Raw genomic sequence first — 137,167 nt, 5'->3', positions numbered from 1 at the left:
ATCAATCAATCAGTGGACAGATTGTATCTGTTAAACATTCACTATGTGCCGGGCACTGTACTAAGCACTGGGATGAGCACAAGCAAATTGGGGTGGACACAGGCTCTATTCCATATGAGTCTCACAGTTGCTCTGCACATAGTAGGCGCTTAACAAATACCAACATTATTATTATTATTGTTACCCAGGAGGGAAAACACCCTGGCTCAGTGGAAAGAGCACGGGCTTTGGAGTCAGAGGTCATGAGTTCGAATCCCCGCTCTGCCACTCGTCAGCTGGGTGACTGTGGGCGAGTCACTTCCCTTCTCTGGGCCTCAGTTACCTCATCTGGAAAATGGGGATGAAGACGGTGAGCCCCACGTGGGACAACCTGATTCCGCTCGGTGGAAAGAGCACGGGCTTTGGAGTCAGGGCTCATGAGTTCGAATCCCAGCTCTGCCACTTGTCAGCTGTGTGACTGTGGGCGAGTCACTTCCCTTCTCTGGGCCTCAGTTACCTCATCTGGAAAATGGGGATTAAGACGGTGAGCCCCACGTGGGACAACCTGATTCCCCTATGTCTACCCCAGCGCTTAGAACAGTGCTCGGCACATAGTAAGCGCTTAACAAATACCAACATTATTATTATTATTATTACCCCAGCGCTTAGAACAGTGCTCGGCACATAGTAAGCGCTTAACAAATACCAACATTATTATTATTAGTAGTAGTAGTAATAAAATTAAGTTCTTAGTGCAGAGCACTGTACTAAGCGCTCGAAGAGAATGGCAGCTTGGCCTAGGGGAAAGAGCACGAACCTGGGAATCAGAAAGACCTGGGTTCTTAATCCTGGCCCTGCCACTCCCCACTGTGTGATCTTGGGCAAGTCAGTTCACCTCTCTGGGCTTCTGTTACCTTAACTGGGGATGAAGACCGTGAGGCCTACACGGGATAGGGACTGTGTCCACCTCAATTTGCTTGTGCTCGTCCCAGTGCTTAGTACAGTGCCTGGCACATAGCGAAGGTTTTAACGGATACATTTCCCAATTACACAGGTGGGAATTAGCCACGGTCCCTGGTCCTCGGTGTTTAGCGTCGCTTTCCGAGGGGCCTCAGACCCTCCTCTGGGGCTTGTCCACCACATAGCCCTTCTTCTTGTAGCTGAGCACCCTCCAGTCCAAGACGGGGAGTCCAGAACACTCCCCGTCTTGAGACAGCATGTAGTCCCACGTGGAAACCTCCCAGTTGGCTTCAGAGCCAACAGACAACTCCTCTCCCCACTTTCAAACCCCTGTTGAAGGCATTTAGGGACATATCTGTAATTTTATTTCTTTATATTAACGTCTGTCTCCCCTTCGGGGATGTGAGTAGGGATCACAGAGAAGCAATGGAGAAGCAGCGTGGCTCAGTGGGAAGAGCACGGGCTCGGGAGTCAGAAGTCTTGGATTCTAATCTCGGCTCCGCCGCTTGCCAACTGTGGGGGACTTCGGGCAGGTCACCTCAATTCTCTGTGCCTCAGTTACTCATCTGTAAAATGGGGATTAAGACTGTGAGGCCCGGGTGGGACAACCTGATTACCTTGCATTTCCTCCCCCCTACCCCCAGCACTTATAATAGTGCTTGGCACATAGTAAGCGCTTAACAAATACCAATATTATTATTATAGTAAGCCCTTGATAAATACCACTGTTATTATTATCAGTCCCTACTAGCTTGGCCAGTGACAGCGGGGGACTCAGCAGGGGCACAGAGTAGAATGTCATCATCTCCACTTCCACCCCTTGTTCGGTCTCTACCGGCATGGCAGCCAGAGGGGAGTGGGAAGATACACATTCAATCCATCACTAAATCCTGTCGGTTCAACCTTCACAGCGTCGCTAAAATCCGCCCTTTCCTCTCCCTCCAAACGGCTACCTTGTAAATCCAAGCATTTATCCTATTCCACCTTGACTATTCTAATAGTAACGTTGGTATTTGTTAAGCGCTTACTATGTGCCGAGCACTGTTCTAAGCGCTGGGGTAGATACAGGGTCATCAGGTTGTTCCACGGCGGGCTCACAGTTCATCCCCATTTTACAGATGAGGGAACTGAGGCGCAGAGAAGTGAAGTGACTTGCCCACAGTCACACAGCTGCCAGGGGGCAGAGCCGGGATTCGAACTCATGACTCATTCTACCAGCCTCCTTGCTGACCTTCCAGCCTCCCGTCTCTCCCCACCCTAGTCCATACTTCACTCTGCCGGCCGGATCATTTTTCTACCAAAACGACACGGATAGGTCTTCAAGAACCTCCCGTGGTTGCCCATCCGCCTCCGCATCAAACAGCAACTCCTCACCAAGTACTCCATCATTTTTGCCCCCTCCTACCTCACCTCGCTACCCTCGGACTACAATCCAGCCTGCACGTCGTGTCATATTGCATTCTCCCAAACATTTAGTCCAGTGCTCTGCATACAGTAAGCTCTCAATAAATATGACCGACTGACTGACATCTGCGTCCGCTGCTGCATCTTTGATCGGGGTCTAATCCCCCGGCTCACTCCCCAGCACCGGTGCCCGTTATCTCACCGTGTCAATGATTCTCCGATCTGGCCTAGGGGGTCAGAGGTCAAGGCCGCTCTGGGAAAGAGATGAGAAGCTTGGCATCAGGGGTTGGGAGGGACTAGGGATTTTGGTTGGGTTGGGGTGGGGGTTAGAGCTGGGGTAGGCTTAGGTCAAAGCTGGGGTTCATTCATTTATTCATACAATGGTATTTATTGAGTGCTTACTGGGTGCAGAGCGCTGTACTAAGCACTTGGGAGAGGACAATGTGACAACAAATGGCCACATTCCCTGCCCATAACGAGCTCACAGTCTAGAGGGAGAGACAGACATTAATATACATAAATAAATAAGTTACAGACATATACAGATATATAGATATACGGAGAGATCCAGGGACACACAGATGACACAGAGGCAGAGACGCACTGCTGTGCAGGTACACAAGCCTGGGCAGAATTTCCCCTGCACTGACTTCCCGGAGTCCTGGGGTGGGGTGGGGAGAGAGAGGGGGGCTCACATCCAATAGTATTTATTTATTGAGCGCTTACTATGTGCAGAGCACTGGACTAAGCACTTGGAATGTACAAATCGGCAACAGATAGAGACAATCCCTGCCCTTTGACGGGCGCACGGTCTGATCGGGGGAGACGGACAGACGAGAACAATGGCAATAAATCGAATCAAGGGGAAGAACATCTCATTAAAACAATAGCAAATAAACAGATCGTCAGGGGAACCCTGGACCCCTTTGTCCGAGAGGACAGTGATCCTAGGAATGGGCAGGATCTCTGCCCAAGGACAGAAACGGTAAACACAGTTCACAGTCCCTAGCATTCATTCATCCATTGGATTCACTCAATCGTATTTCTTGAACACTTACTTTGTGCGGCGACTGTACTAAGCGCTTGGGAGACTGGAGTAAAACAATAAAGAGATACATTTCCTGCCCACGAGGCCGGAAGCAGTAGTGTCTGGGAGAGGGGTAGGTCTCCTTGGCTGTGTAGGAGATGAAGAGTCTAGAGGGGGAGACAGACATTAATATAGGGGCCACCGTCCTAATCAATCATGTTGGACACAGTTCCTGTCCCACATGGGGCTCATAGTCTTAATCCCCATTTCCCAGGTGAGGTATCCAAAGTCCAGAGAAGTGATGTGACTTTCCCGAGGTCACCCAGCAGACAAGTGGCCGAGCTGAGATTAGAACCCAGGTCTTTCTGACTCCAGGGTCCCGGATCTAGCCACTGGGCCACGCCGCACGTGCCAATATCCAGTTGAATCTCAAAATCCAGTCTCCGGTCAGGAAGTCTCCCTCCCCCAGAGCCCAGAAGGTCATGATTCTCTAATGAGTAACCCCCATCGATTTTTCCTCACGCGGGATCGTCCTCCCAACTGCCCAGCGGGAAGGCCAGGATTGGACGGTCCCTCCGGAGAGAGGGAGGGGTCGGGGTGTGGTCCGCGAGGGGGTCGTTGGGATCTCTCCATCCCTGAGTCATCGCCGCGGAAGAAGGGACGGGATCATGGAGATCCTTCTGCCTCTCCTGCTTCTCTCTGTGGCTTCAAGCACAGCGGTCCAGGAAGGTAGGATACATGCCCCGGTGGTCTTCATCAGAGAAAGAATCGATGCATCAGTGGTATCGATTGGGTGCTTACTATGTGTTGAGCACTGTACTAAGCAGCTGGGAGTGGTTAAGTGCTAAACACTATACTAAGCCCTTGGTAGTTGCTAAGTGCTTACCATGTGCCAAACACTATACTAAGCCCTTGGTAGCAGTTAAGGGCTTACTATGGCTGAACATTGTAATAACGTTGGTAACGTTGGTATTTGTTAAGCGCTTACTATGTGCAGAGCACTGTTCTAAGCGCTGGGGGAGGCGCGGGGGAATCAGGTTGTCCCACGTGGGGCTCACAGTCTTAATCCCCATTTTCCAGATGAGGTAACTGAGGCCCAGAGGAGTGAAGTGACTTGCCCACAGTCCCACAGCTGACAAGTGGCAGAGCGGGGATTGGAACTCATGACCTCTGACTCCAAAGTCCGTGCTCTTTCCACTGAGCCACGCTGCTTCTCTGTACTAATGTACTAAGCATTTGGGGATTGTTAAGCGCTTACTATAGCAGAGCACTGTACTAAGCACTTGGTAGTTGTTAGGCGCTATGTGCAGAGCACTGTACTAAGTGCTTGGTAGTTGTTAAGTGCCTTCTTTGCATTAAAGCCGTGAGCCCCATTAATAATAATTATGGGACTCGTTAAGCACTTACTATGTGCCAGGCACTGTACTAAGCACTGGGGAGGATATAAGCAAATCAGATTGGGCACAGTCCCTGTCCCACATGAAGCTCGCAGTCTCAATCCCCATTTTACAGATGAGGTGACTGAAGCACAGAGAAATGAAGTGACTCGCCCAAGGTCACCCAGCAGACAAGTGGCGGAGCCAGGATTGGAACCCATGATCTCCTGACTCCCAGGCCTGTGCTCTATCCACTAGGCCATGCTCCTCCTTATCTCTACCCCGGTGCTTAGCACAGCACCTGACAAATAGTAAGGGCTTAACAAATACCATAAAAAACTCACAATAACCCCCCCCCCCCAAAACCTCCGTGAAGCAGCGTGGCTCAGTGGAAAGAGCCTGGGCTTCGGAGTCGGGGGTCATGGGTTCGACTTCCGGCTCTGCCCCTTGTCAGCTGTGTGACCTTGGGCAGGTCTCTTAACTTCTCTGTGCCTCAGTTCCCTCATCTGTAAAATGGGGATTAACTGTGAGCCTCCCGTGGGACAACCTGATTACCCTGTATCACCCCCAGCGCTTAGAACAGCGCTCTGCACCTAGTAAGCGCTTAACAAATACCAACATGATTTTTCTCCCCCGGCTCCTCCTCAGCCATAAACCTGGGAGGGAAAGTGTTCATATTCCCGAGAACGTCGTCCGATTCCTACGTGACCCTGTCGCCTCAGCTGGACAAGGCCTTGAGGAACCTCACCGTGTGTCTTCGAGCTTACTCGGACCTGAACCGTCCCTACAGCCTCTTCTCCTTGGCCACCCAAGGCAACAGCAATGACGTCCTCCTCTTCAAGGAGGCAGGATCTGCAGTGTTCAGCGTGAGCATCGGCGGGGAGACCGTCTACTACACGGTCAAGGAGACCTATCCGGCTCCCAGGCAGTACTGCTTCACCTGGGAGTCCGCCTCCGGCCTCGTCCAGCTCTTCCTAGACGGGAATCCCCTGGTGAGGAAAGGTTTGCAGAAGGGATACTCGGTGAGCAGGGGCGCCCGGATCATCTTGGGACAGGATCAGGACTCATGGGGAGGGGGGTTCAAAGAGAAGAAGTCCTTCGTCGGAGAGATAGGGGATGTTTTCATGTGGGATTCGGTGTTGACCCTGGACCAGATCAGGGCTGTGGACAGCGGGGGAATCACTAGCCCGAATTTCCTGAACTGGTACGAGATGACCTATGAGGAGAAAGGCTCCGTGGTCACTGCGCCTCATATGTGGTACTGAGGGAGGGGGTCAGCGGGCCCTCGCGGCTGCGGCCTGCAGAGGATTTCCTTGGTGGTGGGCACCCTGTCGGTCGGTCCGTCGATCGTCTTTACCGAGCGCTTACGGGGCGCAGAGCACTGTACTAAGCGGTTGGGGGAGTACGACGCGACGATAAAAGGACACGTTCCCTACCCAAAACGAGGTCTAGAGGAATCGTGTCCGATCCGTCTGCCGTCGCGCCTCCACCCCGTGCACAGTACATAGTGAGCGCTCAGCAAATACCGCAAATGCTGCGGCGATCGGTCGGTTGAACTTTCCCAAGTGCTCAGTACAGTGTGCTGCACCCAAGAAGCGCTCGATAAATAGCACCGCCCTACAAACCCAGGGACCGGATCTACTAACTCTACTGTTCTCTCCCAAGTGTTTAGTATAGTGCTCTGCACACAGTTGGTGATCAGTAAATACCATTGATTCCCGCAGCCCGTTATGAGCAGGGAACGCGTCTGCTAATTCTGTTGTACTGTACTCTCCTAGACCCTTAGCACACTGCTCTGCACACAGTAAATGCTCAATGATAAGCGCTTAATACAGCACCCTGCATGCAGTAAGAGCTCAATAAATACGATCAATTGATTGACTTATATCATTGATTGATTGATGATTGATCTCTTCTACTAGAATGTAAACTCCTTGATGGCAGGGATTGTTTCTACTAATTCTATTTTGTACTCTCTCACACGCTCAGTACATGGCTCCGCATACAGTAAGTGCTCAATAAATATGATTGATTGAATTTTTGTCTGGATCATTATTTCTTCTGAGCCCGCTCTGTCTCCTTCATTAGGATGTAAGCTCCTTGAGGACAGGAAATGGGCGTCTAGTTTCTGCTGTAATTTCCCAAGCGCCTAGTACAATGTCCTCTCAATAAATGCCACTCCTCCTGCTCCTCCTCCTCCCCCTCCACATATAGAGGACTAGGCCCTACACTGGACACTGGGGATAACACAGTAGAGGGATGACAGGTAAAGAGAAGCGGTGTGGCCTAATGGATAGAGCACGGGCCTGGGAGTCAGAAGGACCTGGGTTCTAATCCCGGCTCTGCCACTCGTCTGCTGTTGACCTTGGGCAAGTCATTTCACTTCCCTGGGCCTCAGTTCCCTCAATTGGAAAACGGGGATCAAGACTGTGAGCCCCATGTGGCACACGGATCGTTTCCGGCCTGATTAGCTTGTATCTTCCTCAGCGCTTAGTACAGTGCCTGGCACATACTAAGCACTGAACAAATACCACAAAAAAAAAAGAAGAGAGTCAACCGTTTTAACAGAGACAAGATAAATAATTGAATGTTTCACTGAACAAAAATATACTCCAAATTGCCGAGGAGTGCTATAAATGCAGTCCTAAGTGCTGGAGACGGCTGATGGGTTTATTTGACTTGGAGTGCTGGGAACTCATTAGCTAATTAATTAACTACTTCCAGTTAATCATCTTTCAATTAATAGCTAATAGCACTATGGCTGATAGCTCAAAGCACATTGGTTCCCAAAGGAAAATTAAAGTAACACTGGAGGGAGAGGAGCTGTTGAGCCACAAGAAGCAGCATGGTCTAGTGGATAGACCATAGGCCTGGGAATTCGATGGCCTGGCTCCACCACTTTTCTGCTGTGTGACCTTAGGCAAGTCATTTCACTTCTCTGTGACTCGGTTACCTCATCTGTAAAATGGAGATTAAGACTGTAAGCCCCATGTGGGAAAGGGACTGTGTCCAATCTTATTAGCTTTCATCTACCCCAGCGCTTAGAACAGCGCTTGACACATAGTAAGCGTTTAACAAATGCCATCATTATTTATTGATCTGATGCACTGTGCTATATTAAATGCTTGGGAAAGTACTACAGACACCTAAATCCAGGCCTGTGCTCTATCCACCTGGCCACGCTGCTTCTCTGCTGTTTCAAATCATTGGATCAAAAAAAATCAAAATCAGTGTTAGGCACCAGCGGGGATGTGATTTTTAAAAAAGCCAGAGTTCTGCCTTAAAAGATAAACAGTGATCTCCATCCTGGAATATCACCTGGAATTCTAGTTATTCCATCTTTGGAAAGATGCACCTAATCTGTACTCATGCATTACCTTTATACTCTCCCAAGAGCCTACTACAGTGCTGTCTTCTTTCAGCTGGTGCTCAATAATTGATGGACTGACTGATCTACTGCCTTAAAGTCAATCCATCAATCAGTGGTATTTACTGAGCACTTCCTGAGAAGAAGCTTGGCTTAGGGGAAAGAGTCTGGGCCTGAGAGTCAGGAGAACCTGGGTTCTAGCCCTGGATTTATCACTTGTCTATTGGGTGACGTTGGGCAAGTCACGTCACTTCTTTGGGCCTCAGTTACCTCATCTGTAAAATGGCGGTTAATCCTGCGAGTCCCAGGTGTCCATCTCACCACCGACCACTTGTCCACGTCCTGCCTCTGTCCAGGAACTCCCTCCCTCTTCATATCCAACAGACAATTACTCTACCCACCTTCAAAGCCTTATTGAAGGCACAACTCCTCCAAGAGGCCTTCCCAGCTAAGCCCTCCTGTCATTATTATTATTAATAATAATTATAGTATTTGTTAAGCACTTACTATGTGCCAAGCATTCCCTTCTGTGTTTCTCTGACTTGATCCCTTTATTCATCGCCCCTCAGCACTCATGTCCTATCTGAAGTTTTATTTATTTCTATTAATGTCTGTCTCCCCGTCTAGACTGTAAGCTCGTTGTGGGCAGGTATCGTGTCTGTTATCTTGTTCTATTGTACTCTCCCAAGCGCTCAGTACAGTGCTCTGCATACACTAAGTGCTCAATAAATACGACTGACTGACGGTTTAGGGGACAATGGAGCTCCCCAGGTTGGTTTGATATCGGGATGGACTTCCCTCAGAATCGCACAGTCCAGTTGGCATCAGGACAGGTTAATCAGAGACCATATCCCCACCCATCTCCCTACTACCATTCCTCTCCCAACTCCTTGAACGAGTTGTCTACACCCGTTGTCTCAAATTCCTCTCCTCCAATTCTCTCCTCGGCCCCCTCCAATCTGGTTTCCATCCCCTTCAATTTACAGAAACCACCCTCTCAAAGGTGACCAATGATCACCTTCTTGCCAAATCCAGTGGCCTCCACTCCATCCTAATCCTTCTCGACCTCTCAGCTGCCTTCGACACTGGACCGCTCTCTTCTGGAAATGTTATCCAACCTTGGTTTCACTGTCTCTGTCCTCTCCTGGTTCCCCTCATCTTTCTGGCAGTTCATTCTCAGTCTCCTTTGCGGGTTCCTCCTCTGCCTCCCACCCCCTAATTGTGAGGGTCTGTCAAGGTTCAGTTCTTGGTCCCCTTCTAATCTCCATCTATGCTCACTCCCTGGGAGAACTCATTCGCTCCCATGGCTTCAACTATCACCTCTATGCAGATGATACCCAAATCTACATCTGCAGCCCTGACCTCTCTCCCTCTCTCTAGTCTCGCATCTCCTGCTGCTTTCAAGACATCTCAACTTGGATGTCCTCCCGTCACCTCAAACTTAACACATCCAAAACAGAAATCCTCTCTTCCCACCCAAACCCTGTCCTCCCCCTGACTTTTCCACCACTGTAGATGTCACCACTATCCTCTCTGTCTCACAATCCCTTAACCTTGGCTCTATCCTTGATTCCTCTCTGTTATTTGACTCACATATTCAATCCATCACTAAATTCTGCCGATCTCACCTTCACAACATAGTTAAAATCCGCCCTTTCCTCTTCATCCAAACTGCTACTGCATTCATACAATCACTCATCCTATCCCATCTGGATTACTGCATCAGCCTCCTTGCTGACCTCCCAGACTTCTCTCTCTCCCCACTCCAGTCCATACTTTACTCTGCTGCCAGGATCATTTTTCTACAAAAACGTTCAGGACATGTCACCCCCCCCCCAAAAAAAAACTCCAGGGGTTGCCCATCGACCTCCGCGTCAAACAAAAACTCCTCACCATTGACTTTAAAACCCTCCACCACCTTGCCCCCTCCTACCTCACCATGCTTCTCTCCTACAAACCAACCCACCCACTCCTCTCCTCTAATGCTAACCTTCTCACTGTGCCTCCATCTCACCTATCTCACCGCCGACCCCTAGCCCGCATCCTGCCTCTGGCCTGGAATGCTCTCTCTCCTCAAATCCCCACAGACGATTATTTTCCCCTGCTACAAAGCTTTACTGAAGGCACATCTCCTCCAAGAGGCCTTTCCAGACTAAACTCCACCTTTGTTCATCTCCCACTCCCTAGCGCATCACTCTGACTTGTTCCCTTTGCTTTTCTCCCCTCCCAGCCTCACAGCCCGTATGTACACATCTGTATTTTTATTTATTTGTATTGATGTCTGTTCTCCCCAGCTCCAGACTGTAAGCTGGTGGTGGGCAGGGAATGTCACTGTTCATTGTTGTGCTGTACTTTCCCAAGCGCTTAGTACGGTGCTCTGCACACAGTAAGTGTTCAATAAATATGATCGAATGAATGGAATGAATGAACAATGGTAGTGATGAGTGTATTCAGTTTACAAGTGGGGAGTCTATGAGAAAAACCCGTGTTGGTTTCAAATCTTCGATCTGCAGCTTTCATGTCTGTCCCAAGTAGAATTCATATCAAGAACTAGCATGGCCTACTGGACAGAGACCTGGCTTGGGAGTCGGAAGAACCTGGGTTCTATCCCTGGCTCCACCACTGGTCTGCTGTGGGACCTTGGGCAAGTCACCTCACCACTCTAGACCTCAGTTACCCCATCTGTAAAATGGGTATTAAGACTGTGAGCCCCACGTGGGACCTGGACTGTGCCTATTCTGATTAGCTCGTGTCTACCCCAGTGCCTCAGTGGCACAGAATAAGCAGCATAGAGAAGCAGCATGGCATAGAGGATCGAGCACGGGCCTGGGAGTCAGAAGGTCATAGGCTCTAATCACGGCTCTGCCACTTGCCTGCTATGCGACCTTGGACAAGGTACTTCACTACTCGGTGCCTCATCCTCCTCATCTGTAAAATGGGGATCGAGACTTTGAGCCCCACATGAGACAGGGACTGTGTCCAACTCGATTTTCTTCTGTCCACCCTGGTACTTAGTACAGTACCTGGCACAGAGTAAGAGCTTAAGAAATAACACAATTCTCATTGGTATTATCATGAGTCAGAGCTTAAGAGATAACATTAAAAAGTTTCCTGATGAATATACTATGTGTCTCTCAGGTGGCAGAGAGGGACAGCAGCAGATGGCAAATGGCAGAGGGATGCCGGGCGGGGGAGAGGGTAAAAGAACCAAGGGGAGGGGAACGGCTGCCTTTATCCACCTGCTGATTCTGTTAATGTTTTCCCACAGTGGGGAGGGGGCACCCCTGCCCGGCTGGTATAAATGCCATACCCGGCGGGCAGGGAGGGGATCGAGGCGGCGGGGAATCCCAGGTCTGAGCTCCATGCCTGTTATCTCCGGCCCAGGAAAGGACGTGAAGATGCAGCTAGCTTGGTTCCTGATCCTTGGGGCCCTCTCCGGGACAACTGCCCAGAGATGTAGGAGGACGGGATGGGATGGAGGGAGGGATGGAGAGAAAGAGAGAGGGGTGGGAGACCTGTTTTAATGAGATGTTCATCCCCTTGATTCTATTTATTGCTATTGTTTTCGTCTCTCTGACTCCCCCGATTAGACTGTAAGCCCGTCAATGGGCAGGGACCGTCTCTATCTGTTGCTGATTTGTACATTCCAAGCGCTTAGTTCAGTGCTCTGCACATAGTAAGCACTCAATAAATACTATTGAATGAATGGAGAAAAGTCAGAGGTCTCTGGGGAGATCAGTGGAAGGGGACTGGGCCCGGCCGGGTGGCTTGGAGTGGACGAGGGGAAGATTGGGGTTCGGGGATTCTGAATCTGGCACCCATTTCTCCTTTTGGGAGGCTTCTGCTGCCTCCTAACTCCGCTCCCCAGCTCTGACCGCCACCCACTTTTTTGCTTTTATGGTATTTGTTATGCGCTTACTATGTGCCAGGCACTCCAGTAAAGCGCTGGGGTAGCTACAAGCTAATGGGTTTGGACCCAATCTATGTCCCACATGGGGCTCACAGTCCCAATCCTCATTTTCCAGATGAGGGACTGAGTCACAGAGAAGTTAAGTGACTTGCCCAAGGTCACACAGCAGACAAGTGACAGAGCGGGGTTAGAACTCAGGTCCTTCTGACTTCCAGGCCTGTGCTCTATCCACTAGGCAACACCTGTGAGAAGTGAGAGGCAGGATGGTCTAGTGGATAGAGAGCACAGGCCTGGGAATCAGAAGGACCTGGGTTCTTGTCCTGATTCCACCACTTCTCTGCTATGTGATCTTGGCTAAGTCACTTCACTTCTCTGTGACTGGATCCGACCTGACCCGCAGTTACAGCCTCTTCTCCTATGCCATCTGGACCCAGGCCAACGAGATCCTCCTCTTCAAGGAAGTCAAAGAGTACCTGGTGGCCGAGGGGGACTCGGAGGTGGTCTATGACCTCCCCGTCGCCACCGAGGCCCTCCCCGTCCCTCGACACATCTGTTTCAACTGGGTTGGTGGTGTTCTGGGTGGATGGGAAGCCTCTGGGGAGGAAGGGGCTGCGGAAGGGCTACACGATGGGGGATCAGGCTAAGATCATCCTGGGGCAGGAGCAGGACTCATTCGGAGTGTGACCTTGGGCAAGTCATTTCACTTCTCTGGGCCTCACTTACTGTATCTGTAAAATGGGGATTAAGACTATGAGCCCCATGGAGGACAGGGACTGGTCCAAACGGACTACCTTGAGAGAAGCAGTATGGCCCAGTGGAAAGAGCCCGGGCTTGGGAGTCAGAGGTCATGGGTTCGAATCCCGGCTCTGCCACTTGTCAGCTGTGTGACTGCGGGCAAGTCACTTCACTTCTCTGTGCTTCAGTTCCCTCATCTGGAAAATGGGGATTAACTGTGAGCCTCACGTGGGACAACCTGATTACTCTGTATCTACCCCAGCACTTAGAACAGTGCTCTGCACATAGTACGTGCTTAACAAATACTAACATTATTATTAGCTTGTGTCTACCCCAGGGCTTAGTACAGTGCCTGGTACATAGTAAAAACTTCACAATACCATTAAAAAATAACAGTGGGGGAGGAGGAAAGGAGGGAGGGAGGGATGAAAGTGAGGGAGGCAGAGGAAAGAAGAGGTGGGAAGAGCCTGGGGATCCCCTTCCAGATTCGCAGATTCTGTTGCCGAATTGTACTTTCCAAGCGCCTAGCGCAGTGCTCTGCACACAGTAAGCGCTCAATAGAGACGATTGAATGGATGAATGAATGATCAGCGGACTGAAGGCCCCGAGGGTCCCGCCTTCATAGGGCCGCCTCTGCGATAGAGCGTATCTGATTGGAGGAGAGGCCTGAGTGACGGCGCGCTCCTCCAATCAAGAGGGAGAGCGCGTCCGCTCTGGAAAGAGAGGGGTTTGGGAGGAGAGGAGCGCGCAGACAGAGCTCGTCCGCAAGAGGGCGCAGTGCTCCCTCCCGCTCGTTCTGTCCCCCGCCGCGGGGGTCATCCCGGTCGCTCTATGCGAGAGGGAGTGACGACCCTCTCTCATTCATTCATTCATTCATTCATTCATTCATTCATTCATTCATTCATTCATTCATTCATTCATTCATTCATATTTATTGAGCGCTTACTATGTGCAGAACACTGTACTAAGCTCTTGGAATGTACAAATCGGCAACAGATAAGACAGTCCCTGCCCACTGACGGGCTTACAGTCTAAGCCTCTACGAACAGAGGCCCCCGGCCTCTCTTCCAACCCTTCCTCTCCTTTCTCCCCTCCCTGCCCTGATCCCCGAGACAGGATGAAGACCAGGTGAACTGTTTCTTCTTCCTATTCTGCCCCTTCCTCCTCCTCTTCCTAATAATGATGCTATTTGTTAAACGCTTACGATTCGTCAAGTACTGTCCTAAGCACTGGAATAGAAACAAGCTAATCAGTTTAAACACGGTCTCTGTCCCACAGTGAGCTCACAGTCTTAATCCCCAATTTACAGATGAGGAACTGAGGCACAGAAAAGTGAAATGACTTGTCCAAGGTCACACAGCAGACAAGGGGCTGATCCGGGATTAGAACCCAGGTCCTTCGGACTCCCAGGCCTGTGCTCTACCCATTTGGCAGTCCTGCTCTCCTCTTCCTTCACCTTCTCCTCCTCCCCTTTTCCTCCCCCTTCTCCTCCTGGTCCTCTTCCTCGTCTTCCTCCTTCTCTCCTCTTTCTCCTCCTTTTCTTCTTCCTCCTCCTCCTGCTCCTCTTCCTTCCTTCCTCCTCTTCTATCTCTTCCTATTCTTCCTCCTCAACACTATCCTTCCTTCTGTTTCTCTTCCCCCTTTTCCTTCTCCACCTCCTTCCCCTTCTATTCCTCTTTCTTCTCCATCTCCTACTTCAGTTTCTCCTCATCCCCATTATGATCGTCGTCATCATCATCATCAGTCATCATCTTCCCCATCAGCAGCCCCTCCCTGACAGACGGGAGAGGGTGTGTGGTCTAGCAGAGCCGGGCTGGTGACTAACTGCGGCTCCTGCTTTAGATCCGAGCTGCCTATCTGCCGAAGCCTGGCCTCCTCCTGGAAACTAACCCAGCCCCGTGCTGCAGCTCCCTCCCCGTTCTCATCTTTCCTCCCCTCCTCTCCTCCCTTTCCTCCCCTCCTTCTCTCTCCTCTCCTTCCCTCCTCTCTCCTCCCTTCCCTCTCCCTCTTCATTCCTCCTCTCTCCTTCCTTTCTTATCCCTCTTATCCCCTTCCCTCCCTCTCCTCTCCTTCTTCTCCCTCCTCTCCCTCCCTCCTCTCCTCCCTCTTTTCTCCTCCCTTCCCTCTCCCTCTTCATTCCTCCTTCTTCTCCTTTCCTCCTCTCTCCTTCCCTCCCTCTCCCTCCTCTCTCCTTCCTTCCCTCACCCTCGTCTCCTCCCTCTCCCGCCTCTCTCCTTTCCTCTTCTCTCCTCTCCTTCCCTCCTCTCTCCTCCCCCCCTCTCTCTTCTCTCCTTTCCCCTTCCCCCCCCTTCTCCGCCCTACAGCATCTGTTCTCCTGCGCACGACCTTACCCTCTCGGGAAAGACACGAAGCCGGGGAAAGGTAGGAATAGGAAGCGGGGAATTCTCAGCTTGGGGCCCCGGTGTACCCCTTCCCCCAGCCCCCGACCCCCGACCCCGACCCTCTGTGACTTTGGGCAAGTCGCTTCACTTCTCCGTGCCTCAGGTACCTCATCTGTAAAATGGACTGTTGAGACTCTTGGCCCCATGTGGGACCTAGTCTGTGTCAAACCTGATTAGCTTCGATCTACTCCAGCACTTAGTACAGCGCCATGGTAAACGCTTAAGAAATATCATTTTAAAAAAAGGGTTAGAAAGGGAGGGGTTTGGATAGAGGGGAGGGCATTCTCGGATAGGGGGATCCCAGAGCGGGCCGGGGGACCCTTGGTCAGGGAGGGGCCTGGCAGCGTGGCTCAGTGGAAAGAGCACGGGCTTGGGAGTCGGAGGTCATGGGTTCGAATCCCTGCTCTGCCACTTGTCAGCTGTGTGACTGTGGGCAAGTCACTTCACTTCTCTGGGCCTCAGTTCCCTCATCTGTAAGATGGGGATTAATAATGTTAACAATAATAATGTTGGTATTTGTTAAGCGCTTACTATGTGCCGAGCACTGTTCTAAGCGCTGGGGTAGACATAGGGGAATCAGGTTGTCCCACGTGGGGCTCACAGTCTTAATCCCCATTTTACAGATGAGGGAACTGAGGCACAGAGAAGTTAAGTGACTCGCCCACAATCACACAGCCGACAAGTGGCAGAGCTGGGATTCGAACTCATGAGCCCTGACTCCAAAGCCCATGCTCTTTCCACTGAGCCACGCTGCTTCGGTATCTACCTTAGCGCTTAGAGCAGTGCTCTGCACATAGTAAGCGCTTAATAAATACCAATAATATTATTATTATGATCCCCAGCCGCCCTCCGCGCGAAGCCCTGGCGGCGCTGCCTTCGAGGGCCTGGAGAGCCACTGGCCACCTGCAGGGCCGCCAAATGGCCGCAAGGGGGCGGCAGAAATTAGGCTGGTAGGGGAGAGTGTGGTGGCGATGGGAGAGGGAGCTGGGTAGGGATGGAGAGGAGAAGTAATAATAATAATAATAATTATTATTATTATGGTATTTGTTAAACACTTACTATATGCCAAGCACTGTTCTAAGCGCTGGGGTAGATACAAGGTAATCAGGTTGTCCCTCGTGGGGCTCTCCATTTTGCAGATGAGGTAACTGAGCCACAGAGAAGTTGTGACTTACCCAAGGTCACACAGCGGACGAGTGGCGGAGCCGGGATTAGAACCCATGTCTTTGACTCCCAAACCCGGGCTCTTTCCACTAAGCCGTGCTGCTTCCCCGAGAGAGAGAGAAGGGGGCGAGAGATCGACCGAGAGGCAGAGACACGCAGAGAGAAGTAGGGAGAAGCAGCACGGCCTAACAATAATAATAATAATGGTATTTGTTAAGCGCTTACTATATGCGAAACACTGTTCTAAGAGCCAGGGTAGAGACAAAGTCATCAGGATGGACAAAGTCCCTATCCCACATGGGGCTCTCAGTCTCAATCCCCATTTTACAGATGAGGTAACTGAGGCCCAGAGAAGTGAAATGATTTGCCCAAGGTCACACAGCAGACAAGTGGTGGAGCCGGGATAGAATCCACGACATCTGACTCCCAAGCCTGTGTTCTTGTTTCTTTTCATGGTGGAAAGAGCATGGGGCTGGGAGTCAGAGGACCTGGGTTCTAATCCCAGTTCTGCCACTGGTTGCTGTATGAGCTTGGGCAAGTCACTTCACTTCTCTAGCCCTGTAAAATCCCTCCTATTGAGACAATGAGTCTTCAGTGGGACGGGGATTGTGTCCAATCCGATTAATTCATATCTACCCCAGAGTTTAGAACTGTGCCTAACCAATTTAATAATGATAGTAATAATGATAACCGGTGACCAAATAATCCCACCTTCAGCCTCCACTCTGTCGAGAGAGAGAGAGACCACCCTATAGCTCCCTATCCTAACTGGAGTTAAGTACCTGTCTCCTCACATCCCAGGATATTAGGGGAATCCATCGAGGAGAGGTGAGAGTCAGGGTTCCCCACAGTTCTGGAAGAGTGGAAGCTGAAGCCCCCATCTCCTCCACTATAACCTCAATCCCTTCCACTCACCCCAACTGCCACTGGGGTGGAAGTCGAAGGACTAGAACTGCCCCCCACTCGCACTTCAACCGGGGGTGGGGGGCAGTTCCTTTCCTTTCCCTCACGTCTACCCACTCTGTCGTCCTGTATTCTCCCAAGTGCTTAGTACAGTGCTCTTCACATAGCATTCAGTGGGCAGGGACTATCTTTATTGCCGTATTGTACTTTCCAAGCTCTTAATATAGCGCTTTGCACACTGTAAGGACTCAATAAATACGATAGAATGAAATGGAATGATGGATTGCTGGATCGAGTCTCTGCTTTCTTCCTCTCAGCCCACTTTCCAGTCCCTTCTCGGCCCCAGACCCAAGGGTTGGGAGGGGTCCGACTGGTTGATCCTCCCCCATCTCCTCGCCCCCGTCCCCCTGGTTTCTCCTCCCCCGCCTCCCACTTCGTGGAGGAACCGGAAAATAGCTCAATTAAAACCTTATTTCCCTCGGATGGTGCTGGCGAAGGGAGGACTCGGGGCTTGCTAATTAAACCGAGCGGCGGCGTCCGGGGGCGGGAAGGGGGAAGCGGTCATTAATTAAAATCACAATTCCCGTCGGGCACTAAGGGTGGAATGACTGCGCTAGGCCACATTTGGCGAAATCATCGAGTGCCAGGGGGCAGAAAGGGAAAGTCCGGTCCTTAATGCGACGGTTCTGGACGATAAATCGCAATGATAATAATAATGACAATGGGAAGCAGCGTGGCCTAGTGGAACCATTTCGGTCAGACGGTCATGGGTTCTAATCCCAGCTCGGCCACTTGTCAGCTGTGTGATCTTAGGCAAGTCACTTAACTTCTCTGGGCCTCAGTTACCTCATCTGTAAAATGGTAATTGAGACTGTGAGCTCCACGTGGGACAGGGACTGTGATCAACCTGATTTGCTTGTATCCATCTCAGCGCTTAGTAGTGCCTGGCACATAGTAAGTGCTTAACAAATGCCTTAATTATTGTATCTATCCCAGTGCTTAGGACAGTGCTGGACACATAGTAAATGCTTCACAAATATTATTATTATTCCCTATCTCGCCCCCCACCCTCCGCAGTGATGCCACAGAGGGAATGGCCAAACCCCACAAGCCCTTCATCCCCACAGCACTTAAATCTATAACTGTCAATTATATATGTATAAGTATACATGTTAGTGTCTGTCTTCCGCTCTAGACTGTAAGCTCCCTGTGGGTAGGGAACGTGTCTGCCGACTCCGTTACGTTGTATTGTCCCAAGCACTTAGTACAGTGCTCTGCTCAACTTAGTAACTGCTCAATAAATATGACTGTTTGATTAATTGGTTGGTCCGGGAAGTTCTGCCCAGGGATGTGGCCTAGAAGGCAGGAAGGGTGGTATATCTTGCTTGAAGATACTGTTTTGCTCTCTGCGTCCTTCCAAGCTTTTCTGGCTTGGTCCATGCTCTTCAGAGGGTGACGAGGGGGAGATTTCCATTCGGTGTCTCCCGTCCCATTTTGACAGACTCCCCCAGTCCTCTTGCCTCCCCACTTACCAGCCCCAGGCACTCAATTTCTCAATAATAATAATAATAATACTATTTGTTAAGCATTTACTATGTACCAAGCACTGTTCTAAACTCTGGGGTAGATAAAAGACAATCAGGTCAGAGCCCCTGTCCCACATGAGGTTCACAGTTTAAGTAGGCTGAAGAACAGGTATCGAATCCCCGTTTTATAGATGGGGAAACCGAGGCACAGGGAAGTTAAGTGACTTGCTCAAGGTCACCCAGGATCAGAAGTCCCTCCAGTCTCTGTCCCTGACGTGCTGTGTGACTTTATACGGGTCGCTTAACCTCATTGGGCCTCACCATTTTCCGTCACTCCCCGTCCTGTCCCAACTACCCCTCTCCCTGGGTCTGCTGGGGACGGAGTGGGTGGGGACAGGGGATTTGGGGAGCAGAGTATGTGGATGTGCCGGGGGGGGGGGGGGAGGGAGTGGGGGGTGTTTAAAAAAGGACCCTGGAGGAGGGAGGGAGTAGGCCCGGGTGGGTCAGTTAGGGGTGAGACTGGTTTGGGCCCTGCTGCTCCCTGACGCTCCCCTGTCACCCCATGAGGCTCCTTGGACACCCGCCACCCTAAATGTGCCAGAGGCACCATCTTCCCGGCACTGCCCACCTCACAGGACAGCCAATCGACAATGAGACTGGCTGTTGCTTAGCAACACAAAGGGTGGGGAGTTGGAGAAAAGGAGCCCCCGAGAATGGACCTGGGGAACGGCTTCCTCTCTCTGCTCGCCCTCTCCCCCACCCCCAATCACTCTTCCTCCCCGTCCCCTCCCCTCCTGACCCTCCCCCTTCTTCTGCCCGGGCAAGGGGAAGACCAGGGGCATCCAGGGGAAGGAAGTGAGGGAGGGGGAGAGTGCGCGACCCGGTGGGAAGAAAGCAGTACACAGTTGAAACAGCAGCCGGCTGCAGGATAGAGAAGACTCCAGGCCCCCTCTCCACGACCCCCTCAGCACAATCTAGGGTCAGGTGGCGGGGTCTGAGAGGGGTGTCAAGGGGTGGGTTATGGAGAATCGAACCACAGTTCACCCCAGGGGTTCTGGGGGCTGGGCAATATAGCCACGGGGAGCAGCTGGCCAGGTGTTTGGGTGCGTGTGTTTGTGTATGTGTGTGTGTGTGTGTGTGTGTGTGTAAATTGGGGAGGGGGCTTGGGATTGGGACCTGAAGGTAAGCAGAAGAAAGCAAGATTGGAGCGGGATTGGTTCGGAGGAAGTAGAGCAAGAGGGAAGGAGGAGAGCATAGCAGGGCTGGGGAGGGGACTGAAAAGAGGAGGGGGCAGGACTGGACAGTTGATCTGGGGTGAGGGGCCGCAGTGGAAATTCCAGGCGATGGATCAGAACAAAGTGGCCTTCTCCTCCCCTCCCCTCCTTTGGACAGGGCCTCCTTCCCCGTCCTCCTCCCCGGTATTCCCAAACAGGGCGTCGACCGGGGCCCAGTAAGGAAGCGAGGAGGAGGGTAAACTGCCAACGGGTCTAAGTGAGTCATTGACCTCTGATCCCATGGCATCCTGAGAGCGGGAAGGGACTTATAATGGGGGCCCCAGGTCGTGGGGATGGGGGGGATGAGGAAAGAGGCAATGAGACCCAGCTGTAAATACACATCAGAGACACACTCAGACACCCAGAGAGGCTCCCTCAGACACACACCCCTGACCAACACATACAGAGGCATAAAATACACACAATTACACACATATCCATCACACTCATATGCACATATAAGTGACCACATCAACAACCACAACCATACACACCCACAACGAATACCCCTGCTTCACGGGCATAGAGTTTAGCATCTGGCCCCTCCCACAGTGAAGAGGGAGCAGCGTGGCCTAGTGGATGGAGCCCGGTCCTGGGAGTCTGAAGGACCTGGATTCTAACACCACCTCCGCCATTTGTCTCCCGTGTGACCTCGGGCAAGTCACTTCACTTCTCTGTGCCTCCGTGACCTCATCTGTAAAATGGGAACTAAGACCGCGAGCCCCCTGCGGGACAGAGACGGTGTCCAACCGATGTGCTTGCGCCCACCCCGGCCAACACTTAGTACGGTGCCTGGCACACGATAAGCGCTTAACCACTATCACAGTTATTATTATCACTGGGGGACCTGAGCGTCTCTTCTCTTGGGAAACTGAAGGAGGGCCAGACGGACAGGCGGACCCTGGAGATCGAACGCCCCCCAGTCCCCTCCGACCTTTCCCCTCCTCTAGACCCCTCGCCCAGCCCTCTCCCCCGGAGAAGCGGCGTGGCTTAGTGGAAAGAGCCCGGGCTGGGGAGTCAGCGGTCGTGGGTTCTAATCCCGGCTCGGTCACCCGTCAGCTGTGTGACCTCGGGCAAGTCACTTAACTGCTCTGGGCCTCGGTCCCCTCATCTGTAAAATGGGGATGAAGACTGTGAGCCCCACGCGGGACAACCTGATCACCTTGTATTCCCCCCCCCCAGCGCTTAGAACAGTGCTTGGCACACAGTAAGCGCTTAACGAGTGCCATCATTTATTTATTTTATTGTCATTTTAATCCCGGCCCCGCCACTTGTCAGCGGGGTGACTTCGGGCAAGTCTCTTCACTTCTCCGGGCCTCCGTGACCTCATCCGTCAAAGGGGGAGGAAGACCGTCAGCCCCACCGGGTATCTCCCCCAGCGCTTAGGACAGCGCTTGGCCCACAGTGGGGGAAGCAGCGTGGCTCAGTGGAAAGAGCCCGGGCTTCGGAGTCAGAGGTCACGAGTTCGCCTCCCGGCTCCGCCCCTTGTCAGCTGCGTGACTGTGGGCGAGTCACTTCACTTCTCTGGGCCCCAGTTCCCTCATCTGTAAAACGGGGATTAACTGAGAGCCCCCCAAACCCGATGACCCCGTATCTCCCCCAGCGCTTAGAACAGTGCTCCGCACATAGTAAGCGCTCACCAGATCCCATCGTTATTATTATTCCCGACGTTCTTATTATTGGACGACTCTCTTCCCCGTCCGGGGAAAGCTACTGGAAGCGTGTGTGCGTCTGATCGAGCTGGGGGGGGGGGGGGGGGGAGGGCGCTCCCGGGCGGGAGGGGGCTGGGGGCAAGAAGGGACCGACCCCCCGGTGGGCGCAGCATGGGGGCTTTATTTGGGATGGAGGGTCCAGGCCCCTTCCTCGGGGTGGACGGCGGCGGGGGCGCGGGCGGGGTTGCGGGCCGATCTCCTCTGCCGCCGCCGCAGCAGCAGCAGCGCCCCCAGCGGAGCGGCCGGGCAGTGCAGCGCGGCGAGGGCCTGGGCCAGGTCGCCCGCCACGTCCAGGGCCTGCTGGGCGCGGCAGGAGGGCAGCACGACCCCCAGGCGCACCAGGACATCGGCGCCCACGGCGGCCCCGTGGGGCGCCCAGAGCGCGAACCAGGCCCACAGCGGGTCGGCCCGGGCCCTCCGCACGGCCCAGCCAACGCCCAGCCCCAGGGGCAGCAGCAGGAAGGCGGCGGCGCAGGTGACCGCCAGGGCCCAGGCCCAGCCCGGCTGCTGGCCCGACGGCCGCACGGCGCACAGGCCCGGGCTCGCCCGGGCGGAGCCGGCGGCCGGCAGGGCCAGGAGGGCCGAGCCCGCCCAGGCGGCGGCGGACAGGACCGCCGGGCGGCACCGACCGGGGTCCGGCCGCGGCCAGGCCCCGCCGGCCACCAGCAGGGCCTGGGCGAAGGCCCCGGCGTACCAGGCCCCGACGGCCGGCTGGCAGAGGGCCGGCGGCCAGGTGGGGCCGGGCGCCAGGAAGGGCAGCACGGCGGCGCAGAGGGCGCAGGCCCCCGCCTGCTGGACTAGCAGCGCCCGGGCCCGGGGCGGGGGCCGGCGGCGGGCCGGGCCGCCCAGCAGGGCGTAGAGCAGGGCGGCCGACGCCAGCAGGCCCAGGGCGCTGACCAGCGCGAAGAAGGGCAGCGAGGAGGGGCCCAGCAGGTGGCAGGACCGGCAGGGGGCCACCAGGTTCAGGTCCAGGTCGCGGTAGAAGTCCTCGTCCTCTTCCGAGTAGCTGTAGTTGAGCATAGGCAGATCGTCCACATCCACCCGGAGGGAGCCTGTCTGCGTGGAGTTGTAGGGGAGGCTTGCTTCCTGCGGGGGCGGGGCGGAAGGGCCGGGTTTAGGGGGGACACCCCGGGTGGGGAGGAGGGTGCGGATAAGGTGGGGCACCCCCGAGCTAGGGGATTCAGGGTGGGGGAGGCTTTGAGGGGGGAGGAGGGGGCAGACGGGGACTCCCCCGGGTAACGAAGCAAGGCGCGAGTAAGGGGGGGGGCACTCTGGGCTGGGAGATTCAGGGTGGGGACGGGAGGGACCCCTAGGTTTGGGGATTCAGGGTGGGGGAGGCTTTGAGGTGGGAGGAAGGTGGAGACGGGGACACCGCCCGGGTAAGGGGTTTCAGGGTGGGGTCGGAGGAAGGTGGGGATGGGGGGCCTCAGGAGGTGAGGAGATTCAGGCTGGGGGACACTTTGGGGAGGGAGGAGGGTGGGGAGGGGGGAGGGCGTCCCCGTTTGGGAGGGATTCAGGGTGGGGAATAGCCCGGAGTGGAAGGAGGGTAGGGTTAGTGGGGCATCCCCGGCTTGGGGAATTTAGGCTGGTCGTTACCCTGGGGTGGGAGGAGGGTGAGGATGGGGGACACCCCCGGATGAGGGGATTCAGGGTGGGGGACACCTTGGGTTGGGAGGAGGGTGGGGACGGGTGCACCCCGGGCGAGGGAATTCCCCGGGGTGGGAGGAGGAAAGTGGTAGGGGAGACTCCCCCGTTTGGGGGGATTCGGGTTGAGGGATAGCCCGGGGTGGGAGGAGGGTGGGAACCCCCCGATGGTGGGGAGACGAGCTCACCCACTTCTCCCGCTGGCACGGTCGGAAGGGAGGTCTGGAAGCGGAGGGTCAAACCTTGTTGGGGTGGGCAAGGGGCCGGGATGCGGCGGGCGGGATTTGGGGAGGCAGGGACCTTAGAGATGGGAGAGGACAGGGCGGCGGGGTGAGCGCCCCCAAACTCACCGAGTACAGGCAGTTTCCCATGGCGCCTGGCAGGGCGGCGGGCGGCGGGCGGTGGGCGGGTGGCGGCCCCGTGGGGGCAGCTGCGCTGGGCAGATAAGACGCTGGGTTTCTGTGGCGAAGCCCGCAAGGCCGGGGCAAGTCACCGGGCCGGGCCCCGGGGGAGGAGCCGGGGGGACGCGGGGAACCACCTACTGTCAGGAAACCTCCGCCCTCTCCCCCCCAAAGAGGGCCGAGCCCCCACCCCGCCGAGGGAACGACCTGGGTCTTCCTGAGAGCCCTAGGCCCCGGGCCAACCATCAAGGAAAGGGGGAGGGAGGTGGAGAAGGAGGTGGGCAGGGGGGCCGAGTTGGGGAGAAGGGGGACTTTCCAGTCTTGAGAAAGCTGTGTGTGTGTGTGTGTGTGTGTTTGTGTTTCTCCACACGGGGTTGTGTGGATCTCTCTGTAAGTGGCTGTTTGTGTATATCTGTGGTTCCCTTGTGGAGCTGGGTATCAGCTGGAGTACTTGGGTGCCTGTATTTGAGTGTTTCCCGTGTGGAGCTGGGTATCGGCATGGGGATACTTGTGGGCTTCTGTGGTTGTGTGTTTTAGTGGGTATTTCCTTCTGTGGTCCGTGTGACTATCTCTCTGTAGATGACAGTCTATGGGTGTGTTTCCTCTGTGGGGCTGCGTATCAGCATGGGGTACTTGGGTATGTGTGTGTCTTGTGGATATTTCTTTCTGTGGCCTGCAGGTGAAAGTGTGTCTTTGGGTGTGTTTCCCGAGTGGGGTGCTGTGTATGAGCATGGGTGCTTGTGTGTGTGTGTGTGTCTATGTCTTGTGGCTATTTCTTCTGTGGTATGACTATCACTCTGTAGGTGACAGTGTGTCTATGGGTGTGTTTTCCGTATGGGGCCGTTTATCTGCCTGAGGTACTTGTGGGTTTCTCTGTGCATGTGTGTGTCTTGTGGGTATCTCTTTGCGTGGTATGGGTGTTTATCTCTCTGTAGGTGACTGTGTGTACGTGTATGTTTCCCGTGTGGGGCTTTGTATCAGCACCGGCTACTTGTGTCATTCTGCGTGGTTCTTGTGGATATCCTTTTGTGTTGTATATGTGGGTATCTCTCTGTGTCAGTGGGTGTTTTCATTTTCAATGTGTGTATGGCTGTGTGTGTCTTTTGGGTATCTTTCTGTGTGGTGTCTGCATGGGTGACCTGTGTGTACCTCACTGCTCAGATCAAGTGAGGGGTGTGTGTGGGGGGGGTGTATGTATTTGGGGTCTGACAGATGTCTCAGAGTGAATCAGTGTGCCTAAGTGTGTGTGTTCCTTGTGTGTGTGTGGGGGGGGGGGAATCTCTTCATGTCCCATTTGTATCTCTGTGTCTGTGTGTGTTGCATATAATAATAACAATAATGGTATTCGTTAGGCGCTTACTATGTGCCAAGCACTGTTCTCAGCGCTGGGGTGGATAGAGGGTAATCAGGGTATCCCACGTGGGGCTCAGTTTTAATCCCCATTTTACAGATGAGGTAACTGAGGCACAGAGAAGTGGCTTGTCCAAGATCACACAGCAGGCAAGTGGTGGATCGGGGATTAGAACCCACGTCCTCTGACTCCCAAGACTATCATGTGGTCCTGTGTGTGTCGTGTGATGTGTTGTGCCGGTATTTTTTTTGTGTGAATCTCTCCGGTGCGTGACTGTGTGTTCTTTGTGTATCTGCGTGGGATGTGTCTGTATGTCCTGTGTGGAGTGTGATGTGTCTGCATGTCTTGTGGGTATCACTGTGGGCATGAGTGAAGCCCCTTGTGAATATCCGTGAATACCACTGTGTACATGAGTGTGACTCCCTTGAGTGTCTTTGTGTTTCAGTGGGTGGGCGAACGTGGTCCTCGGTGTGCTGTCTGTCCTTATATATGTCAGCATGTGTGACTCTCTGTATTTTTGGGTTGCCTGGTGATAGTGGTGCACTAGTGGGTGCCCGTGTATGTGTGCGGGTGTGGCGTGTGTGTTTGCGTGTGTTTGTGTGGTGGGAGTGGGAGGGTCCCTGTGGGGATCTAGGTCACTCTGTGGGTTGGGGAAATGGGGAGGGGGAAGGGACCCTGAAGACCCCTCTAGGAAGCTCTGGCCAACCTGGACCATCCTCCCTGCTCCCCATCTTGCGTCCCTCGTCCTCCTGTCCAGGCGTCTCCCCATCTATTTGGAAGGGGTAGGGCTTGTCCCACTTTAGGAGAGAGGATTTTGGGTGGAGGAAGGGATTTTCCACTGTCTTTTCCTTCGAGGAGCCTCCCCTTCTTCCCCCACGCCCTCAATTCCTGTCAGTGGCGGAGAGGACCTTGGGGGAAATAATGGAGAGGGTGGGCTCCGTCCACCCCCGCCCCCCGGTGGGGGTTCCTGTCCTGCCCCTCTCTGGAGTGTGTGTGTGTGGGGGGGGGGCGGTGGAGGACCTGTCTCGTCTTCCCGGAGCGCTTAGGGGAGGGCGATTCGCGCGGAGCAGAGAAGAGGCGACGGGGAGAAGGGGGAGTGACACGGATAATCCAGATATATTGAGGGATGGTCCCTCCGAGATTAGCACAGGAGAGTTAGAAAGGTTATAAAGATACATGGTGTCCCCGCCCCGCCCCCCCCCCCCTTTCCCCTCCCCTCCCCCACCATCTCCGGACAGACACACACAGCACGACAGCCCCCCGCTCGCCCCCCGCCCCTACCCACCGTACAAATATGGCTTCTGTATAATATGGACAGAGTCGTTCGATCGGAAGGAAGAAGAGTTGTATGTCCCTTAATCGGAGGTCGGGGGGCGGACCCCGGATGAGAGGGGCGGTGGTCCTCCCCTCGACCCCTCAAGGGGGGGGACGGGAGGGAGAGGTCCTGGAACTGGGGGAGGCTGGAACGCGTCTGGGAGAGTCACTGTGAGCTTTACCTGAACTGAAGGGGACAATTTGGGGGGGAGGGGGGGAGGGGGTAAAATAAGGGGAGGGGTCCGTTGGCAAGGAGTTCCCCCTGCTCCCCCCTTCCCAGGGCCTCAGCGGGCACATCGGGGGAGGGGGGAGGGGAGGGCGTGTTGAGAGATGCCAAGGAGTTGATTCTCGGCCGGGCAGCGGGACGGACCTTGTCTCCATGGCAACCGGCTCAGGGAGGACGATGGGGAGGAGGGGCAGAGAAGGAGGGATGGGGGGCGGCGAGGGGGGGATCGCCCCTCCCTCTCTCCTTCCCTCTCCTTCGTCCATCGGACAGACCCTAGGAATGAGAGGTGGTGGGTGGGCGGTCCTCGGGGAAAAAGACCCCCTGGGTCCAGGGGGGAAAAGCAACCTGGAGGGGTGGGGGTGCATAGTGAGGGTGCGAGCTGGCGGGGGGCTCGGGGTGGGGGGGAATTGAGGTCGAGGGGAGATCCTTTAGCTTCGGTCCTGCCCCCCCTCCCCAGCAAGGACGGACCAGGAATACCCTAGAAGCCAATCACGTGCTCCTAAACGGAGCGGGAAACTGGTGGGATGGAGAAGGGGGAGGGCAGCTGAGACACCCTCGTTCCCTCCTTAAACCCCCCCAGGGACCCCTTCCCCTCCTCGACACCCTCCCCCGCCACGCTCATCCACACCAAGGGGGGCGAGAGAGCTCCCCTCTTCTCCTCCCGCCCGGACACTGATGTGTTCTGGTTTGTTCAGAAAAGAAAGAAAGAAATCCAAACGCAGAGAGAAGCCACAGATAGGGCCGAGAGCGACGGCCCCTCCCGATCCCCCACCCCCCACATTTCCAAACCGAGTACAAAACCGCGCCCAAGCAGACACCTGTACAGCGGGGAGGTGGGGGGAGGGATGGGGAGCAAGCGGGAGGGGGAGGGGGCGTCCCCTGGTCGGGGGGAAGGAAGGGGGCTCTGTACAAGTCCGGGTTGATGCCGCGGCCCCGGCTAGCCTTGGGTGGGCGCTCCCCCGGCCCACGCCCCTCCCCACCCCGTGGGAGGGTGGAGGGGGCTGGAGGAAGTGGGCCCTTCTAGATGAAATACTCCTTTTTGTCGTCCCCTCCCGGCTGGCCGCCCTCTGCATTGATGATGGCCGTGTCCGCGTCGGGGGCGTCGTCAGAGCCTTTTGCCTCATGCGTCAGGTAGGTGCCTGGGTGGGGGGACAGTTGGGGAGGTTGGTGGGGGGGCTTCTCCCAGAGCCCTCCCTGAGTCCTCCTCCACCCTTCCGCGCCCCTTTATCCACCTGCCCTGGGACACCGGGGAAGTCGTGTAACCTCCCGGAGCCTCAGTTTCCTCATCTGTAAAACGGAGAGACGATCCTTGCCCCTCACCCGCCTTTTCTTGGGAGCCTCCTGTGGGACGGGGTCTGTCACCAATCTGATTATGTGGGATCCATCCCAGCGCTGAAGTATCGGGGTAGATACCAGAGGAGGGGGATGTGGAGAACCGAGAAGACTGGACCGCCTCAAGTTAGGTATCGGGTGGATGGGACCGGGGAAGAATGCCTTAGGGTATTCGGATGTTCACCATTGAGGCTGGGTATTGTTGGAGTGCTACTGGGCTCTAGTTGGATCTGTTATCGTAGGGTTACTGGGGCTCTGGCTGATCTGTTATTTTAGGGTTGGCCTGCTATTGTAGAGTTGGCAGGACTTTGGCTGGTCTATTATTGGAAAGTTGGCAGGGCTCTGGCTCTACTGTTATTGTAGAGTTGTTGGGGCTCTGGCTGGTCTGTTATTGTAGGGTTGGCCTGTTATTGCAGAGTTGGCAGGGCTCTGGCCGGTCTCGTATTGTAGGATTGTTGGGGGTCTGGCTGGTCTGTCGTTGTAAGGTTGTTGGGGCTCTGACCGGTCTGTTATTGTAGTTACTGGGACTCTGGCTGGTCTGTCGTTGTAAGGTTGTTGGGGCTCTGACCGGTCTGTTATTGTAGTTACTGGGACTCTGGCTGGTCTGTTACTGTAGGGTTAGCAGGGGTCTGGCTGGTCTGCTATTGTAGGGTTGTTGGGGTTCTGGCTGGGCTGCTACTGTAGGGTTGGCAAGTCTGTGACTGCAGGATTGGGAAGATTCTCTCCCCTCTAGGCCCAGCCTTTCCACCCTTCCCCCCGTCCCATGGTCCAACTCTCCCCCCTCCACTCACCCCATCCCCTGCCCCACCCCCTGCCCTGCCCCTCCTGACCTTTGTGTCGGATCAGATAGTGGCCTAGGACGATAAGCAGGATGAGCAGCAGGAAGACGATGAGGGCCACTACCCCTCCGATGATGGCGTGGTAGGTGCTGGTCTGCGCGGGCATGGGGCTGGGGTCTGGGGGGTGGGAGACACAGCATAACAGCCCTGGATGCGGTCTCTCTCATCCCACATTTGAGGAGGGGGCTCGATGAGCCGGGAAAGACCAAGAACATCAGGGGAACGAGGCCTAGGTCCCACCCTGTTTTCGCCCCATCCCCTTGGTCCTTGATCCGATATTGATCAATAATGACCATCAGTGGATGGATCGATCGATTGAACCCATCCCCCCTTCCTCTTTCTCCTGTTGCTGGGATTACAGGTCTGTCTCCTCTGCTCCCCTCTTTACCTTTTGATGTGCAGACTCTAGGATGTCACCGATTCCCACATTTCTCACCCCTGAAAGCTCGATCCTATGGCCCATCTTCCCAGATGTTTGCATGGCCAACCCTGCGCGGGGTGGACCGACTCCAAAGGTGTGGTCACCGGGTGTTCAGGCTCAGCAGAGATGACCTGACTCCTGGTCAGATCCGTATGTGACACCCAGCCTCTGCTCCTGACATTGGCTGGAATGGTCACCTAATTCCTTATCTATAAGTGCATCCCTCCATGGCAGCCTGCCAAGGCAGCACGACCACTGTCTGAAGGTCAGTAAGGAGGGTGGGCCTGGCAGACCTAGACACCAGGAGCCCATGAGTTGTCTGTGCAACTCATTGGGAGGGGAATAGGCTCCGGTCTCCCCTGCCCCCGCCCTTCCCCACTTCACCGCCCCATTTCCAGGGTTTGGGGGCTCTGAATCAAGGGGGTAGGAGGAATGTTCATTGGGAAGATCCCATCCAGTTGGCCCACGCAGCCTCCCAGGGTGGAAAAAATCCACCCCTCCAACCAAGAAGGTCGGGGTCAGGATAGACCTCGGAGGTCACTGAGTCCAATCCTCTGCCCCTGAGCAGGAGGGCGGCCCGCCCCAGCCCCGATGGGAGGGGCCCTTCCTCCAGCCTTGTGGATTTCCAGGAAAGAAGCTGTGTCTCCCCGGGAAACCCATTCCTCCATCTCTCCTGCCTCCAGGAGACCGTTCCAGGAGACAGCTTCCTGGTTTCCAGGCTTCCAGGCTTCCTGGTCCTCAGCCAAGCATCTAAAGCAGATGAGATCAAACTGGAAATCGGTTCTTCTCTGTAAGAGTTAAGTCCGGATCAGGCGGGGGGAGAAGGAGGGAAGGAGAGACAGGCGTCATCCAAGTGGTCGGGGATGACCGAGATTCTTGGACGTTTTCCTCTCCCTGGGAGGTTTCTGTTTATCTTGTTGGCTGGGATTCTGTGGAGTCTGCAGCCCACCCGGCTGGGGGAAGCCAGGAGTGGGGGGAAGGGAACCCCCCCGTCCAGAACATCACAGGATAGGAATGTAGACAGTGAAAGGACCTGTGCTCATAGCCCTGACTCAGAACTAAGAAAATGAATTTATCCACTGATCTCCCCTCTTATTCGTTCTGTAAATTACTTTGTGTCCATCTTCCCGGCTGGACTGTCCACTCCTTGAGGACAGGGATCATGGCTTCTAACCCTATTGTGTTCTCCCAAGTGCTCAGTAACCACTTGGAAAATACTATTCATTGATGGGGATTTTAGGTGCTGGGGAAAGCAAGGGCTGTTGAGGCCCAGCTCTGCCCCCCGCCCCCCACCAGTGGCACTCTGTGGAGCAGAACTGGAAAGACCCTTGATCGGGTCCCCTCTTCTTGTCTGTGAATTCTGGGGGATGGATGCGCCGATGGTTGGGTACACTCAGAGTCTGGTGTTTGAGGTCTCCACTAACTTCTGACCCCACTGAAGGACTTTGGCCCTGCCTATCTCTTTCCTGGGTCACTCCGTGTCTCCACCTGACACTTCCTCCAAGAATTTGGCTTCTGCCATCATCGTGGTCTTTAAATCACACCTCCAGGAGCCAGGAATTTAAGAATAAGGGGAAAGAGACCCCTCCTCCCCTCCCAGAAGGACCCTTGGCTTCCTGTCTACTTTGGTCTCCTGTATGGGTCACTCTGGGAGGGTCTTGAGGGTGTTGGGGGAGGTTTTGGCAAGATCTTAACCTCATGAAGGGTGACAGTCCCTCCCCTTAGATGACTGAGCAATAATTCCAGAATGCTAGGCCACTATGGGAGGGGCTTCTGGGGATTGACATCATCTTGGATGACATCACTAGGAGGGTGAGATCAGAGTCCACCCGTAGGCACCGTTGGTTTCTACCTCGCTCCAAAAAAGGGCAGAGAGCAGCACCCCCTTGACCCCACAAAATATCAAGCAAACGTCCCTTAGCAATTTCAGCCGCCCCCCGCCCCTCCCTGACCCCCATCTCCAGCCCAGCATTAGACCCTGTAGATCTGGCAGCGTGGCCTGCTGGAAAAAGCACAGATCTGGGAGTCAGAAGACCATGGTCTAAGTCCCAGCTCTGCCCCTGGCCTGTTGGGTGACCTTAAGCTAGTCATTAAACCTCTCTGGGCCTTGGTTTCCTCAACTGTATAATGGGGATGAGATACCCTGAGCCCTCAGGGCAGGGACTATTTCTGATCGGATGACCTTTGTATCTAACCCCAGTGCTTAGCACAAGGTAAGCCGGAGAGGGAGGAGAGCAGGGCAGGATGAGGGCGGGGGGAGGAGGAGAGAAGCAGCATGGCTTAGTTGATGGAGCACTGGGTTCTGAGTTCTAATCCTGGCTCCACCACACGTCTGCTGTGTGGCCTTGGTCAAATCACTTGACTTCTCTGGGCTTCAGTTACCTCATCTGTAAAATGGGAATTAAAAGTGGGTCAGGGACTGTGTCCAACCTGATTAACTTGTATCTACTGCAGTGCTTAGAACAGTGCTTGGAACATAGTTACCAAGTACCGTAATAATAATAATTATTACTATTAGTGATGGGGGCTCACCGTTGACACTGAGGGTGTAGTAGGCAACGTGGCTGCCCAGGTGGTTGGTGGCGGTGCAGCGGTAGGTGCCACTGTCACTCTTGTTGAGCAGGGGAAAGATCAAGAAACTCTCCTGGGCCATCTGCAGCGGCGGTTCGCTCCCCTCCTTCTCCCACAGATATTGCTGAGGGCTGCGGAGATGGAGAGGTCGGGGGGCTAAGGGGACGGGAGGGCAAGGCGGAAGCGGAGAGGACGGAGCCTGGGGCCAAGAGAACTCTGAGAGAAGCCCATCTTGGTAGCTCGGGGTCCGATGCAAGCGGTGGAAGGTCTCCTCCTCCATTACACCATCAACACCATCTCCACCGTCATCCCATCACCGCCGTCATTACCATCCTCTCCACCACTGCCACCAAACATCACCATCATCATCTCCATGGCCATCACCACCTTCCCCATCATCTCCACCACCATCATCATCAACACTATCGAAATTATCACTGTCAACAACGCCACCAAGTGCACTGTCCTCATCACCACTGACGCTATCAAAATTATCATCAACACCACTATCACCACCACCACCACCATTACCATCAACATCACCATCAAAATGATCGTTGTCATCACCACCACCACCATCACCACCTCACCATTATTATCTCCACCTCCATTATCCCCAACAACGCCATCAAAATCATCACTCTCATCCCCGCTATCACCCCCGTCATTACCATCATCTCCACTACTGTTACCACCGTCACCATCATCGTCTCCACAGTCACCACCACCATCTCCACTGCCATCATCAACACTATCAAAATTATCACTGTCATCAACACCACCGACTCCACTGCCATCACCATTATCACCACCACCAGTAACACCATCACCATGCACACCATCAAAATTATCATTATCATCACCTCCACCACCACCATCGCCACCATCTCCACCACCATCACCGTCATCATCTGCACCACCATCACCATGTCATCATTATTATCTCCACCTCCATCATCCCCATCAATGCCACCAAAATGATCACTTTCATTACCACCATCACCATCTCCCCCACCATCACCACTGACACCATCAAAAACATGACTGTCATCAACACCATCACCACCATCATCACCACCACTGTCATCACCCTATTATCGCCATCACGCCACCACCACCATCACCATCATCAACATGAGGATCACCTCTATAACTATGTCCACCACCATCTCGACCGCCACCGTCTCCACCACCAGCACTGCCATGGTCAACGTCAACCTTGCCACCTCCACTGTCACCACCATCATCATCAGCTTCACCACCACTGCCATCATCTCCACCACCACCACCATCTCCACCACGATCACCCTCACCACCGCCGCAGCCATCTTGGTAGGATGGACGTACGGGAAGAGGGATCAGCAATGTGGGTTGGGGGAAGCCCGTGGGGTCTGGAGAGATTGGGGGATGGAGAGACTGGGCTTTTCAGCCGCCTCTGGATGGTGGGAGGGGAGGATGAGGGAGCCGGGTGTCCTTACACGGGATTGCCATGTCCCTCACACTGCAGAGTTAGCTGAAGACCCTCGCGGGGTTGGAGAGGTTCGGTCTTGATGGATGCCGTCGGTGTATCTGTGAAGGGGGAGTCTGGATCACCCAGGGCTCAGCCCCCCATCCCTGGAGTAGCCCTGTCGCCCAGATACAGCCCCAAACCATTTCCTGTCTCCCCTGGTAGATGCTGGCCGAGACCCCCCCAGCCCTTGCCCGCCTACTCACTTCGAGGTCTGCCCCCTCTTTCCTGGGTCCACCTTCCCTCTTCCGGCCCTAACCCTTCTCTCCAGAGCCCTACCCTCTCTATCTTTCGTTCATTCATTCCATCGTATTTATCGAGCGCTTACTGTGTGCAGAGCACTGTACTAAGTGCTTGGGAGAGTACAATAGAACAATAAAGAGACACATTCCCGGACCACAACAAGCTTACAGACTGGAGAGTTTACAGTCTCCCTCACCTGGATCCACCTCCTCTCTTTCAGGCTCGCCCCTTTTCTCCAGGACCCTACCTCCCCGCTCTCTTAGGCACCTCCCCTTCTCTTCCGGACCCCTCTCTCTTGGTCTGTCCCTTCTCTCCAGGACCCTCCCCTTTCTCTTCGGGTCCACCTCCTCTCTTCTGGACCCTCCCCCTTGGTCTGCCTCTTCTCTCCAGGACCCTCGGCCTTTCCTTCTTGAGCCCACCCCCTCTCTTCTGGGCCCACCCCCTCCCCCCTTGGTCTGCCCCTTCTCCCCAGGACCCTCCCCCCGCCCTTAGGCTCTCCCCCCTCTTCCAGGCCCACCCCTCCCTCTTGGCCTGCCCCTTCTTTCCAGAGCCCTCCCCCTTTCTCTCTTGGCCCCCTCCCCCTCTGATCTGGGCCCGTCCCCTCTCCCTGGGTCCACCCCCCTCTCCCTTGGCCCCGGTCCCACCCTCCCCGCGACGTACACAAGACCTCGATGCGCTGGGAGGTGGAGCGGTCCGTGTTCTGCAGGGACTCGTGCTTCACGACGCAGGTGACGGCGGCCCCGTCGTCCTCCCGGGACACCTGGAACTCCACCGAGCTGCTCACCGTGAACGTCTTGCCGTTGGGGTCCTCCTGCACTCGGGTGGCCTCGCCTGGGGAGGTGGGTGGGGAGGTGGCGCGAGGGGAGGTCTTACCCTGGGCTCAGCGGGGGCGGGGGAAACAGGGACCCCCCCCCCCCTTCGTCCCGTTTCCACCGGACGGTCTGGGAAAACCGAACCTCCGACGATGCAGCAAACCCAGCTGACACTGGGAGTTAGTGGTGGAGGACAGAACCTTCAAGGGACAAGGCCGTCAAGAAGGGAGTGTTTTTTGGGGCTCAAAAACTCCGACACGGAAAGAGCCACAGGGAGGCAAAAGAGAAAACGGTGCCAGACACTGCAAACATTAATAATAATAGTAATAACAATAATAACAACAAGGGTTTTTGTTAAGTGCTTACTATATGCCAAGCACTCTTCTGAGCACTGGGCCATGTAATCAGGTTGGACACAGTCCCTGTCCCACATGGAGTTCACACTGCATGCTTGTTATAAGCAGGGAATTTGCTAATTCCTCTATCTTGTCTTCTTTCAAGAGCTTAGTACAGTGCTCTGCACATAGTAAGCCCTCAATTGGTCACGAGGACCAAACTTTATGCACATTCACTGTGGACTGTGTGCCTTGTATTGGCTTTTTCAGCCATACATACACTCAAAGGTGAACTTCACCATCAATTAATCAATCAAGCAGCATGGCCTAGTGGGTAGAGCACGGGAGTCAGAAGGACCTGGGGTCGAATCCCGACTCCGCCACTTGCCTGCTGTGAGAGTTGGGGCAAATTACTTCAATTTTCTGTGCCTCAGTTACCTCGCCTGTAAAATAGGGATTAATATGTCAAGCCCTTGTGGGATGTGGACTATGTCCAGTCTGATTAGCTTGTTCTGTCCCAGCGCTTTATATAGTGTCTGGCACATAGTAAGCGCCTAAGAATTACCACCAAGAAAAACAAAATGGTATTTATTGAGTGCTTACTATATGCAGAGCACTGTACTAAGCACTTGAGAAAGATGACACAGCAGAGTCGATATATTCCCTGCCCTCAATGGCCAAACACATATACTCTCTCTCTCTCTCTCTCTCTCTCTCACACACACACACACACACACACACACACACACGATCAGTCACCCTCCTCTCTAATGCGGGTGTCAGCCATGACCCGGAAAATAAGAACACCAGCTTGCTCATTCAGGGATCAGACTAATGGTCTATAAGCTCATTGTGGGCAGGAAATGTGTCGTATATTGGAATCAATAAATACGATTGAATGAATCCATCCCAGAATCTTGTCACGGATGATGACAATGGGGAACTGGAACTGCGCCCCCCTCCCCCCCACCATCCACTCCCCTTTCCTGAGCCCAGTACTGGGCAGAGGGTTGGTCACTCACTCTTGAGCTCCTGGTCTCCCTTTCTCCAGCTCAGCTGGGCAGCAGGCTTACTGCCTGAAGATCGACAAGTGAGGCGGGCGGTGCCCTCTTCCCTGATTGGAGACTCGTAGCCGGTGATTAGAGGCTTCTGGGGCACTCCTGGTGCACAGAGGAATCAGGGAGGCTCAGTGGGGTGGAGGGAAACCATGGTCACCTCACTGTCACCCTCCGACTCCTCCCCAACCTGAGCAACTCATTGCCAAGCTAGCCAGAGCTCCTGGATCCATAAAGAATGGGGCTGACCAGGTGGGGGTGGGGGAAGGAAGTTAGGAGCAGTAGATATAGGGGCTGAGGTTGGGGATAGATTTGATTTAGGGTTCGGGTTCTGGTGAGGATTGGGTTCATGTTTGGGCTGAAGTTGGAATTAGGGTGGTGGTTGTGATTGGTGTTAGAATTAAGATTGAGGTTTGAGTTGATGTTGCAGTTAGCGCTGGGTTCCTGTTAGGTTTAAGGTTGAGGTTGTATTTAGAGATAGGATTAGTTGTTTGTTTTATGGAATTTGTTAAGCACTTACTTTGTGCCAGGCACTATGCTAAGGACTGGGGTAGATACAATGTGGCAGGTTGGACACACAGTCCCTGTCCCACATGGGGGTCACAATCTTAATCGCCATTTTACAGATGAGGTAACTGAAGCACGGAGAAGTGAAGTGATTCCACCACTGTTGAACTCATTTTCCTCCTCTGTAAAAGGGGATTAGGACTGTTAGCCCCATGTGAGACATGGACTGTGTCCAACCTGATTAGCTTGAAGCTACCCCAGCGCCTAGTACAGTGACTGACACATAGTAAACACTTAACAAATAGCTTAAAACAAAAAGGATCGAGATTAGGGCTTGGGTTAAGGTTAGGTATAAGGTTGGTATTGAGGATAGAGTTAGGATTAAGTTTAAAGATGGGGTTTGGGGTGTGATGAGATTAAGGTTGGGTTGGGTTAGAGTTGAGGTTGAGTTGAGGGTTGGGTGAGGATTAGATTTAAGGTTAGGGTTCAGGGTGTGTTTGGGGTGAGAATCGGGGTTGAGATTGTGTTTAGGGTTAGGATGGAGGTTGTGGTTGGTTTAGGGTTGTGTCAGTGTTAAGGTTGGTGTTGAAGATCGGGTGGGAATGGGTTTAAACCTGGGATTCGGGGTGAGAATCTGGGTTGAGGTTGTGTTTAGGGTTAGGACGGAGGTGGTCCTCACCGAGCACAGTCACCAGCGACTTGGCCGTGCGAACGGGCATGGTGAAAATGGAGCAGGTGTACTCTCCCTCGTCTGCCAGGGACACTTTCTCGATGCTGATGCTCAGCTCCCGTGGGCTGGAGTGGACCAGCTGAATCCTGTTGTCTCGCAAGGCTGCAGCGGGGGAGGACAGCAGAGAAGACAGAGACTCTCAGCAGCATCGCCTGGATTGGGCCCCCTGGTCCGTCCAGCCCAGGGTTCTGTCTCCATGGCAACCAGATGCTGGGAGGAACTCATGCTGGTCCCCCTCCCCGGACAACCATCCTCGTGGTTATGTGTCGGTGTCTCTGTCTCTCCATCCTGGGCTGCCTCACTCTCCATCTCTGGGTTTCCCTCTCTCGGGGGGGGGTGGTGGTTATGACTCTAGATTGGAAGCCCCCCGAGACGAGATCCTTTGTTTCTGATGCTTAGTGCCATGCAGTGCACCCTGGGAAGAGAAGCAGTATGGCCTAGTGGATAGAGCACAAGCCTGGGAGTCAGAAGGACTTGGGTTCTAATCTTGGCTTCACCACTTGTCTGCTGTGGGACTTTAGGCAAGTCACTTAGCTTTTCTCTGCCTCAATTCCCTATCGGTAAAGTGGGGATTAAGACTATGAGCCCCACGTGGGATGTGGACCGTGTCCATGCCCGATTAGTTTGTATCTGCCCCAGCACTTAGCACAGTGCCTGTAGGTGCTTAACAAATGCCATTAAAAAGGAAACAAACAAAAACTTCTCTGTGTTTGTTACCTCATCTGTAAAATAATAATAATGTTGGTATTTGTTAAGCGCTTACTATGTGCAGAGCACTGTTCTAAGCGCTGGGGTAGATACAGGGTAATCAGGTTGTCCCACGTGAGGCTCACAGTTAATCCCCATTTTACAGATGAGGTAACTGAGGCACAGAGAAGTTAAGTGACTTGCCCACAGTCACACAGCTGACAAGTGGCCGAGCTGGGAGTCGAACCCATGACCTCTGACTCCGAAGCCCGGGCTCTTTCCACTGAGCAAAATTAAGACGGTGAGCCACATGTGGGACATGGACTGTGGCCAACCTGATTAGCTTGTATCTATCCTAGCGCTTAGTACAGTTACTAGCACACAGTAAGCACTTAACAAATGCCATTAAAAAACCCCCAGGGGGTTCTCAATAAATGCTGTCACTACTACAGTGGGTTTACCCTCACAAGAGCTTGAGACAGCGCTCTTCACCCAGTAGGTGTTCAATAAGTGCCATGGTTTGAGTGGTGAATTTTTCATCTGTCTGAAGAAGAACGATAGCAACGCCATCCTAGATCTATTCCATGGTCCATCAGGGAGATTTGTCATCAAAACAGGAGGCCTGGAGAATCCATGGGAATATCTCCTTTTACACATCCGACCTCATGAGTCAGGTTTTACCCTCCCACATCCCTGACTTTCCCCATCAAATAACTCAAGATGGGCATTAGGCTGTAAGTTTATCCTGACACCTTGAACTTGCAGATATTTTAGTTTTTTATTGTATTTGTTAAAAGCTTACTAAGTGCCAGGAACTGTACTAAATGCTGGAAAAGACACTGCCCATTCCTAGTCTTCCTCGGGGGGTGAAGGGGGTGGGGAGCACAATCCCAGGGAAGATTAGACGTTTACCCAGCCACCCAGACACAGACAGCATGACCTAGTGGAAAAGCACATGAGAGTGGGTGTCAGGAGACCGAGACTCCGTTGCGTGACCTTGGTCAAGTCACTTTACCTCCCGGCCCTCAGTTTCATCATCTATAAAATGGGGATATGAACCCCTTTCTCCCTCCGTCTTAGAATCGTGAGCCCCATGTAGGATGGGGACTGTGTCCCATCTGATTATCTTGGATCTAACACAGGGCTTAGCACATAGGAACTGCTTAATAGATACCACTGTTATTATTACATAAGCTCCAGCTGCTTAGAGGTAATGGAGTTCAGTGTCCCCAGTGGGTTTCCAGCTGTGGGTTGCGGGAGAGGCTGTAGCTTTCCCCAACTCAGCTGCTTGGGGTGGACTCTGGGGTTTCCCCGGCGTCTCTGAGTGCTTCAAGCTTTTATTTTGTGTATAATAATAATATAATAATAATAGTATTTGTTAAGCACTTTCTAAGTGCCAGAAATTGTACTAAGCATTGGGGTAGATACAAGGTAATCGTGCTGGACCCAGTCCCCATCCCAGATGGGGCTCACCATCTTAATTCCCATTTAACAAGTGAGGTCACTGAGGCAGTAGTGATAACAATTATGACAAATGGTGGCATTTGGGTTTACAGGTGCTGTGCACCATGCTAAGCACTGAGATAGATTCAGGATAACGAGTCCTTCCTCTACACGGGTCTCACAGTCAAAGGGGGTGGGATTTTTACAGACCAGGAAACAGAGGCCCAGAGAAGCGAGTGTCTTGCCTAAGGTCGCACAGCTGGCAAATGGCAGAGCCAGAATTAGAACCCACGTCTCCTGACCCACCCATCCTGCGATCTAAACATTAGGCCGTGGCACACATGCTCTTTTAAACCATCTCGAATGGGTCGGTTGGTGGTTTCTTGCCTTCCTCAATTAGACAACAAGCGTCTCGAGGGCGGGGATAATGCTCCTTCCTCTTCCTCCTATCCCTCCGGCTGTCTGCTCTGCACAGAGGAGTCGTCCCCAAATGCTCCTGTTGGTGAAATCGGCAGTGCCCCCCCCCCCTTTTTGGATCCATACCCCGGGGATTTGGGGGACCGTGGGTACCTCTTTTCTCTCCAAAATAGAGGGTCTGCTGAGCAGGGTTGGACCACTGCAGGGATGAGTTATCGGGGTCCTTGACGCTGCATTTGAGCACAACGGTTCCTCCGGCCACCACCGTCTCGTCCGAGGTCCAGGGCTGACTCTCTGTGGGGACAAGGTGGGGGGTCAACAACTTCCCGTTCAACAATTCCACCTCCCCCCTACCCTCCTTTCACTTCCTGGTTCCTTACCGGAACCAAACCCCGGTGGTGATGGAATTGGGGGTCGGTGAGGCCATCTTTGTTGTCCTGGATACACAGGTGGGCAGAGTGCATCCCCCCGCAACACGTATGCACAACACAATCATATTACCACTACCACTAGCCTGCCCTTTCAGCTCTTCTACTCCTCCATATGTACACACAGCACAACACGCTACCACCTCTACCACATACTACTACCACTAGCCTGCACTTCCATTTCTTCAACCCCCTCCCCATGTGCACAAAACACAACATAACACACTTTCATCACTAGCGCAGGCCGCTACCATTATCCCCCCGCGCACATAGAACACAACATACTACCCCCACTACCACATACCACTACCACTAGTCCACAATTTCAGTTCTTCCACCCCCCATATGTACACACAACACAACACATTATCATCAGTACCGCTCACCACTAGCCCACACCTTCAGCTTTTTCACTCCCACGTGTACATGCCTCACACTCCTACGACTACCAAACACCATAACCACTAGCCTGCAACTTTCAGTTTTTCCAACCCCTGACACATACATACATCACAACACAACACAACCACACTCCCACCACTCCCAGACACCACTACCACTAGCCTGCATAAAGTTTCAGCTCTCTCATCTTTCTCTCCTTCCATTCCCCCAGCACTGACCCTCAGATGCCCTCCCCTCACCCATCTCCCTCCCAGCTCAGGACTGATGCCATTCTGCTCCCAAGAATTGATTCTCTCACATCGGTCATTATTCTCAGAGCCACCCCAAAGCCCTCCCCCAGAAATCCCACCGCTGAGCCCCCGACCCCAGAGTCCCCACTCCTAGAAGACCTGATCCCTAAGCCCCCACCTCCAGAGCCCCCCAATTCATTCATTCATTCAATCGTATTTATTAAGAGCTTACTGTGTGCAGAGCACTGTACCAAGCGCTTGGGAAAGAACAATACAACAATAAACAGTGACACTCCCTGCCCACCATGAGCTCACAGTCTAGACTGGGCCCCCAGCCCTTGAAACCCAGCCTCCAGAATTCAGTAAAGAGAATTTCTTCTGCCTCCCACTCTCACTCTGTGAAGCTTCCTTCTGCGGCATTTTCTACAGGTCTGAAATGGATCCCAAACCAGGGACACCCTCAGCGTGACCTCTGGTCTTTCCCCTCCCCATCCTTCCACCCCCGGTCCCCTCTCCACCCCACCCCTCACCCTCCATTACTGATCCTTGACCCCCACAGCTGGGACCAACATGACCCCACATTGACCTCCATGGATCCACTGATGACATCACCCCCACCTCCCACCAATGACTCCCCAAGGCCTCATGACACTGATCGCCACAGCTTTCTCTCCCTTTCACCATCTTCCTACCTCCCTATCTCCCATCCAGAACATTTCTGGTTCCCGAGTCGGGGTATAGGGAACAGGGCTTCTCCAGGGCGGGCTCAGCTTCTTCTTCATTCAGTTGTATTTACTGAGCACTTACTGTGTGCAGGGCACTGTCCTAAGCGCTTGGGAGAGTACAATATAACAATAAACAACTTCCAACTCCATCTCTCTCATCTGTGTCCCACCACCACCTCCTCACTCCTTCCAAATATGTGGGGGACTGAAAGACTTTTGATCTCTGCTTCCTATATGATCTTGTATCCACCCCAACGCTTAGTGCAGTGCTTGGCACACAGTAAGCAATGAACTAATATCATTATTATTCTTATTATTCTCATCTGGTCTCCATTGGTATTGGCGAGGGGGAAGGGGAAGGTGCTTAGAATGAAGCTCCTTGAAACCTATTGTACCCCTCCCCGTCCAAAAGAGGCCCTCTCCATTCTTTGCCCTCTCTCCCCCACCCCCCATTTTCAGTCGCTAAGGTGGGGAAGGAAGGGGAAAGTTTAGGTAGGAAGCACTTTAAGGGAGGGGGAGGGGAAGAGCAGAGCAGGATGAGTTGGAGAAGAGGGGAAGAGATCGGGGAACCTGGGCAGTAGTGTGGCAGTGTGGTCTAGTGGTTAGAGCACAGGCATGGTAGTCAGAATACTTTAGTTCTAATCCCAGCTCTGCCATGTGTCTGCTGGGCGACCTTGGGCAAGTCACTGCACTTCTCTGGCTCTCAGTTACCTCAGCTATATTATGGGGATTAAGGCTGTGAGCCCCACGTGGGACATGGACTGTGTCCAATCTGATCAGCTTGAATTTACCCCAACGACTAGTACAGTGCCCGGCACCTAGTAGGTGATTAACAAGTACCATGAAAATGGGGTGGGGGCAGAAGAGGGTCTTTATTAACCTATGGGGGCATCTCCCCCTTCCCGTTCCTTTACCAAGCGCACCAGCTTGGTCCTGGCTTTGCTGTGCTAGAATTCCTTTTCATAGGGTTGGCTTGGAGGGATTTCCCATCAGCAACTATCTCAGTAATTACCTTTTTTCCCAAATTAATTCTGCCTTGGCTCCCCGCCCCCTCCCCCTGGTTCAGGGCGCCCTCCAGCGGCGGGAGTGAGGTCAGAGCCGAAGGGAAAAGGCCCCGAGGCGGGGAGCGAGACGGCAAGATGCTCCATTTACCAGCAGGGAGTCCCTAGAGCCGGGGAAAATTCAGCCTCCCCCTTCCCGGCCCTCCGGTTTAGATTGGAATTCTTTTACAGTGAGGAGGATGGGGGAGGGAGCCGGGGAATACTTCCCCCCAGCAGAACACAGTGCAGGCAGGAGGATCGAAGGGGCTTGGATCGATCCACGGGCCCAGAGTTTAGTGCATTGCCTGGCACATAGTAAGGCTTAATAAATACTGTTTTAAAAAGCCCTTAACGAGTACCATGATAATAATAATTATTATTCCTAAAGAGAAGGAACCTCCTTATCAACAGACCAGCCATCCAAATTCTACCCGAGCCAGTCTGAAGTTTGCAGGACCCACTCCATTCATTCATTCCCTCATTTGTATTTATTGAGCTCTTCTTGTGTGCAGAGCAGTGTACTAAGCGCTAGGGAGAGTACAACAGTAAACACACTAGTTTCTTGCCCACAACGAGCTAACGCTCCAGAGATGACCCCCCCTCCAGCCGACCCTTCGCTCCCTAAGGCACCACAAATGCACACACAGACACTCTGCTCAAGAAAAACACACACAAAAACGCACACACTCACAAACACCTTTTTCTTCTTTCCCCAGTCACAGAACTCCCACCACAACACATAACTTGTCTCCTGACCCAAATACCCAGACCGACGCCCGCTCCCCTACCTCCCCAAGCTTCTCCAAGCTTGTGGCCTGATGGACATGTGTCAGACCCAATCCTCTCCCCTCTGGTGGCCCAGGGATAAAGGGGAGAGCAATGGACGGTGAAGCTAAAGCTGTCACCAAGCCCTCAATAGTGGGGGAGGGGAGAGAGAGAGAGAGAGAGAACTCAGGGGGAAGAGACAAAGGGAATGGGCAAGAAAGCCCTAAACGTTTCGATTGGGATCCGGCTTCCTCTCTGCCCCTGCTCTCCTCCCTCCCAGAAAAGAATTGTGAAGAGAAAGAAGAAGGTGAGTAGAAAGGGGAAAGGGAGATGGAAGAATCCTTCCTTGGACCCTGTCTCCCTCTTCCATCTGCTTCCAACCTCCGGGGAGAAAGATTTCTCCCCCACTCCAGTTGGGGATACTGAGTCCCAGACTCTGCTACACATCACCACTCAATTGCCACGGAATGAGCCCCTGTTCTATCTCAGAATACCTTCTTTTCACATGCGCATTCACATTCCTCCTCTCCTCCGGAGCCCTTCTGAAAATTCACCTCCTCCAGAAAGCCTTCCCGGGTCAATCCCACCCGACCCTGCTCCCGTATTTGCTCCAGTTCCCACCTGACACTTCCGTTCTCTTTCAATGAAAGCTGGTGTATATTTGGGATTTTGATAGTCGATTTGTTTCTAAATTCCCTGGGACCCTGAAACTGACCCGTTTTGTTTAATTGAATGGCTTGTCTTCCCTCCCCCATCGAACTGGTAGCCCCCCGAGGACAGGGGCCATGTCTCCTTCTTCCTCTGTTTTGAGTTTCTGTGTGTATTTGTTTGTGCTTCCTGCCTCCCCATCAGATTGACAGCCCCTGAGGACAGGGACCATGTCTCCTTCTTTCTCTGTTTTTCCTGTTTGTGTGTTTGTGTGTGCGTCCTGCCTCCCCATCAGACTGACAGCCTTCCCCACCCCTGCCCCCCACTCAACACCAGCACCCAGCCCAGGATACTGATCTCAGGGGCATTTGGGCCAATCTGTTGCTGTGGCCACGGGCTGCGTTGATCCTGGGGTTGTGGTGAGGAGGGGCGAGGCAGGGAGGGAGTCAGGGGCATCTCCTGGGTAACAGAGCTGGGGAAAGCTTTGAGAGGGAGCCAGGCGAGATGAGGGAGGGAGGAGGAGGGGGCGAGTTGGAGAAAGCGAGCTTCTTTGCGGGTATATGAGGCCTGCCCACGTGTGCCCACGGTGCCATCTGTTTCTGCCTAGACTTGGCACCCCAGCGCCCCGGCCTAGATTCCTGCAGCCTGGTTCTTGGTCCATCTGTTGCGTGCCCTGAGAGGGATTGAGGGGGCTCTCAGAGAGTAGCAACAGAAGCCCCAATTCCCTAGTCGGGGGGAGAGGGGCCGGGAGACTTCTCTCTCCTGACCTGGGCACAGCCTTTCATTATATCCGGCACGGTTGCCCCTCACCCAGAAGCCTCCAAACACACCTCATGCACGCCCCTTCCCTCACAGCCTCCCCCTTCGGGGGGTTCAGAGAGGGGTCCGACCGGTGGAGGGCTCCGGGGAGGACTGAGGAGATAGCGGGAGATGGGATGAGGGGGCTGAAGAGATCCCTCCGGCTGGAACTCGGGCGATCCGGGGAGGGAGGAGCACCAAGAGGAATCAGGGCGCGGGCTGAGGTCGGGGGCGCAGGACACAGGGGCTGATGGGTCCCACGGAGATCTCAGTGCATGGGAAACCGACAGCCCCACGGAAAGAAGCAGCATGGTTTAGTGGAAAGAGCACAGACTTGGGAGTCAGAGGTCGTGGGTTCTAATTCCGGCTCCGCCACTCGTCAGCTGTGTGACTTTGGGCGAGTCACTTCACTTCCGTGCCTCACTTACCTCATCTGTAAAATGGGGTTAAGACTGTGAGCCCCACGTGGGACGACCTGATTACCTTGCATCCACCCCAGTGCTTAGAACAGTGCTTGGCACAAGTAAGCGTCCCACAGATACCATCATTATTGTTATTTAGAGCGCAGGTGGCGGGGGGCGCAGGGCCCGGGTGGGCTGGTGAGCACCCCGGAGAGCCAGAGCTCCGGGCGTGGGTTCTGCGAGGCCCACGGAGAGTTCAGCGCTCGGGAAGGAGAAGCGCCACGGAGAGCTCAGGGGGAAGTCGCCGGAAGGGCGCGCAGGGCGCGGGGGTCCCGTGGGCACCACCGAGGGCTCCGGGTGCGGGTTCAGGAGGCGGGGGCCGGGGCGGGGGGCGACCCCACGCGGCTCGAGGGGTCTTTGGGAGCTCCGCGCGCGGGGGCTGGCAGCACCTCGGAGAGCTCCGACAGCACCACGGAGAGCTCAGTGCGCGGCACCTGCGGGCACAACGCGCCCTCGCCCCCATCGGATTTCTTGCCCGACCTCGGCTCCCCCCCCCCCCCCCCCCCCCCGCCACCCCTTTCCCCGTCCTCCCTCCTCCCAAATCGGGCCTCTAGAGCTCGAACCCCGGGATGAGGAGGGAGGGGAGAGATTCCGATTTGGCCACCTGGTCCAGCTCTGTCCCCCACCTCCAAGAATCCATGATGTCAGGTCTCTAGACTGTGAGCTCGGTTATTTTCGTTTTTCTTTAAAATGGTATTTGTTAAGCGTTTGCTATGTGCCAGGCACTTTTCTAAGCTCTGGGGTAGATATAAAGTAATCAGGTTGGACACAGTCCATGTCCCACATTAGAGAAGCAGCACAGCTTAGTGGCAAGAACACGGGCTTGGGAGCCAGAGGTCGTGGCTCCGCCACTTGTCTGGTGCGTGACCTTGGGCAAGCCACTTAACTTCTCTTTGCCTCAATTACCTCATCTGTAAAAATGGGGATTAAGGCTGTGAGCACCCCCATGGGACAACCTGATTACCTCGTATCCAACCCAGCGCTTAGTAGAGTGCTTGGCACATAGTAAGTGCTTAACAAATACCGCTATTATTATTACAGGGCTCCTCATTTTGCAGATGAGGCAACTGGCCCATTCATTCATTCGTGTTTATTGAGCGCTTATTGTGGGCAGAGCACTGTACTAAGCGCTTGGGAAAATATAATACAGTAATGAGGAGAGACGATCTCTGCCCACAACGAGCTCACAGTCTCGAGGGCCCAGAGAAGTGAAGTAAGTGATTTGCCTAAGGTCAAATAGCAGACAAGTGGCAGAACCGGGATTAGAACCCAGGTCCTCTGACTCCCAGGCCCGGGCTTTACCCACTAGGCTATGCTGCTTCCTTGCTCATTTTGGGCAGGGTTTGTGTCTATCAACTCTGTACTAAGCTCTTGGGAGAGTACAGTACTCTGCACGCAGTAAATACTCAGTAAATACCATTACTTGATTGATTGCCACTTTAGAAATGCACTGGTCGAGGCTCCCGGGGTTTTCTTGTGGCATAGACTAGGACCCTGGGGTCCTGACAAACTGAGACAGGGGATGGAATTGGGAGGGAGCTAGGGACCACCCCCTAGGCCTGGCCCCTCGGCCCTCCCCGAAGGATGGGTAGGGTGTACTGTCCTCTCCCAAGCGCTTAGTACAGTGCTCTGCACACAGCAAGCGCTCAATAAATACCATTGATTGATTGATTGACCACGCCTCCAGGGCCAGGACTTGCGGTCAGAGGAGCCTGAGCAGGAATGCCGAATCCTCAAAAGCCCCGGCCCTTGGCTTTGGGTAACTTGGTGGGGCATCGGTCTGTGACCCCCAGGGAAAACGGAAGAAAACATCTTCTGCACGGGGTTAAATTCCCATCCCGGCCAGATAGGGAAGGAAAGGATGAGGCGGTGGAGCAGGGTTTAATTCTGATTACTTCTAGAGTAGGGGAAGGCCCAGGAGGGACCTGAGGGTGGGTAGCTTTCTTCCCTAGGGACCCCCTCAAGTCTCACGGTCTGCCCTGCTCTACGCATGCTCCCCCCGCCCTCAAGCAGGATGGAAGCACTGCTGCTGGGATTTTGATGAGTTGAACGGTCATCCTGGTGAATTTCTCAGGGGAATCTGGTAAATTCTGTGGGCATTGTGGTGAATTCTGCTGGGATTCCGTGGGGTTCTGATGTATGATGCCAGGATTCCGATCAGATCCGTGGGGATTCCAGGGAGTTGGGCCAGGATCCCAGTGAACTGTTCCAGTTTTCTGGTGAATTGTGCCAGGATTCTGGTGAAATGTGCCGGGATTCCAGTGAATTCTATGGGGATCCCGGGTGAATTGTGCCAGGATTCCAGCGGATTATGCCAGGATTTCGATGAGCTGTGCCAGGATTCCTATGAATTCCATGGAGAAAACCGCATGAATTGTGCCAGGATTCTGATTAAGTGGGCCAGGATACTGGTGAATTATGCCAGGCTTCCAGTGAATTCCATGGGGCTCCTAGGTGCTTTATGACAAGATTCCAGTGAATTGTACCGGGATCCTGGTGAATTAGGCCAGGATTCCAATGAATTCCATGGGGATCCTGGGTCAATCGAGACAGGGTTCCCGTGAATTGTGCCAGGATTTCAGTGAATGGCGCCAGGATTCTGGTGAATTTTGCCAGGATTCCAAAATCCCCCAAGGGGATTCCGATGAACTGTACCAGTTTTCCCGTGAATTTAGCTGGGATTGCAGTGAATTTTGCCAGGTGATTCCATGATTCCACGCCCGGTCCAGTTCCAGTGTCGGGCTTTCCTTCACCTTGGCCTGCGGGTAGTAGGGAGTGAAATGGAGAACGAGGGGGGTGGTTGTTGGCGAGAGCGGGGGAAGTCGCAGGGCAGCGGACCCCTCCCAAGTTCGCCACCATCAGACAGACTCTCCAAGACGGGGCCAGCGGACGGCGTGTGGGCAGAACTGTTCCGGAGTCTGCACGGCCCCAGGCCCTGGGCACCGTGGAACAATCCAGTCCTGAAGGGATGGCATTTGGCATTTGGCCAAGAGAGGCTGGCTCCCAGGAAGAAAGCGGGCTCCCCACGCCCTTCCCCTGGGTTGGGCAATCTCGCCTACCCCCGGCCGACAGACAGAGCCCCCCACTGTTCCGGGGCTTACGGCCAGACGTCGGGATGAGGGGGTGGTAGTGTCTGTGGGCAGCCAGAGGCCGGCAGCACGGACGGCGCTGGACAGGAGGAGGCCAACGAGGAGGGAGGGGAATCTTCCAGACTGCGAGTAAGCAAGGTGGCTCTTTAGGAAGCTCCGGAGCTGAGACGCTGCCCTTTGTTGTCCGGATCAGGCCCTGAAGCGGCGATGACCCACGGGGAGGTAGAAGGTTTGCTTCCGTCCCAGGCCCCAGACGGCCTCCGCCCCCGCTTTGGTGGGAAGGGCGAGGAATCCAGGCCTGGCACCCCCCTTTCGTGGGCGGCTCGGATCCTGAAGATGGTCACGTGTGTTTCCAGGAGCACCTGAGGGTGGGCCCGCGACGCCCTCCCATCTCTTCGCTTCCGGTCACAGGATGGTCTTGGATTCGGATGGGTATAGTGCCCAATCATTGCCCCGCTCCCTGGCACCAGTCTCGGGTTCGTTTCTTTCCTGTTCCCTCTGCTGCTCCTCCCACCTAGGAATGACCCAGCAGCACCCCCCGCCCCACATCAAGGTGGCCCAGCCGGGGCGCCCCCCACCCCCCGCTCCCCCCGACTTATGCCAGATCAGGACTCGGTCCTGGTCTGACCCCAGTCCCCCAGGGGATCGTGAGGATGGGAGGAGGAGGCTGGGGTCTCCATGGTAACAGATGGGGAGTTCCCGAGGGCGGGGATTCCCTTTAGGGGAAGGGGTGGAAATAGAGCTCTGGGGGTGGTGGGAGAAAAGGGAGGCGTCCCATAAGCGGCTCCTAAGACCCTCCTGGGTCGTGCGAGGGGTCTCTCTCCCTCCCCGGGGCCTATGCCCGGCCCTGCTGCCGCCTCTCCTCCTGTCTCCTCCCCTGCGGCTCCCCTTCTGCTCTCCGTTGGCATCTGGCCTGGCACAGCCTCCGGCCCCCTCTCCCCCCTCCCTCCCGCCATCCGCAGCCCCATAACAAGGGCGCGGGTGGGTGGGGGAGGAAGATGGAAAGGGGGGATAGGGGAGAAGGCGACAGAGCATTCCTACGCTCCCGGCCTCCCTCCCCCCTCCCCAGGGACCCCCAAGCCCTTGTAATCCCACCGCCCCCCCCCGCGGAATTGTGGACCGCAGCCCCTTTTCTCCCCACTCCTTTCCCCCTCCGTGTCAAGGGGGGCCTGGGCGCGCCCCGCCACGCTGACCTACATAGCACACTCCATCCCCCTCCGGACTGCCCCCTCCTTCCAGGTCCCACCCTCCCCGCCCCGGGACTGCGGCCTCTCTATAACGGTGGCTGCCCCCCCCCCCACCAACCCGACCCCATGCATCCCGGAGACGAAGAGTCGCCCCCATCCTGACCCAGTGCCCCCCCCATCTGGGCTTTGATGCAGCCTCGACCTCCGGCCTCGTCGTGTTGCAACCTCACATCCCCGGGGTGGCGGGGGTGGGGGCGGGGGGGAGGAGGGGGAAGGGAGGAGGGGTCCGCCCGTGTTGTTGTTTTGATCCGCGGAGGAGCGCCCCCCTCCCCGCAACATCCTCGCCCCCTGCCCCCTCTCGCCAGTCCCTCCCCCCGGGAACAGATGGATATGTGTGTGCATAACCGGGATGGGGGGGCGGATCACACTCTGCAGCGACACCCTTTCCCCAGCCTTGCCCCAGACAGCCCCCCGCCCCAACAACCCCCCCGGGACCACTGCCAAGGCGAAGACCCCCCACCTTCTCCCATCCTTTCCCTCTCCCCCCCGGCCCACCCCGACACAGACGTACACACGGACACTCCGACACACGCCCAGACACACACCAGACAGCAGCCCAGACGGGGACGCGCGCCCACAGAGACGCACGTCCCCGCCCCCGGGATGCCCGGACGGACCCACGGAATCAGCTCACGCCGCCCCACCCCCGGCCCCCTCCCCCGCGCCCCCCGAACCCCCTCCCCACTCACCGTCCTGGGAGAGGTTGGCCAGGGCGGGTCCCCAGCAGCAGGAGAGCAGGGTCAGCAGCAGGGGCAGGGGCTGGGCCGCGGGGGGCTTCATGGCGCTACCTTTCCCCCCCCGGTGGGGGGGGGGTCCCCGCTGGAGAAGGGGGGAGGGGGACGGGGGGGCTCGTATGCGGGGGGGGGCGATGGGAGGAGGCCGGAGCGGAGGGAGAGTCCCCCTCCCCGGAGCCGCAGCGGTACCCGGGGCCCTGGAGGGGACGGGGGTGGGGAGGAAGGAGGGCGGGAGGGAGGAGGAGGCGGCGGAGCAGTAGGAGGCGGAGGCCGAGGCGGAGGAGGAAGAGGAGGGCCGGAGGGAACCGGAGCCGCCACCGCCGCCGCCGTCACCGCCACCGCCGCCGCCGTCGCAGGGATTAAATAGGCGGAGCGAACCATTCTGCCGGCGACGGGGGGGAAAGGAGATGGGTGGGGGGCGGGGGGAGGAGGGCTGGGCCGGCTGGGGGGTGGTGGGGAGGTAGGTGGGGGGGCTGCCGCATTCCCCACTCGCCCCCGCCCCCCCCACCCCCGCCCCCCGGCGGCCGTGGTGCGCTCCGCCCGCTCCCCCGGGAGGGAGATGCAGGGCGGGGGTTGGGGGCGGGGGCGGACTCAGCAGCAGAGGCGCCCCCTCCCCATGCAGGGAGGGAGGGGGAGGGGCGGGGCGGGGCGGGCGGGGCCCAGGGCCAGCTGGCGAAAGCGGGCACTGCAGGCCCGGGCAGGGCGTGCCCACTGCCCCCGAAACCTCCGGTCCATCCCTCTGCCGTCCCGGCTCCCACCACCTACCCCCGACCCCCCCCCCGGCTATGCCCTTACCACCCATCTCTCCCGGGGTGTAGAGGGGTCCCCGCCCGCCCGCCAAGGGCCCAGCCTCTTCTCATCCATCGCCCAGAGGCGGAGCCCCCTACTCACCCGGCACCCAGGACCACCCCCCTTCTCCGCCTCCAGAGCCCCAGACCACCCCTCTACTCAGATTTCCAGACCCCTCCCCACCCAACACCTCTCAGAGGCCAGATCCCTCCCCACTTGGATCCCCGGACCACTCCCCACTCAGCCCCCCAGAACCCCAGACCCTTCCCCGCTCAGATCCCCAGAGCTCTCCCCACTCAGCCTCCCAGAGGCCCAGACTCCTCCCCACTCAGCCCCCCAGAGGCTCAGACTCCTCTTCACACAGATTACCAGATCTCCCTCCCCACTCTACTCCCAAGAGCTCCAGGCCTCTCCCCACTTACCTTCCCAAAGACCAGGCCCCTCCCCATTAGATCCTGAGAGTTTCAGACCCCCTCCCAACTCAGCTCCCCAGAGCCCCAGACCCCTCCCACTCTGATCCCCAGACCTCACCTCACTCAGATCCTCAGAGGCTTAGACTCTTCCCTAGCCAGATCCTCAGATCCCCAGACCCCTCCCCACACAGCTTCTCAGGAACACAGAGATGCAGAGCCCCCCTCACCCAGCTCCCGAGAAAACCAGACCGCCCCCCCCCCCAACCATTCAGTGCCCCAGAGACCCAGGCCCAGCCCCTTCTCCACCCAGCTCCCAGGTCCCTTCTCATCCAGCTCCCCAGCCCTCTCCCCACTTAGAGACCCAGAACCTCAGCCCCTTGCCCAGACCCCTCCTCACCTTAGGAGCTCCTCCCCATTCCAGCTCCTTACCCTCCAAAATGACCTCTTCTCCCCCTGTCCGGAATCCCCACCCTCGAGCAGACTTTCTTCCCGCTCTTTCTCCTCATTCATCCTCTCCACCCAACGCCCAAGACCCCTTTCCCTTCCCCGTTCCAACTTCCCAGACCCCACTCCCACCCTCCCCGGTTTCCTCCGTTCACATTCGCCCGCAGGCCCCATCTTCCCACCCCTTCTCCGGGATCTGCTCTCTCCCCAGTAGGGACTACTGAGGTCAAAGGGCAAATCCGGGGCAGGGGGAGAGAGAGTCAGACGCCACCTCCATCCCACCACGTCTTGCAGGTGTCTGGGGGTCTGGGGGAAGGGGGCGGGAGCGGGGAGCCGGAGCGGACTGGGTCTCGGCCAGGAGATTCGGCGTCCGGAGCGCTGACTCAGAGTCGGCCCAGCCTGGGGATCTCGCCGAGGGCCCGGACACCCGTGTCCCTGGACGCCGTGTGCTTGTGTGGTGGCGACAGGGGGGACGTCTCCGTTGTCTCTGTGGCACCGCTCCTGAGCGGGGGTCCCGGAGACCCGCAGAGACCAGCTACTCCCCACCCCCATCCTTCTTGGCTCCTGCGCGGTGTCCGTCTCTGGATGGGGCCTTTAGGAGTAGCCAGGAAATCGCCCACCATCCCCTCCCCACCAGGAGAATGACCCCCACCTCCCATTCTCCCATTTCCAGAGGGTTCCTGGATGAGGGAGATGGGCTGGACGGGAAGGGGTCCGGGTCCCCGCTCCGACCCAATTCTGGCAGATCCTTCGAGAGAAGCTCTCTCCACTGGGTGTCTCGCTGTCTCTGATGATGTCTCTACCCTCTGCTGGTTTTTTTTAAAACCTCTGGGGAGGAGAGATGGGGTGGGGGGAAGGGAGGGGCCTTCTGAATAACGGGGAGGGGCTGGGAGGGAGGGGATGGGGGGAGGGGAGAGGAGGAAGGTGGGGCCTGAGAGCGATGGCGGGGGGGCGGGGGGCGCTGGGACAGAGGGAAACGGGCAAGGAGGAGGAGGAGAAGGAAGAGGAGGAGGGTGGGAGAAAGGGGGCGGTGGGGTCCGTGGAGAGAGGGCTTGACCCTTCCTGACCCCGCCCACTCGAGGGTCTCCGCCTGCTCCCCTGTAATCCCCTCCCCCATCCCTGCCCCGGCTGGCCCCCTCCCCAACCCCCCAGCGGGCCGGAGAGGGTGGTCGGGAGAGGCAGGGAGTGGGAGCCCATCTGGAGAGAAGTGGGGGGCAGATCCCCGCTCATCGGAGACCCTCACTCCCTTCCCCCCATCTCCCCTTCCAAGGATGGACAGCCCCCGGGGGTCAGAGGGTGGGGTGGGGGGCTGGGAGTGGAGGGGTGTGGGGTGGCAGGGGGATGCGCTTCAGGGTTTCGTCGGCCCCGGAGAGAGCGCGCCCGGGGCCCGGGGCGGTGCCGGGGTAGCCGGGGGCGAGGAATGCGGCGCCGGGGCTGAAGCCAGCCCAGCCCGCCCTTCCCCCAGCTCGGCCGTGCCCATCCCGTGCCAGGGGCAGAGGCGGCGGCGGCGGCCGGAGAAGCCTGGACGGGCTGGGAGGATGGGAGGGATCACGTGCTGGGGGTCTGGGGAGGGAGAGGGGAGGAGGGCAGAGCCGGAGGAGACCCAGGGAACCCGGATCCCCTTGGCCTCTCGCCCTCTGGGCCTGGCAGCAGGCCCTGCACGCCAATCTTTAACCCTAGCGGCGCTGGTCTTGGCTGCTGGGGGCTCCCCAGGAACGCCTCCAAAGTCCAGGAGCATTGACTCTCACCCTGAGTCTGACCTGAACCCTCAGCCTAACGAAGGCTCATTACGACATTATTTCTGTTACAATTACTGCTACTACTGCTTCGTGGCCTAGTGGATAAACCGTGGGCCTAGGAGTCAGAAGGACCTCAGTTATAATAATACTGATAATTCTAGTATTTGTTAAACTCTTATTGTGTGCAAGGGACTGTAGTAAGCGCTGGGGTGGATACAAGCGAATCGGGTTGGACACAGTTCCTTGTCCCACGTAGGGCTCACAGTCTCATTCCCCATTTTACAGATGAGATACCCGAAGCACAGAGAAGCAAAGTGACTTGCCCAAGATCACACGGCAGACAAGTGGTGGAGTCGGGATTAGAACCCGTGACCTGCTGACTCTCAGCTCCGTGCTCTATCCATTATATCATGCTGCTCCTCAGTTCTAATCCAAGCTCCGCTACTTGTTGCTGTGTGACCTTGGGCAAATCGCTTCACTTCTCTGGGCCTTAGTCACCTCATCTGTGAAATGGGGTTTAAGACTGTGAGCCCTTTGTGGGACAGGGACTGTGCCCAAATCAATTCCAATTACTGTGTATTCACAACTATGAGCACAGTGTTTGGTTTAGAGGAAGTACTAGCTCGCCATTGTGGGGGAGTTGGCCAGAAGGGCAATCGATTGATTAGTCAAAGGCATTTAGACGTGTTCCCCGTTTCTCAAGGAGCTTATGGTCTAGAAAGGGAGACAAGCATGGAAATCAATTACTGATCTGTACTTCTATACTATTTGGTTGTGGTGGGGTGAATAAAGGGTAGAAATCCAAATGCAAGGGTGACGTAGAAGGGAGAGGGAATATAGAATATGAGGGCTTAGTCAGGGAAGGCTTCTTGAAGAAGATGTGTTTTCAGTAAGGCTTTGAAGGTGGGGAGAGTGATCGTCTGTCGCATATGAAGGAGGAGGGCATTCCAGGCAGGACGTGGGAGAGAGGTTGGCGGCCAGATAGATGAGACTGAGGGATACAGGAATAGTTTGGCGTTAAAGGAGCAAAGTGTGAGGGCTCAGTTGCAGTAAGAGAGTAGGGAGACGAGGTAGGAGAGGCCAAGGTGATTGAGTGCTTTAAAGTCGATGGCAAGGAATTTCTCTTTGGTACGGAGGTGGATGGGCAACCCCCGGAGGGTCTTGAGGAGTGGAAAAACACGGACTGAACGTTTTTGAAGAAAAATGATCTAGGCAGCAGAGTGAAGTATGAAAGTGAAAGTATGAGGTAAAAGTCCGGGGCAGGGTGGGTGTGGGGGGTGATTCCACCCAGAAGCAGTTCTGCATCTCTCATTGGAGGAGGGCAGTGGCCACCTACAATAGGAACGTGTCTACCAACTCTGTTATATTGGACTCTTCCAAGTGCTTAGTATAGTTCTCTGCACACAGTAAGCACTCAATAAGTGCCTTTGATTGATTGATTACAGCTGGGACTTCCTCTAGACTGTGAGGTCATTGTGGGCAGAGAATGTGTCTACCAACTCTGTTCTACTGTACTCTCCCACTGCTAAGTACAGTGCTCTGTACACAGTAAGCATTCAGTAAATACAATTGATGGATTTATTTATTTATTGATTGATTAACATCCCAACATGTATTTGGGTGCCAGACGCTCCCCAAAACACTAGCAACCAAACACGCTTGTCCCCCTCCTTCTGCCTCCCACACTGTCCCTGATCTTTAATAATAATAACGTTGGTATTTGTTAAGCGCTTACTATGTGCCTAGTACTGTTCTAAGCGCTGGGGGAGATGCAGGGTCATCAGGTTGTCCCACGTGAGGCTCACACTTAATCCCCATTTTACAGATGAGGTCACTGAGGCACAGAGAAGTTAAGTGACTTGCCCACAGTCACACAGCTGACAAGTGGCAGAGCCGGGAGTCGTACTCATGACCTCTGACTCCGAAGCCCAGGCTCTTTCCTTTGAGCCACGCTGCTTCCCCTCAGGACTGACAAGTGTCTCATTATGAGCCCTTTATTGGGCAGGGATTGTCTCTGTTTCCGAATTGTACAGTGCTTAGTACAGTGCTCTGCACATAGTAAGTGCTCAATAAATACTATTGAATGAATGAATAATAGTAATAATAATGGTATCGTTTAGTGTTTACTATGTGCCAGGCACTGTACTAAGCATGGGGAGGATACAATCAAATCAGGTTGGACTTAGTTCCTGTCCTACATGGGGCTTACAGGCTCAATCCCCATTTTACAGATGAGGTAATTGAGGCACAGAGAAGTGAAGTGACTTTCCCAAGGTTACACAGCATACAAGTGGTGGAGGCAGATTTAGAACCCATTTCGGGGAGACTTCACTTACCCACCCTCAGAGGAAGAGGCTGGTTTTCGGTGAGGTGGGGATGGCAGAGAGGGGTCAACCCACCCTGAAAGGCAGCTTGTGGCTCAGGATGTTTCCACAGCAACGAGAGGGTGAATAATAATGTTGATATTTGTTAAGCGCTTACTATGTGCAGAGCACTGTTCTAAGCGCTGGGGTAGACACAGGGGAATCAGGTTGCCCCCGTGCGGCTCACAGTCTTCATCCCCATTTTACAGATGAGGGAACTGAGGCACAGAGAAGTTAAGTGACTTGCCCACAGTCACACAGCTGACAAGTGGCAGAGCTGGGATTTGAACTCATGACCTCTGATTCCAAAGCCCAGGCTCTTTCCACTGAGCCACGCTGCTTCTCTAAGGCAGGGGTCAGGCCCAGGGCAGGTCAGGGGTGGCGGGGGGCAGGCAGAGAGAAGATGAAGGAAAGAGGGAAGATCCAGGGTCCCCCCACCACAAACTCAGTCTCTGGTGCTCTCTCCAGGGGAGCTGAAAGACTTCATTTGGCTAGGAGGAATCAAGGGAGGTCAATGCATCCATTCCCCTGCCCTCAGGGCGGGCCATCCCTAAACGTGAATCATAAAGAGAAGCAGCGTGGCCTAGTGGATAGAGCATGGGCCTGGGAGTCAGAAGGACCTGGTTTCTAATCCCGGATCCACCATTTATCTGCTATGTGACCTCGGGTAAGTCACTTAACTGCTCTGTGCCTCATCTGTAAAATGGAAATTGAGATTGCGAGCCCTACGTGGGGCAGGGACTGTGTCCAACCTCATTGTCTTGTATCTACCTCAGCATTTAGTACAGTGCCTAGCACATAGTAAGCACTTAACAAATACCTCAATTACTGTTATTTTTGCTATGAGTAGTTGTGACTTTTCCTGGCCGCTCTCCCCCTCCCCCCATACCATCAGCCCCTCTTTTTGAGAACCCATCGCAGCTTCTCCCACCTTACCGTCCAATCTCAAGCTGCCTACTGTTTCTCCATTGCCTTCTGGCCTCCTTGGATGCAGAACTGGGTTCCTTGCATGCTGAAGTTCTGGCTGACTCACTCGTGATCTGTATGTGGTCCACTGAGACCAAAGGATCCTTTTCCTTTGCCAGATTTGTGCTTAGCTAGCAGTCGCCCCATCCGAGGAAGGTGGGATTTATCCCCTGCACCCATCATCATCATCTCTTTCGGAATGACTCTCTAAGCCTCTTCTTTCTCTCCCATCCCTACCTCTGGTCTTGACTTTGTCAGGCCCAGGAGGGCCAGCTTTGAGGTGTGACCTGGATTCCTGGGGCAGGACTCCTGACACCTCTGTTTCAGCTGTAAGGGTCATGACCTCTGTCCCAGCTGGGAGGGAGCAGTGCCTAGCGATAATAATAATAACTGAGGTATTTGTTAAGTGCTTACTATGTGCCAGGTACTGTACTAAGTGCTGGGGTGGACACAAGTAAATGGGGTGGGACACAGTCCCTGACCCATATGGGGATCACAGTCTCATTTCCCAATTTGCAGGTGAGGTAACTCAGACCCAGAGAAGTGAAATGACTTGCCCAAGGTCACACAGCAGACCCTCAGCTGCTCATTTGTATATATTTGTATTACCCTATTTATTTTGTTAGTGAGATGTACATCCCCTTGATTCTATTTATTGCTACTGTTTCTGTCTGTCTGTCTCCCCCGATTAGACTGTGAGCCCATCAATGGGCAGGGATAGTCCCTGTTGCCGAATTGTCCATTCCAAGCTCTTAGTACAGTGCTCTGCACATAGTAAGCGCTCAATAAATACTATTGAATGAATGAATGAATGAAAGTGGCATAGCTGGGATTAGAAGCCGTGACCTTCTGACTCCCAGGCCCGTACTCTATCCACTATTCCATGTTGCTCCTCTACCATGGAGGGGATGAAGGGGAGGGAGGGGTGAGGGTCTAGTTCTATGCCTGGTTGGAGTGAGGCATGGTACCTGGTTCTATGCCATGCTCTATGCCCAGGGGATGCACAGTCATGTATGACTCTGTCCAGCTCTGTACCTGGGGGATAAGGTGTGGTGCTCTGCTGTGCCTGACTCTGCATCCAAGGGACAAAGTGTGGTGCCCAGCTGTGCCTATCTCCATGCCCGGGGGTGAGGTGTGGTGCTCTGCTGTGCCTGACTCTGCATCCAAGGGACAAAGTGTGGTGCCCAGCTGTGCCTATCTCCATGCCCGGGGGTGAGGTGTAGTGCCCAGCGATGCCCAACTCTGTCCCCAGGGGATGAATTATAGTCCCTGGCTCTGTGCCCAACTTTGTACCCTGGTGATGAGGTATGGTGCCCAGCTCTGTGCCCAGAATTTGAGGAGTGGTGCTTGGTTCTGTGCCCAACTCTGCCTAAGGGATGAGCTGTGGTGACTGGCTCCGTCCTCGGGGATGAGGTGTGGTGCCTGGCTCAGTGCCTGGCTCAGTGCCCAGGGAATGAGCGGTGCCCGATTCTGCCCAGCTCTGTACCTGGGTGATGAAGTGTGATGCCCAGCTCCGTGCACAGGTAATGAGATGTGGTGTGGCACAGTGGAAAGAGCACGGGCCTGGGAGTCAGAAGATCATGGGTTCTAATCCCAGCTCTGCCACTTGTCTGCTGTGTGGCCTTGGGCACGCCACAACTTCTCTGTTGTGAAGAAGCAGCGTGGCTCAGTGGAAAGAGCGCGGGCTTTGGAGTCAGGGTTCATGAGTTCGAATCCCAGCTCTGCCACTTGTCAGCTGTGTGACTGTGGGCAAGTCACTTAACTTCTCTGTGCCTCAGTTCCCTCATCTGTAAAATGGGGATTAAGACTGTGAGCCCCACGTGGGACAACCTGATTCCCCTATGTCTACCCCAGCGCTTAGAACAGTGCTTGGCACATAGTAAGCGCTTAACAAATACCAACATTATTATTATTATTATTATTCTCTGGGCCCAGGTTACTTCATCTGTAAAATGTGGATTAAGAATGTGAGCCCCAAGTGGGACAACCTGATTATCTTGTATCTATCATTGCGCTTAGAACAGTGGTTGGCACATAGTAATTGCATAACGAATACCATTATATTATTATTATTATTACTGTGCTCTGCACACAGTAAGCGTTCAATAGAGAAGCAGCGCGGCTCAATGGAAAGAGCACGGGCTTGGGAGTCAGAGATCATGGGTTTGAATCCCGGCTCTGCCACGTGTCAGCTGTGTGACTGTGGGCAAGTCACTTAACTTCTCTGTGCTTCAGTTACCTCCTCTGTAAAATGGGGATTAAGATTGTGAGCCTCACGTGGGACAACCTGATTACCCTGTATCTATCCCAGTGCTTAGAACAGTGCTCTGCACATAGTAAGCGCTTAACAAATACCAACATTATTATTATTATTATCATTAAGTACGATTGAATGAATGAACCACCTATCCGCTGCTGCCCCCGTGTGGGTCCTTCTGTGAACTGCAGCCCTCCTTCCAGGTTAACTTTTTTTTTTAAATGGTATTTGTTAAGCGCTTACTATGTGCCAGGCACCGTAATAAGCGCTGGGGTAGATTAAGCTAATCAGTTTGAACCCAGTCCCTGTCCAGCATGGGGCTCACAGTCTTCATCTTCATTTTACAAATAAGGTAACTGAGGCCCAGAGAAGTTAAGCGACTTGCCCAAGGTCACACAGCCGATAAAAGGTAGAGCCGGCCTTAGAACCCAGGTCCTTCTGACTCCCAGATACGGGCTGTTTCCACTAGGCTGTACTGTTTCTCACTAGGACACCCTGCTTATTAACAGCACCAACAATATGGCTCGAGAAGCAGCACAGCAGTACCAGTATGAGAAGCAGGGTGGCCCAATGGATAGTGCACATATCTGGGAGTCAGAGGGATCTGGGTTCTAACCACGGATCCTCCACTTGTCTGCTGTGTGACTTTGGGCAAGTAACTTAACTTCTCTGTGCCTCAGTGTCCTCATTTGTAACACGCAGATTAAGACTGAGCCCCACATGGGGACAGGGACTGTGTCCAATCTGATTTGCTTTTACCTAACCCAGGGTTTAGAACAGTGCTCGACACATAGTAAGCACTAAAATACTATTATTATTATTGTTATTATTGCTGTTATTGAATGCCCACTGCCCAGTGGGGGGAGGGGGTAAGAGATGGGGTCCCCACCCTCGGGGGGTTTGCTTTGGAATGGGGGAGGCAGGCAGATCCAAATTTCCAGATGGATGAAACTCAAATGGTCTATCTCCCTGTATTTTTGACAAGAGACAAAATTCTTCCTTGTCTTCCAAGTTCTCCTTCAGAAGGTGCTTTTCTGCCATCTTCAATAGGGAGCAGGGCATCTCAGTATAGCACTGGGCATAAGACAGGTGCTCAGGATGGAGCCCTGTACCTAGAAGATGCCCAGTACAGTGTTCTGGAAAGTAGGTGCCCTCTCCTCAGAAGACACCCAATACAGGGCCCTGCACATAGTGCTTAGCACAGCACTCTCTAGATACAGTAAGAGCCCAGTACCATGCTCTACACCCAGAAGATGCTCAGTACCAAGTCCTACATTCATTCATTCATTCATTCATTCATTCATTCATTCATTCGTATTTTTTGAGTGCTTACTGTGTACAGGGCACTGTACTAAGTGCTTGGAAGAATACACACAGAAGGCGCCCAGTACAGTGGCCCGCATTCAGCACTAAACATAGCAGCGTGGCTCATTGGAAAGAGTCTGGGCTTCGGAGTCAGAGGTCATGGGTTCGACTCCCGGCTCTGCCACTTGTCAGCTGTGTGACTGTGGGCAAGTCACTTCACTTCTCGGGGCCTCAGTTACCTCATCTGTAAAATGGGGATAAAGACTGTGAGCCCCACGTGGGACAACCCGATTCCCCTGTGTCTACCCCAGCGCTTAGAACAGTGCTCTGCACATAGTAAGCGCTTAACAAATACCAACATTATTATTATTAGTTCTCTGCACACAGTAGGTGCCCAGTAACTCTGCCCCAGTTACTTCATCTGTATAAAGGGGATTAAGACAGTGAGCCAGTGAATCTGAGGCACAGAGCGTCACACAGCAGGTAAGAGGCGGAGTCGAGATTAGAACCCAGGTCGTTCCGACTCCCAGGCCCCGGGCTCGGCTCCTTCTCATTCCCCACCCCCCGCCCCACCTCGCCGGATGCCCTCCCTTTTCAGCTCCCTGCTGCCCCGCCTCACCTCCCCCCTCCTTCCTTTCCCCCCTTCTTCCTCTTCTTCCCGCTCTTTTCCCGCCTGCCGCACTCCCACCGCTGGTTCGCCCCCCCCGATCTCCTGCTCGGCATCGGCCAGAAGGCAGGCTGACCCCTGGCACGGACAAGACGGATGCAGTGCTGGGCCCTGGGGTGACCCTGCGCCCTCCCGCCCCGCCCGGTAGGGAGAACGGGCAAAGAGCCCGGGACAGAGTGACCGGAAGGAGGAAAAAGAGTTTTCGGAGGCAGCTCCTTCCTTTCCCGGTCGCCTCCCTTCCCCTCCCCTCTTCTCCCCTAACCCCGCTTCCTTCCACCCCCTTCATCTCCCCATCCCCCCTTCTCCCCGTCCCCCGTTCCGTCCCCGCCAATCCCTCATCCCCTTTCTTACTCGCCCAACTTCCTCACATCTCTCCTTCCTTCCCTCCCGTCTCCTCTCTCGCCCCTTCTTCCACTCCTTTTTCCCTTCCTAAGTCCTTCTCCCCACCCTTTTCCCCCCTCTGGACCCCCTCCCTCTCAGCCCTTTTCCCCTCTCTGGACTCCCTCCCTTCCAGTCACTTTCCCTCCCTGGACCCCCTTCCTGTCAACCCCTTTCTCCCCTCTGGACCCCCTCCCTCCTATCCCCTCCTCTCAACCCCTTTCCCCCCTCTGGACCCCCTCCCTCCTAGCCCCTTCTCCCACTCTTTTCCCCCACTCTTGACCCCCTCCCTCTCAGCCCCTTTCGCCCTTCTGGACCTCCTCCGTCCCCTCCCAGCCCTTTTTCCTCCGGGAGACCCCCCCCTCCCTCTTTCCTTCCCCCCATCCACCCCTCTTGACCCCCCTCCCTCCTAGTTCCCTCTTCCCACATCTCCTCCCACTCCCTTCCCCCTCCCTGTCTGGAAGCCCTCCCTCCTAGATCCTCGCATCCCGTCCCTCCAGTCCTTCCCTTCCCCATCCCTCCGTCTCTATCCCCCTCCCCGAGCGCCCCTCCTCCTGCAGCCTCTTGACCTCTGACCCGCGAGGCAAGGGCCCTTTAAGACCCGAGGGGCCCTGGCGTCCCGGCGGGGCTTCGAGGGAGCGGTGGTTGCCGGCCCCTTCCTCCCCGTTGCCGAAGTCCGGCCCGAGGGAACGGAGGCAGAAGGGCAGCAGAGAGGAGAGAGACCCAGAGAGAGTCGGGGAGTTAGTGAGGCTGGGGGAGGCCGAGAAACGGATCCGGGCCGGGGTCCAGAGTTCCCAGCCAGGTGAGCTGGGGGCGGGCTGGGCTGGGCTGGGGGCCGGCGGCCGGCCAGGGGGCGGGGGGAGTGGCAGGGAATGGTGGAACAATGCAACTAGGGGGCTCAGCCCAGATTCCGGGGGTGGGCAGGGGGCTGGGGCCAGGGCTGGGTGCTCAGAGAGAGAGAGAGGGCAGGTACTAGGGGCTGCCAGGAGGGGAGTGGGGATTAGAGTTGAAGCAGAGAGGGGTCGAAGGGGGCAGATACTGGCGGGTAGGGGCATGGGAATTGGGCTGGGGATAGAGGGAGCAGATACTGGGGGTTGGGGATGGGACCCCTGGCGTTGGGGCCTGGGCCGGGGGCTCAGAGGGTGCAGATAGTAGGGGGGTGGGAGGGATAGAGTTGGAGCTGGAAGGGGGCAGAGGGGGCAGATATTGGGAGGTGGGGGATGGGGCTTGGGCTGGGGAGAGCAGAGGGGCCGACACTGAGAAACAGCACGGCTTAGTGGAAAGAGCAGGGGCTCGGGAGTCAGAGGTCGTGGGTTCTAATCCTGGCTCCAACTTATCTGCTGTGTGATCTTGGGCAAGCCACTTCACTTCTCTGTGCCTCAGTTACCTCATCTGTAAAATGGGGATTAAGACCATGAGCCTCACGTGGAACAACCTTATTACTTTGTATCTACCCCAGTACTTAGACTAGTGCTTGGCACATAGTAAGGGCTTAACAAATACCATCATTATTATTATACTGGGGGTGGGGGATGGGACCAGGCCAGATAGTGGGGGCTCAGAGGGGGTAGATACTACCGGGGTGGGGTGATGGGGTTTGGACTGGGGGTAGAGGGGGTGGATACTGGGGGTTGACACCTGGGCTGTGAACTCAGATACTGGAGGTGGAGGTCTGGGCTAGGGAGGTAGAGGGAACAGGTACTGGGGGGTGGGAGATGGGCTGGGGGCTCAGAGTAGGTAGATACTGGAGTTGGGGCCTGGGCTGAGGGTGGTCAGAGGAGCCAGATACTGTGGGATGGGGGGTGGGGCAAGGGCTGAAGAGGAGAGAGGGGCAGATATTGGGGGCGTCCTGGAGGTCAGGGTGCCCCTGGGCAGAGCTCTGGGGTAACTTCTTCAAAACCACCCTCACCTTTCTGGGCTTCTCCCCAAAACTCCCTCTGCCCCCCATAAGCTCAAGAGAGGAGACTATCCTAGAGGGAAGGGGAGAGGACCAGTCCTGTTTAGACTGTGAGCCCGTCACTGGGCAGGGATTGTCTCTATCTGTTGCTGAATCGTGCCTTCCAAGCACTTAGTACAGTGCTCTGCACATAGTAAGTGCTCAATAAACACAATTGAATGAACGAATGACCAGTTGGCACATCATTTTAAAATCCAGAGAGCTAAGCACTGGTATTCAGTGGGGAGGAGCAAAGATCTCCCACAGGAAGGGAAAACTGAGACAAGATAGTTACAGAGAGCTGGCTGATGGCAGGAATCAACTCTATTAAATTTTCTCAAATGCTCCGTACTGTGCTCTCAGATAGTAAGTGGTCAGTAAGTACCGTCGATGAAATTTTTTATTGGAGAGTCTTGAAGCCGGTGGGTGGAAGTATTTTGCAGATGCCTGAAACAATGACTGAGGGAGGAATTTCAGAGGGGATCTTGGAAGAGAACTCTGGGAAGCTCTCTCTCCTCTGCAGAAAGTCTGTAGATGGGAAAAGTTAGCTACTCGAGGGCAGGGATTGTGTCTACTAAATCTGTGGTACTCTCCAAGCACTTTGTACAGTGCTCACCACAGAGTAAGTGCTAGATGAATGCCACCGATTAACTGATTGGCTGAGATTTGCAATAGGTACCATATTTCCTGATCACTGAGAGGGTCCTGTTTGAATTTCAGGGCATCTCTGAGTCAAACTATGTATATATATGGATATAGTGTTAAATATATATATGTATATATATGTATATAGTTATATACATATATTTAACTGTACCCCTGTCTAATTTCACCTGCATTCCCATCCTCTTTTATATGTATAAAGAATAGAAAACCCAAGCAGACAAGTTTATTTTCTCAGGACTGTTGTGAGAAGTAAATGAGATTAAATTGGAAAAATAAAAGTACTATTCAAAAACTCTAATGTATTATTATTATTTTCCATAAACAATAGCATGAACCCTAAGCCAGAAATAATAGACCACAACATAAAAATGAAGTAAAAATAAAATAATGATTATAAATAGCAACAAAATATATTGATCTCAGCAGGTCAAATGGTTTGAAGATCATCCTAGGATGGCATTATCTCAGCCCAAAGCATTCGGTTTTCAGTCATGCTGATTTTGGGGAGGTCGAGGAGGGTGAGAAAGGGGCAAGGAATGAAAGTTTAGGGTTTCTTGGTCTGAGTGTGTCTAGCACAAAGGACCAACTTTGGATGTTGGATGGATTTTGTGGGGATAGTGGCTGGCTGTTGGGGGTTCTTGCCCTATCATCGTGGGAGGTTTCTGGGGTGGGTGGACTTCAACTTGGATATAGACCTTCTTATGGTTGGAGATGAGTCTGGAGTCAAGGATGGGATCCATTTGTTGTAGGCAGAGATTGTGTCTGCTTACTGTTGTATTGTACTTTCCCTAGCGCTTAGTACAGTGCTCTGCACATGGTAAGTGCTCAATAAATACGATCGAATGAACAGAGATGTGAAAACTGAAACAAGGTCAGTGAAGGCTTGGGTGTCAGGGGAGGATAAAACCCTAAAAAAACCTAAAAAATCCTAAAAAAACCCGCTCTTGACCCCACTTCCCCCTCCAGTTATCGCCCTATCTCCCTACTACCCTTCCTTTCCAAAATCCTAGAACGAGTCGTCTACAGTCGATGCTTAGAATTCCTTAACTCCCATTCTCTCCTAGACCCCCTCCGATCTGGCTTCCGTCCCCTCCACTCTACCGAGACTGCTCTCTCTAAGGTCACCCGTGACCTCCTTCTTGCCAAATCCAATGGCTCCTACTCCATTCTGATCCTCCTTGACCTCTCTGCTGCCTTTGACACTGTCGACCATCCCCTCCTCCTCCATACCTTATCTCACCTTGGCTTCACGGACTCCGTCCTCTCCCGGTTCTCCTCTCACCTCTCTGGCCGGTCATTCTCGGTCTCCTTCGCCGGAGCCTCCTCCCCCTCCCATCCTTTAACTGTCGGAGTTCCTCAAGGGTCAGTTCTTGGCCCTCTTCTGTTCTCCATTTACACTCACTCCCTCGGTGAACTCATTCGCTCTCACGGCTTTGACTACCATCTCTACGCAGATGACACGCAGATCTACATCTCCGCCCCTGTCCTCTCCCCCTCCCTTCAGGCTCGCATCTCTTCCCGCCTCCGGGACGTCTCCACCTGGATGTCGGCCCGCCACCTAAAACTCAACATGAGCGAGACTGAGCTCCTCATCTTCCCTCCCAAACCCTCTCCCAGACTTCTCTATCACCGTGGATGGCACGACCATCCTTCCCGTCTCTCGGGCCCACGATCTCGGTGTCATCCTTGACTCGTCTCTCTCGTTCACCCCACACATCCTATCCGTTACCGAGACCCGCCGGTTTCACCTCTACGATATCGCCGAGATCCACCCTTTCCTCTCCACCCAGACGGCTACCTTACTGCTACAGGCTCTAGTTATATCCCGGCTAGACTACTGTGTCAGCCTTCTCTCTGACCTCCCTTCCTCCTCTCTCGCCCCGCTCCGGTCTATTCTTCACTCCGCTGCCCGGCTCATCTTCCTACAGAAACGATCTGGGCATGTCACTCCCCTTCTTAAACAACTCCAGTGATTGCCTATCGACCTCCGCTCCAAACAAAAACTCCTCACTCTAGGCTTCGAGGCTCTCCATCCCCTTGCCCCTTCCTACCTCTCCTCCCTTCTCTCTTTCTACCGCCCACCCCGCACGCTCCGCTCCTCTGCCGCCCACCTCCTCGCCGTCCCTCGGTCTCGCCTATCCCGCCGTCGATCCCTGGGTCACGTCCTCCCGCGGTACTGGAACGCCCTCCCTCCTCACCTCCGCCAAACTGATTCTCTTTCCCTCTTCAAAACCCTACTTAAAACTCACCTCCTCCAAGAGGCGTTCCCAGACTGAGCTCCTCTTCCCCCTCTACTCCCTCTGCCATCCCCCCTTTACCTCTCCGCAGCTTAACCCTCTTTTTCCCCTTTTTCCTCTGCTCCTCCACCTCTCCCTTCCCATCCCCACAGCACTGTACTCGTCCGCTCAACTGTATATATTTTCGTTACCCTATTTATTTTGTTAATGAATTGTACATCGCCTTGATTCTATTTAGTTGCCATTGTTTTTACGAGATGTTCTTCCCCTTGACTCTATTTATTGCCATCGTTCTCGTCTGTCCGTCTCCCCCGATTAGACCGTAAGCCCGTCAAACGGCAGGGACTGTCTCTATCTGTTGCCGACTTGTTCATCCCAAGCTCTTAGTACAGTGCTCTGCACATAGTAAGCGCTCAATAAATACTATTGAATGAATGAATGAAAGGATGGGAATGACAGATGGTCAGTTCAACTTGATCGATCGGTGATATTTATTGAGTGCTTACTGTACAGAGCACTGTACTAAACCCTTGAGAAAGTAAAATGCAGCAGAGTTGGTAGACACATTTCCTGCCCACAGTGAGCTTAGGGGTAGATAGACATTAATATAAATAAATAAAAGTCGGATATAGATATGTGCTTTGGGGCTGAGGAGGGGTGAGTAAAGGGGGCAAATCCAAGTGCAAGGGAGAGACAGGAGGGAGTAGGAGAAGAGGAAATGAGGGCTTAGTCGGGGAAGGCCTCTAAATCGGGTATACAGGACTTCATCTATATCCTTCCACCCTCTGCGAAGACCCTCCAGGGTATTGTGGTCTTGGAAGATAGTAGGAGGGATTGGGGTTAGACCCAAGGGAAACCTGGATGATGCTGTAAAAATCCCCGAGGGTGGGGATGAGGGCTGGTAGGCCAGATGTTACGATTGTCTGGCCAGCTCCAGATGTTTTTACCCAGAACTCTCTTCTTCCCTATATCCCTGTCTTCCCCCCTCACTTTCTCTGTCTCTTCTCATCTGTGTCTTTCACTCGGTTTCTAGTTCTCTCCCTCTACTCGCTCTAACCCTGTCTCCCGTTCTGTCTCATGGTCTCTCTCTCTCCATTCGTGTCTCTATCCCTGTCTCTTTTTCTCTTGCTCTCTCTTTCCCTATCCCTGTCTCCTTTTTTCTGTCTCCGATTCTTGCCACCTATGTCTCTCTCCCTGTTTCCCTCTCTCCCTGTCTTTATTCTCCCCCATCGGTGTCTCTCTCTCTCTCTCATTCTGTTTCTGTCTCTCCCTCTCTCTCTCTCTCTCACTGTCTTTATTCTCCCCCATCTGTGTCTCTCTCCCTGTCTCTCTCCCATTCTGTCTCTCCTCTTCCTGTCTCTCTCTCATTTGTCTCTCTGTCTCTAGTCTGTCCATCTGTGTCTCTACCCCATCTCTGTCTCTCTCCTCTCTCTCTATGCCTGTCTCCCTCTGTCTCCCTGTCTCTCTTCCATTTGGGTCTCTCTCCCTACCTCTGCCTCTCTCGTTTTGTCTCTTCTCTATGTCTATCCCCCGCTCTCTCACTGTTTCTATCTCTCTCCCGCCTGTGTCCCGCTCCCTATCTCTGTCTCTTTCACTCTGTCTCTCCCTCTATTCCTGTCTCCTTCTCTCTCATTGTCTATCTTTCCCCCATCTGGATCTCTCTCCCTGTCTCTGTCTCTCTGGATTGGTCCCTATCTCTATCTCTCTCTGTTCTTGTCTTTGTCTCTCCCTTTCTCCCAACTGTCTGTCTCCCCTTTTCCCCTTCTGTCCTTGCCCCGTCTTGCCTTTTCTCTCCGTCTTTCCCCTCTCACCCTCTATCCCGTCTCTGGTTTTCCTCTGTGTGTCTCTCCCTCTCCCCATGTCTTTCATTTGCTCCCCATCTTTCCTATTCTCTCTGTCTGCCTGTCCTCTCCCTCTCTCTGTCTTTCCCGTCTTCCCTGCCTTTGTCTCCCCCTCTTGCCCCTTTTCTTGCCCCTTGTCTCCCACTTACCTTCTTTCCCTGCCTCTGTCTTTCCGTTTGTCTCTGCCTTCCCTTCTCCCTCTTCTGTCTCTCCCTCTCTCCATATTTCTTTCCCTTTCTCTCCATTTCTGTCTTTCCTGCCTTTCCCTCTCCCTCTGTCTCTCTCCTCTCTATTTCTGTCTCTTTTTCTTACTCCGTCTCTGTCTTTCCTCTCCCTCCATCTCTACCTGTCTCCCTCTATCTCTATCTCTCCACTCCCGCTATTTCTCTCTCTCCCCAACGTCTCTGTCTCTTTCTCTCTCCGTCCCTACCTCCGCCTCTCCTTCCCAATCCTGGTACTCCTCTCCAGACGCTCCGGCTGTTGTCACTGGGGAAGGAGCTTTCCCACTCCCCCTTTCCCGTCCCTGATCCTAACTAGGATTCAGGACGGAGCCCCCGACTCCTCGTCCCTTGACTCCTCGTCGCCTAAATCCGAGCTCTGGATTCTGGCTATACCACTTCCCCCCAACCCCCCTCCCACACCCCTCATTATCATCGCTTCCATCATACCGCTCTCACCCATCTTCGGATGAAATCGGTTCCCTTTGTTACCCGGCGGGGGGTTCCGAGCAACGCCCCCCCTTCCCCGGGCCCCCCTCCCCCACCCGCAGCCCCCACCCCCAACTCCCCGGGTCCGCCCCGCCATCCTCAAAACTGCCCCTCGATGAGCGGAACCGGGGCCGGCTCCATCCCCGGCTCCGTTCGCGATTTCTCCCGGGCGGGCGATGCTGTGTCCATTTGCATGAGAAAGAAAAGGGTTCCATCTCCCTCCTCTCTTCCCGGTCCTCCTCCCGCTGCATCCCGGCTGCATCCCGGCCTCCGCGCCCGCCGAAGGATGCTCGAGCCCCAGACTGGTCCTCTCCCCGATCAGGGATGCGCCTGCGGAAGCAGGAGCCGGAGACCTATTGTCTCTTGAGATTCACCTGGGCCCAAGGCGGCGGGGGAGAAGGGGAGGAGGAAGAGTGGCTCGGGAATTGGGGGGGGTGGGGGTCTGGTGGATCACCCACTCCAGATTTTCCAGCTGTCCCGGTCCCCCCACCCCCTCTCCGGGAGCGGGGAAGGGGAGGGGGGATGCCGACACCGAGGCGATGATGCAGAAGGTACGTGCCTTTTCAGTTCTGGTGCCGAGGCAGCGCGTGCGGTGCGGTCTCTGTGGCGCAATGGACCAGCGCGCTGGACTTCTAATCCAGAGGTTCCGGGTTCGAGTCCCGGCAGAGATGGTGGCCCAGCCCGCGCGAGAGGGGGGGTTGCCCTCCCCTTTTATTTTTAGCAGGGGGGGAGGGGGCTGGGAATTATTATTTATCTCTCCCCGGAGGGTTGGGGGAAGGAGGGAGGAATAGAACGAGCGAGGGAGACCCTGGTTTCTGGAGAAAGGCGCCCCCCCATTCATCATTCATTCAATCGTATTTATTGAGCGCTTACTGTGTGCAGAGCTTCCAGACGCGCCCCCCCCCCACCCCCATTCCTTTCGGGGACTGCTGTCTCTCTCACCGGCCGCGTCTGCTCCCAGCTGGGCCCGGCAAGGGCAGGGGCCTGGAAGCGGGGAGGGGGCTTCAATCTGTGCCTCATTTTGGCTCATCCCCTCCAAGGCTTTGTGAGAAGCGTCGGCTTCGTTTGAACTTCTTGGAACGGAAACAGGCTGGATCAGACACTGGTTTCTTCCCGACTAGGTCTTTGGGTGGGGACCAGCGGTCAGCAAGGCTGATGCACCTTGTCCGGGACCTCCGGGTGTGGAGGGGTGTATGTGGAACTCCAGAGGAGAGAAGATTGGGGACACCCCCCCCCCGGCAAGTGGCAGGGAGACATCTCCACCCCCGTCCCTCACACTAAGTCAATCAAACGTATTTATTGAGCACTTACTGGGTGCAGAGCACTGTACTAAGCGCTAGGGAGAGTACACTTACAATAGAGTTGGTTGGACATATTCCCTATCCAGAGTGAAGACTTCCTTTTGTTTGAAGTTGGGATATCGGCCATTGATCACAGGATTCTATCTGTATCCGTCATTTATTCACGTCTGACTCCCCGTCTAGGCTGTAAACTCGTTGTGGGTAGGGAATGTATGTACCGACTCTGTTATATGGTATTCTGCCAAGCACTTAGTACAGCACTCTGCACACAGTAAGTACTCAATAAATAAGATCGATTGATCCACCCGCGCCTCTGACCCCATCCTTTCGCACTTTATCAAAGCACTTGCCCCCTCCCTTGGTCCCTCCCTGACTGCCATCTTCAACTGTTCATTCTCCAGTGGCTTTTCCCCTACTGCATTCAAACACAGCCCATCTCCCCTATCTTAAAAAAAAAAAAAAACCCACCCTGACTCCACGCCCCCCTCCAGTTATGGTCCCAACTCCTTCCTACCTTTCCTCTTCAAACTCCTTGAATGAATTGTCTATACCCGCTGTCTCAAGTTCCTTTCCTCCAATTCTCTCCTTGATCCCCTGCCATCTGGCTTCTATCCCCTTAACTCCACAGAAACCACCCTCTCAAAGGTCACCAGTGATCTCCTTCTCACCGAATCCAACTGTCTCTGCTCTATCCTAATCCTCGACCTCTCAGCTGCCTTGGACACTGTCGATACCCCCTTCTCCTGGAAATGTTATCCAACCTCGGCTTCACTGACACTGTCCTCTCCTGGTCTCCTCCTATCTCTCTGGACACTCATTCTCACTCTCTTTCCCAAACCTCCTCTGATTCCCACCTCTTTGCTGTGGGAGTCCCTCAAGGCTCAGTTCTGAATCCCCTTCTATTCTCCAACTCCACCAACTCCTTTGGAGAACTCAGTGACTCCCATGGCTTTAATTAGCATCTCTATGTGGATGATTCCCAAGTCTACATCTCCAGCCCCGACCTCTCTCTTTCTCTGCAGCCTCGCATTTCCTCCTTCCCTCAACACATCTCTACTTGGATTTCCCACTGACATCTCACACTTAAACATGTCCAGAACAGAACTCCTTATCTTCCCACCCAAACCCTGTCCTCCCTCTGACTTTCCCTTCACTGTAGACGGCACCACTTTCTTCTCTGTCTCACAAGCCCATAACCTCGGTGTTATCTGCGACTCATCTCTCTCATTCAACCTGCATATTTAATCTTTCATCAGATTCTGTTGGCTCAACCTGCATAACATCGCTAAAATGTTAGGGTTAGATAATCATCTTTCCTCTCCAACCAAATTGCTACCACAGTATCCTATCCTGCCTTGACTACTGCATTAGCTTCCTTGCTGAACTTTCTGCCTCTTGTCTCTCCCCATTCCAGTACATACTTCGCCTGGCTGCCAGGATCATTTTTCTACAAAACCCTCTGTCCAAGTTTCCCTGCTCCTCAAGAACCTCCAGTGGTTCCCCTTCCACCTCCACATCAAACATAAACTCCCTATTTTCAGTTTTTCCTTATTATCAGCTTTAAAGTACTCGATCACCTTACCTCCTCGATTTCCTACAACACTTCACTCCTCTAATGCCAACCTACTCACTGTACCTCTCTCTCGTCTATCTCTCCACCAACCTCTTGCCCACATCTTCCCTGGAATGCCCTCCCTCTTCATATCCAACAGACGACCGCTCTCTCCACCTTCAAGCCTTATTGAAGGCACATCTCTTTCAAGAGGCCTTCCCTGACTCATTTCCTCTTCTCTGACTCCCTTCTGTGTCACCCTTGCCCTTGGATTGCACCCTGTATTCACCCTTCCCTCAGCCCCACAGCACTCATGTCCATATCCATAATTTATTTAAGCATATTAATGTCTGTTTCTCCCTTAGACTGTAAGCTCATTGTGAGCAGCAAACATGTCTACCAATTCTTTTATATTGCACTCTCCCAAGTGGCTAGCACAGTGCTCTTCGCACAATAAGCACTCGGTAAATAAAATTGATTGATTGCATCCTGGTTGGTGGACTGACTGAATTCCAGGACCTCAGTGTTGATTATCTTGCCTTTCTCCCTCCTTTCCTCAATCAATCAATGGTATTTACTGAATGCTTTTTGGGTGCCATCCACCCATCAGTAGCATTGGTTGAGCATCTTCTGGATGCAGAGGCCTGAACTAAGCTCTAGGAAAGGTACCATAGAGTTGGTGGATGTGATTCCTTCGTTTGAAGAAATGTGCACACAGTAGACCACTGCCCTGAGTACTTGGAAAGGTAAACTAGAACTAGTAGACAAGACCCATGCCCTCAGAGACTTGGGTTCCAATTCAGGACCTGTCCCTTGCCTGCTGTGTGACCTAGGGCAAGTCCCTTAACTTCTCTGGGCCCCATTTTCCTCATTGGTAGAAATGGGGGTAAAATGCCCCTTCTCCCTTTCTCTTAGATTGTGAGATCACTATCTAGTGACTGCCTCTCTGCTTAGAACAGTGCTTTTCACCAAGGAAGAACTTAATAAATATAGTTATTATTATTAGCACCAAGGAAGTGCTTAACAATCAATCAATTGTATCAATTGAGCGTTTTCTGTGTGCAGAGCACTGTACTAAGCACTTGGGAGAGTTCGCTATAACAGTTGGTAGACTCGTTCCCTGCCCACAATGAGATTACAATCTAGAGGGGAGGCTGTCATTGATATAAAGATATAACTGATGGATATGGACGTAAGCGCTGTGGGGCTGAGGGAGGAATGACTAAGAGGAGCAAATCCAAATGCAAGGATGACGCAGATGGGGTGGGAGGAAAGGAAATGAGGCCTTATTTGGGGGAGACCTCTTGGAGGAGCTGTACCTTCAGTAAGGCTTTGAAGGTGGAAAGAGTCATTGTCAAATACACATATCACTATCACTGTGATGTCCTGCTCTGACCTCTTCCCTAGGAGTCTGACCCCTTCTCATACCCTGCCAGAGTCTGGCGGGCAACTGAGCAAGAAAATTGTCCAGTCCTCCTTGGGTGGGGCGTGCTGAGAGAGCCCTCCCCCCCAAAGATAAGAGAGAAGGGAATAGGAAACAGACAAGCTGGAAGGAGAGATAATTTACGTGATAGCAGGCCAGAGGGTCGGGGCCCAAGGGGGTCGTGGGTTTGGAGCAGCCGCCGGCCACTTTGTAGGGTTCCTCTGGAGGGATTGGAGCTCGCAGGCCGGGGGATTCCTACTATGGAGGCTGGTTTGGTCCTTAGCTCGGTGTAGGTCTCCCCCTGCTGGTCAGGGTTCGCAACTGCTCTCAGCTGGGCTGGCTCCATAATAATAATAATAATGTTGGTATTTGTTAAGCGCTTACTATGTGCAGAGCACTGTTCTAAGCGCTGGGGGTAGATACAGGGTCATCAGGTTGTCCCACGTGAGGCTCACATTAATCCCCATTTTACAGATGAGGGAACTGAGGCACAGAGAAGTTAAGTGACGTCCACAGTCACACAGCTGACAAGTGGCAGAGCTGGGATTCGAACTCATGACCTCTGACAAGTAACCCCCCCCTTTCCCCCCACAATCGGGTGGGACCGAGTTCATTCATTCAATCATTAATGCAATCATACTTAGCATTTATTGTGTGCAGAGCACTGTAATAAGCGCTTGGGAGTGTACAATATAACAGTTGGTAGACACCTTCCCTGCCCACAACGTGTTTACAGTCTAAAGAAATTATGGACTCCAATACCTGCTCTCCATCCTACTTAGAGAAGCAGCGTGGCTCAGTGGAAAGAACATGGCTTTGGGAGTAAGAGGATGTGAATTCTAATCCCGGCTCTACCTCTTGTCTGCTTTGTGACCCTGGGCAAGCCATTTAACCTCTCTGTGCCTCTATAAAATCGGGATTAAGACTGTGAGCCCCACGTGGGACAATCTGATTACCTTGTATCTACCGTAGCGCTTAGAACAGTGCTTGGCACAGGGTAAGTGCTTCACAAATACCATAATAATAATAATTATTATTACCTAGAATGCGAACCTGATGTGGGACCTGAGTATCTTTTATCTATCCCAGAGGTTAGTACAGTTTTTTGCCACATAATAAGCATTTAACTATTATTATTATTAATAACTCCCAGAACTCCCGATTCATACTTATTGAACACCTACTCGTGTGCAGATTAAGGCAATGCAGTTTGTGGGCAGAAGATAGCGCTGCAGGATCGATTTTCAGCGAGTTGCGCCCTTTCCCGCCTCCCTCCCTCTCTTCCCCTCTCCTTTTCTCCAAACTTGAGATCCAGGCTCCTCCAAACTCGATTCTTCAGCAACTCAGAGGAGGCAGAAACTCACGAAGCTGAAACCCTCTCGGCTTGCCGGTCAGGTTCAGTCTTTTGGAAAAACGCTTTTCATAAGAAAAAGTAAAGGGTAAGGAGTTTGCTGAATCTGAGAGCCCCAGCCAGCCAAGATGGGGGAAATTTTTATCTGATTATCATCATCGTCATCTCCACCACCATCATTATTAGTAATAATAATGGAACCTAATAATAATAATAGTGGTATTTGTTAAGCACTTAACTATAACGATTATAATTGTAGTATTTGTTAAGTGCTTACTATAATGATTATAATTGTGGTACTTGTTAAGCGTTTACTATGATTATAATTGTGGTATTTGTTAAGCGCTTTCTAAAACGATTATAGTTGTGGTATTTGTTAAGCGCTTTCTATAACGAGTATAATTGCGGTATTTATTAAGCGCTTTCTATAATTATTATAATTGCGGTATTTGTTAAGCGCTTGTTACAACGATTGTAATTATGGTATTTGTTAAGCGCTTACTATAATGATTATAATTATGGTATTTGCTAAACGCTTACTAAAATGATTATAATTGTGGTATTTGCTAAGCGTGACTCTAATTATTATAATTGTGGTATTTAAGTGCTTAGTATAACAGTAATTGTGGTACTTGTTAATCGCCTAATAGAACGACTGTAATTGCGGTACTAGCTAAGCACGTTCTATGTGCCAGGCAATTGTGCTAAGTGCTGGGGAAGAAACACAATAATCAGACTTAATATAGCTCCTGTCCCACATGTGGCTCACAGTCTAAGGGAGAGGGAGAACAGGAAACTGGGGCCCAGAGAGGGGGAATAAAGTTATTTGAGTTTGGGGGGAGGGGGGAGAGAGAGAGAAAGAGAATATGTGTTCATGAGTTTTGGCAAGGGAAACCAACGCTAGTGTGTTGTGTTTGTGTGGGAGTTGATGCTGGGGGTGTTTGTATGTACACGAATGTGTGATTGTGTGTGCATTGAGTTTCTGGGGTATATCTGTGTTTATTTGTGTGTCTCCCAGTGGGATGGCTTGAGGTACCTACCTAAATATGAGTATGGATCCAGGCTTTCCTTGCCAGTATTTATCTATGTTAATGTCTGTCTCCCCCTCTTAACTTTAAGCTCATGGTGGGCAGGGATTGTCTTTGCCAACTCTGTTGTATGGCTCTCCCAAGTGCTTAGTACAGTGCTGTACACATAGTAAGAACTCAATAAATACCATTGATGATAATGAAACACAGTTTTGCCAACCACAGGGATGAGGCACCCCAGCTCATGTCTGGACACCCTTTTTGATCTCTCATGGATGGTTTTGAGAATCCGTGTTTCCCAGGCCGTGCTCTGGCACTTCGAAGTGAGGTCACTCTTCCTAGCTCCGGGAGTCCACTTGTTCTTCATGCCTAGTGGATAGAGACCAGGCCTGGGCGTCAGAAGGTTAAGTGTTCTAATCCCGGCTCCACCACTTGTCTGCTGTGTGATCTTGCTGAAGTCATTTCACTTCTCGTTGCTTCAGTTACCTCATCTGGAAAATAGGGATTGAGTCTATGAGCCCCTTGTGGGACCGGAACTGTGTCCAACCCGATTTGCTTGTTCCCACCCCCAGGGCTTAGTATAATGTCTGTCACATAGTAAGTGGTTAACAAATACCATAATTATCATTATTATTATTATTACTGCATCAGTGGTGCCTTAGCAACACCCAGGGGGTTGCCTGCTAATCGTGCCCAATTCTCATTATCCATTTCTTGTGGTAGTGGTTACTTACAGTGACGGTTACCACCCGTAATGCATGAACAGCAGCCATTCAGTTGCTAATGGCCCGTGGAAAAAGTGATGGAAAGTCGGGGATCTAGCTAGAGTCAGTGCAACCTAAACAGAATTAGATACTTTTTTTTGGGGGCGGGAGACGACGGACTTTTTATGATTTTTCTACAAACCTTCTCAAATTTCACCGGGTGTAGTAGAACCTGGTGGAACCCCTTTTCACATAAAAACCTTTGGTCTTGCAAACAGCAAGGACTTTAAAGAATCAAACACCTGTGCCTGTGTCGGTGTATAAACGTACATCTTGTGGGGCTATGAAAAGGAGTGTCCTGAGGGCTGTTGGTGTGCAGGCAGATGTGTCGGTGTGATTCTAAGAGTGTGTTGTGAGTCAGTACGTCTAGGCGATGAGGTACGTGATTGCATATGTGTAACTGTGTCTGAGTGTTTGTGTGGAAAAAAGGAAGAGGTTGAATGTATGAGCATATTGTGTTTGTGGGTTTGGGGTGTCTCTGTGTTTGGGTGGCCTGTGTGCATATGTGCAATTGTGTGTCTTTGTGTGGATGTGCTCAGTTATGGAGTGTGTGTCGGGGTATGTCTGTATTTGTATAAATGCGATTGGTGTGGGTGTGCAGTGCTTGTCTCTGTTATTTGTACGGATGCGATTGTGTGTAGTTTGTGTGTAGGGTTGCATGTCTTTGTATTTGGGTGTGACTGGGTGAGGTGTGTGTGTTTGGGGGGCATATTTGTGTGGATTAGAGTAGATTTGGAGTGTGTGAATGCCTGTGAAGGTGTGGTTTGAATGTATCCCCTTGATTCTATTTGTTGCTATTGTTCTTGTCTGTCTGTCTCCCCCGATTAGACTGTAAGCCCATCAAAGGGCAGGGACTGTCTCTATCTGTTACCGATTTGTACATTCCAAGTGCTTAGTACAGTGCTCTGCACGTAGTAAGTGCTCAGTAAATACTATTGAATGAATGAATACCCATGCATTGAAGGGGTGTGTTTGTGTGTGTGTGTGTGTGTATGAGTTCGCTGGTTGTGTGTGTGGGCAATCAATCATTGATATTTATTGAACACTTACTGTGTGCAGAGTGCTGTACTAAGCGCTTGGGAGAATAGAATATAACAGAATTGGTAGACAAGTTCCCTGCCCACAGTGAACTTACAGACTAGTGGGGGATCTTTCAGTGACCAGATGTCTGTTAGCACAGTACAGTACAGAGAAGCAGGGAGGACTAGTGGATAGAGCCTGGGGCTGGGAGTCAGAAGGACCTGGATTCCAAACCCAACTCTGTCCCATGGCTGCTGTGTGACCTTGGGCAAATCACTTAACTTCTCTGTGCCTCAGTCACCTCATCTGTAAAATGAGCATTAAGACTATAAGTCCCATGTGGGACATGGACTGTGTCCAACCTGATTAGCTTGTATTTACCCCATCGTTTAGTACAGTGCTTGGCACATAGCTAGTCCAAATATATGTTTTGAGTGCTTGCTGTGTACAGAGCACTGTACTGAGTGCTTGGAAGACAATAAAAAAGACACATTCCCTGCCCACAATAAGCTTGCAGTTTATAGTAAGCGCTTAACAAAGGCCATAAAATAAAATCCTTTTCCTTTCTCTTACCCTTCCAGGGCTCTAGAGGTGGTGCTGACTCACTCATGATTTTCAGCCTTCCTCTCCCCCTTCCTCCTATCTTCCCTCCCTTCCTCAAGTGCCCTTTGCTTAGCCTCCTGCATAGTTCCAATTAGTGGTAATTGGGGAAGGAAGACCCCAGGAGACCCCCCTTCCTCCCCGCTACACTCCTTCTCCTGCTGCCTCCATCTTTTCCTTTCCCTGTCCCTGGAGAGGTCGTTAGCGCTGACCCACAGAGAGGGCTGCCGGGGCTTCCTTCCGAGGGAGCCGGGGGGGGCGGTCAGACTCCCCAGGGATCCCCCCATGAATGAACGAGTTTTTTGGGTTTTAATTAGCCAACTGGTCCTTGGATCTGAGCCTGGCTTTCTGACTCTGTCCACATTGTGGCTGGACAGTCGGCTTCTTCCCGGGAAGAGAGGAAAGTTGGCAAAATCAACCACAGTTATTGAGGAGTGAGGCCCAGAGAATAGAACATAGGCCTGGGAGTCAGAAGGACCTGGGGGTCAGAAGTACCTGTTTTCTAGTCCTGCCTCCTCCACTTGTCTACTGTGTGTTCTTGGATAAATCACTTCTGTGTTCCTCAGTTACCTCATCTGCAGAATTGGGGATTAGAGTCTGGGTCTTCTGCCTCTCACAGTCAATCATATTTAATAAGTGTTTATTGTGTGCGGAACACTGTATTAAGCTCTTGTGGGAGTACAATATAACAGTGTAACAGAATTGGTAGACATTTTCCCTCTCCACAACAAGTTTATAGTCTAGAACGGGAAACAGACATTAATACAATAAATGTTGGATTTCAATCACTGATATTTATTGAACACTTACTATGTGCAGAGCATTGTACTAAACACTTGAGAGAGTACAATACAACTGAATTAGCAGAAACATTCCCTTCCCATAGTGAGATTACAGTCTAGAGGGAGAGATGGACTGTGTCTATGTATATTTATTAATATAAATAAATGATGGATATGGACATAATATTGTTATATTGTATTATTATTATGGTACTTGTTAAGGGCTTACTCTCTGCAAAGCACTGTTCACCTAGAACCCTCCCTCAGCACCAAAGCTAATCAAATGGAACCCCACATTGGACAAAAACTGTGTCCAATCCAATTATCTCTTATGTACCCCAGGACTTAATATACTGCCTGACACACAGTAAGCACTATACTGAGCACTTGGAGAGTAAAAAGGAAGCAGCGAGGCTTAGTGGATAGAGCATGGCCTGGGAGTCAAAAGGACCTGGGTTCTACTCCTGGCTCCACCACATGTCTGCTGTCTGACTTTGGGTAAATCACTTCACTTCTCTGAGCATCAGTTACAGCATGGCTCACTGGAAAGAGCACGGGCTTTGGAGTCAGAGGTCATGGGTTCAAACCCTGGCTCTGCCACTTGCCAGCTGTGTGACTTTGAGCAAGTCACTTAACTTCTCGGTGCCTCAGTTCCCTCATCTGTAAAATGGGGATTATGACTGTGAGCCCCACGTGGGACAACCTGATTCCCCTGTGTCTACCCCAGCGCTTAGAACAGTGCTCGGCACATAGTAAGCGCTTAACAAATACCAACATTATTATTATTATTATTATTAAATGGGGATTAAGAGTGTGAGCCCCTTGTGGAACAGGGACTGCATCCAACCTGATTAACATATATCTGCCCCAGTGCTTAGTACAGTACCTGGCACATAGTAAGCACTTAATAAATACCACAATTATTAGAATACAGTATAGTAGGTAAACACGATCCCTGTCCTCAAGGGTTTTGCATTGTAGTGTTGGAGATAGACCCCTTCCCCACAGCACTTACACCCCTAGCCTTTCGCCCTGCCATTTCTCCTATCCATAATTCATTTAATGTTGATTTCCCCCACTAACCTGTAAACTCCTTGTGGAGAGAGACCAAGTCTACCAACTCTGTTGTATTGTCCTTTCCCAAGTGCTTATTATGGGGCTCTGACAACCATGGTCAGTGAAGTGTACTGGATGCTGCTTCCCCCCATGCCCTCCAGCTTTGCCACAATCTCAGGAGACACGACTTTACCCTAGCTCTTAGAGACTCCTTGACTTGGGGATTCAGCATGATCAAAGGGCTCCTGGGGACAGGGGAGCTGGTGACTGGTGACACCAGAGGTCATTGACCCCTGAAGGACACTGTAAGGCAGTTACCACGGATGTTTCCTCCCCCAGGCTCTTTCTGGCCCCATCTTCTTAGTCACCATCCCAGTCTAGTGTTACTCTGCCGTGATGGAGATGATGGATTTATTAGAATCCTCTCTTCCCAGCTGCCTCATCTTCCTTCTCCTCCTTCAGCTGTCTCCCCAAACCTCAGGTAGTGTTGCCTTTTGTCTCTTCCAAGCTCCATGGGGAATTGTAAGGGGTAAAAAAACAAAATTCCCATGGACACCCTGTCTGAACAGGAAGCAGAACCCAGTGGGATGTGACAATGTCAATCCCCTTTCTCGGGATGTCCCCTGAGACACTGTGTGTGTGTGGGGGGGGGGGTGGCAGAAAGTGCTCCTCTCTCTATTCTCTTGGACGTGAGTCTCCCCCTCCAACTGAGGCCCCAGTGCCAGCTCCTCTCTGATTGGTTTCCTTTGGTACAGCTAAGATTTCTGTGATAGGATCTGAGGACCCCATCCGGCCCAGGTGGAGAATGAGACTGAGTTTGCTGTGACTAGTCCCACTGAGCCCATCCTAGATCTGGCTGGGGGAGAAGCTGAGTTATCCTGCCACCTGGACCCTAAGATAAGCACTGAACCCATGGATGTGAGGTGGATCAGAGCCAGGTTCGTTCCGGCCATGGATGCGTTTCACAATGGGATGGAGCAGTCTGGAGAATAGATGGAGGAGGATCAAGGGCGGACGATGTTGGTGAGAGATGACATTGTGGAAGGGAGTGTGGCTGTGAGTTTTCACGATATCAGAGTGTCTGACGATGGGGATTATAGGTGCCTTATTCAACATGGAGGATCCCTCATTTACGCCACTCTACAGCTATAGGTGGCAGGTGAGTTGCTGCTTTTGCCCTGTGACTGCCCAATGGGAGATGTTTCTCTCCCAGACTCAGGCAGCAGAGCACGTGGCCCCATACTTACCCACAGTCCTCTTTGACTCCAAGACATTGCAGAATGTCTACTCCTTCCTCAGGTCCTGTCCTGCTGTCCCTCTGCCCCCTGCTAGGCTATGAGCAGCACTGCTTCTTATGGCATTTGTTTAGGCAGGAATGACAAGGGCTGGAGGACCCAAACTGGAACAAAAAGGGTTCAGGGCTGGGTCTAATAAAGGCTGGGGTAGATACAAGGTAATCATGTGGGACACAGCCCCTATCCCACATGGGGCTCATGGTCTTAATCCCCATTTTACAGATGAGGGAAGTGAGGCATAGTAAAGTGACTTGCCCAAGGTCAAATGGCAGATATGTGGCACAGCTGGGATCAGAAACCAGGTCCTTTTGACTCCTGGGCCTGCGCTCAATCCACTAGGCCACACTGCTTCTCTTCCAATATGCAGCACAGTGTCCTGCTCAAAATAAGCACTTAATAAATGACATTACATCTACTGCTATGGTAATATTAATAATAATAATTGCATTTGTTAAGCACTTACTATGTGTCAAGCGCTGTTCTAAACGCTGGAGTAAGTGCAAGTTAATCAGATCAGACACACTCCTTGTCCCACAGTGGGGTTCACAGTCTAAGAAAGAGGAAACTGAGGCACAGAGCAGTTAAATGACTTGCCCAAGGTCATACAGTGGACAAGTAGTAGAGCAGGGATTAGAGGAAACAGAGTGACCTGGTGGAGAGAGCATGGGCCTGGAAGTCAGAAAGTCCTGGGTTCTAATCCCAAATTGGCCTCTTGTCTGCTGCGGGACCTTGGGCAGGTCACTTAACTTCTCTGGGCCTCAATTACCTCATCCTAAAATGGGGATTAAGACTGGGAGCCCCATGTGGTACAGGGACTGTATCCAACCTGATTAGCTTGTTTCTACCCAGTGCTTAATTCTGTGCCTGGCACATAGTAAGCACTTAAAAAATACCATTAAAAAACAAAAATTAGAACCCAGATCCTCTGACTCCCAGGCCCGCACTCTTTCCACTTGGCTTTGCTTCCAACAGCTACTACCACTACTGCTAATATTACTGATAAAACTACTCCTTCGATTGCTATTGCTAAAACAGCTATTACTGCTATTTCTGCTACTATTTGTACTGTGACTGCTACTGTTATTATGTTGTTACTTATAAAACTGGTACGACTACTACTGCTGCAGAGAAGCAGCGTGGCTCAGTGGAAAGAGCCCGGGCTCGCAAGTCAGAGGTCGTGAGTTCTAATCCCGGCCCCGCCGCTCATCAACTGTGTGACTTGGAACAAGTCACTTCACTTCTCTGTGCCTCAGTTACCTCACCTGCAAAATGGGGATTATGACTGTGAGCCCCATAGGGGTCACCCTGATTACCTTGTATCTACCCCAACACTTAGAACAGTGCTTGGCACATAGTAAGCACTTAACAAATTCCTCTATTATTATTATTACTGCTATTACTACTAGTAAAACTGCCAATATTGCTAGTACTCTTACTATTACTCATTTTTGCCTTTCAAACCCACTCTAAACAGACAAGATGGTACAAATATCTTGGTTGAGAGGGACCCTTCCCTAATCCTAAACTTGCCCTGCCCAGGCAAAGACAGTTGTCCTCAGATCTCACATCCCACCCTGCTCCCTCCTCCCTGAACTGCCTGGCCAATCCCCAGTCTAAATACCGATGATGTTACCAGAGGCCCTAGAGTTTAACCCCAGACTCAGCCTGGCTCCTCCCCCTCAGTCCAGTCAGTCCAGACTCCTCTGCCTCCTTTCCCCCACCTCTCATTCCTCCTCTCTCTCCCTCTGGGGATCCCCACTTTTCCTTTTTTCTTTTCCTCAGGTTCACATCGAACTTCACCTCCTCATGCCAAGGTGATGTCTCCTTGAGGGAAGATCGGGGTGAGGTGAGGCAAATTGTTTGGGGCAGAGGGAGATGGTTTGGCAGCTGAGCCTGAGGTGGTGGTGGCCGGGCCCGGGGGCAGGGGACCCGTGGGTGAGTCTGGGGTCTCCAGGAGTGTATATTAAGGTTTGGTCTGGCTTCTCTCCCTGTGGTCCTGGCTTTGTCCTCTGCCCTCACTCCCTCCACCTCCCCAACCTGAGCTTTTCTGTAAGCTTGTTAGGGGCAGGGAACGTATCTGCTAATTCTGTTGTATTGCAGTCTCCCAGGAGCTTAGTACAGTGCTCTGCATATAATAAGTGCTCAAGAAATACCACTGATTGATTGACTGGGGAAACCACAGGCTCCAGAAGGCAGAAGCAAGAGGACTTGGGCAGATGTCAAGCAGACAGGGGGCCTGGCTATTCCATGGCACCATGGGGTAGGGTCGGGGGCTTTCTGGGGCATTGGCTGACTTAGATTCCCTTTCCATTCCTCTCACTTTTTAATGGCATTTATTAAGTGCTCACTATATGCCAGGCGCTCTGCCAAGTTGGGCTAATCAGGTTCATCCATTCATTCAATTGCATTTATTGAGCACTCATTGTGTGCAGAGCACTGTACTAAGTTCAGGGGAGAGTAGAATACAACAATAAGCAGACATATTCCCTGACCACAATGAGCTTACAGACTAGAGGTTGGACCCTCTCCATGTCTGCGAACTTCTAAGCTGAGGGACAGAGGAGGTCGGTTTGGTGGAGACAGGAGTGAGGAGAGGTCAAGCAGGGAAGTGTGGATGAGGGGTTACCATCCTTCAGTTTCTCCTCCCATTTAAGCTGCTTGAATCCTGTGGTCATCTCAGGGCAGTGGCCCAACCCAAATCCTAGGGCACAGGGACAGGAAGAAGGCCTCTAACCTCCTGCCCCTCTCCCTGGTATCTCTGGGGAGAAACCCACTCCCGTACCCTCCCACCCAGCCATGCCCCTGCTGGCCCCAGAGATAACTGCCCGTTGGGCGGCCTTGGGGCGGCCTTGGCACACTCACGGTGGCCGTTTGCCATCTGGAAGGGAAACGGGCCAAGGAGGAGACTTCCCCATGTTCATTGCCGCAGCTGAGCCAGTCGTGGCTCAGGAATTATGTTGGGCCCAGGGGGCAGGAGAAGGGAGGATCCAGAAGCATCACGGGAGAAGATTTTTGATATGAGAAGCTTGGGTCGATGTGGGGCAGAACCAAGGATCAGTCAATCAATCAATTGCATTTATTGAGCATTTACTGGGTGTAGTGCACTGTACTAAGCATTTGGGAGGATACAATATAACAGACACATTCCCGGCCCACAGGGAGCTTACAGTCTAGAGGGGGATCAGAATTTAATATAAATAAGTAAATTATAGATATGTACATAAGTCCTGTGAGGCTGACGGTAGTGGTGAATTAAAGGTGAAAATCCAAGTGCAAAGATGACAGAGAAGGGAATGGGAGAAGAAGAAATGAGGGCTTGGTTGTAGTAAGTTGTAGTCACTAGTTGTAGTAACAATACTCATAGTTCTGGTAGTAGTATATGTAACAGCAGTAATGAATTAATTTAATTAATTTAATTTAATGATGGCATTTTTAAAGTGCTTACTATGTGCAAAGCACTGTTGTAAGTGTTGGAGAGGATACAAGCTGATCAGGTTGTCCCACGTAGGGCTCGCCGTCTTCATCCCCATTTTACAGATGAAGGAACTGAGTCACCGAGAAGTTAAGTGACTTGCCCAAAGTCACACAACTGACGAGTGGCTGAGCCGGGATATGAACTCATGACCTCTGACTCCCAAGTCTGTGCTCTTTCCAGTGAGCCATGCTAGAGAGCTAACTGTGTGCAGAGCACTGTACTAAGCGGTCGGGAAAGTACAGTACAACAATATAGCTGACAATTACTGGCTCACAATGAGCTCACAGTCTAGAGGGGTAGATAGCTGGTTCAGACCTCAGTGACGGAAAAAGTGATCGCAACAGAGCCAATGCAGGGCCATAGTGCCCCCACCCAGCCGATTGCTGTTGGTAGTCTTGGCAAAGGGTGAAAGAAAGAAATGACTGCATATGAAAGAAAGGAATGACTGCAGTTACCTTGAATATCTCCTCTCCCAGACACCTTCCTGCCATTCCTCCTAGATCCCAATCTCTGTCCCCTTCTCCCTAGATGTCTCTGGCCCCATCAGTGATGGAGATGGGGAGTTTCCTAGCATCCCCTCTTTCCTGCTGTCTCATCTCCCTCTTCCAGCTATCCTTACAGAACTCAGGTAAGACCTTTTCTTTCCCCACAGGGCACCTCAGAAGAAGATTTTTTCTCTACACATCTCCCTTCAAAGAGCAATGATGAGAAAAATGTCCATTCCCTATTTCAGGATGTCCTGGCCCTTGAGAGGGACAACAAGGGGTGGCTTTGTCCTTCTTGTGTTGGGGAGATTTCACCTTCCCACCGGGACCCCCTCTTTAACTGTATCCTTTAGTTACAGCTCAAATGAAAGTGATTGGACCTGGTGAACCCATTGTGGTCCATTTGGGGGATGATGTTGAATTACCCTGTCACCTGGAACCCAAGATGAATGCTCAGAACATGGAGGTGAGGTGGTTACGATCCCAGCTTTTCCCGGCTGTGCACGTGTATCGGGATGGGCAGGACCAGGCCGGAGAGCAGATGGGGGAGTATCGAGGGAGAACGGAGCTGTTGAAAGACGCCATCAATGATGGGAGTTTAACTGTGAAAATACGCGATGTCAGAGTCTCCGATGATGGAGGGTATCGCTGCTTATTCCGTGATGATGAAAAGCGTGATGAAGCCACCCTGCAGCTGCAGGTGACAGGTGAATGGCTAGTTTGACCTTATGCCCTTCTTGGTTGTGATCAATTGGGGACATTTCTCTCCCAGTCTCAGGCAGCATCTTCATCTGTCCAGTCTCTACCCCAAATCCCCTTCAGTTCCAAGTCAATTCCTCCTGCCCAGGGTCCCAGCCAGTCCCCCGCTTGAAGCCCTCCTGGACAGTCAATCAATGGTATTTAGTAAGTGCTTACTAAATGCAGAACACTGTACTAATTGCTTGGGAGAGTAGAATGACAAGCAGTGTTTCCTGGGAAATCTTTTTACTGAGTGACTTGCAGCTCGTGACTGTATCAGGGGTTACTTTATCTGGTTGCTCAAAATCTTAGCATTTAAACGAAGTCCAGGGCCATCACACGGTTTGTGCATCCAAAAAAAAAGGATTTGTTAAGCACTTACTACGTACCAAACACTGTACTAAGCACTGGGGTAGATATAAAATATTCAGATTGGACACAGTCTCTGTCCCACATGTGGCTTAAAAGTTTAAATAGAGGGAAGGATTGAATCCCCATTTTACAGATGAGGTAAGTGAGGTTCAGAGAAGTTGTCAATTGCCCAAGCTCATACAGCAGACAAGTGATGGAGCCAGGGTTAGAATCCAGATCTTCTGACTCCCAGATTCATGCTCTTTCCACCAGGCCATGCTGCTTCCCCCAAACAAAACTTCATTAACTCAGGCCCAAATAACCCACTGTCATCAGAGGCACAGATCATCCTCTGAATGGAAAGCATTGTAAAACAGTTGCATGGGGAACTTCAGAAGAGATATGAGATGTGATCCCTACCACTGATGGTCACTGAGGAAGGAAGAGGCTGGAGGCAGAGAGATCTGTCAGGAGGCTGCTTCAGCTGGGAGAATCTTCCAGGTGCTATTTGTGAAGGTCAAGAGAAAAGGGAGGACGGGAATGTTATTGAGGAAGAATGTGTGGAATTTAGAGATCAAGGGAGGGAGGAATTGTGAAGGAGTTCTCAATTGAGGCTGCTAAGTTGTCCGCTGGTGAGTCAGGGAGGATGGAGACTTTGATGAGAACAGTGAAAAAAAAGGAGAAAGCTTTGGGAGGATTTTAGTTCAGTTTTGGCCAAGTTAAAATTAAAGCACAGATGGAGATGACTGGAGGAAAAGGTTGTTGGGCCCTAATTCCCTCTTAATAAATGTCCACTACATTGCCACATACCCCAATCCCCCAACCCGCACCACTTCTTTTGATGGAATCTTTGCCTAATCAGGACTGACTTCTGCTTCCATATTTCCCCTTTTCAATTTGGATTCCCAAGTCTTTAAACTCTTCCTGCCCCACCATTCCAGCAGGGTGAAGCAATGTGGCCTTGTGGATAGAGCCCGGGCCTGGAAGTCAGAAGGACCTGCTTCTAATCCCAGCTCCGCTACTTGTCTGCTGAGTTTCCTTGGGAAAGTAACTTCACTTCTCTGTGCCTCAGTGACTTCATCTATAAAATGGGGATTAAGCTATGAGCTCCATGTGGGACAGAGACTGCGTCCAGTCTGATTAACTTCTTTCTACCCTAGTGCTTAGAACAGTATCTGGCACATAGTAAGTGCTTAACAAATACCATAACCGCCTCCCCCCACCAACCCAGCCTGAATACTGTATAAAAAAAACCCAACAGTCACAGATTGCTGTCCAGCTAAAGTCATGGACTTTCCCTTGGATTCTATCCCAGAATAAGCAGTCAATCACTCAGTCAATCATATTATTGGCACATTCTCTGTGCAGAGCACTGTACTAAGTGGTAGGGAGAGTACAATATAACAATATAATAGATAAATTTCCTGCCAACAATGAGCTAATAAGTCTGGGACCTCTTTAGGGTCCTGAGTTTCCCCAACCAATGTAATAGAAATCCTTGTCGTCCCTTTACCTCGCTGTTTGGGATCCCTAGAGAAGCAGCCTGGCCAAGCGGGTAGATTATGGGCCTGGGAATCAGAGGAATCTGGGTTTTAATCCTGACTCTGCAACTTGTCTGCCGGGTGACCTTGGGCTAGTCACATAACTTCTTTGTGCCTCAGTTACCTCATCTGTAAAATGGGTATTGAGACTGGGAGCCCTATGTGGGGCAGGGACTGTGTCCAACCTGATTATCTTAGTTTGGTACCTAGCACATAGTAAGCACTTAACAAATGCCACAACTGTTATATTACTATTCTTCTTCTTCTTATTATTACATCCATGGAGCCCCCAACAGGGCAGGGGCTGGAGTGCCTATCCAGGTCTCTTCCCCTCCAGCTGTGGGCTCCGACCCCCACATCCGCCTGGAGGGACACGAGGTCAGAGGGATCCGGCTGGGGTGCATGTCAACTGGATGGTACCCGGAACCCCAGGTGAGGTGGACAGATGCCAGCGGAGAGACGGTCCCGTCCTTGTCTGAGTCCCTACACCGAGCGGCAGATGGCCTGTTCAGCGTGTCGACATCTGTGTTCGTCCGAGATGACACCGTGGGGACCGTGTCCTGTTCTGTCCAGAACCCCCTCCTTCGCCAGGTGAAGGGGGCAGAGCTTTCCATTGCAGGTCAGTGTCCCCCCGAAGCCCAAATTCAGGCATGGGGATTAATGGCTAGGGATGCCCAGGGTAGCTGAGCAGAAGCAGCGATTTTCTGGTTCAGTGTGAATTCTGAGTTAGAAGAATCTGGTCAAGTCCACAGGGTGTTGAATTATAGATGGAAGAGAGGGAAATTGAGTCCAGCAGAGCCCTGACCATTTGTCCCCTTCCACAGCTCCATGCATTGGGGCATCATCTTCATCATCATCATCATCATCAATGGAATTAGTTAAGTACTTACTTTGTGCAGAGCACTGTACTAAGCACTTGAGAGAGTATGATAAACCAGAGTTCAGTCTGCAGGGTCCTGTACTCGTGGTTTGTAGAGAGAAGGAACTATCCCCTTCCTCTGCCCCACTTTTTCCCCAGGCTCCATCTACCCTTCCTAAGGATGGAGTCACCCCTAGGCCCAGTCTGGCCAATGTAAAGATTCCCTTCTCATCCTTTCCTTAGTGACATTTCAGATTCGTCATTTCCTCTGAAGAAAGTGGGACTGAGTGGGTTGGGGGAGAGGGATAGAAACACAGAAACAGAGAAGGTGTGGTTCGGTGTATAGAGCCCGGCTCTGGGAGTCAGAAAGATCTTGATTCTAATCCTGGCTCTGCCACTCATCTGCTGTGGGACCTTGGGCAAGTCACTTCACTTCTCTGGGCCTCAGTTGTCTCATCTGTAAAATGGGGATTAAGGCGGTGAGCCACCCGTGTGGGGCAGGGTCTATGTCCAACCTGATTATTTTGTATCCTCCCCAGCCCTTAGTACAGTGCCTGGCACATATGCACTTAATAAATACCACAATTATCATTATTATTATTGGAAACTCACATTTCTCATTTCACACAGTCTGGGTGTGTCCATTTTTCTCATTAAAGAGGTGTGTTGGTTACCATGTTTCAGTTCCCTCCCACCAGCAAGTCTCTACCTGGGTGGTGGTGCTGAGTGTGATTGTGATCATCCTGGTATTGCTCATCGTTGGTGCCAGTTATCTCATCTGGATGCTTCACAGAGAGAAAGAGCACGAACGGACAGAAAAAGAGAAAGAACGCATGTTGAATGGTAAAGGGAGGGAGAGGGCCATCCAATCTCAGTCCCTGCTGGGTTCCAGGGTGCTTGTGGAGGAGGGTGGTGAATCAAACTCAAAACTCGAAGTCCCAGCTACCTCATTCTGCACCAAGCTCAACCTCTCATCTGCCTCACTGCTCTACCCGAAAGTCGCAAAACATCACTTCCCCTGGAGGAGGGAGCTCTGGATTCAGGGAGGCACTCACTGATTACCAACCCAGGGAGACTTGCTGGCGCTTCCTAGGACAATGGCTGCCATTTTGATTTTGGAGCACTCCCTTACAAGAGGGGATACTTAAAGCTAGGGCTGGCCACCTTGTTCAATTCCAGACCTGGATATCTCCCCGTTCTGTCATAATAACTGGTTTCTTTCTGTTCTCTTTTCAGAGTCGTTCCTTGCCAAGCTCAGTAAGTTCCATTTTCCCCAGTCTCCATGTGGGAGTGTGGACAGTCCATCTGGGGATTGGTGGGGATGGATGCTGACTTAGGCTGGAAGCCCTAGGGGCTTAAAGCTGAAGGGGGGGCAGAAATATGGGTCAGTATAACTGGACTCCCTTGATTTCATGCAGGAGGTTCATCCAGTTTGAGTCTCAAGCCTTAGGTGCTGACTGGTGTGGAGCTGCTCTGTGCTGGGCAGGACTCAGTGGGGTTGGGTCTCCATCACTGGGGGGCTGAGGGAATACAGACACCCCTAACTAAGGTCTTGCAGGTTTGGGTGGGGACCTGGGTAGGTGGAGAGAACTGGGGAGGTGGATGACTTCAAGAACTGGGCTGGGGAGGATAGAAAGGCAGAGCCTGAGGATAGAGGTGAGGTCACAGGGAGAGGAGAGCCAACCCAGCCCCAAGTGCCGGGACAGACCTTATCTCTGTGTTTTTTCCTTTCCAGCTTGGAGAGAGGCCCGATCATATATGGGTAAGTGGTCCTGATGTCTGCCCCAGGGGTCTGACCCCGATGGGCTTCAACCCCTTTTCTGACTCCATCTGTGAAGTCAGTGGAAGAAAGAGACCCAGTGCATGCTGGGCTCACTCATGTTCCCTCTCATTTTACATCTTTCCGCAATCCAAACAAGGATTTTCCCAGCATGCTTTACTCAGTCTATGGGAGAGGCTTGGGAGAGGTGGTTGGGGCTGCAGCCTAGGCTGATTCTATGAAGGAGGGGAAAGACGTGTGGACTCCTCTTTTCTGGTCTTGGAGATCCTTCAGGCTGCAGCCCCTCCCCTGGAAACAAGGGAACAGGCTCTAGGGGTCCCACAGTCACTGACTCCGGTGACTCTGAGCCCTCAGTGTTAACACCTGGACTCTCTCTGCAGTGGACATCACTCTGGATCCAGACACGGCTCATCCCCAACTCATCGTGTCCGAGGATCGGAAAAGTGTGGCACGGGGAGATACTCGGCAGGATCTGCCTGACAACCTTGAGAGATATGATCGTATTTCCTGTGTGCTGGCTCGTGAAGGCTTCACTTCTGGGAGACATTACTGGGAGGTGGAAGTGGGAGTGAACACTGGTTGGGGTCTGGGTGTTACTGTGGAAAATTTGAGTAGAAAGGGGATAATTACACCAAGAGCTGTGCAAAAATTTTGGGTTGTGGGTTTTTGTGGGGAAGAATACTGGGCCCTCACCTATCCCAAGACTTCTCTATTCCTATCTCAGCCCCTTCATTGTGTGGGGGTTTATCTGGACTACGAAGCTGGATATGTCTCGTTCTACAGTGGGACTGATGGATCCCACATCTACACTTTCTCCCACATCGCCTTCTCTGGGACCCTCCGGCCTCTCTTCCATCTTTGGACCGAAGATCCAAGTCCCCTGACCATCTGCTCTGTGCCCAGAGAGGCTGAGGGAAACTGGCCTCCCACTGGCCCCTCTTAGAAGACCCCAGTGACACCACCCAGGGCAGGAGCAGCCTCAGCCTCTGGGGATTGGGATCCCCTACCTGGGACCAATGTCCCACTGCTCCCCGCCAAGTCCAGCCCCGGGGTCCCTCTTGCCCTCTTAAGGAGCTGCCCAGACCCTGCACTCTTCCCCCTGCAGGTCTCCATCCCCTCCCAGAGCTGCAGCTACCTGTGTCCCCACCTCCTCTGCTGCCCACTCAGGGCAGGCCCAGTCTGGGAGTCTCTGCTACTGCTGCTGTTGCTGCCAGAGAAGGGTCCCCACCATGGTGGGAGGAGAGAGGAGTGGGGACACTGGAAAGCTCTTGCTGATCTCCACTGCAGGGGAGGCTAAGGGGACCCGCAGTATGGCTGAAAACCAGGAGCTCAGGAACGTAGGTCATCTGCACTTTTGGGAACAGGAATTGAGGAGCAGGAAGGATTGTACAGAGCCAAGGGAGGAAAGAATGGGAATACTCATTCATTCAATCACATTTATTGAGTGCTTACTGTGTGCACAGTACTGTACTAAGTGCTTGGAAGAATACAATACAACAATAAACAGACACATTCTCTTCCCACAACTAGCTTACAGTCTAGAGGGGGACTTAGAGTCTAGAGGGGGATAAGCCTAGGTCAAAATGTCACCGATAAAAGGACCACTGTCAACATCCCATTTCCATCCTGAGCTTCCCTGTCCTCCCCCCTGACTTTCCCATCAGTGGAGATGGTACCACCTTTCTTCCTGTCTCCTAGAAGTGATGTAGATGTTAATGATTGATTTAGAATTGTGTGCAGGAAAATTACCCAGGATGTGTATGTGTTAAGAAGGAACATGGAGGAGGTGAAAAGAGGAGCCACCTTGGATGAAGGAAAAACACTTTTGCATGACAGCAATGATGCAAACAGAATGCTCCCCTATCACTCAAGAATGCAGATTCGTCCCCCCATCCCCACTCTAACTTCTCTGCCCAGGATGGACAGGCACTGATTTGCACTTCAAATGGGACACGAGAGAATGATGGAAACTGTGACTGAGGCACAGCAAGCCTCGAGCAGAACAAAGAGGCTGGTGTCATCTCTAAGAGGACCCAGAAGCAGAATGTTTATATTGTCTGTTTCCCCCTCTAGACTGTGAGCTCGCTATGGGCAGGGAGCCTGTCTACCGAATCTGTTACATTGTACCCTTCCAAGTACGTAGTATAGCGCTCTGCACATAACAGATCCTCAATAAATACTATCGATCAATTGATTAATTGATTGAGTCATCTCGGGGTTCCATTGGAGGGGAAAAAGGGAAGACTCCATGTCCATCGAAGCTGTTTGAGCTGCAAGACATCCACTTGGCTGCTTTTATTCTCTTCCTTTACTGATAAACCCACGTGAGGGTGCGTACAGTTTCTGACTGCATGGGAATTTAGATTTTTTTTTTTAAATGGTGTTTGTTAAGTGCTTAGTACTTTACTAAGCACTGAGGGAGGTCCAACTTAACCAGGTTGGATGCAGTCCCTATTCTACATGGGGCTCACAGTCTTAATTCCCATTTTACAGATGAGGAAACTGAGAAACACAGAGCAGTGATGTGACTTGTCTCAGGTCACATAGCAGACAGGTGGCTGAGCTGGGACTGGAACCCAGGTCCTTCTTACTCTCAATCCCCCGCTCTACCCACTAGGTCATGCTATTTGGGGAGAGTTGAATACTCAGATACCCCCTTCTGCAAACCCAGCTAGCTTCCTTGTTGGTTACAATAACTGCCATCACTATTACGACTCCTGCTACTATTACTGATATTATTCATTTGTTTGTTCAGTCGTATTGACTGAGCGCTTACTGTGTGCAGCGCACTGTACTAAGTGCTTGGAAAGTACAATTCGGCTGCTCCTGCTACTTCTAAAACGGCTACTGCCGCTATTACTGCTACTGCTACCTTTCATTCATTCATTCAATCATATTTATTGAGCACTTACTGTGTGCAGAGCACTGTACTAAGCGCTTGGGAGAGTACGCTACAACAGTAAACAAGTTACATTCCTTGCACGCTATTATTATTACTGCTAAAACTGCTACTACTATTCTTACTGAGAGCCCATCTCCTCCAGGAGGCTCTGCACATAGTAGGCGCTCAATAAATACTATTGAATGAATGAATGAATGATTACTACTATTACTGCTACTATTATGACAACTATTACTCCTCCTACTATTCCTTTTTGCCTTTCAAACCCACTCAAAACAGGCAAGATGGTGCTGCTACCTGAGGTAAGAAGGACTCTTCCTTAACCCCAAACCTGCTCTGCCCAGGAAAAGACAGATAGTTGTCCTCAGATCTCTCACCCCACCCTGCTCCCACCTTCTCAGACTGCCTAGCCAATCCCCAGTGTAGATACAGAAGATGTCACCAGAGGCCCCCCCGAAGGGTTTAACCCCAGAGTCGGCCCGGCTCCTCCCCCTCAGTCTCCTCTGCCTCCTCTCCCCCACCTGCCATTCCTCCTTTCTCTCCCCCTGGGGATTCCCACTTTTCCTTTCATCATCCCCCCCGGTTCACGTCAAACCCCACCTCCTCGTGCCCGGGCAGAATCTCCCCGCGGACGATCAAGGTAAGGTGAGATGGATGATTTGGGGCCAGACGGAGGTGACTTGGCAGCTGGGGTGATGGTGGTTACAGGGATGAGTCTGTGGTCTTCGGCTGTATATTAGGGAATAGACCTGCTTCTCTGTTTCCCTTTGGTCCTGGCTTTGCCCTTTTCCTTCAATCCCTCCACCTCCTCAACCATAAGCTCGTTATGGGCAGGAAACATATCTGCCAATTTTTCTGTATTGTTTTCTCTGGTAGTGTCCAACCCGACTTGCTTGTATTCGCCCTAGCGCTTAGTACAATGCCTGACACATAGTAAGCGCTTAACAAATACCATTATTATTATTGTGCTCCCATCATTTAGAGCACTGCTCTGCACATAACATGCCCTTAGTAAATACCAATAATTGATTGATTGATTGAATGGGAGAACTACAGGTTCCGGAAGTGAGAGGCAGGAAGACTTGGGCAGACATCAAGCAGAAACAGGAGGGCTGGATGTTCCACAGAGCTGTGGGGTAAGGGTGGGGGCTTCCGGATCTGCTTGGGCTCAGACTCCTGGGGCCCTGGCAGACTCAGTTTCCCTTTATGTTCCTCCCCCCCTTTTTAATGCTATTTATTAAATGCTCACTATCTGCCAGGCACTGTGCTGAGTTGGGGTAGATACAGTCTATTCAGGTGTATTCATTCGATCATATTTATTAAACACTTATTTTGTACAGAGCATTGTACTCAGCATTAGGAAGAGTAGGATACAATGGTAAGCAGACATGTTCACTGTCCACAATGGGTTTACAGTCTAGAGGTTGGACACTGTCCATGTCTGTAAGCTTCCAAGGTGGGGAACAGAAGGGGTCAGTGCTTGGTGGAGCCGAGAGTCACGAGAGGTCAAAGAGAGAAGGAGGGAGAGGGAGTGTCACCATCTTTCACTTTCTCCTTCCATTTAAGCTGCTTGAATCCTAGGGTTCTTTCAGGGTGGTCGCCCAACTCATACCCTGGGGCACAGGGATGGGGAGAAGGCCTCTAGCAGCCCGCCTGTCTCCCCAATATCTCTGGGGAGAACCCCACCCCTGCACCTTCCCGCCCAGCCCTGCTCCAGCTGGCTCTTGAGATAACTGACCAGTGGACGGCCGTGGAGCGGCTTTGGCACATTCACAGCAGCCTTTTGGCGCCTGGTGGAAAACGGGCCAAGGAGTACACCCCCATTCCATCGCCAGAGCCGAGGCAATCGCAGCTGAAGAATTGGGTTGGGACCAGCGGCGGGAAAGGGAGTGATCCAAGACCATCATGGGAGAAGACGTTTGGTATGAGAAGCTTAGGCCGATATGAGGAAAAACGAAGGATCAGTCAATTAATCATATTTATTGGGCGCTTACTGAGTGCAGACCACTGAACTAAGCACTTGGGAGAGTAAACTATAGCAATATAACTGACAAATTCCTGCCCACAATGATCTTACAGTCTAGACATTAATATAGATAAGTAAATTACGGATAGGGGCATTAGTGGTGTGGGGCTGAGGGTGGGGTGAATAAAGTGTGCAAATCCAAGTGCAAAGGTGAAGCGGAGGACCATGGGTTTGACCAAAGGATTGATATCTGTGGCTTTGGGGGACCGGGGCACAGATGGGCCCTTGGTGGCTATGGGGCAGCAGGGAATCTGCCCCCATGACAGGACCCAAATCCCCTTGTGCTTGGCCCATGATACAGGGTGGGGGGTCTCCCACTGAGAAGGGCAGATCAGCCCTAACCCTGAGGCTCCAGGACTAAGACCCCACTTGGGGGAATAATAATGATAATTGTAATAGTAATGGTTTTATTAAGTGCTTACTATGCGCTAGGCACTATATTAAGCTCTGGGGAAGATACGGGCTAATCAGGCAAACACAGTCCTTGTCCCACATGGGGCTCCCAGTCTTAATCCCCACTTAACATATGAGGTAAGTGAGGCTCAATGAAGTGACTTGTCCAAGGACACACAACAGACAACCGGCAGGTCTGGGATTAGAACCCAGGTCCCTCTGACTTCCAGGCCTGTGTCTTATCCTGTTAGGCCAGACTTCTTCTCAGATCAGTCCCAAACTGCTCAGTGCTGCTTATGCTCTCTTGCTTCTGCCTATTCCTGATGAGCAAGTGGACGAGAAGGTGGGTAGCATGGGGAGGATGGTTCGGACCCCACTGACAGACAGAGTGACTGCCACACAGAGCTGACACTGGGCTGTAGCACCCCCACTCACCTGATAGCTGCTGGTGGTCTTGGCAGAGAGCAGCACTCAATGGTCACCATAAAAAAAAAAAGGATTGGCTGCAGTTGCCCTGAATATCTGCCCCCAAACACCTTCCTGCCTTTCCTTCAGGGTCCCAATCTCTGTCCAATTCTCCCTAGGTTTCTCTAGCTCTAGCAGTGATGGAGGTGAGGAGTTTCCCAGCATCCTCTCTGCCTTGCTGCATCTTCTCCCTCTTCCTTCTCCAGTTACCTTCACAGAACTCAGGTAAGACCTTTTTTTTTCTCCACAGGGCACCTCACATCTTTCTCTGCATGTCTCCCTTCAAAGGCAGTGATGAGAAAAATGTGCATTCCTTCTATCAAGATGTCCTGGGTCCTTGAGAGGTTTGAGAAGGGGTGACTTTGTCTTCCTTAGGGTGGGAGATCTTATCCTCACCGGGACCCCCTCTCTAACTGTATCCTTTAGTTACAGCTCAAATGAAAGTGATTGGACCTGGTGAGCCCATCAAGGTCCAAGTTGGAGGTGACGCTAAATTAAACTGTTACCTGGAACCCAAGAAGGATGCTCAGCACATGGAGGTGAGGTGGTTTCGATCCCAGTTCTCCCCGGCCGTGCACGTGTATGAGCATGGGCAGGACCAGACCGCAGATCAGATGAAGGAGTATCAAGGGAGAACAGAGCTGTTGAAAGACACCATCACTGATGGGAATTTGACACTGAAAATAAGCCCTGTCAGAGTTTCTGATGATGGAGAGTATCGCTGCTATTTTGATGATGAAGGAGATAATGAGGAAACAACCCTGCAGCTGCAGGTGACAGGTGAATGGCTGTTTTGACCTTGAGATCCTCCTTGGCTGTGACCAATGGGGGACATTTCTCTCCCAGTCTCAGGCACCATCATCTTCTGTCCTGTCTACCCAGAATCCCTTTCAACTGGCTGGGAAGCAGCGTGGCTCAGAGAAAAGATCCCGGGCTTGGGAGTCAGAGGCCATGGGTTTGAATCCTGGCTCTGCCACTTGTCAGCTACGTGACTGTGGGCAAGTCACTTCACTTCTCTGTGCCTCAGTTACCTCATCTGTAAAATGGGGATGAAGACTGTGAGCCTCACATGGGACAGTCTGATCACCCTGTATCTCTCCCAGTGCTTAGAACAGTGCTCTGCACATAGTAAGTGCTTAACAAATACAAATACCAACATTATTATTATTATTAACTCCAAGTCACTCCATAGTGTCCACTCCTCCTGCCCAGGTCCCAACCCTGTCCCTCCTTAAACTCCTCCTGGACAATCACAGTTATTTAATCAATGGTCTTGATTGAGCCCAGGCCTGGAATTCAGAAGGTCATGGATTCTAATCCCCCCGTCCCTCTTATTTGCTGTGTGACCTTGGGCATGTGACTTCACTTCTCTGGGCCTCAGTTCCCTCATCTGTAAAATGGGGATTGAGACTGTGAGCCCCATACGGGACAAGGACCATGTCCAATCTGATTTGCTTGGATCCACCCCAGTGCTTAGTAAAGTGCATAGTATATAGTAAGCGCTTAACAGGTTCTACAAATATTATTATTATTATTATCATTATCATGAGTGAGTGCTTTCTACATGCAGAACACTGACCTAAGCACTTAGGAGAGTACAATGACAGTGTTTCCTGGCAAACCATCTCACTGGATCATTCTCGGTTTGAGACTACATCCAGGATTATTTTGTCCAGGATGCTCAAAATCCCATCACTTAGATGAAGTCCAGGTCCATCAAACAGGCTTTATGCATACCAAAAAAATGGGTTTTGTTAGGCACTTACTATGTGCTAGGAACCATACTAATTGCTGGGGTAGATACAAGATATTCAGATTGGACACAGTCTCTGTCCCACATGGGGATCACAATTTAAGTAGAGGGGGTAGAATTGAATTCCCATTTTACAGACGAGGTAAGTGAGGCACAGAGAAGGAAATGATAATAATAATAATGGTATTTTTTAAGTGCTTACTATGTGCCAAGTAAGGGGGTAGGTACAAAAGTAATCAGGTTGTCCCATGGGGAGCTCACAGTCTTAATCCCCATTTCACCAATGAGGTAACTGAGGTGCAGAGAAGTTAAGTGGCTTGCTCAGTGTCACACAGCAGATAGGTGAGAAGCATAGTGTAATGGCTAGAGCACGGGTCTGGGAGTAAGAAGGTCATGGGCTCTAATCCTGGCTCCACCACTTGTCTGCTGTGTGACCTAGGTAAGTCACTTCACTTCTCAGTGCCTCAGTTCCCTCATCTGAAAAATGAGGATTGTGACTGTAAACCCCATGTGGGACAGGAATTGTGTCCAACTGGATTAGCTTGTATCTACCCCAGGACATAGAACAGTATTTAACACATAGTAAGTGCATAACAAGTACTAACCCCCCCAACCCCCCTGCCAAACAAGTGGCAAAGCCAGGGTTAGAACCTATGTCCTCTGACTCGCAAGCCCGTACTCTTGCCACTAAGCCATGCTGCTTCTCTAGGTAAGTTCATTCAGTCAATCGTATTTATTGAGTACTTTCTGTGTGCAAAGCACTGTACTAAGCCCTTGGGAGAGTACAATACAACAATAAACAGATACATTCCCTGCCCATAATGAGCTTAGTCTAGAGGGAGAGACAGATAATTTGAATAAATAAATAAATGAATAAATAAATAGGTAGATAAATTACAGCTATGAACACAAGTGTCATGGGGCTGGGATGGGGGGATGAGTAAAGGGAGCAAGTCAAGGTGATGCAGAAGAGAGTGGGAGAAGAGGAAAGGAGGGCTTATACCGGTAAAGCTTCTTGGAGATGTCATAAGTCATTTGCCCAAGGTCACACACAAAACAAGTGGCAGAGCCAGAATTAGAACCCAGGTCTTCTGACTATCAGATGAGTTCTCTTTTAACACAGCCATGCTGCTTTCCCAAAACAAAACTTCATCAATTGACATCCAAATAACCCAGATTTTGTGACAATTCAGGCATCATTACCAGAGGCGCTGATCATCCTCTGCCTGGGGAGCGTTGTGAATTAGGGGCATAAGGAACTTCAGAAAGATAGGGGATGTGATATCTGCCCTTGATGGATACCAAAGAAGGGAGAGGCTGGAGGCAGGGAGACCTGTCAGGAGGCTGTTCCAGCTGCAAGAATATTCCAGTCGCTAATTGTGAAGATCTAGAGGAAAGGAAGGATCTGGGAAAAGTTACCATGGAAGAACCCGTGGGATTTAGAGAGTGAGAGTAGGAGGAATTGTGAGGGAGGTATCAAAGATGGTTGCCAAGTTGTCAGCTGGTGGGGTAGGAAGGATGGAGACATTGATGAGAATGGGGAGAAAAAGGAGAGAGCTTTTGGAGGATTCAGGTTCAGTTTCAGACAAGTTTAGAGTGCAGATGGAGGTGACTGGAGCAATGTTACTTGGGCTCTACTTCCCACTTAATAAATGTGGAAAGATTTGGATCTAAAGCAAAAAAATATTTCATCACACAAATATTTTGCTTCTCTTGTACTCTCCTGAGAGCCTAATTCAGAGCAAGTCACTTCATTTCTCTGGGTCTCAGTGACCTCATCTATAAAATGGGGATTAAGGCTGTGAGCCCCATGTGGGACAGGACTGTATCTGACCTGATTAACTTGTTCTACTCCAGCTGTTAGTACAGCGCCTAGCCTAAAGTAGACACTTAACAAATACCATAAAAAATAGCTAGAAGCCTGGGCTTTCCCTTGGATTCTATCCCAGTATAGGTATTCAGTCAGTCAATTGTATTCATTGAGCACTTACTATGTGCAGAGCACTGTACTAAGCACTTGGGAGAGTACAATATAACCCATACATTCCCTGCCCACAACAAGTTAATAAGCCCTTAGCTCTGGGTTCTCAGTTTCTCCAACCAATGCAAAGGGATCCTTCTCTTCCCTTCACCTCTCTGTCTGGGACCCGAGGAGAAGCAGCAAGGCCTAGTGGATAGAGTACAGCTGGGAGTCAGTGTGGGAGTCAGAAGGACCTAAGGTTTTAATCCTGGCTCCACCGCTTGTCTGCTATGTGACCTTGGGCAAATCACTTTACTTCTCTATGTCACGTTTAGCTCGTCTGTAAAATGGGGATTGAAATTGGAAGACCTGTGTGAGACAGGTACTGGATCCAACCCAAATATCTTGTAGCTACCCCAGAGCTACGTCTGGCACATAGTAAGCACTTAACAAATACCACTATTACTATTATTATTGTTCTTATTATCATTATTACATCCATGAAGCCCCCCAACAGGGCAGGGGCTGGAGTGCCCACCCAGATCTTTTCTTTCCCAGCTGTGGGCTCTGAACCCCAACTCCGCCTGGAGGGACACGAGATGAAAGGGATCTGGCTGGGGTGCATGACAACTGGATGGTACCCGGCGCCCCAGGTGCGGTGGAAAGATGCCAGAGGAGAGATGGTTCCATCCTGGTCTGAGTCCCTAAGCCAAGACACAGATGGCCTGTTTGCTGTGAAGTTGTCTGTATTGGTCCAAGAAGCCTTCGAGGGGACTGTGTCCTGCTCCTTAGAGAGCCCTCTCCTACCACAGGGGAAGGAGGCAGGGATTTCCATAGCAGGTCAGTGTCACTCCCAAACCCCTATTCAGACATGGAGATTTATGGCAGGGAGGCCCAGGGAAGCTGAGCAGAAGCAGAGATTTCCTGGTTCATTGTGGTTTGTGGATTGGAAGAATCTGGTCAACTCCACAGGATGTGGAATTATAGATGGGAGAGAGAGAAACTGAGTCCAAACAGAACCCTGACCATCTGTTCCCTCCCCGAGCTCCATGCGTTGGGTCATCATCAATGGCATTTATTTAGTGCTTACTTTGTGCCGAGCACTGTATTAAGGGCTTGGAAGAGGGGCAACTGAGTTGGGTGTATGGGGTCCTGTATTTGTTACTTAGAGAGAGAAGGAACTGTCCCCATCCTCTGCCCCATCTTTCTCCCAGTCTCCCTCCTCCCTTCCAAAGGATGGAGTCACTTCTGGGCCCAGACTGGCCAATGTAAGCATTTCCTTCCCATCCTTTCCTTAGTGACACTTCAGATTCTCCATTTCCTCTGGAGGAATTGGGGCCGAATGGGCTGGGGGGAGACCAAGGAACTTAGGAACCCACCAGCTCATTCCACACAGTTTGGGTTTGCCCATTTTTCTGATTAAAGGTGTGTGTTGGTTACAATGTTTCAGTTCCTGGCCACCTACGAGCCTCTACCTGGATGGTGGTGATGCTGTGTGTGATTGTGTTTCTCCTGCTATTCATTGCCTGTGCCGGTTTTTTCATCTGGAAACCGCTTATCTAGTAAGGGAGCCGAATGCACGTGAAAAGGTAAGGGAGGTGGGGTAGGGCCAACCAATCCTAGTCCCCGCTGGGGACCGGAATGTAGGGGAGGGTGATGAATCAGACAAACACAGAATTTGGAGCCCCAGTTCCCACATTTCGCACCAAGCACAACCTTCCATCATCCTCCCTGCTCCTCGAAGCAGTCACAAAACCCGACTCCTGTTTCCCTGGAGGATGGAGCTCCAGATTCAGGAAGACGCTCCCTGATAACCAACCCAGGGAGACTTCTTGGAGCTTACTGGGACAATGGCTGTGATTTTGAATTTTGGAGCACTCCCTTAGAAGTCAGGCTATTTAGAGCCAGGGCTGGCTGATCCCAGGCTCTGACGTGTCCCCCAGTCTGTGGGGATAACTGGTTTCTTTCTGTTCCCTTTTCAGAGTCGTCACTTGTTGAGCTCAGTATGTTCTGTTTCCCCTGGTTCCCAAGCGGGAGTGTGGACAGTCTGGTTGGGGGTTGGTGGGTATAGCTCCTGACCTGAGCTGGAAGCCCAGAGGGTTTAAGGGCTTGGGAGTAGAGAGGGGGTGGGGGGGGCCTTGGGGCAATATAATTGGATTCTCTTGGTGTCCTCCCATAGGTTGGTCCCATTTGAATCCTTGAACCTTGGGTGCTAGCTGGTGTGGGGCTGCCATGTGCTGGGTTGGGGTCAGTGGGGTTGGGTCTCCATCACTGGGGGGCTGAAGCAGGGTTGGAGGAGGAGACAGTGAGAAGGAGTACAGACACCTCTAACTAGCAGCGTGGCTCAGTGGAAAGGGCCCAAGTTTGGTAGTCAGAGGTCATGGTTTCGAATCTCCGCTCTGCCACTTGTCAGCTGTGTGACTGTGGGCAAGTCACTTCACTTCTCTGTGACTCAGTTACCTCATCTATAAAATGGGGATTAACTGTGAGCCTCACGTGGGACAACCTGATGACCCTGTATCTACCCCAGTGCTTAGAACAGTGCTCTGCACATAGTAAGTGCTTAACAAATACCAACATTATTAAGGCCTTGCAAGTTTGGGCGTGGACAGGGGGTGGAGGATTTTGAGGGTAAGGAGGTGGGGTAGAAAGGCAGAACCTCACTGTTGGGGTGAGGTCACAGGGAGGGGAGAGCCAGCACGGGCCTGAATGTAGGAATAAAACTCACTTCTGTTTGTTTCCTTTCTGCCTGGAGACGGGCCAAATCACATTAGGTAAATGGTCCCACTGATCACCTGGGTGCTCTTATCCCACCCTCCCCAAGAGACCCTTTCGCCTTTCCTCTCTCCATCTCCGGAGTCACCGGGAAGGGTCATCCTGTAACACCAGGCCATGTGTTTGCTGAACTTGGTCACTTTCCCTCTCTTTTTTACATCTCCCTCCAGTCCTACATGGTCACTCTCAGCATGCATTGCTCCACCCATAGGAGAGTCCTAGGAGAGGTGGTTGGGGCTGCAGTCTTAGATCATTCGATGAGGGAGGGGAAAGACAAAGATGGAGGATGGCTCCTCACTCCAGGTCTTGGGGATCTCTCAGTCTGCATCCTTTCCCTTTGAAACAAGGGAACAGGCTCTGGAGGTCCCACCGGCACTGACCCCCCAGTCACACTGAGTCCTCAGGACTGACCCTTGAATTCTCTCTGCAGTGGATGTCACTCTGGACCCAGACACAGCTCATCCCCAACTCAAATTGTCTGAGGATCAGAAGAGTGTGAATCTGGGAGACGCACGGCAGAACCTGCCTGACACACCTGAGAGATTTAATCGTACTTGCTGTGTGCTGGGCCGTGAGGGTTTCAGCTCTGGGAGACATTACTGGGAGGTGGAGGTGGGATTGAACAGTGGATGGGGGCTGGGTGTTATTAGGGAAAATGTGAGTAGAAAGGGGACGATTACCTTGTCACCTGAGCAAAAATTCTGGATTGTAGGTTTTAATGGGGAAGAATACTGGACCCTCACCTATCCCAAGACTTCTCTCTTCCTACCTCAGCCTCTTTGCCGGGTGGGGGTTTACCTGGATTACGAGGCTGGAGTCATCTCATTCTACGGTGGGACTGATGGATCCCACATCTAAACATTCCCTCATATTACCTTCTCTGGGACCCTCCGGCCTCTCTTCCATCTTTGGACGGAAGATCCAATCCCCCTGACAATCTGCTCTGTGCCCAGAGTGGCAGAGTAAGATCCAATCCTGTTCCTGCCCCCTCTTAGTTGACTCCAGTGTCCACCCATATCCCGGGAAGGAGGAAACAGCCTCAGCTGCTGGGCATGAAGATTCCCTCCTTGGGGCTGATGTCCCATTGATCCTCCACTAACTCAGCCCCGGGGTCCCTCTTGCCCCTTAGGGATCCTCCCAGTCTCCGCCTTCTGCACCCTGCAGCTCTCCATCCCCTTCCAGGGCTGCAGCTACTTGTGTCCCCAATTTAATAATAATAATGTTGGCATTTGTGAAGCACTTACTATATGCTGAGCACTGTTCTAAGCGCTGGGGTCGATACAGGGTAATCAGGTTGTCCCATGTGAGGCTCACCCTTTTAATCCCCATTTTACAGATGAGGTAACTGAGGCACCCAGAAGTTAAGTGACTTGCCCAAAGTCACACAGCTGCCAGGTAGTGGAGTTGGGCTTAGAACACCATTGCTCTTGTCTGTCTGTCTCCCCAGATTAGACCATAAACCCGTCAAACGGCAGGGACTGTCTCTATCTGTTGCCGACTTGTTCATTCCAAGCGCTTAGTACAGTGCTCTGCACATAGTAAGCGCTCAATAAATACTATTGAATGAATGAATGAATGACCTCTGACTCCTAAGCCCGTGCTCCTTCCAGTGAGCCACACAGCTTCTCTAAGATTTCTCTGCTGTTCCCCTGAACCAGGCTCAAGCTCGGGGGTCTCTGCTGCTGCTTTTGCTGCCACTGAGGGAGGGTCCCCAACAGGGTAGGAGCAAAGTGAAGAAGGGACACTGGGAAGCTTTTGCTGATCTCTGGAACACTCTGCTCCCGCAGCTGCCCTGGGTGAGAATGGAGGAAATGATGGGGAAAGGAAGCCCATGAAGGATCAGGGCTGGGGTTAGGGAGGAAGCTAAGGGGACCCACGTTGTGGCTGGGAACCAGAGCATCACCAGAGCGGATTTTTGGGAGCCAGAATCGAGGAGCAGGAAGGATTGTATGGAGCCAGGGGAGGAGAGAACAGCAACATTCATTCAATCGATTGTATTTATTGAGCGCTAACTGTGTGCAGAGAACTCTACTAAGCACTTGGGAGAGTACAATACAAGAATAAACAGATACATTCCCTGCCCACAACAAGCTTAGAGTCTAGAGTCTGTTGCCTAATTGTACTTTCCAAGGGCTTAGAACAGTGCTCTGCACAGAGTAAGCGTTAAATAAATATGATTGAATGAATGAATGAATAGAGGGGGGCTTGAAGTCTATAGTGGGGCTTACAGTCTAGAGGGGGATAAGCCTACGTCAAAATGTCACCCTTAAAAGATTGTCATTAACATCACATTCCCAACCTGAGCTTTCCTGTCCTCCCCCTGACTTTCCCACCATCATCCACCATCCATGGATGGCACCATCATCTTTCCTGTCTTATAGAAATAATGTAAATGTTAATAATTGATTCACAATTGGATGTAGGAAAATTACCCAGGGTGCTTATGTGTTGAGAATGAGCATGTTGAAAGAGGGAGCCACCCCGGCTGAAGGGAAACACTTTTGCACGACGCCCATGATGCACAAGAACGCTCTCCTTACCACTCAAGAATGTGGACTCAACACCTCCGCTTCTCTGCACAGGACGAAGAGTTCCTGATCTGCATTTCAAAAGGGATACGAGAGCAGCAGAAATTGCGAGAGCAGCAGAAATTGCGACTGGGGCATAGCAAGCCTTGAGCAGGTCACAGAAGGGGCTGGTGTCAACACTAAGAAGACCCAGGAGCAGAATGCTTGTTTTAATGTCTTTCTCCCCCACTATACTGTAAGCTCACTGTGGGCAGGGAACCTGTCTATTGACTCTGTTATATGGTATCCTCTCAACTGCTTGTAACTGCTTAATAAATAGCCCCGATTGATTAACTGATGGAGTCATCTTGGGGTTCTACTGGAGGGGAAGAAGGGAAGACTCCACACCCATCAAAGCTATTTGAACTGCAGAATGTCCATTTGGCTGTGTTTACTCCCACCCCCTATCAATAAACCCATGTGAGGGTGTGTGCGGGTTTCTGACTGCATGGCAGTGTGGGAATTTTTTTTTTGATTGGTGTTTGTTGAATGCTTAATATGTGCCTGGCACCGTTCTAAGCGCTGGGGTAGGCACAGGTTAATCAGGTTGGACGCAGTCCCTATTCCACCATCTTAATTTCCAGTTTAATAATAATAATAATAATGTTGGTATTTGTTAGGTGCTTACTATGTGCAGAGCACTGTACTAAACACTGGGGTAGATACAGGGTAATCAGGTTGTCCCACAGGAGGCTCCCAATCTTAATCCCCATTTTACAGATGAGGGAACTGAGGCCCAGAGAAGTGAAGTGACTTGCCCACAGTCACACAGCTGACAAGTGGCAGAGCTGGGATTCGAACCCATGACGTCTGGCTCCCAGGCCCGTGCTCTTTCCACTGAGCCACGCTGCTTCTATCAGTTTACAGTTCTCAGTTTACAGGTGAGGAAACTGAGGAACGGAGAAGTGACACGATTAGCCCAAGGTCCATTGCAGAAAGGGGCAGAGCTGGGATGAGAACCTAGATCTTTCTGATTTTCAGTCCCATGCTCTATCCATTAGGCCATGCTATCTGGGGAGAGTTGAGTACTCAGGCACCCCCTTTTGCAAAGCCAGCTAATTTCCTTCTTGCTTGTACCACAACTACCACTACTACCACGACTGCTTCTTCTAAAACTTCTATTACTGGTGCTTTTGAAATGGCTACTACTACTATTACTACTGCTACGCTTACTACTACTACTAAAACTGCACCTCTTATGATAACTATTACTCCTTCTACGACTCATTTTTGCCTTTCAAACCCACTCAAAACAGGCAAGATGGTGCTGCTACCTGAGGTAAGAAGGACCCTTCCTTAACCCCAAACCTGCTCTGCCCAGCAAAGGACAGATAGTTGTCTTCAGATCTCCCACCCCACCCTGCTCCCACCTCCTTGGACTGCCTAGCCAATCCCCAGTGTAGATACAGAAGATGTCACCAGAGGCCCCCCCCAAGGGTTTAACCCCAGAGTCAGCCCGGCTCCTCCCCCTCAGTCTCCTCTGCCTCCTCTCCCCCACCTGCCATTCCTCCTTTCTCTCCCCCTGGGGATCCCCACTTTTCCTTTCATCTTTTCCCCCAGTTCACGTCGAACCCCAACTCCTCGTGCCCGGGCAGAATCTCCCCGTGGACGATCAGGGTAAGGTGAGATGGACGGTATGGGGCCAGACGGAGGTGACTTGGCAGCTGGGGTGGTGGCTGCTGCTGGGATGAGTCTGGATTCTTCGAGTGTATGTTAGGGGATAGTCCTGCTTCTTTGTCTCCCTTTGATCCTGGCTTTGTCCTTTCCCCTCAATCCCTCCACCTCCTCAACCTAAGCTCTTCCGTAAGCTCGTTATGGGCAGGGAACGTATCTGCTAATTTTTCTGTATTGTTTTCTCTGGTAGTGTCCAACCCGACTTGCTTGTATTCACCCCAGTGCTTAGTACAATGCCTGACACAAAGTAAGCGCTTAACAAATACCATTATTATTATTATGCTCCCATCATTTAGAGCACTGCTCTGCACATAATATGCCCTTAGTAAATACCAATGATTGATTGACTGATTGATTGATTGGGGAAACTACAGGTTCCGGAAGGCAGAGGCAGGAAGACTTGGGCAGAATCAAGCAGACATAGGGGGGCTGGATGTTCCACAGAGCCGTGGGGTAAGGGTGGGGTCTTCCGGATCTGCTTGGGCTCAGACTCCTGGGGCCCTGGCAGACTCAGTTTCCCTTTATGTTCCTCCCTCCTTTTTTAATGCTATTTATTAAAAGCTCACTATCTGACAGGCACTGTGCTGAGTTGGGGTAGATACAATCTATTTAGGTGTATTCATTCGATCATATTTATTAAACACTTATTTTGTACAGAGCATTGTACTCAGCGCTAGGGAGAGTACGATACAACGGTAAGCAGACGTGTTCACTGTCCACAGCGAGCTTACAGTCTAGAGGTTGGACACTGTCCATGTCTGTAAGCTTCCAAGGTGGGGAACAGAAGGGACAGCGCTTGGTGGAGCCAAGAGTCACGAGAGGTCAAAGAGAGAAGGAGGGAGGAGGGTGTCACCATCTTTCACTTTCTCCTTCCATTCAAGCTGATTGAATCCTAGGGTTGTTTCAGGGTGGTGGCCCAACTCATACCCTGGGACACAGAGATGGGGAGAAGGCCTCTAGCTGCCCGCCTCTCTCCCCAATATCTCTGGGGAGAACCCCACCCCTGTACCTTCCCACCCAGCCCTGCTCCAGCTGGCTCTTGAGATAACCGACCAGTGGACGGCCGTGGAGAGGCTTTGACACATTCACGGCAGCCTTTTGGCGCCTGGTGGAAAACGGGCCAAGGAGGACACCCCCATTCCATCGCCAGAGTCGAGCCAATCGCAGCTCAGGAATTGGGTTGGGTCCAGGGGCGGGAGAGGGAGCGGTCAAGGACCATCATGGGAGAAGACGTTTGGTATGAGAAGCTTCAGCCAATGTGAGGAAAAACCAAGGACCAGTCAATTAATTGTATTTATTGGGCGCTTACTGGGTGCAGACCACTGAACTAAGCACTGGGAGAGTAAACTATAGCAATATAACTGACAAATTCCTGCCCACAATGATTTTACAGTCTAGACATTAATATAAATAAGTAAATTACGGATAGGGACATTAGTGGTGTGGGGCTGAGGGTGGGGTGAATAAAGTGTGCAAATCCAAGTGCAAAGGTGAAGCGGAGGACCATGGGTTTGACCAAAGGATTGATATCTGTGGCTTTGGGGGACCGGGGCACAGATGGGCCATTGGTGGCTGTGGGGCAGCAGGGAATCTGTCCCCATGACAGGACCCAAATCCCCTTGTGCTCGGCCCATGATACAGGGTGGGGGGGTCTCCCACTGAGAAGGGCAGATCAGCCCTAACCCTGAGGCTCCAGGACTAAGACCCCACTTGGGGGAATGATAATGATGATTGTAATAGTAATGGTTTTATTAAGTGCTTACTATGCGCTAGGCACTATATTAAGCTCTGGGGAAGATACAAGCTAATCAGGCAAACACAGTCCCTGTCCCACATGGGGCTCCCAGTCTTAATCCCCACTTAACATATGAGGTAAGTGAGGCCCAATGAAGTGACTTGTCCAAGGTCACACAACAGACAACTGGCAGGTCTGGGATTAGAACCCAGGTCCCTCTGACCTCCAGGCCTGTGTCTTATCCTATTAGGCCAGACCTCTTCTCAGATCAGTCCCAAACTGCTCAGTGCTGCTTATGCTCTCTTGCTTCTGCCTATTCCTGATGAGCAAGTGGACGAGAAGGTGGGTAGCATGGGGAGGATGGTTCGGATCCCACTGACAGACAGAGTGACTGCCACACAGAGCTGACACTGGGCTGTAGCACCCCCACTCACCTGATAGCTGCTGGTGGTCTTGGCAGAGAGCAGCACTCAATGGTCACCATAAAAAAAAAAAGGATTGGCTGCAGTTGCCCTGAATATCTGCCCCCAAACACCTTCCTGCCTTTCCTTCAGGATCCCAATCTCTGTCCAATTATCCCTAGGTTTCTCTAGCTCCAGCAGTGATGGAGGTGAGGGGTTTCCCAGCATCCTCTATGCCTTGCTGCATCTTCTCCCTCTTCCTTCTCCAGTTACCTTCACAGAACTCAGGTAAGACTTTTTCTTTCTCCACAGGGCACCTCACATCTTTCTCTGCATGTCTCCCTTCAAAGGCAGTGATGAGAAAAATGTGCATTCCCTCTATCAAGATGTCCTGGGTCCTTGAGAGGTTTGAGAAGGGGTGACTTTGTCTTCCTTAGGGTGGGAGATCTTATCCTCACCGGGACCCCCTCTCTAACTGTATCCTTTAGTTACAGCTCAAATGAAAGTGATTGGACCTGGTGAGCCCATCAAGGTCCAAGTTGGAGGTGACGCTAAATTAAACTGTTACCTGGAACCCAAGATGGATGCTCAGGGCATGGAGGTGAGGTGGTTTCGATCCCAGCTCTCCCCAGCCGTGCACGTGTATGAGCATGGGCAGGACCAGACTGGAGATCAGATGAAGGAGTATCAAGGGAGAACGGAGCTGTTGAAGGACACCATCACTGATGGGAATTTGACACTGAAAATAAGCCCTGTCAGAGTTTCTGATGATGGAGAGTATCGCTGCTTTTTCCAACATGGTGGAAATAGTGAGAACACAACCCTGCAGCTGCAGGTGACAGGTGAATGGCTGTTTTGACCTTGTAACCCTTCCTGGCTGTGACCAATGGGGGACATTTCTCTCCCAGTCTCAGGCACCATCATTTTCTGTCCTGTCTACCCAGAATCCCTTTCAACTCCAAGTCACTCCATAGTGTCCTCTCCTCCTGCCCAAGTCCCCACCCTGACCCTCCTTAAACTCCTCCTGGACAATACATCAGACAATTATTTAATTAGTGGTCTTGATTGAGCCTAGGCCTGGAATTCAGAAGGTCATGGATTCTAATCCCCGCTATGCCACTTATCTGCTCTGTGACCTTAGGCTAGTGACTTCACTTCTCTGGGCCTGAGTTCCCTCATCTGTAAAATGGGGATTGAGACTGTGAACCCCATACGGGACAGGGACCATGTCCAGCCTGATTTGCTTGGATCCACCCCAGTGCTTAGTAAAGTGCCTAGCATATAGTAAGTGCTTAACAGCTACTACAAGTATTATTATTATTATCATTAGTGATTGCTTCCTACATGCAGAACACTGACCTAAGCACTTAGGAGAGTACAGTGACAGTGTTTTCTGGGAAACCATCTCACTGGATCATTCTCAGTTTGAGACTATATCCAGGATTATTTTGTCCAGGATGCTCAAAATCCCATCACTTAGATGAAGTCCAGGTCCATCAAACATGCTTTATGCATACCAAAAAAATGGGATCTGTTAACCACTTACTATGTGCTAAGCACCATACTAATTGCTGAGGTAGATACAAGATATTCAAATTGGACACAGTCTCTGTCCCACATGGAGATCACAATTTAAGTAGAGGGGGTAGAATTGAATTCCCATTTTACAGATGAGGTAAGTGAGGCACAGAGAAAGAAATAGTAACAATAATAATAATAATAATAATGGTATTTTTTAAGTGCTTAATATATGCCAAGGACCTTTCTAAGCAAGGGGGTAGATACAAAGGGAATCAGGTTGTCCCATTTGGAGCTCACAGTCTTAATCCCCATTTTACAGATGAGGTAACTGAGGCACAGAGAAGGTAAGTGGCTTGCTCAGTGTCATGCAGCAGATAGGTGAGAAGCAACATAGCGTGATGGCTAAAGCACGGGCCTGGGAGTAAGAAGTTCATGGGTTCTAATTCTGGCTCTACCACTTGTCTGCTGTGTGACCAAAGGCAAGTCACTTCACTTCTCAGTGCCTCAGTTCCCTCATCTGGAAAAGGGGGATTGAGACTGTGAGCCCCATGTGGGACAGGAATTGTATCCAAATGGATTAGCTTTTATCTACTCCAGCACTTAGAACATGACCTAGCACATAGTAACTGCTTAACAAGTACTAAAACCCCCCCACCCCAAAACAAGTGGGAGAGCCAGGGTTAGAACCCATGTCCTCTGACTCGCAAGCCCGTGCTCTTACCACTAAGCCACGCTGCTTCTCTAGGTAAGTTCATTCATTCAGTCAATCATATTTATTGAGCGCTTTCTGTGTGCAAAGCACTGTACTAAGGTCTTGGGAGAGTACAATACAACAATAAACAGATACATTCCCTGCCCACAATGAGCTTAGTCTAGAGGGAGAGACAGATAATTTGAATAAATAAATAAATGAATAAATGAATAGGTAGATAAATTACAGCTATGAACACAAGTGTCATGGGCCTTGGATGGGGGGATGAGTAAAGGGAGCAAGTCAGGGTGATGCAGAAGAGAGTGGGAGAAGAGGAAAGGAGGGCTTATACCGGTAAAGCTTCTTGGAGATGTCATAAGTCATTTGCCCAAGGTCACACACAAAACAAGTGGCAGAGCCAGAATTAGAACCCAGGTCTTCTGACTATCAGATGAGTTCTCTTTTAACACAGCCATGCTGCTTTCCCAAAACAAAACTTCATCAATTGACATCCAAATAACCCAGATTTTGTGACAATTCAGGCATCATTACCAGAGGCGCTGATCATCCTCTGCCTGGGGAGCGTTGTGAATTAGGGGCATAAGGAACTTCAGAAAGATAGGGGATGTGATATCTGCCCTTGATGGATACCAAAGAAGGGAGAGGCTGGAGGCAGGGAGACCTGTCAGGAGGCTGTTCCAGCTGCAAGAATATTCCAGTCGCTAATTGTGAAGATCTAGAGGAAAGGAAGGATCTGGGAAATGTTACTGTGGAAGAACCTGTGGGATTTAGAGAGTGAGGGAGAGAGGAACTGTGAGGGAGTTCTCAAAGATGGTTGCCAAGTTGTCAGCCGGTGAGATAGGAAGGATGGAGACTTTGATGAGAATGGGAAGAAAAAGGAGAGAGCTTTTGGAGGATTCAGGTTCAGTTTCAGACAAGTTAAGATTAGAGTGCAGATGGAGGTGACTGGAGCAAAGCTACTTGGGCTCTACTTCCCACTTAATAAATGTGGAAAGATTTGGATCTAAAGCAGAAAAGTATTTCATCACACAAATATTTTGCTTCTCTTGTACTCTCCTGAGAGCCTAATTCAGAGCAAGTCACTTCATTTCTCTGGGTCTCAGTGACCTCATCTATAAAATGGGGATTAAGGCTGTGAGCCCCATGTGGGACAGGACTGTGTCTGACCTGATTAACTTGTTCTACTCCAGCTGTTAGTACAGCACCTAGCCCAAAGTAGACACTTAACAAATAGCTAGAAGCCAGGACTTTCCCTTGGATTCTATCCCAGTATAGGTATTCAGTCAGTCAATTGTATTTATTGAGCACTTGCTATGTGCAGAGCACTGTACTAAGCACTTGGCAGAGTACAATATAACCCATACATTCCCTGCCCACAACAAGTTAATAAGCCCTTAGCTCTGGGTTCTCAGTTTCTCCAACCAATGCAAAGGGATCCTTCTCTTCCCTTCACCTCACTGTCTGGGACCCGAGGAGAAGCAGCGAGGCCTAGTGGATAGAGTACAGCTGTGGGAGTTAGAAGGACCTAAGGTTTTAATCCTGGCTCCACCGCTTGTCTGCTATGTGACCTTGGGCAAATCACTTTACTTCTCTATGTCACGTTTAGCTTTTCTGTAAAATGGGGATTGAAATTGGAAGACCTGTGTGAGACAGGTACTGGGTCCAACCCAAATATCTTGTAGCTATCCCAGAGCTAAGTCTAGCACATAGTAAGCACTTAACAAATACCACTATTACTATTATTATTGTTCTTATTATCATTATTACATCCATGAAGCCCCCCAACAGGGCAGGGGCTGGAGGGCCCACCCAGATCTTTTCTTTCCCAGCTGTGGGCTCTGAACCCCAAATCCGCCTGGAGGGGCACGAGATGAAAGGGATCTGGCTGGGGTGCATGACAACTGGATGGTACCCGGCGCCCCAGGTGCGGTGGAAAGATGCCAGAGGAGAGATGGTTCCATCCTGGTCTGAGTCCCTAAGCCAAGACACAGATGGCCTGTTTGCTGTGAAGTTGTCTGTATTGGTCCAAGAAGGCTTCGAGGGGAATGTGTCCTGCTCCTTAGAGAGCCCTCTCCTACCACAGGGGAAGGAGGCAGGGATTTCCATAGCAGGTCAGTGTCACTCCCAAACCCCTATTCAGACATGGAGATCTATGGCAGGGAGGCCCAGGGAAGCTGAGCAGAAGCAGAGATTTCCTGGTTCATTGTGGTTTGTGGATTGGAAGAATCTGGTCAACTCCACAGGATGTGGAATTATAGATGGGGGAGAGAGAAACTGAGTCCAAACAGAGCCCTGACCATCTGTTCCCTCCCCGAGCTCCATGCGTTGGGTCATCATCAATGGTATTTATTTAGTGTTTACTTTGTGCCGAGCACTGTACTAAGGGCTTGGAAGAGGGGCAACAGAGTTGGGTGTATGGGGTCCTGTATTTGTTACTTAGAGAGAGAAAGAACTGTCCCCATCCTCTGCCCCATTTTTCTCCCAGTCTCCATCTTCCCTTCCAAGGAATGGAGTCACCTCCGGGTCCAGACTGGCCAATGTAAACATTTCCTTCCCATCCTTTCCTTAGTGACACTTCAGATTCTCCATTTCCTCTGGAGGAATTGGGGCCGAGTGGGCTGGGGGAGAGACCAAGGAACTTGGGAACCACCAGTTCATTCCACACAGTTTGGGTTTGCCCATTTTTCTGATTAAAGGTGTGTGTTGGTTACAATGTTTCAGTTCCTGTCCACCTACGAGTCTCTACCTGGCTGGTGGTGATGCTGGGTGTGATTGTGCTTTTTCTGCTACCATTCCTCGCCTGTGCCGGTTATTTTATCTGGAAACTGCATAAAGAGTAAGGGAGCCAAATGCACGTTAAAAGGTAAAGGAGGTGGGATAGGACCATCCAATCCTAGTCCCCGCTGGGGCCCAGAATGTAGGGGAGGGTGGTGAATCAAACACAGACTTCAGAGCCCCAGTTCCCACATTTTGCACCAAGCACAACCTTCCATCATCCTCCCTGCTCCTTGAAGCAGTCACAAAACCCAACTCCAGTTTCCTGGAGGATGGAGCTCCAGATTCAGGAAGACGCTCCCTGATAACCAACCCAGGGAGACTTCTTGGAGCTTACTGGGACAATGGCTGTGATTTTGAATTTTGGAGCACTCCCTTAGAAGTGGGGCTACTTAGAGCCAGGGCTGGCTGATCCCGGGCTCTGACGTGTCCCCCAGTCTGTGGGGATAACTGGTTTCTTTCTGTTCCCTTTTCAGAGTCATCACTTGTTGAGCTCAGTAAGTTCTGTTTCCCCTGGATCCCAAGCGGGAGTGTGGGCAGTCTGGTTGGGGTTGGTGGGTATAGCTGCTGACCTGAGCTGGAAGCCCAGAGGGCTTAAGGGCTGGGGTGGGGGGGGGGCATGGGACAATATAATAATAATAATGTTGGTATTTGTTAAGCACTTACTATGTGCCGAGCACTGTTCTAAGCGCTGGGGTAGACACAGGGGAATCAGGTTGTCCCACGTGGGGCTCACAGTCTTAATCCCCATTTTACAGATGAGGGAACTGAGGCACAGAGAAGTTAAGTGACTTGCCCACAGTCACACAGCTGACAAGTGGCAGAGCTGGGATTCGAACTCATGAGCCCTGACTCCAAAGCCCATGCTCTTTCCACTGAGCCACGCTGACAATATAATTGGACGCTCTCGGTGTCCTCCCAAAAGTTGGTCCAGTTGGGTGCTGGCTGTTGTGACGCTGCTATGTGCTGGGCTGGGGTCAGTGGGGTTGGAGGAGGAGACAGTGAGAGGGAGTACAGACACCTCTAACTAAGGCCTTGCAAGTTTGGGTGGGGACCGGGGGTGGAGGATTTTGAGGGCAAGGAGGAGGGGTAGAAAGGCAGAACCTCGTTGTTGGGGTGAGGTCACAGGGAGGGGAGAGCGAGCACGGGCCCAAATATAGGGATAAAACTCACTTCTGTTTGTTTCCTTCCTGCCTGGAGACGGGCCAAGTCACATAAGGTAAATGGTCCCACTGATCACCTGGGTACTCTGATCCCACCCTCCCCTAGAGACCCCGACACCTTTCCTCTCTCCATCTCCGGAGTCACTGTGAAGGGTCATCCTGTAACACCAGGCCATGTGTTTGCTGGACTTGGTCACTTTCCCTCTGTTTTTTACATCTCTCCCCAGTCCTACATGGTCGCTCTCAGCATGCACTGCTCCATCCATAGGAGAGTCCTAGGAGAGGTGGTTGGGGCTGCAGTCTTAGATCATTCGATGAGGGAGGGGAAAGACAAAGACGGAGGAAGATTCCCCACTCCAGGTCTTGGGGATCTCTCAGTCTGCATTCCTTCCCTTGGAAACAAGGGAACAGGCTCTGGAGGTCCCACAGTCACTGACCCCCAAGTCACTGAGTCCTCAGGATTGACATTTGAACTCTCTACCGCAGTGGATGTCATTCTGGACTCAGACACAGCTCATCCCCAACTCATCCTGCCCGAGGATCGGAAAAGCATGACTCAGGGATACACAAGTCAGGATCTGCTCGACCATCCTGAGAGATTTGATCGTATTTTGGGAATTTGTTTGGTTGTCGTTATATTCTACTCTCCCAAGAGCTTAGTACAGTGCTCTACACACAGGAAGTGCTCAATAAATATGATTGAATGAATGAATGAATATTTCTTTTGTGCTGGGGTGTGAGGGCTTCACTTTTGGAAGACATTACCAGGAGGTGGAAGTGAGAGTGAACAGTGGTGGGGGCTGAGTGTTTCTAAGGAAAATATGAGTCTTGCCTTGTCTTATGTTGTCGAGTCATCTCTGATCCATAGCGACACTGTGGCCACTTCTCTCCCAGAGCACCCCACCTTCATCTGCAATCATTCTAGTAGTGTATACTTAGAGCTTTCTTGGTAAAAATACAGAAGTGGTTTATCAATGCCTCCTTCTGCTCATAAACGTGGGTCTCCGCCCTCGACTCTCTCCAACGCCGCTGCTGTCCAGCACATGGGAGTCTTTGCTTGTATCAGATTGCCTTCCACTTGCTAGCCACTGGCCAAGCTAACAGTGGAATGGGTATACCTCTGCTTGTCTCTCCCTCCAGTAATCAAGACTGGTAGAGTACTGTAAACTCTTCAGGTGCAACCCCGAGAGGGTAAAGTGTAAGTAGAAAGAGGATAATTACTTTGGCATCTGTGCAAAAATTCTGGGTTGTGGGTTTTTGTGAGGAAGAATACTGGACCCTCACTTATCCCAAGACTCCTCTCATTGTAACTCTAACCCTTTTCCGGGTGGTGGTCTACCTGCACTACGAGGCTGGAGATGTCTCATTCTACAGTGGGACTGATGGATCCCAAGTCTACACTTTCTCCCAAGTTGCATTCCCTGGGACCTCCAGCTTTTCTTCCATTTTGGGGCCGATGATCCAATATCTGTTCTCCCTTTTACTTAGACCTGATTATCTTGTTCCTATGCCAGTGCTTGGCATATAGCAAGTGCTTAACAAATACCACAATTATTATTATCATTATTAAGGGGAAATTGATTTTGATAACTGCATTTGCTTTTTATGTTCTTTTAACCTCCTACCAAGACATTCCTGTTATGCCTTGTTGGTGCAGGGCTTTGATTTTTCCGCATGATTCCACTTTATGCACACGGCTTCTCAAGCACGTAAGGAGAGGCAACAGTTTATCCCCATATACCAGATGAGGAAACCGAGGCCCGGAGAGGTACAGTGACTCACCCAAGGCCACGCAGCAGGTCAAGGGCAGAGCCTGGACCAGATTCCAAGTGTCCAGATTCCCAACTTCATGCTCTTTCTAGTAGGCTGTGCTGTCTTCCCATCTTCTCGACCATAAGGCAGTATAATTCTAAGTGTTTTTCATGATTTTAGTCATGTCTCAGCTATTGTTTTGAAGGAAATCTGGATCCTGCATTTTCAGTCAGGATTGGTTCCCTATTCTTTGAGCTCAAAGGACAACTTTTCTAAGTGCCCACTTTTTATGGTGAGGGTGGGATTTTAGCAGGAAGGAGAACTGGGTGGAATTATTTATTTGTAGTAATCCATCTCCCCCCTAGGCTGTAAGCTTATTGTGGGCAGGGAACGTGTCTGCTGACTGCTGACTCTCCCAAGGGCTTAGTGCAGTGCTCTGCACATAGTGAGCGCTCAGTAAATACCACTGCTGATGATGAACAGAGCAGAAAGCTCCCATTTTGGGTCTTTTCTACATTTATTGGCAACTCTCAGGTCTTGTGGCCCCACAGATGAATTTCCAATATTGGTTAATGCCTTAACAATAGAACTGTTGAATTGTCATAGACCTTGTGCCCGCTAGCATTTTTAGATCGTATAACCCTTCATGAATCGTGCAGTCAGGCACCTTGAATAGAAGTGATGTAGTTGTTAGTGACTGATTTAGAATTGGGTGCAGGAAAGTTATCCAAGGTGTGTATATGTTGAGAATGAGCATGGAGGAGGTGAAAAAGGGAGCCACCCTGGCTGAAGGAAAAGCAGTTTTGCACAGCCAGAATGTAACCAGAATGTTCCCCTTATCACTGAAGAACGCAGACTCGGGCCCCAACTTCTCTGCACAGGATGGACACGTCGTGACTCGTGCTTTAAACGGGGCATTAGAGCAGTGGAAACTGTGACCAAGGCACAGCAAGCCTTGAGCAGGACACAGAAGAGGCACGTGTCAAGGCTAAGAGGACCCAGGAGCAGAATGTTTATAGAATAATAATAATAATGATAATGATGATGGTAATTGTTAAGCACTTACTATGTGTCAACCACTGTTCTGAGCCCTGGGGTAGATACAAGGTAATCAGGTTGTCCCACGTGAAGCTCACAGTCTTAATCCCGATTTTATAGATGAGGGAACTGAGTCACAGAGAAGTGAAGTGATTTGCCCAATCTGTCTCTCACTCTAGACTGTGAACTCACTGTGGGGCAGGAAACCTGTCTACTGACTGTTATATTGTACTGCTCCAAGCACTTAGTACAGTGCTCTACACACAGTAAGTGCTCAATAAATACCATTGATTGATTGATTAATTGACTGACTCATTTCGGGGCTCCATCAGAGGGGAGGAGGAGAAGACTCCATATCCAATGAAGCTGTTTGAGCTGCAAGATGTCTACTTGGTTGCGTTTATTCTCTCTCCCTACTGATAAACCCAGGTAAGGGTATATGTGGGTTTCTGATTGCATGGGAATGTGGGCCCTGGTTTAGAGCAGGACCAGGCAGTACAACTTTTATTATCATTAGTATTATCATTGTAGTTGTTGTTACTATTTTGGTATTTGTTAAGCACTTACTATGTGCCCAACATTGTACTAAGGAGTAGCAGGCATAGTAATATTACTAGTAGTAATCAATCATTTAATGAGTGGTATCTCCCGCCTACTTAGACTACTTCTCCTCTCTCCCTTCTCCTCTTATCCTTCTCCTCTTCCTTCTCCTAACTCGTTATTGGTGGGGAATCTGTCTGCTAAATCTTTGGTATTATACTCTCCCAAGCAGTTAGTACAGTGCTCTGCACATAGTAAGCACTCAATAAATATCACAGATTGATTGATTCTCCTTCTCCTCTTCCCCCTCCTCTTTTTCTCTCTCCTCCTCCTTCTGGTCCCTCTGATGATGGACACAAACTGGGGAATCCATTCCTCAGGCAAGACCTATGGGTGCTGCAATAGCCAGAAACTTCCACTTAATGTCACCTCTGTTCCAACAGAGGGCTATTTTCATATCTGGCAATTATCTCATCTCCTATAAGAGAGTATCAACTTCCAAACAATCAATCAAGCAAAGCAGGCAGTAGTATTTATTGAAAGCTTACTGGGTTCCAGGGGAAGAGTTTTTTATGTTAGTTTTGACCCTCTCAGCCTCTGATCCAGGGAGCAGGAATGGAGTACAAAGTGTCATTCCCGGTTATGTTTTATTTCCACTGTATTTGTTTGCCTAGCTGGTTCACAACTTTCAGTGAGTTTTTGATTCTTGTTATTGGGGTCCCCCCTCCACTTTTTCTGATAGTATTTAAGAAGACTTTAGACTATAAATTTTTTGTTGGCAGGGAACATGTTTACTAGTCTGTTATATTGTACTCTCACAAGTGCTTAGTACAGTGCTTTGCACACAGTAATAATAATGATGGTATTTGTTAAGCACTTACTATATGCCAAGCACTGTTCTAAGCACTGGGGTAGATACAAGGTAATTAGGTTATCCCACTTGGGGCTCACAAATCTTCATCCCTATTTTACAGATGAGGTAAAAGAGGCACAGAGAAGTTAAGAGATTGCCCAAGGTCACAGAGCAGACAAGTAGGAGATCCGGGATTAGAACCCACGACCACTGACTCCCAAGCCCGTGCTCTTGCCACTAGGCCAGTAAGTGCTCAATGAGTACAAATGACTGATCAAAGAAGTGTTTCTTATGTGCTGAGGTTGAGGTAGATATAATATAATCAGATTGGATACAGTCTCTGTTCCACATGGGGCTCCCAGTCTAGATAGGAGGAAGAACATGTATTCATCCTCATTTTACAGATGTGGAAATTGAGACCCAAAGAGTTTAAGTGACTAATCCAACATCATACAACAGGTAGGTTAAGTGACTAGTCCAAAGTCCCCCTGCAGGAAAAAGTCCGAGCCGGAATTAAAACCCAGGTCTCCTATACCCCGTCCTCTGCTCTTTCTACTAGCCCACTCTGCGTCTCAAGTGGACCAGGAAAATTGCAATCAATTGATCATATTTATTGAGTGCTTACTGTGTACAGAGCAATATACTAAGCACTTAGTACAGTCTAACAGAGTAGGTAGACCTGTTTCCTGCCTACAAGGAACTTAGAGTCTACAGAGATAGGCAGACATTAAAATAAACTGCGGATATGGACATAAGTGCTGTTGGGGCTGAGAGTGGGGAGAATAAAGGGTACAAATCTAAGTACAGTAATCATAAGGGATGGGTGGAGGGAAGAGAAGGAAGTTGTAGCTTTTCTCACTGCTTCCCTTTCACCTAGCATCAGGCAGGTTAGCGAAAGGGCCCCTCGCTGACTCAGAGCCTTGGCATGGGAGAATGACAATTCTCAGCTAGCACAACAAGTTCTGAGTTTGAGTCTGGGTCAGAGTATCCAAAGGACTTTGTTACTTTCCTTTTAAAACTACTCTTCCTTCTGTGTCATAGCAGGATGTGGTGGGGTATCCAGTCCAGAGTCCAATTTCTGCCTTGGACTTCTGTCATTCCTCTGACTGGAGGAGCAGGAGAGAGGAACAGAAGCACTGGTTCTGGAATATTCCCCACTCTCTGCGGACCCTGGCCCCCAAACCCTCTACCCCTCAGGCAATCCACTTCCTTCAGGTCATTTGTATTCAGCTGACTGGAGCGGGGAAGATCGGACCCCCGAGTCATTTTCCTGAGACACAGAAACGTGAGTATCTTGGAGGGAGGATGAGGGGAGGCCCTGGGAGAGGGTCTATGAGGAGATAGGTGGATGGAGGCAGCTATGGAGGATTTTGGGATGGAGGCATTCTGCACACAGTAAATGCTCAATAAATTCTCCTCTGTCCTTGAGAGTGATGGAGGCTCTGGCAGGGGAGGGATGGATTCAGATTCCACCAGGCCGGAACCTTGCAGGTGTGATTCATCTGGAAGGCTGTGTGCTGGTCTGTATCGAACAGCCCGATAGACAGACAGACGGATAGCCCTTGACTGAGCGGAGACCCCTTGTGGAGGGGTGAGAGTATCCTGCTGTTTCTCAGCCCCAGTCAGGATGGCCCTGGGGAAGCAGAATCAGGATAGTGGAGCCGAATACCTGTTGGCACGGCAGCAGTTCCATCTCTTAACCCCTACCTCTGGGGGAACAAATTCTAGGAGTCCATAGTTCCAGGACAATTTGGTGCCTTAGGGAGGGGCAGGGTCTTAGGGAGAGAGGCCTGGGGTAATTGGTCCTCTCATTCTTCCCCTAAGGGCTGCCCAGCGCAGGGCTGGGACCTGCTTCTTCCCCTGCCCACTGGCCTTGCCACAACCTCTAGGGGACATGAGATTCTCTCAGCGCTGAAGGACTCTTTGACCTGGGAATCAGCACGGTCAGAAGGTCACTCTCTGTGGTTCCGGGGTGTGGGAGTTCACCTTGGGGTGGTGACCAGAGACAGCATAGGACATTAGCCCCTGAAGGGCTCTGTAGGGCAGTTACTGTGGATGTCTTCTCCCCCAGGCTCCTTCCTGCTTGGCCCCTAGATCACCATCCCAGCCTGGTGTTCCCACGAGTTTGCTCCAAGCAATGACAGAGATGGTGAGATTCCCAGAATGTTCTGGGTCTGGCTGCCTCATCTCCTTTTTCATCTTCCTCCAGCTGTCCCCCCAGTCTTCAGGTAAGGGTAACTTCTCTCTCTCTTATGGGCTCCACTGGGAATTCTCAAAGGAAGAAAACTGTCCTCAGTGGGAATATTTTTCTCCAGAGAGCAGAGCTGAGGGAAATATCTATCCCCTCTCTCCTCAGGGTGAGAGGAGGGTCCTCATCTTCTAGAAATGGGTGTCTCCCCCCTCCCACCCGGACCTCAGAGCCAGCTGCTTTCTGCCTGCCTCCCTTTGTTACAGCTCAGTTGGCCGTGATTGGACCGGCTGAACCGATTGTGGTTCTGGTTGGGGAATATGCTGACTTACCCTGTCGCCTGGACACCAAGATGAATGCAGAGCACATGGAGGTGAGGTGGTCCAGGTCCGAGTATTTCAATGTCGTGCACCTATACGATGAAGGGGAGGACCAGGATGGAGAGCAGATGGAGGAGTATCAAGGTAGAACGACGCTGGTGAGAGATTCCATCGTCGACGGACGTGTGATTCTGAGAATACACAATGTCCGTATGTCTGATGAGGGACAGTACCGCTGCTTCATTAGAAGCCCAGAACATTTCGCTCAAGCCACTCTGGAACTGAAAGTGGCAGGTGAGTAGTTGCTTCTACTCTATTCCTCACTGTGACATTGCTCACCCATTCTCTGGCAGCGTTGCCAAGTCTGGGCTCTACCCAGAATCCCCTTTGGGTCGGTGGCCAACATGAGTTTTCACAACCTGGGCCCACCCAACTGCCCTTTCTCCCCTTCTGGAGCATGGACAGCCTTGCTTGGGCCAGTGTTTCCTGGGAAACCTTCTCAGTGTTTTTTTTTATGGTATTTGTTAAGCACTTGCTATTTGTCAAGCACTGTTCTAAGTGCTGGGGTAAAAATAAGTATGTTTGCAATCTGAAAAAAGCTTACATTTAAGGAGAGAACATAGGGAGATAGGAAAGGGAAAAGGAAAGAAAAAAAGAAGTGGATCTCTTTCATCTCTGGTCTGTTTCCTCATTACTCTTCTAGAGCGATCCTGCAGATCAGTGCAAATGTACAGGGTAGTAATGTTAATGCGGAGAGCACTAAGCCAGAATTTGCGATCATTCAGACACTGGAAATAATCACCAGTACTCATAGAACACCTATTGAGTCCTGAGCAATTTCCTTGGCCCTTGGAGCATATTTGGAAGACGAAAATGTGCTCCCTGCCTGAAATATGAGAGATGAGGCAGAGAGCCTGAAGGCAGAGAGCCTAATAAGGAGTCTGTGTACTAATCCAGCCAGGAGGTGATGAGAGTTTATAACTAGATGGGGGTTTAAGGACTCAGAGGGAAGGGAAAGTTCTGAGATACCTGAGGAAAAACGGGGAGGCCCCAGCTGGGCTGAATGTGATAAATGATTACGGGCTCTTGTTATATCCCGGCTAGACTACTGTGTCAGCCTTCTCTCTGACCTCCCTTCCTCCTCTCTCGCCCCGCTCCGGTCTACTCTTCACTCCGCTGCCCGGCTCATCTTCCTGCAGAAACGATCTGGGCATGTCACTCCCCTTCTTAAACAACTCCAGTGGTTGCCTATCGACCTCCGCTCCAAACAAAAACTCCTCACTCTAGGCTTCAAGGCTCTCCATCACCTTGCCCCTTCCTACCTCTCCTCCCTTCTCTCTTTCTACCACCCACCCCGCACGCTCCGCTCCTCCGCCGCCCACCTCCTCACCGTCCCTCGGTCTTGCCTATCCCGCCGTCGACCCCCGGGTCACGTCCTCCCGCGGTGCCGGAACGCCCTCCCTCCTCACCTCCGCCAAACTGATTCTCTTTCCCTCTTCAAAACCCTACTTAAAAATCACCTCCTCCAAGAGGCGTTCCCAGACTGAGCTCCTCTTCCCCCTCTACTCCCTCTGCCATCCCCCCTTTACCTCTCCGCAGCTAAAGCCTCATTTTCCCCTTTTCCCTCTGCTCCTCCACCTCTCCCTTCCCATCCCCACAGCACTGTACTCGTCCGCTCAACTGTATATATTTTCGTTACCCTATTTATTTTGTTAATGAATTGTACATCGCCTTGATTCTATTTAGTTGCCATTGTTTTTACGAGATGTTCTTCCCCTCGACGCTGTTTATTGCCATTGTTCTTGTCTGTCCGTCTCCCCCGATTAGACTGTAAGCCCGTCAAACGGCAGGGACTGTCTCTATCTGTTGCCGACTTGTTCATCCCAAGCGCTTAGTACAGTGCTCTGCACATAGTAAGCGCTCAATAAATACTATTGAATGAATAAATGAATGGATGTGTCATTGATAGTGTCATCTGTAATGATGTCATCAGCCTGGGTGCTGGTGTGTGGGAAGGACTGGGACATTAGTGACAGGGATGGAAGAGGCAGGAAGAGGAGGGAGTGGAGGAGGGAGGAAGAGGAAGTTGGTTTTGGTTTGTGGCAGGTGAAGGGGCTGGGAACCCGATCAATCAATCAATCAATCACTCAGGGTTATTGAGCGCTTCCTGTGTGCAGAGCACTGTAGTAAGAACTCTGGAGAGTATGATGTAACAATAAACAGACACATTCCTTGTCCACAACAAGCAATTAAGACACCTCTCAAGGAGGATCAGGAGGAACCATTCAGTCAGTCAACTCCATGCATTTGGGTCTGTGGGGGAGTCCCGGATTGTGTCTTGGAGAGAAAAGAGATCATCTCCCTCCTCTCCCTATTTTCCCCCCACTTCCCTCCAAAGTCCATCCACCCTTCTGAGGGATGGATCCACTCTCTCTGGCCAGTTTAACCATTTTTTTTGTGGCATTTGATAAGTGTTTATTACCTGCCAAACACTGTACTAAGCCCTAGGGTTTATCAACATTTATCATTGAAATTGTTCAGTCTATGTCTCCCCACTCCTCAAGAATCTCCATTGGTTGCCCATCTACCTCCTCATCAAACAGAAACTCCCTTCCATTGGCTTTAAAGCACTCAATCAGCTTGCCCCTTCCTACCTCACATCTCTAATCTCCTCCTACAGCCCAGCCCACACACTCCACTCCTCTATGCCAACTTACTGTGCCCCTGTATCATCTATATTGCTGCCGACCCCTTTCCCATGTCCTCCCCCTAGCCTAGAACTCCCTCCCCTCCAAATATGCCAGACCACCACTCTCTCCACCTTCAAATCACTGTTAAGGTCACATCTCTCTGTGAGGCCTTCCCTGATTAAACCCTCTTTTCTTCAGCTAGCCCTCCCTTCTCCATCATCTATGTAACTTGGATCTGTGATCTCTGGACATTTGATATTCACCTCACCCTCAACCCCACGCCACTGATGTACGTATCTTTAAATTATATATTATAAATTATTCATATTAATATCTGTCTCCCCCTCTAGACTGTAAATTTGTTATGGGCAGGGAACTTGTCTGCCAATTATGTTATATTGTATTCTCCAAGCACTTAGAACAGTGCTTTGGACATAGTAAGTTCTCAGCAAATATTTCCTCTATTTGAACATTTCTTTCTAGAAAGCAGAGCCGAGAAGACCATCTATTGCCACTCATCTCAGGATGCCCCTGGGGCCTTCAGAGGGTGGGCAGGTGGGGCTGTGTCTTTTCCCTGGGGATAAGGGACTCCTCTTCCACTGACATCCCAGCCACAGCCCGTCTCTGATCATCTCCCTTTCTCCTAGATCAGTTTACTGTGATTGGACCTGCTACACCCATAGTGGCCCTGGTAGGGGAAGACATCGAGTTACCCTGTCACCTGGTCCCCAAGAAAAGCACTGAGCACATGGAGGTGAGGTGGTCCCGATCCAAATTCTCCCAGTCCGTGCACGTGTATAGAGATGGCCAGGACCAGGATGGAGAACAGATGGAGGAGTATCGAGAAAGGACGGATTTAGTGGTAGGCTATGGACACGTGACTCTGAAAATATATGACATCAGAGTGTCTGATGTGGGAAGATATCGCTGCTTTTTCCGAGATGGGCGAATGCATGATGAAGCCACTGTGGAGCTGCAGGTGGCAGGTGAGTGTTTCTGCCCTGTGACTGTTTCTCACTGTGACCAATCGGGGTTGTTTCTCTCAGGCAGCAAAGCTGATGGTCTGGGCCCTACTCAGAATCCCCTTCTGCTCCTGGACATGCATAGCATCCACTCATCTAGCCAGGGTCCCACCCTGGACTACAGGAAGCCTTGCTTGAGGCAGTGTTTCCTGGGAAATTGTCTCTGGGGGTCCCTTTCATTCCTGGTCTGTTAAGACTTACTATAATAATGATGGTATTTGATAAGTGCTTACTATGTGCCAAGCACGGTTCTAAGCTCAAAGATAGATACGAGTTGATCAGGTTGGACAGAGTCCCTGTCCCAGATGGGGTTCAGAGTCTTAATCCCCATTTTACAGATGAGGTGACTGAGGCCCAGAGAAGTTAAATGACTTGCCCAAGGTCACACAGCAGATGTGGCAGAGCTGGGATTAGATCCCAGGTCCTTCTGACTCCCACGCCTGTACTTAAGCCACTAAGTCATGCTGCTTCTCTACTATATGCCAAGTACTGTACTAAACCCTGGGGAAGATACAAATTAATCAGGTTGGACACAGTCCATGTCCCACATGGGACTCATAGTTTGAATTCCTATTTTACAGATGAGATAACTGAGGCACAGAGAAGTTAAGTGACTTACCTGAGGTCACACAGCAGGTCTGTTTCCCCATTATTTTTCTAACGTGATCCTGAGTGTCAATGCTCAAATGCAGGGAAGTGCTGTTAACGTGGACAGTATTAAGTCAGAACTTGGGAAGTTTTAAATCCTTGCAATAATCACCAGGTTTGTGGAACATTTATTGAGTCCGAAGCAATTTCTCTGGCCCTTGGGCCATATTCGGAAGGAATATGGGCTCCCTGTCTGACATGCGATAGAGAGGAGAGGCTGGAGGCAGAGAGGCCAGGAAAGGGACCGTGTTCTAATCCAGCCGAGAGATGATGAGGGTTTATATCAGGATGGGGGTTAAGGGGTCCAGAGGGAAGGGAAAGTTCAGTGAAAGATCCTGGGGCAAGAAGAGGGAGGCTCCAATTGGACTTTGTCTGTGAGATGAGTGGGTGATGTCATTGATGATGATGCCATCCATGATGACATCACTGGTGGCACCCAAGTTGGGTGCTAGTGAACGGGGAGGACTGGGTCGTTAGTGACTAATGGGAAAGGCAGGAAGAGGAGGGCGGATGAGGAGGCCTGTTTCAATTTCATCAATGGTACTGATTGAGTGCTTGTGCGCACAGTACTAAGCATCTGGGAGAATTCAATACAACAGAGGTTATAGACACAGTCGCTCTCCACAACAAGCTTTCAGTCATGAAGATTTGAAGAAGGTCAGGGCAGCAGGAACAGCCAAAAGACAACATCCCATAGGCCGGAAGGATGGTCTCGTGACCCTTGTCCCCTGTGGTTTCTCTGCTGCTCCTCCTCCTCTAAAGCAGGAACATCCCATCATGCCAGACGGCGCTGCCTACAAATCTCCCCATTCTTCTCCATCCCCCTGCCTTTGGGCTCAGTCCTATTCAGGCTGGGGAGATCCGGCTCCTCTCTGGATCCCACAGCCACGGGGATCCTCTCAGGGAGTGGTCTGGAGGATTGAGACAGATCTCTATCCAACAGACAATTACACCCCCCGCTCCCCCCCCCCCCCGCTTCAAAGCCTCAATGAAGGCCCATCTCCTCCAAGAGGCCTTCCCTTACTAAACCCTTCTTTCCTCTTCCCCCACTCCCTTCTGCATCACCCTGACTTGCTCCCTTTATTCATCCCCTCTCCCAGCCCCCCGGCACTTATGTCCATATCTGTCATTTACTTATTTATTCATATTAATGTCTCTCTCCCACTCTAGATATAAGCTCATTGTGGGCAGGGAATGTGTCTACTTTTATATCGTACTCTCCCGGCTCTGAGTACAGTGCTTTGCACATAGTAGGCCCTCAATAAATATGATTAAATGAATGAATAAATGAATGAATGAAAAGAGGCCTTCCCTGACCACATTCTCCTTTCCTCTTTTCCCACTCCCTTCTGCACTGCCCTAATTTGCTCCCTTTATTCATCCCCCTCCCATCCCCACAGCACTTATATCCATATCTGTAATTGTATTTATTTATATGAATGTTTGTCTCCCTGTCTAGATTGTAAATTCATTTTGGGCAGGGAATGTGTCTGTTATATTGTTTTATTGTCCTCTCGCAAGCACTCAGTATAGTACTCTGCACACAGTAAGCATTCAATAAATGACTGTCTGATCTTGCCCTCCCCAGTTGAGGGCATCCAGCCTCGGCTCCACATTAAGGGGCACACGGACCAAGAGCTCGTCCTGGAGTGTGGGTCGTCCGGATGGTACCCGGAGCCTGAGTTGGAGTGGAGAGACGACAGGGGGAGGGTCATCCCATCGCGGTCTCTGCACCGACTCCGAGCTGGAGATGGCCTGTATGTTGTGGCCGCGTCTGTGGCAGTCCCAATCCACTTCGTGCGCCAGATGTCCTGCTCCGTCCGGAACCCCCTCCTCTGGGGGCGAAAGGTGACAGCGATTTCCACCACAGGTCAGTGTCGCTCCCCACTCGCAGAGCCGCAAGTGGAGATTTCTCGACAATGGGAGGTTTCTGCCAGTGTAGACACAGCCCTGGAGAGGTGGAGGGGAAGTGGCGTTTTCCTCGTTCATGAGAATTCAGGATCAGAAGAACCCATCAAAGCCCAGAGCATCTGGAATTGTAGATTCAGGGAGCAGGAAACTGAGGCTAGAAGCCAAGGCCTGCCCTTCTGGCCGCTCCCCCAACTTGGTGCAGGGGGACTGTGGGGGTCCCACATTTTGAGTGGGAGAGAGAAGGGAGCGTCACCATACTTTGTCTTATCATCCCTTCTGTCCCCATCCCTCCTTCCACAGGATGGAGGCACCTCGAACCTACTCTCTCCGGTTTAACCATTTATTATTATTATTATTATTATTATTGTTAACTGCTCTCTATGTCTCAAGCACCTTTGTAAGTGATGGGGTAGATAAGAGTCAATTAGTCTGGACACATTCTCTTTTCCATTTGGGGCTCACCATCTAAGTAGGAGGGAGAACAGGCTTTTTATTTACTTATTTATTTTTTATGGTAATTGTAAAGTGCTTACTATGTGCCAGGCACTATACTAAATGGCTCAGTGGAAAGAGCCTGGGCTTGGGAGTCAGAGGTCATGGGTTCGACTCCCGGCTCTGCCACTTGTCAGCTGTGTGACTGTGGGCAAGTCACTTAACTTCTCTGTGCCTCAGTTACCTCATCTGTAAAATGGGAATTAACTGTGAGCCTCACGTGGGACAACCTGATTACCCTGTATCTACCCCAGCGCTTAGAACAGTGCTCTGCACATAGTAAGCGCTTAACAAATACCAACATTATTATTACAAGCTGAGTCCCTGTCCCTCATGGCGTTCAAAGTCTTACTACCTATTTTACAGATGAGAAAACTGATACACCCAGAAGTTAAGTGCCTTGTCCAAGGTCACACAGTAAACATTTAGCAGAGCTGGCATTAGAACCCAGGTCCTCTGACTCCCAGGCCCGGACTCTATCCATTAGGCTATGCTCCTTGTCATTTCTTCCATGCCCAGATACTTAGTTCCTTCTAGAGAGGGAAGGGTCACGTGGGCTGGGTGAGGGGATCTCAGGAATCCACCTACCAGCCCCTCCCCTGAGAGCTCAAACAGCACAGGGAAAGGGGAAAGGGGTGGGGTGGGCCTCAGTTATCGCTAGGTTATGACACATGAGGATGTTTATTTCAAATCCATTCTTCCTGAGGAAAGAAGACGATTGGTTGGTGTCACCTACAAAAGTGATCCTGGCTGTGCTGCTGGTTCTGACCTCTCTCTTTTATCTCATCGGGAAGCTGAACGGTAAATAAGCAAAAGGACAGTTGTGGGGAATTCCAGTATTTCAGGGTCTCTAGTCCACTGTGGACCGTAAGCTTATTGTGGCAGGGAATTTGTCTACCAACTCTTTTATATTGTTATATTGTGCTTTCCCAAGCACTTAGTTCAGTGTATGGGTTGATTGTAAACTTCTTGAAGGGCAGGAATTTAAGTCTGCTAAAGTCTCCGAAGCGCTTAGCTCAGTCCTGAGCAGTGGTACTGTTGATCAATCAGATATATTTATTGCACATTCACTGTGTGCAGAGCACTGTACTAAGCATTTGGGAGAGTACAGTATAATCAATTGAATTTATTGAGTGCTTACTGTCTTCAGAGCACTGTAGTTTGTAGATACATTCCCCGCCCAAGGCGAGCTTACAGTCTAGAGCGGGAGACAGTAATATAAATCAATAAAGTTATCGTTTCAGTGAATGAAAATAATTATTTAAATAAAATTCATATTGACTTAATCAATTACCTAGAAATAGAAATTTAATCAAATTATTAAAATGAATAATTATTATAAGTAAACAAATTATGGATATGTACATATGCATTAATAGTAATGGTAGTATTTATTGAGCATCTACTTGGTGCAGTGTTCCAGGCAGGCAAGTGGTCGAATCAGGATTAGTAATAATAATGATGGTATTTGTTGAGCGCTTACTGTGTGCCAAGCCCTGTTCTAAGCTCTAGAAGAACCCGGACTCCTGCCACTAGGCCACACTTCTCCTCAGGTCCTCCCTTTCATTTCCAGGCTGCTGGCTCAGATCGAGTCAGACAAGACCATCCGGGGTTTGGCAGAGAAAGATTTTGGATTTCCTTGGGATTTTGATCTTGAGATAAGGGAGAAAATGGTCTCAATTTGTCCACCTTGTGTGTGTATCAGGAATGGTCAGGACCAGGACTGAGAACAGATGTAGGGTTGTTACAGTGGAGGGGAGTTGGGGGTGCTGGAGGGGCTGGGGGAGAGATCCCGAGGGGCAGAGACCCAGGACACGTGCCCACGCGCCCTGGGAAAAGTCCTGTTGCTGTGGAGACAGAATCCTGGGCTGGATGGGAGATTTGTTAAGCGCTTACTATTTGCCAGGCACTGTAATAAATACTCGGGTAGAAACAAGCTAATTAGGCTGCACCCAGGCCACCTCCTACATGAGACTTAGAGGCTTAATTCCCATTTTACAGATGAGGGAAATGAGACGCAGAGAAGTGAAGAACCAGCATGGTCTAGGGGACAGTGCATGAACCTGGGAGTCAGAAGGACCTGGGTTCTAGTTCCGGCTCCGCCACTTGTCTGTGTGACCTTGGGCAAGTCACTTCTCTGGGTATCAGTTACCTCATCTGTAAAGTGAAGATTAAGACTGAGCCCCATGTACGACATGGACTGTGTCCAACATGATTAGCTCGTATCTGCTCCAGCAGTTAGAACAGTTCCTGGCAAAGTAAGTGCTTAACAAATAACATAAAAAAGTGACTTGCCCAAGGTTACACAGCAGACAAGTAATAGAGTGGGATTAGAACCCAGATCCTCTGACTCCCAAGCCCAAGCTCTCTCCACTAAATCATGCTGCTTCTCTTCTCTTTCAGCTGCATTCTTCTGCTTCTTTTGCGGATTCCTGCCTATCCTGGGCCTGATGGCTGGTGTGATCGTCTACTTCATCTAGAAACTTCCTGAGGAAAAATCATTTTGTGGGAAAAAATATGTAAGGTAAAGGACCTGGGAAGGAGCCACAGTCCTTTAGAGAGAGGCGGGAAGGCAATAATAATGATAATAATTATGGTATTTCTTAAGACTGTAAGCTCAGTGTGGAAAAGAAATGTGTCTGTTTATTGTTGTACTCTCCCAAACACTTAATGCAATGCTTTGCACACAGTAAGTTCTCAATAAAAATGATAGAATGAATGAAGGAATGAATAAGTGCTTACTATGTGCCAGGCAGTGTCCCGAGCGCTGGGGTGAATACAAGCAAATTGGGTTGGACACAGTCCTTGTCCCAAAGTTTCCATCTCCATTTTACAGATGAGGTAATTGAGGCACAAAGAAGTGAAATGACTTGCCCAAGCTTACACAGCAGACAGGTGGTGGAGCCTGTATTAGAACCCATGACCTTCTAATTTCCAGGCCCGTGCTCTATCCATTAAGCCATTCTATCAATAATTCTCAGACACCTGAAGGGATCGGGCCCCCTTCCCTGCCCCCTCTCCCATGTCAGTGGCAGGAGGACACGTGGGTTGGGGGATGGGGATGGGCTCGGCCTCTCTGAGTGGCTTGACAGCAAAGCTGTCCTTTTTATGTGATGGTCAGCAGGGCTGTTGAATTTCCCCTTATTTTCTCATTCTTGTTCATCATCTAGAGAAGCAGGATGGCTTAATAATAGTAATAATGATGGTATTTGTTTGGAGAAGCAGTGTGGCTCAGTGGAAAGAGCACGGGCTTTGGAGTCAGAGGTCATGGGTTCGAATCCCAGCTCTGCCACTTGTCAGCTGTGTCACTGTGGGCAAGTCACTTAACTTCTCTGTGCCTCAGTTACCTCACCTGTAAAATGGAGATTAAGACTGTGAGCCCCACGTGGGACAACCTGATTCCCCTGTCCCTACCCCAGTGCTTAGAACAGTGCTCTGCACATAGTAAGCGCTTAACAAATACCAACATTATTATTACAAGTGGCAGAGCTGGGATAAGAACCCACGACCTCTGACTCCCAAGCCTGTGCTCTTTTCACTGAGCCACGCTGCTTCTTGGGACTTCTTGGCTTAGTGGAAAAAACATGGGTCTGGGAGTCAGAAAGACCTGGGTTCTAATCCCAACTCCCCCATGTGTTCTTGTGTGACCTTGGGCAAGTCACTTCACTTCTCTGGGCCTCAGTGACCTCATCTGTAAAGTGGGGATTAAGAGTGTGAGCTCCTTGTGGGACAGGGACTGTGTCCAACCTGATTAACTTGTATCTACCCCAGTGCTTAGAACAGTGCTTGGCATATAGTAAGTGCTTAGCAAATTTTATTATTATTATTGTCTTTTCCAAGTGATTTCCCCTCTCCAGAGAGCTGATTGCCACTGAAGAACTAGCCGGTGGGTTGCTAGGATACTGGGGACACCTCCAGCATGAACAGTACACTCATCATCCCTGATGGTCGCTATCATCATCACCATCTCCATCTCATCAATCAGTCAATCAATCAATTGTATTGAGAGCACTTACTGTGTGCAGAGCACTGTACTAAGCACTTGGGAGAGTACAATAGAACAGACATGTTCTTTGCTCACAAAGAACTCACAGACTAGAAATAGAGGCAGGCATTAATATATTAATAAGGGATATATACATAAACACTTAGTAATAATAATAATAATAATGTTGGTATTTGTTAAGCGCTTACTATGTGCAAAGCACTGTTCTAAGCACTGGGGTAGACATAGGGAAATCAGGTTGTCCCACGTGGGGCTCATAGTCTTAATCCCCATTTTACAGATGAGGTAACTGAGGCACAGAGAAGTTAAGTGACTTGCCCACAGTGACACAGCTGACACGTGGCAGAGCTGGGATTCGAACCCATGACCTCTGACTCCAAAGCCCGTGCTCTTTCCACTGAGCCACGCTGTACAATGCTCTGCACATAGTAAACATTCAGTAAATACCATTAACTGTTTAATTGATAAGTGCTGAGGGCCTGAGGGTGGGGTGATTAAGGATATCAAATCTTAGAGTATTTATTCTAATAAAGAATGTCATTTTCACCTTTGTTGTTTTTATTTGGGGTTTGGAGGTACGTGTGGGATTTTGGGCGATACGGAACTCTGTTTTCTCTTTTCCGACCTTCAACATTGCTTTCCTTTCTCCTTTTTCCCCACTTTCTCCGTCAATTCCATATTCTGGTCTCCTGGAACCCTGACACTTAACTTGATTAGCTTATATCTGCCCAGCATTTAGTACAGTGCCTGGCATAGATAAGCGCTTAACAAATACTTAAAAAAAAAAAGTGCTCTCTGCCCTACATTCTGGGTGAGACGTCAGCCACTAAAGTGAAGTCCAGAAAGGAGGAAGCAAGTGAGTTTAAAGATGTGTATATAAATACTGGGTGGATGGGTGAAGGTTGTGGTGGCCATAGATACAACCTATACACTGAAATTTCCAAATCAATCTCCAGTGACGCAACACGGAAGGACTGAGCTGCAGGAATCCTCTTCCTGGAGCCTCACTCTGACCTCATCTCTCCTCTCCTCTAAACCCTTCACTGGTGATTTTTTTCTTCTTTACGGTACTTGTTTAATCACCGACTATGTGCCGGTCACCATACTAAGCGCAAGGGTAGAAAACTCCCAGAACGATTGCAGATGGAGTAGGGACGTTCCGGGAGAGTCGTGTCCATGGCATCGCTGTGGGTCGGAGACAACTCGACAACATAAGACAAGATGCAAGCTAATCAGGTTGGACACAGTCCATGTCCCACATGGGGCTCACAGTCTTAATCCCCATATTAGAGATGAGGTAACTGAGGCACAGAGAAGTGAAGTGACTTGCCCAAGGTCACACAGTATCATCATCAATGGCATTTATTGAGCACTTGCTACGTGCAGGGCACTGTACTAAGTGCTTAGGAGAGTACAGTGCAACAGAGATAGCAGACATGTTCCCTGCCCACGAGTTTACAGTCTCAATCAATTGTTAACTCAATCAATTATTACTTATTGAGTGCTTACTGTGTGCAGGGCATTGTACTAAATGCTTGGGAGAGTGCACTATAACAGAGTTCAATTTAATTCAATCGTTTTTATTTTGTGCTTACTGTCTACAAAGCACTGTCCTAGCATTTGGGAGAGTACAATATAATAATAAACAGATACATCCCATGCCTTCAACGAGCTTACAGTCTAGGGTGGGAGACAGATATTAATAAAAATTATGATATTTGTTAAGCACTTACTATGTGCCAAGCACTGTAAATTATGGCTATGGACATCACTGTTGTGGGGCTGAGGGAGTGATAAATAAAGGGTGGAAATCCAAGGGTCCCTCCTCTAATCAAATCTCACATTAGGGTTTGAGGTGCCCCTCTAGTTTACCCCATTTTAAATAGCTGCTCTGTCGATCATTTTGGCCTACTTGGGAATGAAGTATGGATAACAATAATAATTATGATAGTAGTGTTTGTTAGGTATTTATTATGTGTCAATACCTAGGGTAATAATAATAATGATGGTATTTGTTAAGCATTTACCATGTGTCAAGCACTGTTCTAAGTGCTGGGGTAGATTCTAAGTGCTGGGGTAGATACAAACTAATCAGGTTGGACGAAGTCTCTGTCCCAAATGGGGCTCACAGTCTTAATTCCCATTTTACAGATGAAGTAACTGAGGCCCAGAGAGGTGAAGTAGCTTATCCAACGTCACACAGCATACAAGTGCCAGAGCCGGGATTAGAACCCAGGTCCTTCTGAGTCCCAGGCCCTGGCTCATTTCACTAGGCCATGCTGCGACACAAGATAATCAGGAAGGACACGGGGCTCACAGGCTAAGTAGGAGTGAGAACAGTGCGGTCTAGCGGAAAGAACTCGGACCTGGAAGTCAGAGAGCCTGGGTCCTAATATCAGCTCTGCCACTAATGCTATGTGAACTTGGGTAAATCACTTTTCTGTTTCTCAGTTTTCCTCTTCTGTAAAATGAGCATGAAATACCTGTCCTTCCTCCTTTTTAGACTGAGAGCATGTATGGGAACGTGGGAGAGGGGGTCATGGGGTTGGGCTTGACCTCTCTGGGTTCTGTTACAGCAAATCTGTTTTTCACAGAGGGTCAGTGGGGCTGATGAGTTTTCACTTGGAGGCTGACTCTGTGCTACCTTTTAGAAGAAACTCTCACCGAGACTGGCCCCTGAAGAACCAATGGAGTTTCCCTTTCCAAACTCCTCAAATGAGTTGTTTATACCCGCTCAACTTCCTCTTACCCAGTTTTTTTTAAATGGTATTTGTAAAGCACTTAGTCATTCAATAAGTCATTTGAATTTATTGAGCACTTATTGTACGCACAGGACCATACTAAGTGCTTGGGAGAGTACAAAAGAATAAACACACAATTCCCTGCCCATAAGCTCATTATGGGAAGTTGAGCGGATGTAATCAACTCATTTGAGGAGTTTGGAAAGGGAAATTCCATCCGCTAATCAGTCTAGAGAGAGCTTACAGTCTATCTTACTATGTGCCAGGCACTCTACTAAGCACTGGGTTAGGTACAAGCTGATCAGGTTGAACACAGCCCATGTCCCAAATGGGGCTCACAGTTTTAATCCCCATTTTACAGATGAGTTAATTGAGGTGCAGAGAAGTGAAGCGACTCACCCAAAGTCACAAAACAGACAAGCGGCAGAGCTGGGATGAGAACTCAGGTTCTCTGGCTCCTAGGCCTGTGCTCTATCCATTAGACCACACTGCTTTTCCATTTTCTCCTCGACCCCCTCCAAGCTGGCTTCCTCCTCCTTCACTCCACAGAAACTGCCCTCTCGGAAGTCACTAAAGACATTCTTCTTTTTGTTTGTTTGTTTTAATGGAATTTATTAAGTGTTTACTATGTGTCAGGAACTGGACTAAGCGCTGAGATAGATACAAGCTAATCAGGTTGGACACAGTCCATATAGAACTGACAGCCTTAATTCCCCATTTTACAGATCTGGTAACTGAGGCACAGAAAAGTGAAGTGTTTTGCTAAAATTCACAGAGCAGACAAGTGGCAGAGCCGGGATTAGAGTCCAGATCTTTCTGACTCCCAAGCCCGGGCTCTAACCACTAGGCCACACTGCTTCTTGTCAAATCCATTGGCCTCCATCCAATCCTCTTAGACCTCCCACCTGCTCTTGACACTTTGGACCACCCACTTCTCCTGGAAACATTCTCTTACCTTAGCTTCACTGACAGTGTCCCCTTCTGCACACAATAAGAAGCTCAATAAATACCACTGATTGATTGACTTCCCTGAATTGAAAGGCTTATATTTTCTGTATCAAGGTGCATAGTTTTAGCAGAAAGCACAAGGGACTTGAGTCAGGAGATCTTGGTTTGAGTCTGAGCTCTGTCATTGGCCTGTTTTATGACCTTGGGTGAGCCACTTAACTTCTTGGCTTAGTGGATAGAGCCCGGGCCTAGGAGTCCAAAGGTCATGGATTTTAATCCTGGCTCTGCCACTTGTCTGCTGTGTGACCTTGGGTAAATCACTTAACTTCTATGTCTCAGTTTCCTTATCTAAAAAAGGGGATTAAGCCCTAAAGGGAAAGGGACTTTACCCAATCTAAAATTAGCCCAGCGCTTAGAAAAGTGCCTGGCAAATAGTAAGTGCTTAACAAATACTACTATCATTATTATTATTATTATTACTTTCATCACCTATAAAATGGGGATAAGATAGAACGCAGTGTGGGACAGGGACTATATCTCATCTCATTACCTTGTTTCTATTCCAACGATGAGCACATAGTAAATGCTCGATAAATGCAAAGAAAGCTTTAAAGAAACAGAGGAAGAGGGAAAAACAGAGCAGAATAAAATAACTTTTGGGGATTTTTTTTTTTTAATGAAAGGAAACCAGGCAAATCTGAGCAGTTGTTCCCTTTCCCATTTCCTTCCTTCCCCTTATAATAATAATAATAATGTTGGTATTTGTTGAGCGCTTACTATGTGCCGAGCACTGTTCTAAGCGCTGGGGTAGACATAGGGGAATCAGGTTGTCCCACGTGGGGCTCACAGTCTTAATCCCCATTTTACAGATGAGGGAACTGAGGCACAGAGAAGTTAAGTGACTTGCCCACAGTCACACAGCCGACAAGTGGCAGAGCTGGGATTT

At 51.3% G+C, this 137,167-nt stretch overlaps 9 protein-coding genes and 1 non-coding gene across 12 annotated transcripts; 8 read left to right on the top strand and 2 right to left on the bottom strand.

The window, feature by feature from the left end:
- Nucleotides 1-3,990: 3,990 nt before the first annotated feature.
- Nucleotides 3,991-6,235, top strand: LOC100087904 (C-reactive protein-like). Its single transcript, XM_001517670.4, has 2 exons — nt 3,991-4,099; nt 5,395-6,235. Exons 1-2 carry the CDS (start codon nt 4,039-4,041, stop codon nt 6,009-6,011), a joined length of 678 nt encoding a protein of 225 aa, XP_001517720.1. The 5' UTR covers nt 3,991-4,038; the 3' UTR covers nt 6,012-6,235.
- A 1,268-nt stretch (nt 6,236-7,503) lies between these two features.
- On the top strand, nt 7,504-12,707 carry LOC100680897 (mucosal pentraxin-like). Its single transcript, XM_029055490.1, is given in 3 exon segments — nt 7,504-7,548; nt 12,383-12,585; nt 12,587-12,707. Coding segments are annotated over 3 exon segments (369 nt in total).
- A 9,152-nt stretch (nt 12,708-21,859) lies between these two features.
- Nucleotides 21,860-23,754, bottom strand: ACKR1 (atypical chemokine receptor 1 (Duffy blood group)). Its single transcript, XM_029055489.2, has 2 exons — nt 23,734-23,754; nt 21,860-22,825 (listed from the first exon to the last, which is right to left on the bottom strand). Exons 1-2 carry the CDS (start codon nt 23,752-23,754, stop codon nt 21,860-21,862), a joined length of 987 nt encoding a protein of 328 aa, XP_028911322.1.
- A 2,475-nt stretch (nt 23,755-26,229) lies between these two features.
- Nucleotides 26,230-50,385, bottom strand: CADM3 (cell adhesion molecule 3). Its single transcript, XM_029056103.2, has 9 exons — nt 50,097-50,385; nt 39,728-39,868; nt 36,977-37,129; nt 35,758-35,895; nt 34,249-34,419; nt 33,317-33,407; nt 31,800-31,969; nt 28,838-28,963; nt 26,230-27,814 (listed from the first exon to the last, which is right to left on the bottom strand). Exons 1-9 carry the CDS (start codon nt 50,185-50,187, stop codon nt 27,696-27,698), a joined length of 1,200 nt encoding a protein of 399 aa, XP_028911936.1. The 5' UTR covers nt 50,188-50,385; the 3' UTR covers nt 26,230-27,695.
- Nucleotides 50,386-69,446: 19,061 nt separating this feature from the next.
- On the top strand, nt 69,447-69,520 carry TRNAR-UCU. The gene has a single exon. It is a non-coding gene; the product is annotated as a tRNA-Arg (tRNA).
- A 4,955-nt stretch (nt 69,521-74,475) lies between these two features.
- Nucleotides 74,476-91,739, top strand: LOC100090424 (butyrophilin subfamily 1 member A1). 3 transcript variants are annotated; one of them, XM_029054760.1, is made up of 9 exons: nt 74,476-74,564; nt 82,804-82,867; nt 85,025-85,124; nt 85,335-85,688; nt 87,898-88,230; nt 89,155-89,313; nt 89,707-89,727; nt 90,206-90,232; nt 90,631-91,739. In XM_029054760.1, the coding sequence occupies exons 3-9, from the start codon at nt 85,025-85,027 to the stop codon at nt 91,191-91,193; spliced, it is 1,557 nt and encodes a 518-aa protein (XP_028910593.1). In that variant the 5' UTR covers nt 74,476-74,564; nt 82,804-82,867; the 3' UTR covers nt 91,194-91,739. The 3 variants fall into 3 exon arrangements, with proteins under 3 accessions (XP_028910593.1, XP_028910595.1, XP_016082035.2); XM_029054762.1 differs by lacking the exon at nt 74,476-74,564 and having other exon boundaries at nt 82,734-82,867; nt 85,341-85,688; XM_016226549.2 differs by lacking the exon at nt 74,476-74,564 and having other exon boundaries at nt 82,734-82,867; nt 87,949-88,230.
- A 1,920-nt stretch (nt 91,740-93,659) lies between these two features.
- LOC100090434 (butyrophilin subfamily 1 member A1-like) lies at nt 93,660-105,385 on the top strand. The gene is made up of 7 exons (XM_029054945.2): nt 93,660-93,792; nt 94,209-94,288; nt 96,156-96,261; nt 96,463-96,816; nt 100,308-100,589; nt 101,200-101,338; nt 105,107-105,385. Exons 3-6 carry the CDS (start codon nt 96,177-96,179, stop codon nt 101,310-101,312), a joined length of 834 nt encoding a protein of 277 aa, XP_028910778.1. The 5' UTR covers nt 93,660-93,792; nt 94,209-94,288; nt 96,156-96,176; the 3' UTR covers nt 101,313-101,338; nt 105,107-105,385.
- LOC114808068 (butyrophilin subfamily 1 member A1-like) lies at nt 102,942-103,781 on the top strand (the record flags this gene model as incomplete). Its single annotated transcript, XM_039910860.1, is given in 1 exon segment — nt 102,942-103,781. A coding segment is annotated over 1 exon segment (549 nt), but the record flags the coding sequence as incomplete, so codon positions are not given.
- Nucleotides 105,386-106,588: 1,203 nt separating the features above from the next.
- On the top strand, nt 106,589-115,780 carry LOC114808146 (butyrophilin subfamily 1 member A1-like). Its single transcript, XM_029055862.2, has 7 exons — nt 106,589-106,708; nt 109,084-109,189; nt 109,390-109,743; nt 112,964-113,245; nt 113,856-113,997; nt 114,386-114,406; nt 115,559-115,780. The coding sequence occupies exons 2-5, from the start codon at nt 109,105-109,107 to the stop codon at nt 113,972-113,974; spliced, it is 840 nt and encodes a 279-aa protein (XP_028911695.1). The 5' UTR covers nt 106,589-106,708; nt 109,084-109,104; the 3' UTR covers nt 113,975-113,997; nt 114,386-114,406; nt 115,559-115,780.
- Nucleotides 115,781-117,579: 1,799 nt separating this feature from the next.
- LOC114808175 (butyrophilin subfamily 3 member A2-like) lies at nt 117,580-129,053 on the top strand. Its single transcript, XM_039910859.1, has 7 exons — nt 117,580-117,642; nt 121,350-121,404; nt 121,710-122,057; nt 124,937-125,008; nt 125,101-125,439; nt 127,712-127,993; nt 129,046-129,053. The coding sequence occupies exons 1-7, from the start codon at nt 117,580-117,582 to the stop codon at nt 129,051-129,053; spliced, it is 1,167 nt and encodes a 388-aa protein (XP_039766793.1).
- The last annotated feature ends 8,114 nt before the right edge of the window (nt 129,054-137,167 follow it).

The sequence above is a fragment of the Ornithorhynchus anatinus genome, chromosome X5 (assembly GCF_004115215.2).
Source record: "Ornithorhynchus anatinus isolate Pmale09 chromosome X5, mOrnAna1.pri.v4, whole genome shotgun sequence".
In the NCBI taxonomy this organism is placed as follows: Eukaryota; Metazoa; Chordata; class Mammalia; order Monotremata; family Ornithorhynchidae; genus Ornithorhynchus; species Ornithorhynchus anatinus.
Note: the sequence above shows the minus strand (reverse complement) of the source record. Positions and strands in the feature narration are given on the sequence as shown.

Coding starts and splice junctions, on each gene's coding strand:
- LOC100087904 (XM_001517670.4), top strand. CDS start 4,039: ATGGAGATCCTTCTGCCTCTCCTGCTTCTCTCTGTGGCTTCAAGCACA. Junction 4,100..5,394: donor AAGCACAGCGGTCCAGGAAG/GTAGGATACATG, acceptor GCTCCTCCTCAG/CCATAAACCTGGGAGGGAAA.
- ACKR1 (XM_029055489.2), bottom strand. CDS start 23,754: ATGGGAAACTGCCTGTACTCG. Junction 22,826..23,733: donor TGGGAAACTGCCTGTACTCG/GTGAGTTTGGGG, acceptor CCGCCCCCGCAG/GAAGCAAGCCTCCCCTACAA.
- CADM3 (XM_029056103.2), bottom strand. CDS start 50,187: ATGAAGCCCCCCGCGGCCCAGCCCCTGCCCCTGCTGCTGACCCTGCTC. Junction 37,130..39,727: donor CTATTTTGGAGAGAAAAGAG/GTACCCACGGTC, acceptor CCCCCGCTGCAG/CCTTGCGAGACAACAGGATT. Junction 27,815..28,837: donor CTATCTGATCCGACACAAAG/GTCAGGAGGGGC, acceptor CCCCCCACCCAG/GCACCTACCTGACGCATGAG.
- LOC100090424 (XM_029054760.1), top strand. CDS start 85,025: ATGTCTCTGGCCCCATCAGTGATGGAGATGGGGAGTTTCCTAGCATCC. Junction 89,314..89,706: donor GAAAGAACGCATGTTGAATG/GTAAAGGGAGGG, acceptor TTCTCTTTTCAG/AGTCGTTCCTTGCCAAGCTC. Junction 90,233..90,630: donor AGAGGCCCGATCATATATGG/GTAAGTGGTCCT, acceptor CTCTCTCTGCAG/TGGACATCACTCTGGATCCA.
- LOC100090434 (XM_029054945.2), top strand. CDS start 96,177: ATGGAGGTGAGGAGTTTCCCAGCATCCTCTCTGCCTTGCTGCATCTTC. Junction 96,817..100,307: donor CCTGCAGCTGCAGGTGACAG/GTGAATGGCTGT, acceptor TTTCTTTCCCAG/CTGTGGGCTCTGAACCCCAA. Junction 100,590..101,199: donor GGCAGGGATTTCCATAGCAG/GTCAGTGTCACT, acceptor ACAATGTTTCAG/TTCCTGGCCACCTACGAGCC.
- LOC114808146 (XM_029055862.2), top strand. CDS start 109,105: ATGGAGGTGAGGGGTTTCCCAGCATCCTCTATGCCTTGCTGCATCTTC. Junction 109,190..109,389: donor GTTACCTTCACAGAACTCAG/GTAAGACTTTTT, acceptor TGTATCCTTTAG/TTACAGCTCAAATGAAAGTG. Junction 113,246..113,855: donor GGCAGGGATTTCCATAGCAG/GTCAGTGTCACT, acceptor ACAATGTTTCAG/TTCCTGTCCACCTACGAGTC.
- LOC114808175 (XM_039910859.1), top strand. CDS start 117,580: ATGGAGGAGGTGAAAAAGGGAGCCACCCTGGCTGAAGGAAAAGCAGTT. Junction 121,405..121,709: donor TCCAAGCAATGACAGAGATG/GTGAGATTCCCA, acceptor CCTTTGTTACAG/CTCAGTTGGCCGTGATTGGA. Junction 125,440..127,711: donor TGTGGAGCTGCAGGTGGCAG/GTGAGTGTTTCT, acceptor TGCCCTCCCCAG/TTGAGGGCATCCAGCCTCGG.